This window comes from Stegostoma tigrinum, chromosome 21 (genome assembly GCF_030684315.1).
Source record: "Stegostoma tigrinum isolate sSteTig4 chromosome 21, sSteTig4.hap1, whole genome shotgun sequence".
In the NCBI taxonomy this organism is placed as follows: Eukaryota; Metazoa; Chordata; class Chondrichthyes; order Orectolobiformes; family Stegostomatidae; genus Stegostoma; species Stegostoma tigrinum.
The window spans coordinates 31,638,871-31,763,695 of NC_081374.1; the positions used below are offsets into that span (position 1 = coordinate 31,638,871).

The 124,825-nt window shown below is 39.2% G+C and overlaps 2 protein-coding genes across 4 annotated transcripts in view; both read left to right on the forward strand.

The window, feature by feature from the left end:
- The window catches only part of LOC125462719 (receptor-type tyrosine-protein phosphatase R-like), a 90,658-nt gene extending 76,705 nt beyond the window's left edge, over positions 1 to 13,953 (forward strand). For all 3 annotated transcript variants that reach the window (XM_059653224.1, XM_048552991.2, XM_048552992.2), the window contains 5 exons: positions 226 to 363; positions 951 to 1,061; positions 5,178 to 5,335; positions 6,344 to 6,457; positions 11,888 to 13,953. In XM_059653224.1, the coding sequence (XP_059509207.1) occupies positions 226 to 363; positions 951 to 1,061; positions 5,178 to 5,335; positions 6,344 to 6,457; positions 11,888 to 11,996 (630 nt within the window). In that variant the 3' untranslated portion in view covers positions 11,997 to 13,953. The remainder of the gene's footprint in view (positions 1 to 225; positions 364 to 950; positions 1,062 to 5,177; positions 5,336 to 6,343; positions 6,458 to 11,887) is intronic.
- A 42,765-nt stretch (positions 13,954 to 56,718) lies between these two features.
- LOC125462688 (immunoglobulin-like and fibronectin type III domain-containing protein 1) lies at positions 56,719 to 118,872 on the forward strand. The gene is made up of 25 exons (XM_059653265.1): positions 56,719 to 56,831; positions 63,632 to 63,714; positions 65,149 to 65,271; positions 67,732 to 67,871; positions 71,202 to 71,301; positions 73,597 to 73,638; positions 78,337 to 78,382; positions 81,032 to 81,212; positions 82,066 to 82,179; positions 83,583 to 83,751; positions 83,845 to 84,114; positions 89,224 to 89,595; positions 90,841 to 92,052; positions 98,617 to 98,741; positions 99,542 to 99,683; positions 101,223 to 101,519; positions 103,966 to 104,265; positions 104,387 to 104,560; positions 106,214 to 106,342; positions 111,734 to 112,036; positions 113,512 to 113,600; positions 113,689 to 113,881; positions 115,204 to 115,503; positions 116,426 to 116,752; positions 118,632 to 118,872. The coding sequence occupies exons 2-25, from the start codon at positions 63,672 to 63,674 to the stop codon at positions 118,634 to 118,636; spliced, it is 5,196 nt and encodes a 1,731-aa protein (XP_059509248.1). The 5' UTR covers positions 56,719 to 56,831; positions 63,632 to 63,671; the 3' UTR covers positions 118,637 to 118,872.
- The last annotated feature ends 5,953 nt before the right edge of the window (positions 118,873 to 124,825 follow it).

A 124,825-nucleotide genomic window follows, 5' to 3' on the forward strand; every position in this document is an offset into this window, starting at 1 on the left:
AGACTTGGCTTCCAACATTGAAGTACCAGGAATTCTTTTTAGGCATAATGATTTATACTAGTGTATCAAGTCACCCCAGTGGAGCCCTATGACTTAACCGGTTTATTGTGTTATTGTGAGCATTGACCTCCTGTCATTCCCTGCACAATTTGAATTCTAAATGAATGGATAGAATTTCGTATGTGTGCCTATTATTGACCACCTTTGTTTATCTCTTTCATACAGGGATATGGAGGAAAGGAGAAAGCATACATTGCTACCCAAGGCCCTATGATAAATACAGTGACTGACTTCTGGGAAATGGTTTGGCAGGATGATTGTCCAATTATTGTGATGATTACAAAATTAAAAGAAAAGAACGAGGTATATGAATATAAAAGCTTTTTTTAAAATCCAATTTGACATTTAAAGCCAAACTGTGTTAAAAGATTAATGTCTACATGATTGGCAAGTGGAATCTGATTATAGAGATATTGCGCTGGAGAATGCACCAGTTAATGATGATTGACAGTAAATGCAAGGCCTTGTTTACATGTTAAAGCAAGCAACTTGACTCTGATTGATAAAGCATGCCCCATGAAATCAACCAGCAAATGACTGTAACCTATTTTGCTGAGTCAAAACAAGCACAATGTATGCACATGTTCTTTCTGTCTTCAACAAACAGGGTCCTTGTATTTATAAATATATGTGTATACATACATTAACACAGAGGCCGTTCTACTTATCAGAATCCACTTGTCAATCAATAGGGACTCTTCTGCAGCCTAAATGTTGGTTCTCCTTAAACTACCTAAATCATTATTTGACTTTGTTCAATTATTCTAAATGCACCATTATCATTTAGAAAAACTTATCATACAAACTGTTGAGAACACTTGGTATGAGCAGAGAATATCGAAATGTAAAGTTATTCACAGACTCTTATACTTGGCTTCTTATATTTTCAGAAATGTGTTGTCTATTGGCCAGAAAATCAGGACACCTTTGGCAGATTTGAAATTATTGTACACAATACAAAGGAATGTGATGGATACACTATTCGGGATTTAAGTATTCAGGTACTAAAGCAATAATCGATTTACTCAGTTAATACTTACAAAATGTAACAGATGGATTCAATCTTGTTAATTATGATTTTGGATATTCTCCATTTTCAAAAAAAAGGCCCAGAATTTACTTTCAAAGTAATGAGAGGCTAATTCTTCTCACTTTTATTTGTTTACACATGATACAGTAATTACAGGCAAGGGGCAAATATACAGGTGAACACAAATATTCAGATGCTCCTTTGTGAACTGTAAATCACTGCAGTTAGCTTTACGATGCAGCCTCTGTCTCCCAGGCTAACAATGAAATGCGCTGGGTGGTGTGAAGTTGCATATTTATATAATAGCTACAAAGAAAATAGCGTAGAATGCAAAGCTCTTTACATTTACACTTGCAAGGATTCTGTTCAGAGAATGTTCACTTGGAAGATTCCTGGTATGAAAGGGTTGCTATAAGAGGAATAGTTGAGCAATCTGCTCATTGGAAGTTAGAAGAGTAAGTGATGATCATATTTAAAAATATAATACACTGTGAGGACTGATAGAGTGGATGCTGAAAGGATGCTTCTTTTGTAAAATATAGTAAAACTATGGAACTAGTTTAAAAATAAGAGTTTCCCATTGAAGATGAAAATGAGGCAAATTTCTTCTTTTTAAAAACAATGGGTTTGTGGAATTTCCTTTCTCGGAGAGCAATACGGATAAGGTTATTACATATTTTTAAGGCTAAGTGAAATAGATTCCTGATTAACCAAGGAGTCAAAGAGTAGAGTGTATAGATAGGAAAGTGTACTTAAGCCTACAAACAGATCAACCTTGATTTTACCACATGATGGAACCAGTTTGAGGGACCAATGGCCAACTCCTATCCCTAATTCATTTGAGAGATGTCGGCATTGCTGTCTAGGCCAGTTTATGTTGCAGTCCTTAATATCTCTTAAGAAATTGGTGGTATGGAGCCTTCTTGAACCGTTGTAGTGCTTGAGCTTTAGGGATGTGCTTTTAGGAAATTAATTACTGAATCTTGACTCAGTGACTGTGAAGGAACAGCAACATAGTTCTGATTCAGTAGAGGTTATTGGTTGGAGGAGAAGTTAAATGTGTTTCCATGAATTTGCTGCCCTTATCCTTCTTGATTGTAGGGATTATGTCTTGAAAGGTGTGGTCTAAAGAGACTCAGTGATTGCTATGGGATGAATTCCGAACAGACTTAAAAAGGGAGACAGAAACATGCCATTTCTAATAATTGAGGGGATTACCACAAAAAGTAATAGATATAGAGTTAAATGTAAGTGACTTAGAAAAGAAGAAGCCTTTTTTTAAACACAAGGCTGAAGTGTTGTTGACTTTACTATTGGATTGATGAATGAAAGATAGATTTAAGAATTAATAACATAAGTGATTGAAGAAAGGATGAATATTTTGGAAATAGGATAGGTCAAGTTTATGAAATTAGGTTTAGGAATTGATGATAATCTGGATAAATGCCAACATAGACTGGTGAGGCTAAGTAACCTTAAGCTGTAATGTTATTTCTGTGTAAATATAAAATAACAAACGAAGGAAAAATTAATGTCACTAGCTTATAGTGTAATTAAAAATTTGACAATACATTTTATTTTATTCACTCACGTGGCATCGATGTTGCTAGCTGGGCAAGTGTTTGTTGTTTATCGCTAGTTGCCTGTGAGAAGGTGATGGTGAGGTGCCTCCTTGAATCACTGTGGTCCAAGCGCTGTAGTTTGATCCACAGTGCTGTTGGGGAGGGAATTTCACAGTTTTGCTCTAAAGGAATGGTGATATATTTCCAACTCAGGATGGTGAGTGGCTTGGAGCAGAATTTGCAGATGGCGGTGTTCCCATGTTTCTGCCAAACCTGCCCTTCTAGTTTGAAGTGGGTATGGATTTGAAAAGCTCTAAATGCTCTTCTAAATGAATAATATACAGGTACTTGTTTTATAAAAGCAGTTGAAATCATACAGTGCATTTCTGTGTGGTACAGTCTAAACAGGATATTCAGAGCCAGTTTACATTTGTCAGAGTCAACTAGGATGTAATTTGTTCATTTTCGTATTGTTCTGATTTATATGGAAAAGCCAAGTACTTATCCTCAAAAAGGAGAAAGAAAGAAACAAACAGAGGCAAATCCTCCAAGCCATTGTCAAGTTCTGTCTCATATTAAAGATAAGTAGAATGGCTAACATTTCAATGTAGGAGAATAAGGATGAATACGTGGTAGAAAGAGAAGGCTGGTGATGGGTGAAATTTAAAGAATAAAGTGAACAACAATTTATAGACAAAAAGAAGACTGCAGATACGAGAATCCAAAGTAGACAAACAGGAGGCTGGAAGAACAGCAGGCCAGGCAACATCTGGAGGAAGGGTGCAGTCAACATTTTGGGTATTACCCTTCTTCAGGCCTGGATGTGGGGGTGGGTGAAGCTGCAGATAAAGTGGGGGGTGGGGGCATGAAGGCAGAATGGTGGCGATAGGCTGACACTGGTGGTAGGTACGACCTGGTTGATCAATGGATAGGATGAATTCATTTGGTGGCTGGAAGAGAACGTCAGAAGTTGGAATGGAAGGGAGGAGTTGGGGCTGGAAGGTGATCTGAGGGATGGGGGAGGAATACGTTATTTGAAACTGGACAACTCAATAAGGTGTTGCTCTTCAAATTTGTATTCCGAATAGCTGCAACACTGGAGGAAGCCAAGGACGGACATGTAAGAGGGGGAGTGGGCCAGGCAGTTGAAGTGGGCAGTGACCGGGAGGTTAGATTGGCTGTTACGAGCCAGGCGGAGATGCTCAGCGAAACAGCCACCTAGTCTGCATTTGGTCTCACCAACATAGAGAGGACCACATTGGAGTCACTGGATGCAGTAGACTAGGTTGGAGGTGATGCAGCTGAAGCTCTGTCTCACATGGAATGACTGTTTATGGCCATGAATGGAGGTGAAGGAAGTGGTATGTGGGCAGGTGTTACATCTTTTATGGTGACAGGAGACGGTACTGGGTAGAGTGAAGTGGTTGATGGGGTCTGATGAAGGGAGGATTCCTTGCACAAGGTGGAGAGAAGTGGAAGTGAAGGATGTTCCAGATGGTGGAGTCTAATTAGTGTTCATTGAAGCATTTGAAGACAATACATTGGATACAGAGGCTGGTGGGGTGCAAAGTGAGGGCAAGGGGAACCTATCTTTATTATGTCGTGGTCAAGAGCTGTGGAGCAGAGAATGGAGGAGGGCTGTCTGGATGACAGAGGGGGAGAAAAGAGCATTGTTTAAAAAAGGCGGACATCCGGGGTGCTTGGGAGTCAAACATCTCCTCGTCAAAGCAGATGCAATGGAGACAGAAGAATTTGGAAAACTGGATGAATTTTTTGCAGGATACAGGATGGGAGGAGGTGTAGTCTTGTAGCTATGGGAGTCTGTAGGCTTACAGTAAAGGTTTGTCCATGAACTGTCGCCGGAAATGGAAACGGAGAGGTCAGAAAAGGGGATGGAGATGCCTGAGATAGACCAAGTGAATTTGAGGGCGGAGTGGAAGTTGTTAGCAAAGTCAATGACCTGCTCCAGTTCAGCCTGGGTGCTGGATGCAACACCGATGTAGTTATCAATCTAACAGCGAAAGAGTTAAAGAACAGTACTGGTGTACACACTAAAGAGGGACTGTTCAACAGAACCAACAAAAAGACAGGGGCAGCTGGGGCCATGGCAGTGCCTGTGGCCACCTCCTGGATTTGGAGAAACTGGGAAGAATTGAAGGAAAACTTATTGAGTGTGAGGACTAGTTTGGTGAGGCGGAGGAGATTATTTGTGGGGTGGCAGTGGAGGCTCTGTTGGAGAGGAGAAAACTGAGGGTCTGCAGGCCATCCTTGTGGGGTATGGGCATGTATAGGAATTGAGCGCCCATAGTAAAGATGAAGCACTGGGGGCCTGGGAACTTGAAGTTCCCAAATCGGTGGACGGTATGGTTTGTGTCCTGGATGTAGATGGGGAGTACCTGGACCAAGGGAGAGAGAATGGAGTCAAGGTAAAAAATAACAATTTATTTTGGCCCGGTAACTATTTCCTGGGATCTTTGGGCAAACTCTGGAAGGACACTAAGTAAATTTGCTTGTTTATTTTTTAGGATGGGAAACAGTCTAGAAATGTAAAGCACTACTGGTACTCATCCTGGCCAGATCACAAGACTCCAGATACAGCACAATCACTCTTGGATCTCATACATGAAGTTGAAGAAAGTAGACAAGCTGCAGGAAACAGGGGTCCCATTATAGTTCATTGCAGGTGAGAAACCATTTTAAGTAACTCCCAGGTGTAGCAAATCTACCCATAATAGGCAGAGGAAACATGACAATATGTGACTGTGAGTGCTTGGTGGGTCAATGAAGATGCAAGTTTGACTACTTTGTGTTATTTTTGCCTCATCTTAGTTTTTATCACAAAAAATGCTCACACATTTTCCAACAAGCAATATCACTCAGAAATATGAAAATTTATTCTCCATTGCCTTTAGGAAAACAGCTAAGCAGTCACATATGTCCTCATTATTGAAATGCTATTGCACAGTCAATGCAGTAAGATTTCAATTTATAATGCTTTGAGAAATAATGTCTGTACCTTAATCAAAATGGCAGCATTGACTGTATTTAGTTTGCACTTATGCATCGTTGTACTATGATTTGAAATCAAGGGACGAATTTTGGATTTGTGCTTGGACTCCAATGTCAAGAGCAAATGTAGGATTCATTCTTGGTCACTGATCAGTAATTTTCCCCCAACCATCCAGTTAGTGGGCAGAGGAGATTTCACTGTCCCAAAACCCTTCATCATGAAAGGAGCTACAGCTTGGCCTGGAAGAGGTTTGCACTCCCATACTGATGTACTTTATCAACAATTTGAAAGAAATTTTAAAAAAGGAATGTTTTGTTTTGGCTAGACCATCATTGTGAAGAGGAGTCCCCAGTGACTATAGCCGTGATCATGTATTTGAAGACGGCTCATGGTCAGCTCAGAACAGAGCCTCCAACTTACATTATGTCACCTCCAGGCAGCTGGCTTGTTCCTGATGCTGAAGGTGTCTTGCAAGGTGGCTGTGAATTCAAGTTGTTCTGATAGTTAACTGAATTAACATGTAAACTACTTTAGCAACTTATTTCCAATCTTATCCTTTTAATGTAAAGTGCAAATTTATCTATCTGCCTGTCTCTATTTTGCCCCCACATTGGCATCAAATTCAGTGCTAATTTCCACCTCATGAATCCTTTTAATGTTGAAAGTAACTGTTGCATTTAGTGCAGGGATTGGGAGGACAGGCTGTTTCATTGCTACCAGCATTGGGTGTCAACAGATAAAGGAGACCAACGAAGTGGACATTCTTGGAATTGTGTGTCAGATGCGGACAGACAGGTCAGTGTTGATGCTTTCAAGATTTCTAAAATCAATATTCAATATGTTGTGTGGTTTAAGGAGTAGATAGACATTTTTAGACCGTAACATTTCCAATTTTAGCTTCAGATGTCAATGTCATGTACTGTTAACACAAAATATAGCACACCTACTTACCAGTTGCAACAAGTAATAAGATGCTATCCTATCAACATCAGAAACACTTCATCTCATTTTATTAAAATTCCATATAATCCAATGTTTGTACAAATCGAGATTCAATTTCTGCCAAATTATTACATGCAATCATGTTGCTTCATCTGCCTACAAAACAAATACTTTTCAAAATAAATTTTATTGTTGTACCATGCCTTCACATATTCTGAGAATATGAAAGGCACTACGTCTGACTATTGCCTAATATTCTTCACTTTTCAAATTAGGTACCACTTTTAAATCATTCTTCTATCTGTGTCTATGCTAAATATAGTCTACCTCCAAGTTACTTACTAAAGCACTCTCAAACTCTCAACTATCCAACCTTTATCCTCTGTTCAACATAATAATCTTTCAATTATTAATCTGTTCAGCAACTCCCTATTGTTGATTCAGTAAAACAGCAATTTTCTTACACTCTGACCATTCCCATTAGTATTGTCTCCAATTCCATGCCTTCAAGCCCAGAGGATGCAGTTTTAACTGTGTTTGATGCACAATAGGTGAGATGTTCAGCACTAGATTTGCCTGAGAATGTTGATCATGACTGTGCCACATGCTTCACTTTTAAAATGACTCTCCGCTCCGGGAAGTTTTCCCTACAGCCATTCCTTTTCTCTGGCCGCTTTTTCCTAAATCCCAACTAGTGCAATAAGCTTTTAGGTTTCATGCTGCTGAGATTGTTACTATCCTCTTGTCCATCCCGACATTTGGCTTGCCAAGGGTCTTCTCACCATGGTTCTGAAACAATGTTTTTTTGTAGCATCGTTCGCATCATATTGTATCTGAGTTATTCTTGCTCATGGGACCCTTAGCCTGCCCCTAGACTCCATTCTGACAAAGGAAGGTGAATATTAATGTTAATTGATGGATTTGTGACAAAATATTTCAAGATTGTTTTGCTGGTTTAAGATTTAATTTGCTGAAATTTGTTGTCTCAATAAGACTGACCATGACCTCATGTCAAAAATTGAGAGATTCTGCCAATTACTCTAGTGCTGGAACTTTCTCTAAATTATACTCAGTTTCCTTGGCACATAGCTCTAATAAATACAATTTAAAAGTTTTCATATTGAAAGTCACTTTATTTATATAAACAGACTAGTATGCACCAATTAAAAATAAAAATGGTTAATTATTTTAAGCCAGTTTCAAAAACTTAAGTCTAATTGCTCACCTATTAAGTATGTTTATTTTTGCTGAACTATCAAATTTCAGCCTGATTAATAAAATTAGGTGAGGTTACTACTCTTAAATATATCAACTTTTGTTTTTTATGAAAAACTGATCTGTTATATTCTGTTACTTTGTCCAATTGCATGAGTAATGGAAGGCTTGAGTTCAAGAATATGCCAATTAATTTTATTGGAAACTTGAACCATAGCCTATCCAACACTTTTTCAGTGTAATTTTCCAATTGCGGGTAAAACGGAAACACTATCATTTTGCTCACTACTTCCAAATCCAAATGATTTACACACATTGAGAATAAAAATTGTCCAATCAATGGCAAACATTGAAACCTTCTTAAATCTATTGAAACTCATATGCCTTAATTGATTGTATCATGTCCATTAACCAACTGCCTAAGAATGATTCCACTTTTCTTCTTATATTCTGGATTGATTTCTAATAAGTGTCTTGTGAGACACCTCATCAACACTTTGTAACAATACAATTATATCTCACTTTTAGTAAGTCTCATTCTATTGTTTATTCAAAAATGAATTCTCAAGTTGATATTTACCATACCTGTACTGTTCCTGATTAATATAGGTATGTATAAAAGCTCACTAATTTCACTGTGAATTACTGATTCTTTGTCTGAATTTTTACTCCTGAGTGGGGAGCATGAGATGTTCAATTTTACAACAAAAGCAGAAATTGCTGGAGAAATTCAATAGGTCTTGCAGCATCTTCTTTTGCAGTTCTAAAGCAAAGTCTTGAAATGTTACCTCTACCTTCTCTCCAAGATGCTGCCACATTTGCTGAGTTCCTCCAGCTATTTCTGTTTTTGCTTCAATTTTCAGCATCTGTAGTTGTTTGTCTAATTTTTAGTGAAGTTTTCCAATCCCACCTTGGGAGAAACTTCCCCAAAGAGTGGAAATTTCATTCTGTGGTGAGAGCAGGGACAGTTATAAATGGAGTCATTTTCTTCATGAGATCAGGATTAGAATCTGGTCTATATATTTGAAGTTCTCCCTTTTCAGTTGCAAGAGTGTTGCATGGAAATTACAATAACTGTCAGACATGAGTAGCAATGATTGGTATGAGAGTTTATTTAATGCAGTGAAGTCAGTAGTAGATATCTTAAATCTATTCAATTTCATCTCAGCATGGTCTCTGAGTGCTGCCTCTGCTGTGTTCCAATTGAGTTAGAATAGACAGTGTGAGGTCAAATGCTAGTGAGTGGGGTCATGAGTTAGCAAAGGTACTGTTAGGGGCTATGGGCTTGAATGAGTTTCATGTGTTTTCAGTATTTCTTAGTTGGCACAGGAGATATAAGAGGCCATGGAGACGAGTGGAGGAACACATGTTGCCATTGACTTTATTAGAGGCCATTGGAAGTGGATAGGTGACATGCATTGGCCTGAGATGGCCTGGATGGTTTGTGGGAACTAGTTAAGAAAGAAGAATATTGCAAAAGGCTGAGGACTATAATGGAAAAATGCAAATAAGATGAGGCCCCAAATAACAGAAGTGGGCCTTTTAACAAGCATCCCCTTTACTCTCAGCAGCTTTGTCTCCACCATCTCACTATTTCCAGGGACAGCAAACCTAGTTCCAGCATGTACCCACCCACTCTCCACGAACTAAGATATCACAATCGAAGGCGTTTTTTTTTCTGGTTGGTTGGGGAGTAAGAAATTTCCCCAGCTCTGTAAGCTTCCCTTATGAGTGAAAATCTGGGCCAGGGATTAAGAAGCGCTTAATAAAGTAGAGGCAGTTTTCCTCACTGTTTATTCTCCTGGAATGCAGTAGAGATGCTTGATGTTGACATCCACTAAAGTGAGAAGTTTCCTACATTTCAAATATCTAAATTTTTCACTGTGACGGGTTCAACAGTCTTCCCTAAGAATTATGAATGACAAGCAGTTTGGATTTGGGACTCTGTCTGTTTCCATAAATGCTGACAGATATCCTGTGTATTTCCAGCATCGACAGTACTTTACTTTTATTTTCAAAATACTCACTTTCTAATTGGAAATTATGTTTTAAAGTTGCTGGTTGGGAATAATATAAGGAGTTCAAATTTATCTAAAATTCCCTGGTATCAAAATGCAAAACATCTATCTTATTTCTTAGGTAATGAAATGTGAGGCTGGATGAACACAGCAGGCCCAGCAGCATCTCAGGAGCACAAAAGCTGACGTTTCGGGCCTAGACCCTTCATCAGAGAGGGAGATGGGGAGAGGGAACTGGAATAAATAGGGAGAGAGGGGGAGGCGGACCGAAGATGGAGAGAAAAGAAGATAGGTGGAGAGGAGAGTATATGTGGGGAGGTAGGGAGGGGATAGGTCAGTCCAGGGAAGACGGACAGGTCAAGGAGGTGGGATGAGGTTAGTAGGTAGGAGATGGAGGTGCGGCTTGGGGTGGGAGGAAGGGATGGGTGAGAAGAAGAACAGGTTAGGGAGGCAGAGACAGGTTGGACTGGTTTTGGGATGCAGTGGATGGAGGGGAAGAGCTGGGCTGGTTGTGTGGTGCAGTGGGGGGAGGGGACGAACTGGGCTGGTTTTGGGATGCGGTGGGGGAAGGGGAGATTTTGAAGCTGGTGAAGTCCACATTGATACCATTGGGCTGCAGGGCTCCCAAGCGGAATATGAGTTGCTGTTCCTGCAACCTTCGGGTGGCATCATTGTGGCAGTGCAGGAGGCCCATGATGGACATGTCATCTAAAGAATGGGCGGGGGAGTGGAAATGGTTTGCGACTGGGAGGTGCAGTTGTTTATTGCGAACTGAGCGAAGGTGTTCTGCAAAGCGGTCCCCAAGCCTCTGCTTGGTTTCCCCAATGTAGAGGAAGCCACACCGGGTACAGTGGATGCAGTATACCACATTGGCAGATGTGCAGGTGAACCTCTGCTTAATGTGGAAAGTCATCTTGGGGCCTGGGATAGGGGTGAGGGAGGAGGTGTGGGGGCAAGTGTAGCATTTCCTGCGGTTGCAGGGGAAGGTGCCGGGTGTGGTGGGGTTGGAGGGCAGTGTGGAGTGAACAAGGGAGTCATGGAGAGAGTGGTCTCTCCGGAAAGCAGACAGGGGTGGGGATGGAAAAATGTCTTGGGTGGTGGGGTCGGATTGTAGATGGTGGAAGTGTCGGAAGATGATGCGTTGTATCAGGAGGTTGGTGGGGTGGTGTGTGAGAACGAGGTGGATCCTCTTTGGGCGGTTGTGGCGGGGGCGGGGTGTGAGGGATGTATTGTGGGAAATGCGGGAGATGCGGCCAAGGACGTTCTCGACCACTGTGGGGGGAAAGTTGCAGCCCTTGAAGAACTTGGACATCTGGGATGTGCGGGAGTGGAATGCCTCATCATGGGAGCAGATGCGGCGGAGGCGGAGGAATTGGGAATAGGGGATGGAATTTTTGCAGGAGGGTGGGTGGGAGGAGGTGTATTTTAGGTAGCTGTGGGAGTCGGTGGGCTTGAAATGGACATCAGTTACAAGCTGGTTGCCTGAGATGGAGACTGAGAGGTCCAGGAAGGTGAGGGATGTGCTGGAGATGGCCCAGGTGAACTGAAGGTTGGGGTGGAAGGTGTTGGTGAAGTGCATGAACTGTTTGAGCTCCTCTGGGGAGCAAGAGGCAGCGCTGATACAGTCATCAATATAACGGAGGAAGAGGTGGGGTTTGGGGCCTGTGTAGGTGCAGAAGAGGGACTTATTTCTTAAATGTGTTTCTAAAAACTGCTCGATTCTTCACCTCACATTCTTTATTTATTTATTTTAGGCAATTCTGTGCAATATAATTCATTCTTTTACAATAGAATTCAAGATTATGAACAAAATGTCCTTCCACTGCTTGCATATCCAGTAAAGATCCAATTACTTTAAGTTACACTATTGCATTAAAATGGATCACAGCACACCAGAACAGAGTTACTGTGTTCAATCAATAATCTGACATCTAATTTCCATATTCTGAAACTCACAGCTGAATTAATTTGAAATAATATTAGCTGTGTAAAGATCTCATATGACTTGTTTCACAAATATTATATGGCTTACTCAACTTTTTTCTTTTAGGGGTGGAATGATCCAGACAAGTGAGCAATATCAATTCTTGCATCAAACATTATCTCTTTATCAAAGCAATCTCTCGAAGAAATCTGATTCAACTTCAACTACAAAGTGAAGTGCATTTCTATTTAATAAGACCATGATGAATGTTTCAAATAAAATGTATCTAGACAACAAAAGAGTATAATATCATGAATGTGACAGCAGAAAATATACTTCAGCAATTGCATTACTTTAATTTTACGGTACAGTAGATTTCCATTTATCTGTAATGTAAGATATTAAAGCTGTGATCCTTAAATGTTTATCAGCGGTTCAATGGTATTTCCAACAGCATTTCAGAATAAGATTCTGACCATTTTTCTGATTAGATTTTGCATAATGGTTGTCTATCTTTAACGCATCACCTTTATGTTTTATGCTGTATTTGCTATTTAACAAAGCACAGAGAACTCTACAGAAACATAAAAAGGATAAAGATTTATTTCATCCAAATTTATGCTGTTAAATCTAATTCAAAATGTGTTAAGGTTCCACCAAGTTTTTTCTTAAATAATTTGCAACACACCTGACGCCCTGCCTCTATTTAACTAGGAAGATTATTGTAGTACAGAATGACGTATTCACGTTTTGTCAGTTCAGCAACCACATCACTGCAAGTGCCACAATCATTAAAGTGCTATGACAAAAGTGCCTCAACCCAGCTTCAAGGAAAATCCCATACAAAACTGCTGTACAGTAGCAGTTAGAGAGCTGTTTTCTTTGAAAGGAGTTTTATACATTGAAGAGAGACTTCTGCAAGTTAAAAAATGGTTGAATACCATTCATTTTCAATTTTAGTGATTTAGAGCGCAACAATATGACAATAATGCAATAATTTATGTACGTGGTCCAATCATCATCACCCTTTCTGTAATACCGGCAAAATCTTTCCTTACTCAAAAACCCAGCATGTCCTGAAATGTACATAAATTTTGTGTGGTGTATTTGTTTAATAAGGGATGACATTGAAAACAGTTGGAAAACTGAACAATTAGATAAAATAAGAAAGAGTGAGGACTTTGGAAATTACATCCTTTCTGTAGCATTTCAAATCCCAAAAGGTATTGTGAAACATCCACTAAAGCCTATGTCAAGAGGATCAAGTTACTTTGCCAACTATTTGGATAAACATTGACTTGTGGCGGAATTGTTTCGTTTTTTGTAGAGATGCATTTCCTCATCAGTTAAATATCAAGTAGCACGGAAGGAATCTGAAAATGCCACATGCTGACCGCTCCCGCCCTGAGACATATGTGAATTTTGCTTGTTGGAGGAGAAGAATACAATTGCTGGGTAGGGAGTAATCACAAGCCACTAATAACTTGACGACATTACTGTGTCTGCGAATTCATTCAATTATTCTCCCCTCAGCAGAATTTATGTTTTCACATTTCATTTCAAGCATTAGAACCCACTTGAGCAGAACAGAAATTTTCAAATGCCAAGCACCAATATTCTAACAAATGATGTGAATACAAACTTACATATTTTCCAATCCAATCAAGTTGATGGCTTTAGGCTACAAGTGACTGGATATATTGGTCACTACTTTTAATGCAGAAAATTATTAAACCATTGTAATATGCTATCGTATTGTATTTTCCTGAATTATTTGCCAACAGGGCCCTGGGTCAGTTATTTACATATATTGACATCTGTTGTCCCCATGGAAAATTTAAAATCCAGAATTTGGTGGTGTTGGAAAATTTGAAAATTGAAAACCTTTCCCTGCCATCAGTCAGTATAGCATCTAATTGTAGTTACCACAATTGTTAGTTGGAATGGACATCTAGCATGTTTATCAGTAAGTGATGCCAGAAATTACTGCAGACGTCTCCTTCAATGTAATAATTATCCTTAACTCTGTCTTCATTTCAGGTAAAATTTAGCTTCATTTCATAATTTTATATGTTTTTTAGTAAATACCAGAATAAATGGAAAGTTATTGTAAATAATGCATTGCAACTTCCAAAATGGAGACCAATTTATTTTTATACGTACTTTTCATATTGCAAATTAAAATAACAACATTTTTACAGCTTTTAATAAAAATCATATTTTTTTTTAAAAATTCAGTACTTAATGAAACTACCAAACTGGATTTAATTTTGTTTCGGGTCTTTATTTTTTGTGAAGCAAAATGAAAAAAAAAATTCTGATTTGCACATTAGATATTGTGCTCTTCTGTGTAACATAATGGAATTTGTAATGTTGAAAAATGTATTGAATAAGTTGTGATTTTTCACTTTTGTGTTATTTCTTTGAGTGTGCTGCTAAATTGTTGTATTGATAAGTAACTTAAATTTGCACAGCTTGATTCTTTTACCCTATAGTGTTTACACTGGTTATAGGCAAATATGATTTGATATCATGTTACAAAAGGATGGGTTTCCTCCTGTTAATAATTATAGAAAAACAATTCTCTGTACTATGATTACCCTATTCTTTTAAGTAAACGCATTGAAAACAGGATTTTTATTCTGCTGTCTGTATGTAATTGACATTCAGAAATAGAAAAAGACAAATGGTTAAGATGAAAATATTGGGTGTACCTGACCAGAAACTTGGGACCAAATTCTCAAACATTCTTACATAAATTCTGAAGCATGATCTGATTTTGCACTGAGATTTTATTTTTACTGGATGCTGTCAAAACTTGGGACACACTCAATGCAGCTGTGGATTTGTAAACCTATTCGCCCACCTCTCAGTACTGCACTGGGATGACTAGTCAACCCAATTACATATTTGTGATGTCCACTTTGAGAGCAATATACTCCATTTGTCAACTCAGTTTGCGTAAGGCACAAATAAAAGGACATTAGATTTATTTTGTTACTAACTTTCCATGGAATGTTTACTCTGCCAAACGCCATGTAAATAAAGGAGGAACAATCCATGTTAATGAGACCAGAAGTCTGTCTGCTGTGTCTGTCTGATGGTGTCGCCTTTCATCACCCTATGGATGAGATATTGATGACACTATCTAGATATAACTGTTACTCTCTTGCCACAGAAGAGAAATGATTTGATCAGTTTGAACAGACTGCCCTGACTTGCCCCTCACTGTTGCTAGGCTATAATGCTGGAAGCCTCCTCATAGTCTTTTGGATGTACCTACACTACATGGTTTGCAGCAGTACAAGGAGGTGTTTCATTCCCACCTTCTCAAGGGTAGTTAGGGATAGGTAATGAATGCTATACTTCTGAGTGATACCCATATCCAATGAATAAAGAAACCACTGTTACATTAAGGGCTGACAGGCCATCTCTGCCATGCTGCATTTCCAACATGTTGACGGAATCCTTTCTGGCAGATGGCTTATTGTCTGTTTAAGGGCACAAAATTCCTGGTGCATTCACAAAAGCAACAATGCCTTAAAACATCAACAACTAAAGAGGAAATATAATCCTAAGATAAAGTATGGTAATGGTATTCCCCAGATAAGGCTAAAAAAATTTGAATTTGAAATATCCAAAGATTGTCTAATATAAAAACTTTGTCATTCCATTTATCATGTTGTTTTTATCTTGCCAATTGCCCATAAGGTGAAAGAAACAAAAAAAAACTCTTGTGCTTGTTTAGATCAGAAAGCTGACTAACTTAGTTCTAAGGTGCATTTACTAATAAGCACAGAGAGGGGGAAATGCAACAATTTAGGGCAATGTAGTTGCACTTTTAAATTTGGTGAAATCATACTTTTTTTTCACACATCTAAGTCTCCCACTAAGACTTCCAATTCTTCAGTTTCAGTTTAAATCATTCTTTAAGTCCAAGCCAGGTTACACGAATGCCATTTATATCTATTAACTATTATTGTTAAATAGTGAGTAAAATGTTCTGATCATTGCCATCGTTAAATAAAATGACTACTTGCCTTTGTATTAGAAAGCTTATTTTGAGATGTTGAAAAGTTCCTTTCCAGTACCAAATTCTTGACTGCCACTTTTGAAGAATTCTATTATTTATAATGTATGAAATTAAAAAAAAATTCTATACAACGTTTCTGTTGTCATGATTGTTGATTGTACTTCAAATCTGCAGGATTTTCTGCTTATGATGAGAAAAAATGTAGACATTGATCTGAATTTCCCCTTGTACAGTTATGTGTGATGATGCTGTCACTTTAAAAAGGTTATTTTGTCCTTGGTTTGTTTTTGAAGAGAAGTTGTGAAGGCCGAGGTACTGAACTGGCTACTGCAAACGACTTATGTAAGTAACTTAGGAGTCCTTTAGGTTTTTTTTTAACAGTTGGAACAATGGAAGGGGAATAGCCAGTTCTCACAGTCCAGGCTTTCCAGTGTCTTTTAGCTTTAGCAGTAGGAAATGTTTGGGTTCCTGGAAAAGTTGGAGCTATAATGAATGATTCCTATATGCTACTTTCCCTGAAATTTCTCTTGATGTTCTTTCCTTCTGTATTGGACAACTGTATGTAAGAATGTGTATCTGAATTTACCTTTTGCCAAGGGGTCTGTTTATGGAATGTTACTATATTGGAACAGTTAATTATCAACAGATACTGTATCTATTATTCAGTTAAGTTTTCCAATGGTTAAGGTCACCTGTTGGGAGTTTCTATAGGCCTTTGGAAAGTTCCAGAGATGTAGAGGAACGGATTGCAAAGATGATTCATGATAGGAGCAAAAGTAACAGGATAGTTGTTATGAGGGACTTTAATTTTCCAAATATTGACTAGAAATGCTATAGTTTGAGTACTTTATTTGGGTCAGTTTTTGTCCAATGTGTGCAGGAGGGTTTCCTGACACAGTATGTGGATAGGCCAACATGAGGCAAGGCCACATTGGATTTGGTACTGGGTATTGAACCAGGCCAGGTGTTAGATTTGGAGGTAGGTGAGCACTTTGGTGATAGTGACCACAATTCGGTTAAGTTTACTTTAGCAATGGAAAGTGTTGGGTGTATACCGTTATAGCTGGGGGAAAGGCAATTAGGCAAGATTTAAGATGCACAGGGTGGGGAAGGAAACTGCAGGGACTGGGTACAATTGAAATGTGGAGCTTGTTCAAGGAACAGCTACTGCGTGTCCTTGATAAGTGTGTACCTGTCAGGCAGGGAGGAAGTGGTTGAGCGGGGGAACAGTGGCTTTCTAAAGAAGTTGAGTCTCTTGTCAAGCAGAAGAAGGAGGCTTTTGTAAAGATGAGGCATGAAGGCTCTGTTAGGGCACTTGAGAGTTACAAATTAGCCAGGAAGGATCTAAAGAGAGAGCTCAGAAGAGCCAGAAAGGGGCATGAGAAGTCTTTGGCAGGTAGCATCAAGGAAAACCCTAAAGCTTTCTATAGGCATGTCAGGAATAAAAGAATGACTAGGGCCAGTCAAAGACAGTAGTGGGAAGTTGTGAGTGGAGTCTGAAGAGATAGGCGAGGTGGCTAAATGAATATTTTTCATCAGTATTCACGCATGAAAAAGACAATATTGTCAAGGAGAATACTGAGATACAGGCTATTAGACTAGACGGGATTGAGGTTCATAACGAGGAGGTGTTAGCAATTCTGGAAAGTGTGAAAGTAGACCAGTCCCCTGGGCCAGATAGGATTTATCCTAGGATTCTCTGGAGAGCTAGGAAGAAGATTGCAGAGCTTTTGGCTTTGATTTTTAAGTTGCCATTGCCTACAGGAATAGTGCCAGAAGACTGGAGGATGGCAAGTGCTATCCCTTTATTCAAGAAGGGGAGTAGAGACAACCCAAATAATTATAGACCAGTGAGCCTTACTTGGGTTGTGGGTAAAATGTTGGAAAGGATTATAAGAGATAGGATTTATAATCATCTAGAAAAGAAAAATTTGATTAAGGATAGTCAACATGGTTTTGTGAAGGGTAGGTTGTGTCTCACAAACCTTATTGAGTTCTTTGTGACTGTGACCAAACAGGTGGAAGAGGGTAAAGCGGTTGATGTGGTGAATACGGATTTCAGTATACTATTTGATAAAGTTCCTCATAGTAGGCTATTGCAGAAAATATGGAAGCATGGGAATGAGGGTAATTTAGCAGCTTGGATCAGAAATTGGCTAGCTGCAAGAAGACAGAAGGTGGTGGTTGATGGAAAATGTTCATCCTGGAGTTCAGTTACTAGTGGTGTACCGCAAGGATCTGCTTTGGGGCCACTGCTGTTTGTCATTTTTATAAATGACCTGGGGGAGGGCGTAAAAAGATGGGTGAGTAAATTTGCAGATGATACTAAAGTCAGTGGAGTTGTGGATAGTGCGGAAGAATGTTGTAGGTTACAGAGGGACATAATTAATCTGCAGAGCTGGGCTGAGAGGTGGCAAATGGAGTTTAATGCAGAAAAGTGTGAGGTGATTCACATTGGAAGGAGTAACAGGAATACAGAGTACTGGGCTAATGGTGAGATTCTTCGTAGTATGGATGAGCAGAGAGATCTTGATGTCCATGTGCATAGATCCCTGAAGGTTGCCACCCAGGTTGTTAGGGTTGTCAAGAAGGCATACTGTGTGTTAGGTTTTATTGGTAGACAGATTGAGTTTCAGAGCCATGAAGTCATGTTGCAGCTGTACAAATCTCTGGTGTGGCCACACTTGGAGTATTGAGTACAGTTCTGGTCACTGCATTATAGGAAGGATGAGGAAGCATTGGAAAAGGTACAGAGGAAATTTACTAGGATGTTGCTTGGTATGGAGGGAAGGTCTTATGAGTAAAGCCTGAGGGACTTGAGGCTGTTTTCATTAGAGAGAAGAAGGTTAAGAGGCGACTTAATAGAGATGCACAAGATGATCAGAGGATTAGACAGGGTGGGCAGCGAGAGTGTTTTTCCTTGGATGGTGATGGCTAGCATGAGGGAACTTAGCTTTAAATTGAGGGTTGATAGATATAGGACAGATGTCAGAGGTAGGTTCGTTACTCAGAGAGTAGTAAGGGCGTGGAATGCCCTGCCTGCAGCATTAGTAGATTCAACAACGTTAACAGCATTTAAATGGTCATTGGATAAACATATGGATGATAATGGAATAACATAGGTTAGATGGACTTCACATTGGTTTCACAGGTAGGCGCAATATCGAGGGCCGAAGGGCCTTTACTGTGCTGTAATGTTCTATGTTCTATTCCTCTTTCTTTTGTTAGTATTTTAATTGTACTGTTTAAATAAATTGTGTTTCACTTAATGTTGAGTAGTTTGGCCAGTTGCATTGCATCTGGAACACTCACTTCACATCCACCTTTAAACTAAGAAAATGTTAGTGCCTGGGCTCAAAGATAATGGGAACTGCAGATGCTGGAGAATCCAAGATAACAAAGTGTGAAGCTGGATGAACACAGCAGGCCCAGCAGCATGAGATGCTGCTGGGCCTGCTGTGCTCATCCAGTTTCACACTTTGTAATCTTAGTGCCTGGGCTACCTTCTTGAAATATTTTGAGTGGGTCTGGTCTGGTCCAAAACACATGATAGTAATAAAATTGTGACATTCAATGTTTGGCTTCCATCACCTGATATAAATATGCGGGAAAAACATGGACTAAAATAGTTTCAAAGGGAAACAAAAAGCATTGACTTAAAAATGTCTGCAGTAATTATTTGACTACAGGTTCATGACTATGGTTCATGAAACTATCATTTACATATATTGCATATTATGTTACCCTCCCTTTTCTCTCTGGAGCACTATTTCCTTTTTAACAATTTACTGGTATTCAAGAGTGTTTGACGTCATATCTTTATTAGATTTTCTCTGGGTTAAAAAAGTAGTAGAATTTTTAGTCCTTTCATTCACTGTTTAGGAATGAGAAAGAACTGAAATTAGCGTGTTATCCAAAAAGGACTGAAACCGAATAGACAAGAAGACACCTATACCCCTTATATTGGCTAACATTGGTACAATAATTTTCACATATCAGGGATGAAAGGCACCACCTGTAATTTTCTAGCCTGAAGAAGAGTTGTATTGGTCTCAAACCTCTATATCTCTTCCCCTGTCCATAGTTGCTGCCAGAGGTTCCCCAGCATTTATGCTTTTATGATTACTCTTTTTATGGGTTTCCAGCATCTGCCCTAGTTTGCTTTCATTAAAAATAAGGGGCTCAGGCATTGGAAAACACAAACCTGCTGGATTTCAGGAAGTTTCTTTTGGCAGATCATAAGAGATGGATTTATGATGAGAACTGAAAAAGTGTTTCTCTCTCTCTGGCTCTCTCTCACTATTTCTTTCTCTCTAGAAGAACAAGGTCTGGTGACAAAGCAAATTAGGAAACATCTGAATACAGAGAACTTAAGGATATCTACAATATTTATAGATCCAGGACATCCCTAACCAAATTTGGTCTCAAATCAAAACCCAACACCTCAAGAATAAACTTAAAACTGTTATTTTTTTTGGCTGGACTCTACCCTTTTTAACATTTTACTTATGTCAGTCTGTGTTTGAATGTTTTACTAGTCTTTGTTTCTTTTTCTCTGAGTCAAACAACAAAGAGAATTTGTCTTCCTTTCACTTAAGAAAACCTTGTAACTGGCTCCTTATTGTTTCCAGTGATCCAGTTAACTGCATTTTCACAGGAAAAAAGTAGAGCTGCACACTCTATTAATATTAAACCTTTGTTGTGGTCAACTTAGGAAGTTGAAAATAGGGAAGCTGATACACCTCGCATCAACTGGTCACAATAACACCATTGGATTACATTGCATCTTGGTATAGGAATTTTAGGAATGATTCAAACTGAAATCTATTCCTAGAAGAAATAAAGCTTTCAACAAGGTTTGCACACCTGGTTTTCAGAAGTAAGCAAATTTCAGGCTTTTTGGCCAAAAGTCCCAAAATGTTGCACACTTCAGTTCCCATGTCCTAGACTGTAGGTCCCCTTCCTTCCTACCAATAGACAATGGTGATGCTAGTAGTATTTTTTTTGTCTGAACACAGTGAAAACATTAACACAACTGTATTGACACAGAAAACAATATGACAGGATGACAATTAGTTTCACTAGACTTTTTCACTCTCTGTAAGTAAATAAATTCTGAAACCCTCACAGATGTTCTTTATACGCCTTGATATGTGAGCAAGATCTTTAAAACAGAGAAAATATATGAATGACAACAGGACAATATAAATCTATTTAATTCTGGAGACAGGCATACCCCTTAGATTAATTACATCAAATTTTTCCTGTGGAAAGGGGCAGGAGGATATGGCCACAAGTCAGGCAGGTATGATGATCCAAAATTTAAGTTTGGAAGACCTTTGGCCAGTGTCCTTATCAAATAGGTACAAGATTTCTTCTCCCTGTGTGGATGAGAGCGCAGGGAGGATGAGGAAACTGATCACAGCATTTATCCAGTTATGATGGTCTGTATGGATTCCAACAACACAAGTAGAACAAGGAAAGAAATTCTGCTGTGGGATTAAGACCAGAACCACAAAGGTAATAATCACTACCAGAACTATGTGCAAATTGGTGTAAAATAAATTAGCTTAGAGAGGTAAAGGCATGGTTCAGATTTATGTGGCCCTGACACTCCTACTACATAGAGAGAGATTTTCCATTGTTTGCATTTCATTTTAATAGTGTTGGGACCAGTGACCTAGGGGATCATATAACTAGGTTTGTAGGTAAGCCTTTAAACTAAATCATGTTGGTGAGCATTCAATTGAAGGGAAGTTTAAAAATTCAAAACGAAACCAAAGAGCTGAGGTGCAGTTTACAATAGAAGCAAACAATATTCGAAGTACCTACTAACCTCATCCCACCTCCTTGACCTGTCCGTCTTCCCTGGAACCTACTAACCTCATCCCACCTCCTTGACCTGTCCGTCTTCCCTGGACTGACCTATCCCCTCCCTACCTCCCCACCTATACTCTCTCCACCTATCTTCTTTACTCTCCATCTTTGGTCCGCCTCCCCCTCTCTCCCTATTTATTCCAGCTCCCTCTCCCCATCCCCCTCTCTGATGAAGGGTCTAGGCCCGAAACGTCAGCTTTTGTGCTCCTGAGATGCTGCTTGGCCTGCTGTGTTCATCCAGCCTCACATTTTATTATCTTGGAATTCTCCAGCATCTGCAGTTCCCATTATCTCCAATATTCGAAGCATGACAGGAAGGGTGGAAATATATGTAAAAGAATACAACAGGAATTCAAACAGAGCAAGTAATAATGGTTAAAAAAACAAAGCTTAAAGCTTTTCATCTGAATATACACAACATTTGCAACAAGAGAGATTAGTTTTCAGCACAAACAGAAATAAATGAACATGATGACCTCTATTACCAAGTCACAGAGACCAAGGAAATGTAGTAGCTTTGTTCTGAAGGAAATAGGTGAATGAAAGAAATAAGTGAGGAGATTGTAGAGGCATTGCGAATGATCTTTTCAGGAATCATTGGAGCCAGGGAGGGACCCAGAGAGCTGGAAAATTGCTAATGTAACACCCCTGTTTAAGAAAGGAGGGAGGCAGAAGACAGGAAACTATAGGTTAGTTAGCCTGATCTCTGTCATTTGTAAGATTTTACAGCCCATTACTCAGGATGAGATTGTGGAGTATTGGAAGTACATGGGAAAATAGAGGTGGGTTAGCATGGTTTCATCAAGGGGAAGTCATTTCTGACAGATCGGTTTAAAATCTTTGAGGAGATGATGAGCAAGTTAGTCAAATGAGAGGCAATGGACATAGTATATTTGGATTTTCAGAAAACCTGGACAAAGTGCTATGCAGGAGGCTGCTAAATAGGTTAAAAGCACAGCATGTTAATGGCAAGGTACGAACAAGGATAGAGGATTGGCTGACTCGAGAAGGCAGAGAGTGAGAATAAAGGGTCTTTCTCAGAATGGCAACCAGTGACTAGTGGGTTCAAATTATACATTAATGATTTGGATGAAGGAACTGAGGCATTGTTGTTAAGTTTACAGATGACAGAAAGATAAGTGGAGGGACAGGTGGTGTTGAGGAAGACAGAAGGCAGCAAAAGGACTTAGAGAGGCTAGGAGAATGTGCAAAGAAGTAGTAGGTGAAATATAATGTGGAAAAGTGTGAGATTATGTGCATTGGTAGTAAGAATGGAAGTCTCGACTATTTTTTAAATGGGGAAAAGTTTCAAAAATCTGAGACTCCTAGTTCAGGATTCTATCAATGTTCACATGCAGGCTCAGTTGGCAGTTAGAAAGGCAAATACAATGTTAGTATTCTTTTCAAGGAGGCCAGAATATAAGTGCAGAGATGTACTGCTGAGACTGTTTAGGACTCTGGTCAGCGTACGTTTGGAATACTGTGAGCAGTTTTCTAAGGAAGAATGCTTTGGTATTGAAGGTGGTCCAGAGGAGGTTTACAAGAATAATCCTGGGAATGAAGGACTTGTTTTTTGAGAAGTGTTTGAGGATGCTGCCCTGTATATGGTGGAGTTTAGAAAAAAAGAAAATATTAAATGTTGATGAATTGATAAATCTAAAATACTCTGATATTTTTCAATGCTTCACTTGTATTTGTGCTTTTAAAATGATTTAGTATTTAGAGATATTTTCCAACATGCACTTGTTAAAAAAAATTAGTAAGTACAGTCACCACTAGACTATGGCATGTCTTTAAGTAAGCTGACATGTATGTGACAGCTATAAATCAACAGCACTGCAAAGGCCAAAGATGACAACAGCTGATCACATAAACAGACGTTGTACTTACCATACATTCTGTCCTGGATGAAAATCTGACTGCTGCTGTAAATCCATGGTACATAATCTTTCTCATAAATTGTAAAATCTTTCTTGTATCTACAAATAGATATGTGTATGTTTGACCATTTGCTTGAATTCTATTTAGAGCTAGAACTGTCACTTCTAAATCTTACTTTGTAACGAGCATGATCAGATTTTACAAAGCACTTTGTACCATTAAACATTTTCCTTCTCTTCTGTAAGTTTTGGAATACAAATTCATCTCAGGTAGCTTTGAAAATGTTTGATAACAAATCAACTTCATCCTATTTTCTCTTCCGCCCATGACTAATATGTACACCACTAGCTCATATCGCTGTTCAATAGCTGCTTGTTGTTCTCTGGCATGTCTCTCTGAATGCATTAGGAAGCTATCAATTATGGCGAGATATCATAGTTGAATCCAATACAGATCCCACTAGACATGGGGTTGCAAAGAAGAAGAAGAAGCGAATGTTATAGTAATTAGCAACAGGAACTCTGGCTGACTTCTTCTGTTCCTATCCGCCATTCCTATTCATACTGTACTTAAAGAAACTGCCTAATTTCAGTGTCTTCGTTGAAGTTCAAATGAGATAATTCAGCAAAGAAGGCAACTGAACTGTAAATTTTCCTGGTTTTTATAGCACAGTTTAATGTAACTTTAAAACATTTATTAATAGGATGTGGGTGTCTTTAGCTAGTGCATTTATTGTGCTTAGCATTTACCATAGGAGCACAAGATATGTGAGAAGTAGGCCATTCAGCCCATTAAGTCTGTACGTCATTCAATGAGATCACGGCTGATCTGATAATCCTTAACTCACCTACCAACATCTAAATCAAACACAAATTACAACTAACATTCAATGTTCCACCTCACTCTCAAATACTTAGCATTAAAACATTTGTTTAATGCTATTGCACTTACTCATCACTGCCATTTACTCATTTACTGCTGCTGCACTTATACTCACATCTTAGTTTGCACACGCTGCCAACCATGACAGTCACACAAACAAGTTACACCCCATTGCCAGGTTTTCTTCTGTTTAAGAGGATAAATCCAATGGCTAGGCAGAGGCAAAACGATCTAACAAGAGGTGTGCAGTTGCACGCCTTTATCCCAGTGGAGAATATAAAATACCCCTATCATTGGCATAATCATTAAGAGGTTTGGTTGAAATTATGCTTGTATGCCCATATTTAAGCCTCCTTCTCACACTCACTCATCCTCATTCTCCTCTGATTTATAAATTGGCTGGTGGTGTGGACATGACCCTCTTGCTTTGTTTCTCTCTTACATTGTGCCTGTCTCTTTTCAGACGCCCAAGGACGACCACTTGGTCTGTTAATGCTGGAAAAGCAACAAATGGAAGAATATATTAAAGAATCGCTATTATTCTTTTTCACACTCATAACTACAAATGCATATACTGACATGATTCATACTCCAGAGGATAACTTAGACAGGACATCTATAATTAGTGAGATTCCAGGCATGAGCGGCCTGTAGCTAGAGAGGTCACATGTCGTACTGGTTTCCAACTGGCAGGAGCATAAGGGCATGAAAGAGTTCTGTTGCAGAGAGCTCAGATGAGCACATTGATCGGTTAGACTGCAGAAGACTACAGGTTTACACAGTGAAATGTAAGTTGCATTAGCAGAAAATCTTCAGACAATGTCAAAGAGCATAGAGGAGACGAGTACGAACTTGTTAGAAATTTTAAACAGAGATTTGAGTCATTGTTTCTAATCCCAAAGTTGTTGCCAAATCCACCAATAAACTTGTGGACCCACCTTTCAGCAGTATCTGATGCCTGAAATTCCAGATCCCGTTACAGAAAAGTAGAAGCTCAGAGTCTTGTTTTCTTTTCTTCTTTATTCATTCACAGGATAAGAGTGTCACCGGTTAGACCAGCATTTATTGTCTATCCCTAATTACCCAGAGGGCAATTAAGAGTGAGCCACATTGTTGTGGGTCTGGAGTCACATGTAAGCAGATCAGGTAGGGATGACAGTTTTCTTCCCTAAAGGACATTAGTGAACCAGATGGATTTTTCCCCAAAAATTGGTAATGGATTCACAGTCATCATTGGATCGCTAATTCCAGATATTTATTGAATTCAAATTCCACCGTCTGCCATGGCACTCAGGTCCGAGAACATTATCTGAGTCTCGGGATGAACAGTCCAGTGATAATATCACTAGGCCATCACCTCCCTTTGCGCTGAATGCTTGGCCTTTCTTACATCATGATCATGCATAGCTTTGTTCAAAGTGCTTGCAGAGTGGCACAGCAGATGAGCAATCTATCTGACAACACTTTATGAGGATTATTCCTGGTGAGTAGTAATGGTTTGATGGAGGATGATCGTGCTGTTCCTTTCTCAGGAAGACAGTTTTTGTCCTCACACCATTGAGACAGTGTTCAAGCTGCTGCCTGTCAATCAACCAGCCCAAGCTTCTGGTGGCCATGTGAGATGGGGCAACTTGTGGCCTGGCCTTTGAATAATAACATTGCAACCTTTCATAAGGCAATATCTTACCCAGCAAGAGATACTGGCTAATGAGACTGTAGTGTTCTTTTGCTCAGCAGTGCCACAAGAGACTCCAGGAAAGGCAGCCATCAGATATAAGATAAGGGAATGACCTACATCATTGGCTGCAGAGTACTGGATATGAATTATAAAATGGTATGACTATGTCAAAACAAGGGCAGAGGGATGTCTTTTGGCAGACCCCTAGCTTTCCCAATTCCATGTCCTTCAATCAGGCATTAAGTAACTTAAGAACACCTCCTCCTAGCCCAGGAGACAACAGGTTTAATAGTCATACATATGCACAGACTGCATGGCAGGGGCCTGCCTACAACAGGATTAATACCGAGATCAGTTGGTGACTCTGAATTTTACACTTAAGGAACTCACTTTGTAGTGAAGTAGGAATGATGACAATGGATTTTCTTGCCTTGGACTTAGTCGTGGTGGACAGGGAATGGCCATGAGCTGAACATCTCCCAGACCCTCCCATCCTCCAAACACAGCACCAGAGATTGTGGAAGATTCTGCTCCAATGCACCATTTTGTACAAGCTGTAAAATCAAGACAAGCTAGAAATGTCCCATTAAGTGGGTAATAAATTGCAATCCCAGGGTTGATTCAAAAGGATTAACTAGCTGGTGAAGCATTTTAAAAGGGCTGGTCCATTCTTGCTCCTCATCATCTCTCCAAAATAGTCGGAAACAAGCGCTTAAGAATAACTTGGAGACGAGGCAAAAGTGACTTTGAAATTTAACCATTCAATATTCACTTCAGATCATCATCAGACCAGAGGCCTAAATATGGTGAAGATCCCTCTTTCTTTTGTTTCAAGTGGAGCGATGGCCTCATGTCAGTTGGGTCTTGAGGAACAAATAAATCGTAAAATTTGAGAGAAGAAATGTTTGTCTATCTCCATGTTCATCTTTAAAAAGCAGGCACTGAGCTGACAATAATCTCTCCAAATTATTTTGTTTGAGTGCTTCAAAATGTTGTACTTTGAAGCACACCGAAACCTTTCATTGGAATACTGCTCCCAGGACACTTTGTACAGGGAAAGCACAGATAGTCAAGCATCATTGAGGTCTACAGCACCAAAATAGGCCCTTCAACCTAGAGTCTGCATCAGTCAAAAACAGCTGCCTAACTGTTCCAATCCCATTTTTGAGCACTTGCATGCCTTTGTGTCTCAAGTGCATATTGAAAGACTTTTTAAAGGTTACAGACAGTGCATTCCAAATTCTCACCATCCTCTGGGTGAAAAGCTTTTCCTCACATCCCCTCTAAATTTCCTGCATCTTTCTTTAGATCTATGTGCCCTAGCCATTGAACCCTCCACCAAAGGGAAAAATTTCTTCCTGTGTACCCTGTCTATGCCCTCATAATTTTATCGACCTCAATCATGTTTACCCCTCAGAACCCTCTGCTCCAAGGAAAACTACCCTGTTCCATCCAATTTCTTTTCATACCTGAAACTGCCCAGCTCAAACAATATCCTGGTAAATCTCCCCTACACTCTCTCGAATACAATCACATGATTTACGGAATGTAGATGCCAGAACTGCACACAATACTCTAGCTGTGACCTAACCAACATTTTGTACACTCAGCTCAAGGGCTTGACTAAGTTTCAGCTCAAAGATCCTTGTCTGTCCTCTTACTACTCACCTATTTTGAGCCGACTTTGAATAATTACAGAATCACTGTCTTGTCTTGCCTTTTGGTACATTGCTTCCTGAGCCAGAGCTTAAAGGCACACAAATTGACTTGACTTGTGCAAAGCCAGGCAGCTTGTCGTGGTTGTCAGCAGTCAGTAATCATCAGTCAAGGGAGTAGATAAATTGTTACATGGCATCTCACATCTACAATACGTCTCAGCAGCAGTGTATCAAACATTCTGCATGTTCTTCAATCAAATGACCATGTCACAAAGTCTAAGGAGCACGGTCCTCAGTCAAATCAGACAGGTCACTTCAGATAGGCTGTCTCAATACAGTAGATTATAGGCACCACCAAACCTTAGTGCTTGAATACAGTCAGTTGACTACAGTCTTGATTTGAATACAGTCAGTGGGCCATAGTCAGTCCATTAGGTGCAGTGCAAACATGTGCGAGTCACAGGAAGTTGGAGGCTTGCACACAGATCTGGTCACTCATTAGTGGTCAGAGCTGTCCATCCAAGTCGACCAAGAGTCACGGCCTGGGATTGGCCTGAATAAAATTCATGCGGATTGGATCGAGCTATTATCAGAGTACACTATTATATTAGTGAAGCTGGAGAGATAAGTGCCTTTGGTTGCAGGCAGCAACCTGGGATGCTGAGGGAGCAAAAATTATGAAGAAGGGAAATTCAACAAGTAATCCTAGGTGATGTGGAGGTGATCATGCATTGTAGAACATGGGACATTGTCGGATCTGTGTCTGTACCACTGTGCTGCCAAGCAGGTGTATGGGTTGGTAGCAATGCAGCACAATGTGAGCATGACTGAAGTAGAGGACGCTGGGCTCAGGATGGCCAATAAAAGCTGTACATATAACTTCAGATGGTATGTGGAAACATGTTGAGAATCAGTACTGATGAGCTGGCTAATGAGTGCCAAGGAGCAAGGAACATAGAAGCTCAGGGATGCCCTTTGGTAACCAGACTGACCCTGAGTTTTACTGTGCCAAGCAGTACCTTAGTCACCTTCCCTATTCATTAGATGCAAGACACAGAAAATGGCAGTAACCAAACCTGGATGGACAGAGTTAACTTTTTTTTCATCTGAGCAATGTGATTCTCCTTCCGTGGACTATTGCATTTATCAGTCATGTTCGTGGTGCAAATTGAAGTCACCTGTAATCATAGGGTTGTGCACATCTTTGCACTTCTAGCTTGCACATCTTTGGACTGTGGGAGGAAACTGGAGCACCCAGAGAAAATCCACGCAGACACAGGGAGAGTGTGCAAACTCCGCACAGACAGTTAACCGAGGCTGGAATTGAACCTGGGTGTCTGGCACTGTGAGGCTGCAGTGCTAACCACTGAGCCACTGTGCCATAAAGTGGGTATCCTATTCAAATGGCTGTCCCAGTTGTAACTGTGCTTTTATGTAGCTGGCTTCTTCTACTGGGGACCCATATGGCATCTCTCAGTGTGGGATCCCACAATTATATGAAGGCAGTTACCAGTGCAGTTTGTGACAGGTAACACCATTTCATCTCATTTCCCTGTGAGAAGGTCAGTGCTTCAGTCTAGACAGTTGACTTTGGCTAGTATGTCCCAAGTGAGGGGCACAATCGGCTGCCCATGCATCTTGAGAGCGCCAAATCATAATGCAGGCTGAGTCCATCACTTAAAAAGTGTTTCTTTCCATCAATGTGCAAGTGACCCGTGGTCATCAATACAATACCCTCAAGTACTCAGGAGCTGCCATGATGTCTATGTCCTTGAGAACTTGGGTGTTCCTGCTGTTTTTCAAGGATTGAATGCCTCTTAATGGTGACTGGAAGACAAAGTCTACCCTTCCATGAACGTTACTATTGACTTTGTTACCCAATCTCCTGACTCAGGCCAAGTGTCGATGCAATGTGTTTGCATAATCTTAGCATCCTGTACCCTATACAACTGGAAAAGGCAAAGAGGGCATTTGATGGGCTCCAAAGAATTGGAGAGCTGGAGCTGTCTTCTGAGGAGGAAGATGACGACAGTGAGCAAGAGGAACATCCATTTTCAGGATGCAATATCAAATGTGAAAAGCCAGACAGGACTTACTTGAAACACAGTTCCCATTGCTGACAACTGGGTGCAGAGATCATTCATTGACTTTACATTTGTTGGCATTCAAAAGGTTAGCAGCTTCCATTTTATTAATTGTTCATTTTTGCCGTTGCTGCTTAAAAGTAAATGCCTGAAGCAGTTAAATGATTTCTCGTATGTGATGGTCCCATATTAAATAATGAGAAGACGATGGGCTACCTTCACATTGCAGAAAGAGGAGCACTGACATGGACAGGGTTGTAAGATGGGGTGAGGCGATGGGGATGGGTAAGCTGTGTTGCTTAGTTCTTAAATAACAATCATTGTACACGTGCAAAACATTTGCGCTTCTTTTTTATTAACAATGGTTTACATGCATGTGTCAAATCAAACAATGTGAATCTCCTTGACCTTTATTCTCTCTCACGCATTGGAAAGTTGAGCCTGAAAAAGTTTCATCCTCATGTTATTAACACTGTGTATAGGGGCCTGTGAATGGCCCAGCATGGATGATTAATTTAACTCTCAAACGCTGCTCAAACTTCCACCATCAGCAATACTGACAAATCTTAGTTCCCTTTCCAGGAGAATGTTAGTGGACCTGAAATGGTTAGGTTGTAGCTACATGCAGCTTTTAGACCATAACCACCTTTAATGTGCATGATTGCTTATCGTTGAAGAAATTATCTTAAGGGACAGCTCATGCAATAATGCTTGATATTTTTACGGCACCTGAGCACATACAAACAGATCTGAGTTTATTTCATTTGCGCTGCATATTCTCAAAACCCAACATCTGGAAAAAGATTTTACAACAGATAGTAAAGTGTAGAGCTGGATGAACACAGCAAGCCAAGCAGCATCTTAGGAGCGGGAAAGCTGACGTTTCGGGCCTTCATCAGAAATGGGGGCTTCGTAGTGGGGTTAAAATTGTATCAGAGATAATAGGGACTGCAGATGCTGGAGAATCCGAGAAAGGTCCGGGCCCGAAACGTCAGCTTTCCTGTTCCTAAGATGCTGCTTGGCCTGCTGTGTACAAGGTGTTATCTTGGATTCTCCAGCATCTGCAGTTCCTATTATCTCTTGTGAAAGATAGTGTTTGTTAACTTTCACTAACTCTTTCACCAACTACCCTCCCTTTTTCAAGCAGTATTACTCCTCCCCCCAACACTCTGCCACAACACTTAATGAATTTCTCCTTCCATTTCCCATCCCCTCTGTCCTTTTCAATGAGCTCCCTTTTTGATTATTGGCTTATTTACTATATCCCGGAACATTACTCTTCTCCATTATTCCATGCCTATTAAAATTGTCATTCCCAGCTTTACCTTTACAACCCCACCCCATTCAAATCCACTATGCTTTTGCCCTCCTCAGCACATCATTTCACCTCACTAATTTTTTTCACACTTCATATCCAGCCCCCACTCTTCACTGTACCCCCTTTTCAAGTTCAGCTCTATCTTGCTTGGACAGGTTGGCGGGGCCTGTTCAGTCTTTAGTTCTTTAACTGTCAATGTTTCAGTACAGGATGGAAGACTACATTTGCTTGAGAATTCTCTTGAGCTGATCAATTTGGAGAGGCTTCAGCCTCTCATTTACAGAAAGTAATGCCTTTTCCTGAAGGGAGACTGTTTGGTGAAGGAGTTTGTACTCACCAGAGCTTGGAAGAAGCAGGGTTTGAGGTGTTAATGAGAGTTCCTGACGTGCTAACAAATGCAAAAGAGATTCCCACTGATTACGGTTGGGAAATACGAACCATCTGAAAAGTTCTGAAACTTAATAGCTAAAGTTTAAACCTGCTGTTGGGGGACAGGAATTTTGTTTTCTGCTTGATGAAATTACCCTTACCCAACATTTTGAAAGCTCTGGGGAGGTTGTGGGGCTAGAAACTTCTGCTATCTGTTTCCCATGTCTCTTACCTTTTTTGACCTTGGTGGTATTCCATGCTATGGGCCTGGGTCCTTCAGCTTGGTTACTTAGTAATGATGGATCAAAAGCAATAGGATGCCAACTCTTTCAGTGGAATGGTTGACTAATGGAGGATGCATGGGATTGTGTTTCCACATTCTAGTACAATGTCTATTGCTCTAAGCACAATGTCTGTTTTTCGATGTTACTCTGCGACTGGGCAGAAGAATCCTGTATGCATTAATCACTACATTAGCTATCAACCTAAGACAATCAGTTGGCTTCATAATGTGACTCATTTATGCTTGCTGCGGGTAATGTATAATCATTACTCAGTGACCCATTCTCTGCAAACAAGTGGAATATACATATGCCTTGGGCCTTTTTGAATTACCCTGGAGATAAGGTAATTTGTAGTTATCTTGTTTCTTTCTCCATGTCATCCGCTCTGTCAATCAGAGTTGACCAACAAAAAAACCAGCAGTCTTTTCTTCTCATGTATAAATAGTCATGTTCATTTGAGATTTCTCATTATTGCATTTGTCCAGGTGAGAGCAAGATAAAAGGCTTTGCCAAAATATTCTTTTTTTGAGCAGTCGTCAAGTTTTGTAGCACCGCGGGACTGCCCATAATATTTTGTTACATTATCGATGGCAATGTTAGTGACTAATTTTTTTCTACATTTCTGGTGGTGAAGCTTTTCAAGTGATCAGAAAGCATTTTATCTGGTGATCTGAACACTTAAATGATTACTTTCGAAAGCTTAAATGATTTATTTTATTGCTTTGTATGTGTCCCAATATGCCTCAAATAACAAACACAGAAGAGTGCAAAGTATAAATCAAGTAAAATGCAGACAGCATGCAGATCAGGTCATGGGTGTTTATGTTATGTGCAAGCAGCTGCTGTTGGTGTCATATAACAAATTTATTTGATAGGATACAAATTATGAATGTGTTCACGGTTTCCAAACAGCAGTGTCCTCTCAATTTCCTTGTGTCAGTAACATTCTTCAACTATCCTACACAGTGAGGCAAGCTATCATCCATCTTTATTCATTTCGTCAAGTAAATCTGAGCAGAGTATACAAGATTGTCGGCTGAGATGGTGAATAACTTTTTATACATGTCAATGATTAGTAGTGGGAAGCAGCCAGGAATGGTAGAGTGGAAGTAGAGAGTTAGAATTGATGAAATCACATCTAAAGTGCTGAGCACAATTTTGAACATTTTATTTAAGAAAGATTGTAATGCTAATAGACATAGTTAAGAGGAGCTGGTTCCTGAGATGAAGAAATTGTCTTATGAGCAAAGCTTGCTTCCATATCCATCAGTGTTCAGAAGGATTAGAGATCTTTTTTTGAAACATGTAAGATCCTGAAGGGACTTGGAGGCTGAAAGGATATTTCTACGTGAGTTGGAGAAGAGAACTATGGGAGGTAATTTAAAACTAAGAGGTCTCCCAATTAAGTTGAAAATGAAGTGGATTTTGTTTCTCTCAGAGGGTCAATAGTCTGCAGGATTTTCTTCCCTAAAGACCATTGGAACCAGGGTAAGAAGTAATTGTAAGGCTGAACTAGTTAGGTTCTCAATTGACAAGCAACTCAAAAGGTTTAGCAGGTAGACTGCAAAATAGAAACTACAATCAGACCAGTCATGATTTTATCAAACAGCAGAGAAGGCTCATGGGGCAAAATACCTAACTCCTGCCTCTAATTCACACGCTTGCATGTATCATGTGCTGAAGATGTTCTGACGTTATGTCCATAAACTTGGAGATAACCATGTGCCTGGTACAGTCTGCCTCCAGAAAAGACCGGTAAACATATATAGTGCTGTCAGGCACATGCTATGCAAATTAATTTCTCTAAACTATGGTGTATAAATCAAAGATTGTGAACAACATGCAGAGAAAGCAAACTAAAGGGTGAGAAAGAAAATTCATATTAAGACAGAAATGAAAAAAGTGCAAGAAATAGTAAGCAAAAGAATCTTTTTTCAATCTCCAGTAGTAATGAAATTATAAAGGAACAAATTTTCATACTTATAAAATTAGATTATCTCAAGCAGATTTTTAAACTGCTATAATAGCCACACCTGGTATGTAACTGCCACTGCCCAAGAGAGTGCACTGGAAAAATGCTGAATACTGAATGGGAGCTTTGGTGTGTTTGTTTAAAGAGATTTCTAAACTGTATCTCCATTTATTAGAGTTTTAAAACGTACCATGAGTAACAACTTTGAAAACAATACCTGTAACTGTTTTTGTTTATATTCTAAAGTATAATAAGAAAGCATTTCTTCCAGAAGAAGGATTAAAATAACGCATAATGGGAAAATTAGTAACAAAAATTCTGCAATTATTCCTTCAATTAGAGTGGAATAAAAACAACACAAAATAAACCGCTAATACTTGTAAGTTGAATAGTTAGAGAAAAGGTATTTATTTTCTTAATTAATACATAAATTCTACACAGTTGATAGTTTTATTGCATTGTAATATGAATAAATTATAAATGTGAAGAGCTTTGCTATTCTGAAATGAAAGTCTGTTTCAAGTTTTGATTAAATGTAGCATAAAAAATGAGAAATTATGGCGAACAAAGCCAATAAGTTATTAAAATATTTCTTATAATCTCACAACTGCAAAGGCAAAGATCTCATATGTATCTCATGGTAGGTTTCAATTACCTCCTTCTGATTGGTGCCAGATAATGCTGACAGTTTCAAAACACATCTCATAATTTAAAAAGAAAATTGAAGTTACATTTCGTTTAATGCGACGGCTATTTTGTGCCAAAACTTTGTCTTGTCCAATAATGTTAATTTCTATCTTAGTAAATTCCATTCCTTTCCTGGTGACTAACAAACTTAATAATTTCACAAGATTCAATCCAACAATAAATGTCTCTGGTAACATCTCTAAATATAATAGCAAATGGAATCTGGTGATTTAAACAGATTGAACTCTAAGTTTTTTTTAATACAAAGCATAAGGAGAGACCACCAGACTTAACTTTGTAATGTAGAGTAGTTGCTTTGTTGTTCAGAATTTGAAGATGCCGAAGAAGGACACACACAAGAATATGAAATTTAAATGGCAAGCTAATTTATACTGCTTGAGAAAAGGGATATTGATTGCTTGAAGAGGCCAATAAGAATTGAGTTATTATTTTTGGTTTTAAACAGAAGGTTGTATGGTTTTGGTGCATTCACCACAGCAACAGCTCGACTAAGCAGAGTCCATTTGCCAATCAATCCACACCTTTCTTTCTCAGAATCAAGTTGTTGTGCCCTTTAAAATTTGATATTCTTGCATTGATGTTGGCAAGCCAAAAGGTTTCAACAGTAAAGCTCCTTTTTCAGAATTACTTAAGTATTGTGTAAGCCTGATTTTAGTATAGCTTACATTGCAATAAAAGCTACATTAACTATTGTTTTCAGATCTGTGAAATCAAAAGTGTATTGAAAGAGAGAGGATTCACCAAAATTCTACTCTATTTAAACACGTTTTGACACATAATGAAGGGATTGCTTAAAGGCTTCATAGAAAGATCAAATGAAGCATGTCATTAGTTAATTATCAAAAGCAGGTGCTGAATATTGGGGGCTGGATAGAGAAAGTGAAAATGAGGGTTTTCATGGTGCTGTGGTAGTGTTTCTACCTCACAGACAAGAGAACTTGGCTTAAGCCCCACCTTCTCCAGAGATGTACCACAACATTTCTAACAGGTTGAGTAGAAAATAAGATAACACAGTGTGGAGCTGGATGATCACAGCAGGCCAAGCAGCATCTCAGGAGCACAAAAGATGACATTTCGGGCCTAGACCCTTCATCAGAGAGGGGGAGGGGGAGAGGATTCTGAAATAAATAGGGAGAGAGGGGGAGGCGGACTGAAGATGGATAGAGGAGAAGATAGGTGGAGAGGAGAGTATCAATGTTTGAAAAAATGATAATAACGGGTCTTGTGGCATAGTGATAGTTTCCCTACCTCTGAGTGTGGAGATCCATTTTCGAGTCTTACCTGCACCAGAGGCACTTATTAACATCTCTGAGAACGTTGACTGGGAAAAAGAATTGGAGTGTGAAAATCAACCTGATCGGTTGGATGGCATGAATAACAGGGGATTTCGCACTTAACCAAAATGCACTTTTACAGTGGGGTGAAGAAGTTCAAGTTACAAGGTAAACACTAGAACTTGCATGGAGTTTACAAATATGTAGTATACCAATTAGCACTGTAAAACTACACTGCAGTTTTTTTGTGCTGAAACAATTATTATGGACATTTTTTAAATAAACATTTGTGGTTTACACAACTGAAAAGGAAGAAAGCATTCGTTTCTTTCTATCTGAATGCAAATTTTCCCTTTGAAGCTTCAGTGGTGAGCATTGCAGTGCCAGGGATCCGGGTTCGATTACACCCTCAGGCGACTGTCTGTGTGGAATTTGCACATTCTCCCTGTGCCTGCATGGGTTTCCATCAAATGCTCCAGTTTCCTTCCACAGTCCAAAGATGTGCGGGCTAGGTGGATTTGCCATGCTAAATTGCCCATAATGTTCAGGGATGTGTAGATTAGGTATGTTAGCCACAGGAAATGCAGAGCTACAGGGAGGGGCTGGGGGATAGGTCTAGGTGGGGTGCTCTACAGAGGTCAAAGGGCCTGTTTCCACACTGTAGGGATTCTGTGATTCTATGATGCTACACAGATTTATGAGGTTCTCCCAAAGCTGACCTACCCTTTCTCCCAAGATGGCGAGATATTTGGTATAGCATCTAATAGATTACAGAATTGTTCAATAGTTCAGCTGATAACTGAAAAAAATTGTGGAGTGATGGAACATTCCTTGTGGGTGAAAACAATGAGCAATCCTTTAGTCCAAAAGATTCAAATATGTCAGTTTGACACTAACTGCTAATGTAGAGTAGCTTGACATCATTAGGGGATCCGTTGAATTACATTTTTATATTTTATTTTAACTATTTCTTGACGCTTAAAAAATATATTTCTTATCATTCGTATAATCAGAAGGTAAATAAGTTTAATATATCTGTAAGTATGTATTATTGTAAAAATATTTTCTGATTAGAAGAGGCTACTACAACAAACTTTATATTAACTGGCACCAAGGGGACCGGGAGTGTGGTGGTTGGTCAAATATTCTGGATAATCAAAAGCTCTACATAATCAATGTAAAGACACATATTAAATAATAGAAACATAATGCAGGGGGTATATGTATCACTGTTATATGTTATTTACAGCATAAATCACTTCAATAATAACGCAACTTTGCCTTAAGTAAAACTTACTGGCAAAGAGCCTTCTTAATTACCCTCAACTGACTACACAGACAGCACAATACTCGAGGAGTAATTGACTTGAAATTGAATCAACTATTTAAATTTCATCTGGCCATTTGATTAAACAACAGGTATATTTACACTGAGGTAAATAAATTTTAAAAATTGTAACTGAACAAAATAATACAGTAAACTTTGCAGTATTTGAAGTCTATAGCTTTTGCCGGTTTATTGAGAATGCTAGTTCATAAGGTGTTGATTAAAGCAAAGCTTGCTGTAAATTGCAAGTAGCATGCTAACTCTAAAGACCAGGACTCTATCACATTTAGTTGAGGTGTGTAGTAAGTTAGATGGTATTAGCCAGCTGATATCAAAGTAAAACTTTTCAACGTGGAAGAAGAAAACTAAAAACGTGAAGAGTTTCCAGTTTTGAACATTAATGTGTTTTCCATGTGTTGTCCATAATGGCTTCTGCCTCTGAACAGAAAGCAACAACTGCAGAGCTCATGTGATTATGGACACAACATAAAAATAACACTGCACTCATGCAATTTCCCAAACATTCCCTTTTCATGAAAAAATTGCATGTCCCATTGTTTCCAGTTACAAGTTACACAAAATGCATGATGTGTCACAAACATTGTGACTGGATGGGCTGTGGCTTTTTCACTGGAGCATAGCAGGTTGAGGGGTGACTTTATAGAGGGTTATAAAATCATAAAGGGCATAGATAACGTGAATAGTAAAGGTTTTTTAGCTAGAGTGGGGGAGTTCGAAACTTGGGGCCAATTTTTGAAGAAAGATTTCAAATAAACCTGAAGGGCAACTTTTTCACACTGAGAGTTGTTCGTATGTGGAATAAAGTGCCAGAGGAAGTAATAAATTCAGGCACAGTTTCAACATTTAAAAGAAATTTGGATAGGCACATGAATAGGAAAAGATATGGGCCAAGTGCAAGCGAGTGGGACCAATTTAATCTGGGGATCTTGGTTTGGCATGGGCGAGTTGGACCGAAGAGTCTGTTTTCATGCAGTATGACTATTATTTTATGAATAACTTCTGCCCAATTTAGATAGCCAATATTTCAGAAACTTGATGCATAAACCAAGTGTTTACCTCGTGGCTTTGGTCTTCTGCTTCCAGTTGAAATGAGTATATATTCCTGATACCTTCACAATGTTCCTTCTCTTCAATTTCTCTACAAACAACTCACCTATGACTGTACCAGGTACCTCCATATTGGCTAAAGCACGATGTGTCCCTGGGCCAAATGGACTCAGCACATAATTCACTGACAAACCCATGCTACATTTCAGTAGTATCGATAATAAACTGAGAAGATCATGATTGTGTGATCCAACCTGCCCTGGGGAATTAATGGATATGACACCATCCAACATGTTCAACTCTACTCTTAACTTCAAAATCGAAAATCTTGGCCATGAGCTTCAAAGCATTCAAATCTTCTTGCAGTCCATACACGGATTGTTGTTGGCTGATAATATTGTGTCAATCTGAAATTGCAACTTCTTATTATTCATTTTGAGGTTCCTCTGATAAACTCTCTCTGGCAACCACACAAAAGTTTGATTGTATTCTGCAATGAATTTTTCCATTGCATCTCCACATTCACAGATTATCATATCAACTGAATTGATCCCACTCATATCACTCAGTATCTTGTGCTGTATTCATTGATACTCTTCTGAAGTACTCAGAATGTCAAACAGCATATATATCCCAAATGGATTGAGAACGTAGTTAGAAAACTGCTTCTTTCAACTAACTCCACTTGATTTTATTCCTTTGGATTAAAGAATATACAAAGCTTTCCAGGTCTTTCACTGTCTGCATGCTGCTAACCCGGGTTTTAGGAGTTGTCGATTTCTTCGTTGTTCCCCTCTCTTCCAATTCCACCATCTTGTCTTTCAGACTGGAGTTGAGGGCAACGTTGGCTCCCCTTAGTAAATCTGGGTCAATTTCATATTCTCATCTACTTTGAACTTGTGATATTCACCAGATCGCTACTCAAATCCTTTTAAAATATTTTAGTTAACACATCTGTTCAGCAGTCACTGTGAAAGATGACAAACTTCTTCTGGCGCATGAATGCCTATCAATCCGAGGTTTAAATTTGTTACATCTTACATGATTGGATTATGCTTAATGCCAACACTCTGGAATATGGATCATCTCTCTTTCTATGACATTGGTTTCTTAGTTTAGTTTTCTCTGTTGCGATGAGCTTCATCCCATTATATAACAATAATCTATTCATGGACACCCAGTTTAGGGTTCCCACAGGGTCATTTGTTACAGGCCACCTGACCACATTACGGCCTTGGCACAAATATGAACAAAAAATCTGAACTCCAAAGATTAGATGAGAGTGACTGCCCTTGACATCAAGATCAAATATGAAATCAAAGAGCCCTAGCAAAACATAGTCAGTAGGTAGCCACAGGAAAACCCCTCTGGTTGGAATCATACTTAGCACTGGTTGAGGTTTTTGAACATCAATCATCTCAGTCCCAGGGCAGTTTTGTAGGAGTTCTGCAGGCTAATCTTCCAGGCCAACCATCTTTATCTGTTTCATCAAGGACTTTCTCTCTATCATAAGGTCAGAGATGCAAATGGCTGTTGACAAGTACACAATGCTTGGCACCCTCATGATTCCTCAGATACTGAAACAGTCCTGCCTATAGGCAGCAAGACCTGGACAACAACCAGGCTTGTGTTGATAAACATCAAGCGATATTTGACACACAAGTGCTAGACAATGATCATCTCAAACAAAAGAGAAACTAAGACATTCAATGGTGAATGTCACTGTCCTGTAAGTAGGTATTCCTTTATTCTTTAACTCCAAAATTAAACACATATTGTGTAAAAAGAGCTGCAGACACTGGAAATCAAAACAATGACAAGGGGGCCTCCAAAATGGCCAAATTCTCCCACAACCAAGGATTCCCCAACACCACAGCTGACAGGGCCCTCGGCTGTGTCTGACCTATCTCCTACACTTCAACCCTCACTCCTTTCTTATCTCCCACAACTGGGATAGAGTTGCCCCTTGTCTTCACCTACCATCCCACCAGCGTTCACAACCAGAGGATTATTAACCACCATTCATGCCACTTCCAGCTAGATGCTATCACCAGAAACATATTCCCCTCCCATCCCTTGCCAACCTTCTCCAAGGACCATTCTCTCTAGGACATCCTGGTCAACTCCTCCTTCACTCCCGACACCCCCTCTACTGCACACGGCACCTTACCCTGCAACATCAGAATATGTAACACCTGCCCGTTTTCTCCCTCCCTCCAAGGGCCCAAACACACCTTCCATGTGAAGCAGTGCTTTATCAGCACTTCACATAATCCAGTCTACTGCATTTGCTGCTCACAATGTGGTCCCCTCTACTTCGGGGAAATAAAGCTGAGATTGGGTGACTGCTTTGCAGAACACCTACATTCTGCCCGCAAAAAAGACCCTGAGCTTCCAATTTCCTGCCACTTTGAGATACCTCTTTGTTCCCTGGCCAACACCTCTTTTTCAGGCTTGCTGCAGTGTTCCAGCTAAGCTCAAAGCAAGCTGGAAGAACAGCACCTCATTTTCCACTTGGGAGCTCTACAGCCTTCTGGACTCAACATCAAGTTGAGCTTGTGGCATGTTCTGCCACGTTGTTACCTCACCCCCCGCAATACCCCACCCCAACATACCAGGCCTTGTTATCATATGGTTCGCTAGTACATACCACTCACTGTTAGCCACTAATAGTTCCCATTAGCAGCTATTCAGTCTTCTAGGCTGACCACTATCCACTTCTTTGTCTGTCCAATCATTTTTCTCTCTCTTTTGGCTCTATCTCCACCTATTGTTTACTCCCTACCCTCTCACTCCACCCTATCTTCTGCATAAAAATATTTTCCTTTCTACTGTCAGTTCTGAGAAAGGGCCATTGGACAGGAAATTTTAACTCTGATTTATCTCCACAGATGTTACCAGACCTGCTGAGATTTCCCAGCGCTCTTTGTTTTTGGTTATAAATAACATGAGTGGAAATTCAAATAGATCTGCAGTGCATTGGCAACTTTGCCATTTTGGTTATTTTCTGCTCCTCATTTAGGTCTAGTACCAGTGTTGCCTCAGCATTGATAAGAGAGTTGTCATTCTTATGTATTCCAGTCTGCTGTTGGATTTTGTGTCAACCTCATACAGTTGCCATTGAGACAGGAAGAATTTTCATTTTTTTTCTTAATAAAAACTGACTGAACTGCAGATACTGTAAATGGGGAACCAAACTAACACACTATCTGTTATTAGTCACTAATAATCCCCCTGATCGTTATCAACTCTTTGCCTGTTCAATTGCTCTTCTCTCTCTTTAGGCTCTATTCTATCGTTTACTCCCTACCCAATCCGCCTCCCTTTTTTTTGCATATAAACTGATGTTTTCCCAGCCACCACCAGTTTTGAGAAAGGGTCACCAGACCTGAAATGCTAATTCTGTTTTTTTCCTTCACAGATGCTATCAGACCTGCTGAGCTTTTGGAGCAACTTTTTTCTTGTTCCTTTCTTTTCTCAAATTGTTTTTCATCTTCATAGGAGCAAGAACTGGGAAATTCACAGTCAAACTGATTCACCTGTTGTGTTACGTTTCACAGTTAGTATCTGAATATAGCTTTGAGAGATTGCATGTGATATCATCACTGTAACATAGCAGGCAAGGAGAGGGTATAAAATCCCAGGCTCCACCTTAACTGATGCCATTTGAAGAACAGCACACTAATGAATCTGAATGGGTTGATCATAGCCTAGGTACTGGCGTGCATGTGAGCATGCTTTTTGTCTGCCCAAAACACCTATCATCACTCAGCTGTACAAAATTGCAGACTGAATATTTAAAATTATTTAATTATGCAGCTTATACTTTTCTGGCTCACCAAATCCACATAATTTCATTTGCACTCTCCAAAACCATGTTATCGAGGCTGGTCTTAATGGTTTCTGTCTTGAAACTGAAAGAAATGGTTCTGGAGGCCACATGGCTATGGACAGTCACAGTCTGCTAATTGCAGTGTATAAATTATTTTCTCCAGCCTGCTACCTATGAGTTCCAGGTGGAAGCCTCGCTTAGTTCACATTGACTGAAGACAGATTTGCATTTGACCATGATGTCTGCTCGTGCTTAACGTGCAATCTGAAGGCACTTGAAGGCCAAACTTCACACGTAGAGTCGTACAGCATGGAAACAGACTCTTCGGCCCAACTCATTCATGATGTCCAGGTTTCCTAAACTGAGCTAGTCCCATTTGCTTGCTTTTAGCAGATGAATTCCAAGCGGCTCCACTGATGATGTCACCGAGCACGGTGATGAAATGTTTGAACAACAATAAGTCAGCTCAACGAGCAAGTCAACAACAACACCCACAACCCAAGCTACAGATCTTTGCCAAAGCTATGAATTACCAACTCCTGTTCTCAATGGTCTGACTGATAAAGTCAAGAATGCTAAATGCCTTTGTCATCAACTTTTCTAGCTGCGAAGTCACTTTCAAGGAATAATGTACCTGCATCCCTCAGTCTTTCAGTTTATCAACACTCCCTGGGCCGGATCACTAACTGTGTAAGTCCTGGCCTGATTTGTCTTATAAAAATGTAGAAAGAGTAAAGTGAAAACAGAAAGAAAGGAGTGCCACACATTGGCCAAGAATCAAACCCAGGCCTCCTGCATGGCAGACAAGAATTGGACCATGGAACCACCAAAGCAACTGCCACAGAAATATAAGTCATTCCTTTTGCTGTTGAAGGGAACACAAATAAGAAATGCTTTAAAGGCCTTTGTGGGGCTTGAATTCACAACCATAGGTTTGGCAAGATCCATGCTCTAACCACTGATCTGTGGAACCTGAGTCTAAGTATGTGAATAAGGATCAACAAGGTGCCAAAGGGCAACTGTAATCAATTAAAATGACAATATCTTTCAGAGGGAAGAGCGTGAGTAAACTGGTAGTGAACTGTGGCATGATAAAAGCTACAATGGATCCAGTGTAACTTGGAATATGATTCATATCCTCATTACGGATGGGATAGTGTGCCTGCCCACATTCTTTCTGGTTGTACCACTTGTACTATTCCTGTGTTGCTGAGAGATGATCCAGTATTTAATGATCAGATACCAAGTTGTAAAAATTATTTAACAGTTCACAAAAATGAGATTGTGGGAAAATATGTAGAAACTTCCATGAGTAAAGCAGGAAATTACTTAAGAGGAGCAGTGGCCTTATTATGTTAATGCTTAATTTGCATCACCATTCCTTTCTTTGGCACCAATGTGAATAATGTAACACCTTAATGCAAAGCAGTGCGACAAAATTCAAAATTATGTTTTATGCCTAAATTTGATTTTGCAAGAAATGGCGAAGAAAACAAAAATTACAACAAATGCCTTCAAATTTCATTCTCAGTGGTTTTTTTTTCAGATTCAAAATGGAAAAGAAGTCATGAAGCAGAATGAAACACCAGGAATTGTTTCACACACGTGCCTGCCTTCTCCTATTTACCTTCCAAAACTAAGGCAGCTGTAAACATGAGGTACTAATCCACATCATTCACTGGAATTAATTTGAACTGCTGTATGCCCTGCCAGTATAAAGCAGAACCATGAAAACGTTATAGGAAGCCTTTCTTCTGTTACTGACATCTGAAGAGCAATAAATAGTTTTATACACAATGCAACCATTAGTGATCATTCCCCTCTCTAACCCTACGGTGCAAGAAAGATCATTGATGAAGCAGCAGAAAATGGTTTGGGTGATCCTGTAGGGATAAATAAAAGAACTGAAGTGAAAGTATCGCTAGGATTCGAGGAAATTGCTCCGTTTCATATTGCTTTCCATTGCAAGCTGATCAATAGGGTTCTTTCCTCCCCAGTAAAGCCCCTTGATCCCATCACCAGGAGAGATTAATAGGAGTAAGGAATTAGGTTAGAGCAGGACCTAAAAAGACTAGAAGCTGTGTGGCCAGGCACAAACATTAACAACTTGCAATAAAATATTCGGCATAACTTGCAAATCCAACAATTTGATAAAGAAAATGACAGGGTCTGTTTATAGATTGTAAATTAAGATTTCAGAGAAGTCTTCATGAATGTCATATAATTCTATTTTTGACTAAAACCTCAGAATGCTAGTATTTTGATCAGTCACAGCAAGAACAACATCAGAACAGATAGAAAACTAGGTATTATAAAGTGGATTTCAGAGAATGTTAGCTTTGTCAGCATCATCACAACAATTTGTTCTTTTTAGGATATTCCAAAGCTAAATCCTTAACACAACAGTTACTGCATTCCAAAGAGAATTCCATTCTGAGGGGCAATTTAATACTTTTTAACAAAATAGAGAAGATGTCATTGAAATACACGACAGTTTATGAGTATGGCAGCATCTCTCTGATACTAACCTTTAGCGTCACCTCCAGCCATATCTCTTGTCATCCCAAAATGGTTCTTTTTTTTACCATCACTTGGAAACATAAATCCTTCAAAGCCCTCAATAACTTTAACAACAGTAAAGCTATTACATCCTTCAACTTTCTGAACTCAATAGTCACAAGTCCTTCTCTTCGGCTGCTTCTTAAAATATCCTTCAAATTGCATATTTAGAGTATCTCTGTGAAGTACTGGTACTAAAATTGCTTCATGCAGATCATCACCATACCAGAAGCTAACTGATTAGGACACTGGGAAATCATATACTAATGAATGTTCACCCAATAAATGCATGAACAATTAAATGGTGTGACTTGTCATGTATTTTGTACGCTACCAAAACCTCATCACCATCCCCTCCCCTATTCCCCTTGCTGCCTCCTCTTCTCATTCTTAAATGATCACATGCCAGAACTGTCTCCCTGACTGTAGTCATCAGCATTCACAGGTAAACAAGATTTAATAGATATTGTGGTGGAATTCAAACTTAATCAAACATTTTGTACATGCTGCAAGATTTCCATTCGTGTAGCTCACAGGTGGATTCAGATCTGTTAGCTGCCAAGTTGATCTTTAAATATGTGCTACTAAATATTCCTTTGAGTTCAGTAATCTCTTGCTGACAAGATAATCCATAGCTTGAGTTTGAATTTAATCATGTATCTGTGATTTAGACTTAAGATGATGCACTTAGTCATTGGTAATATTAACTGTCCATACTGATATAGGCTAGCTTATTAATGGATTATGTTCTATAATAAATTTTATACTATCAAAAGGTCAGTCTGTCATGCTATCAATTAGTCACCAAGAACTTTTTCATACATTTAGTTCTAATTTAATTCTATTGTTTTCATTGCTGTACACACAAAGTCATTTCGTGCAAGAGAATGTAAGAACTTTGCTGTTCTATTGATTAAAAACTCTGCTACATCAGCTTCTGCAGGTGAGTTTATGTCGTGGACTAAAATTCAGATTGCAACAGTTTATATGAAGTACACACAGAATCCACATTATTCAATAAGACAATTAAGTATATCATTCGAACATATACTATTGCTGACTACTTATTCACTGCTGTTGTGATGCACTGCAGCGTATTTCATAGCCAGGAGTCTTTTGAAGTGTTTCCATATCCACATTTTGTTGAAATAATGTTTTGTTAATATATTGTACAGATTTTGCAACTAATTGGAATAAAAAAGTGAAATGTAACATCTCAATCATTATGCAGGTAAATCACTTTACAAGCTAGGCCTGGGTTTTGCAAGACCTTTTGAGGCCTGCACAAAGTCAGGAACCGGAAACAAATGGCCTCAAGACAATAAAGATACAGCCTCCATTCCAACTATCACATGGACTCTATTGGAGTCTTACAAGACATGTAACTGAATCGGACAAGGAGTCCACGAGGCTTATTTTGATATCAGGAGCATCTCGTGCTCTCTTTTATGCTTTTCACAAATGACATTGAGTTTCCATTTCAAAGGCATTGTTGTTTGTTAAGAGATTTAGTAATAACCAGTCTGCCTTGTTAATATCAGCTTTTTTTTTATTACTTTATCTAATATTTTATCTTATCAAACTTACCAAACAAGCTAGAAGTTAAGAAAGCTTGACATGGAACCAGGGTAGGTACATGTCTGATTCAGCTCACCACTTGTTCTGAATGACATCTATGAAAAGTATCGGCAAACTGTAGACCTGGGCACAATCCATGGGCACCAGCAGTGTGCTTTCATCCATGGACATTGGCAAATCCTCATGATCATGGCACCAGACCAGGCAGTGCGCTCTGGAAATATAGACTTTGTAAGTTGCCGGGTGCACCAGTAATTAGTACTGGAATGCTGCAAACAGGTAGGTATCCATTTCCCAGATTTTAGACCAAGCTGTATCTCAGGGCACTTGCTTGCTCACCTAGTGCCGACTTTCATAATGCCATAATACATGTCTTGCTTTGCCATGCCAGGGCTCAATGTAGCAGGCTGGCTGGAGGTGGAAGACCTGGTTAGTTTTAAAGTGTCATGAGCAGTGAATTCTGAGGGATCTGTACGTGGCTCCGCCATTAGCTGTGTGAGAACATGCGCCATCCTGGCTGCTTGTACAGGAAGGGGCCCTTGAAGTGAAGTCGAGATCCCTCATCCGCCTATCACCTTGCCATTGGTGCTGAGCAAACCTACCTGTTGCTTCTGTGTCTGCCTGTGCATTGTGTGAGCTCTCGACTCACCAACACCATGATGTCTTCTCCTGCCTGGATCTGAGTGGGTGCCTGATTTCTGGCAGTCCTCGCATATCAGCGACATGGAAGATTTACGCTTATTTGGAAAGGCAAGGACCTATTAGGGATAGCCAACACAGCTTTGTGCATGGAAAGTCATGTCTCGCTAACTTGGTTGAGTTTTTTGAGGAAGTAACAAAGAGGGTTGCTTAGGGCAGAGTGGTGGACTTGCTCTATATGGACTTCAGTGAGGCATTTGACAAGGTTCTTCATGGTAGACTGTTTAGCAGAGTTAGATCACATGGAATGCAGAGAGAACTAGCTATTTGGATAGAAAATTGGCTCAAATGTAGAAGACACAGGGTGGTGGTGCAGGGTTGCTTTTCAGACTGGAGGCATGTGACTAGTGGTGTGCTGCAAGGATTGGCACTGGGTCCACTGCTTTTCATCATTTATATAATCAATTTTGATGTGAACATAGGAAGTATGGTTAGTAAGTTTGCAGATGACACCAAAATTGGAGTGTAATAGACAGAGAAGAAGGTTACCTCAGAGTGCAATGGGGCATGAATCAGATAGGCCAATGGGCCGAGAAATGGCAGATAGATTTTAATTTATATAAATGTGAAGTGCTGCATTTTGGAAATGCAAATCAGGGCAGGATTTATATACTTAATGGGAAGTTCCTGGGGAGTGTTACTGAACAAAGAGACCTTGGAGTGCAGGCTAATAGTTCCTTGAGAATGGACCTGCAGGTATACAGAATAGTTAAGGAAGTGTTTGGTATGCTTGCCTTTGTTCATCAGTGCATTGAGCATAGGAGTTGCAAAGTCATGTTGCAAATGCACAGGACATTGCTTAGAGATAGTAGGAACTGCAGATGCTGGAGAATCTGGGATAACATGGTGTAGAGCTCAATGAACACAGCAGGCCAAGCAGCATCAGAGGGACAGGAAAGCTGACATTTCAGGCCTAGACCTTTCTTCAGAAATGGGAGGGGGGAAGGATGCTCTGAAATAAATAGGGAGAGAGGGGGAGGTAGATAGAAGACGGATAGAGGAAAAGATAGGTGGAGAGGAGACACAGGTCAAAGAGGTGGGGATGGATCCAGTAAAGGTGAGTGTGGATGGGGAGTTAGGGAGGAGATAGGTTTGTCCAGGGAGGAGAGACAGGTCAGGGGGGCGGGATGAGGTTGGTAAGTAGGAGAAGGGGGTGGGGCTTGAGGTGGGAGGAGGGGATAGGTGGGAGGAAGGACAGGTTAGGGAGTTGGGGACAAGCCGGGCTGGTTTTGGGATGCAATAGGGGGAGGGGAGATTTTGAAGCTTGTGAGGTCCACATTGATACCATTGGTGCAGGGTTCCCAATTGGAATATGAGTTGCTGTCCGTGCAACCTTTGGGTGGCATCGTTGTGGCAACTCATATCTCCCTCTCTCCCTATTTATTTCAGAATCTCTCACCCCTCCCCCATGACTGAAGAAGGGCTTAGGCCCAAAATGTCAGCTTTCCTGATCCTCCGCTGCTGCCTGCTGCGTTCGTCCAGGCTACTTTTGGAATACTGCAGGCAATTCTGGTCTCCCTACTATAGAAAGAAGGTTGTGAAACTTGAAAGAGTTCAGAAAAAAATTACAAGGATGTTGCCAGGGTTGGACGTTTTGTGCCATAGGAACAGGCTGAATAGACTGGAACTATTTTCCCTGGAATATCAGTCTGAGGGGTGACCTTATAGAGGTTTACAAAATCGTGAGGGGCATGAATAGGGTAAATAGCCATGGTCTTTTCCCCAGAGGTCAAAACTAGAGATTTAAGGTGTGAGGGGAAAGATTTAAAAGGGACCTAAGGGGCAACATTTCCACACAAAGGGTGGTATGTGCATGCCAAAGGACGTAGTAGAGACTGGTACAATTACAACATTTAAAACGCATCTGGATGGTGACATGAATATGAAAGGTTTAGAGGGATATGGGTCAAATGATGGCAAATCGGACTAAGTTTATTTAGGATAGCTGTTCCGCATGGACAGATTGGGCTGAAGATTCTGTTTCCATGCTGCACAGCTCAATGACTCTACGACACACCCGTTGTCCAACTGGCTAGTTACATTGAAATTGACCCATAATGTAGCTCACAACACACATACATTATGTTATATTTTCATTCAACCATATTTGCTATATCTTCATGGGAGAACTTCAGTTAACTTTAAGTTTTGTCCTATGACCATTTCAGTAAGTAAACAGAATACACTTGACTATATTCAGTGATCCAAAATTGATAGTGCCAGATCAAAGGGGATATCCTAAACCAGAAGATTAACATATCAACAACTTTATTCTTCTTGAACAGCTATATGTCACCACCTCAAATGATATACACTACTTGATGCTTTCCTGCAGAACCAGTCTCAGAAGAAATTAAAACTCATAGGAGCTTATGAAATGACCTCTGATCTAAACTGGAAAATAGCACTGTAATCACTATATAAGTAGTGATGTGTCATAGTCGAGATTACATTTCATACTCGGGTTTAATAAGGTGTCCTGTTCATTCCCTGACTGCATATCATTATATAACACTTTTAAAATGTCATCCTACATACTCTAAACAGCTGGAAAAAATAAGATGGCAAACTCCACTCCACTCTGATATCAGATACTATTTGCAGGTTTAGACTTACAGCACGGCTGGGGAGTTGAAAACTCATGGGAGACCCAAGGCACCGCTCAGCAGAAAGGGAGAGTCAGTATCTTGCTTTAGCCACTGTAATTGTAAAATGGTCCTGATTTTCCAGTAACTACAGGCTGAATGTTCATTTCTTTTAACTAGAGTGAATTATGTGGAGTTTTATGGAGTAAATTGGTGCAAGATGCAGCAAAGGTTCTCACCAAATGTTACAAAACATCCCTAATTAACTACCTGCCCACCGCTTGGTGTCCATCACATGCAATTTAGTCTCCATCTTCCCAAACGCTATTTCCAAAACAATCAACACTGATCAAATATCTGCTAAAATACCTGCATCTGCAGTGCCCATGCAACCATTAAAAGCCCATTTTGCATCCAAACAAATGCTTTCAGTCTGGAGTTGCCCTGCATGGTTCCTGATATCTTCCCTGTACATGGCAAACAGTGGGAAATTGTTGCTCTACTTTGCCAGCAGGGACTTGAGATCTTGCCGAATGAGACGGTACAAGCATGGCTTTCTTCTTCTCCCAGGACCAGCAGTGAAGGACATTACACCAGACCATAACGGACTGGTCCAAGGTTGTTGCCTGGGTTAATGAGTCTCAACCATGTGGAGAATGCCTAGCACTGTAGTAGGAAGGTCAATGTCCTTCTTCGTTCCACCAGCATAAGTATTGAGATATTCTGTCTAACAACTCTCACTCTTTCCCTGCTACTGTAGTCACCTTCCATCAAGGTTCATTCTTTACCACTCTCCCTGCTGCTTGCAATGTCTTCCTTCACTCACTCTCACCTATCCCAAACCCCCAACACCATTGACTTTGCATGCTCTTTGTACTGCCTACTCAGTTATCTAGGCAGTTACATAGAAACATAGAAGATAGGAGTAGGAGGAGGCTGTTTGGCCCTTCAAGCCTGCTTTCCATTCTTCACGATCATGGCTGATTGTCCATCTCAATAGCCTAACCCTGCTTTCTCCCCATAACTTTGATCCCATTCATCCCAAGTGCTCTATCTAGTTGTTATCTAGTTATGTCTTTATGGTATATTGGGTCTTTTGGTAGACAAGGTGACTGCCAGGTTTGATGAAATATAATAATGACTACCCTTCAAAAGTATAGCCATTGGCCAGCTTGTACCGTGGGAAAGTCTGGTGTTGCAAACAGCACTGAGAAAGTTCAACCTTGTTTTCCCCCTTTTGGTTTTATTTTATTTTTTGTTACTATTAAATAGCATGATGAAATAAACAGTAGATTTTGAAGAATGATTTCCATTTATATAGCACCTTGGAAGTCATAAAATTTCCCAAGATGCTTTGCAGAAATATTATCAGACAAAGCACTCTCACAGAATACTTAAATGTCACTAACTTCATAATCTTTAAAGATTCCGAAAGCATCTCAGTCAACGTTGTGTTCACAATTGTAACGGAGAAGACTTCTTAATGCCAGAACATCTAATTAGCTCTGATAGATTTAATTAGGAATGTAGTTCTTCCATTTTATAGATGCAAGGCATTCACCTAAGCAATGAACCTTGCATCTATCTTCATTCGACACCAGAGGTATGCTGTGGCTATCGTCACAGTCCTCATTGGCAATCACTCACTATTGAGTATGATTGTCCACTTCGGAAATTTTGTGTCACTGGTCATGGGTTCTGTAGGTCCTTATGTGGCTAATGAGCCTGATCTAGATCATCTGCTGGCAAGGACCCTGTGTCTGCTGATGTGCAATAGCATTCCCACGTTAAAAGATGTCCCGTGCAAAATGTCTGCTAAGAGGAATTCAACCTCCAGGCTGCGGCTATATTAATTTATGAATCACCAGTTACTTTAAATATTTCCTGGAATCAAAGAATAATACAGCACAGCAGGAAGCCATTTGGTCCATATAATGTATGCTAGCTCAGCTTAGCAATTAGTTCCATACCCTTGCTCTTTTCTAATAGATCTGCAGTTTTTCCTCTCAAAATATTTAGCTACCTTTTTGGGGAGAATATTTCATGCCAATTCTATTTACATCGTCCTATTGGGCATTACATTTCAGATTGCTGGCATTGGCTTAATTTTGTACGTGATTGTGTCAGCCAAATAGTGGAGCCAAGCGACATGATTTTTATATAGTTGAAGTGTTAAAATTAAATTAAATATTTAAACACATAGTAATTTACGTTTGAAAAGCATCAAAATATGTTTAAAGCATTTCAGCTGTGTTGGCATTTCTAAGTTAATAGTTACCTGATCAGCAAACCCAGATATTGCTATTCATAGTCAAACTTGTATCACTGTTTTAACTCTTACTAAATAAACCCAATTAGTGAAAAACTGCTAGCAAATTCCTCTTTGGTCATGTATAAAGTTTTTAATCCCAATGAGCAGTACCATGACCGCAATGGAAGTAAATCAAACTGCAGCTATATTATTATCTTGAAATAACATTCCCTTAAATAGCTAGCGCACTGTAATTATATCTATTTTAATACTGATCAAATAATTGTGTGCATAATTTACATAATTTAGCTCCTGAATCACTACTGGAATCATTGTTTTTATTGGATCCTGATTTATCAGTACATCACCTGCTGCCTCAAGTAGTTAACCTTTTTAACTCCTACGTCAGCTTTGGCTCTGCTGGTAGTGCTTTGCTCTGTGTCAGAAGGTCGTGGGTTCCCATTTCCTTGAGAAGATAAGCTCAAAAATCGAGACCAATACTCTAATGCAGTACTGACAATATGTTGCAAAGTTTGAGGTACTGAACCCTCCTGCCCTCTCAGGTGGCTGTAAAAGAGACTAAGGCATTATTTTCAACACAAACACACCCTTCTGAGGAAGTGTCACCGGACCGGAAACATTAACTTCGTTTTTTCTTTCATAGATGCTGCCAAACCTGCTGAGCTTCTCCAACAACTTTGTTTTTGTTCCTGACTTACAGCATCCGCAGTTCTTCCATTTTTAAGGCATTATTTTGTTAGGAGGAATCCCCAATGTGCTGGCCAATATTTATCTCTGAAAGAATGTCACTAAAGCAAATGATCTGGTCATTGTTGCATTGCTATTTGCAGAAGCCTACTGCATGCAAAATGGCTGTGCCATTTTCTACATCGCAATGCGACTGTTCCAAAATGTTTCCATAAACCATAAAGCACTTTGGGACATCCTGCGGTTGTGAAAAGCTGCTATGTAAATGTAGTGGTCCCACATTTTTTCTTCCACTGCCAAAAAAACTATGAAAACTACATTTGTGCCTCAATTTTGCTGGACTCAGTTAGCCAGTTTAGCCTAAAAAAATGACTATTACTAATAATAAAAACATTCCATCTTATTACACTTTTGCTACAATTACCAAATGAATGGGGACATTCTACAAAATCCTTAATGAAGTCAAAACATAAAGATCTGTTTTCCAATGTTGCTCAATATAAAGAAAGTAGGAAGGCAGATAAAATGTATAGTGGGATGGGCCAACTGCCTTCCTCTTTTCCCAGTGATGGAAATGAAACATGCATCCCAACAGCCTGACCTTCCATTGGGCTAATGGAGGAGCCAAAAACAGAGAGCTTGGCGTTCACTTTATTTATGTGGAGGTTGAATTTGACAAAATGGAATAAGCAATAAAGGTAAAGGATAGGGACGTCAGGATGAAACCCAGTGATACACCACAGATAGTCACGTGAACATACGAAAAGGAAACCATTGAAGGTGATTTGGGCTAATATTTCTTCAGTGTATAAGTCAGCACAGCTTCTACAAAATATGATTTGTCACCCTAGATAATGTACTTAAATCCTGGACTGAGACTTGAATGCAGCCTTTTAATTCAGAGGGAAGGTATTAAGCTGAATGTGCACATAGAAATGTATTTTCATTTGAAGTCATCAAAAGATATCAAATTAAATAAATATCATTTATTGACTATGCCCTAAAGCTCTATTAGGCTGCTAGCAAAGTGTAAGAGGCGTTTAGACAGAAACATGAGCAGGTAGGGTATAAGAGAGATTCAGACTGTGTGCAGGCAGATAGAATTGGTTTGGAATGGCATTGTGGTTGGCACAAAGTGGTCTGAATGGCCTGTTCCTTGGCTTTACTGATCAATGGGCTGAAGGGGCTGTTCTTTTGCTTTACTGTTCTATGTTCTATATACAAAGGATTAAAAATGTTCAGTGGTAGTAACAGACATTCAGATAAGTTTTTTGCAGGAAGCAAAGGACAATTTATTTCCCAATGTTAGGATTTTTCTGGCCCCTGCATGCTTGCAGACCTTTTTTCAATCAATCTATTCAGACATGTTACACCTCCGGAACAGGTGGGATTTGAACTTGGGCTTCTAGCTCAGAGTTAAGGAACTTAGAACTGCACCACAAGAGTGCCTTTTTCATGTCTGTAATGTTGTCAATGTTGTGTCAACTTTTTTAAACAGAGCTGTCAAATAACCTCCATCAAACTCATTCAGACAGAGGATCTTATGGTTAAGCATTGGGTTATTTTCAGTCTAGCACCAGAACAGAAGTTCATATCTTTGTGTCTTGATACTTCCTCTCTCAGTACACCTGAGGAAGGACCAATGCTCCAAAATCTAGTGTTTTCATGTAAACTTATTGGATGATAACCTGGTGTTGAGTGATTTTTGACATCAGTCAATCTGTGATAATATCATTTCAGCTACTTATTCTCTGGTTATGCAGTAATCTATTGGACACACACAATATAAACATGTCCACATTGTATTAATATAGAAGGACCCTCCCGTTTCTTCCAGTACACTATTTTGCATGTGCCTATATATTCAATAACACTTCCGCAAAGTATGCCCTAACAGTGGCACAGAGGTAAGCAGACACTGGGCACAGGAGTTGGCACTCCTGCTTCTTTTATCTCAGCAGGAAGGTTTCTTTTTAAAAAACTAATCTTTAGTTGCTTAATTGTTGAAGCAAAATTGTGCACACTCAGAAATGAGCAACTTCTTTGAGAGAGAAAGAAGGTGGTACTAGGCACTCATTTAATTAAGGCACTTTAAAATCCTTTAGAAAAGAAAATCATACGTAGTTCAGTACAGAAGCACAGGAGTATAGTAAAAAGTTTTAACAATGGCTGCCTTCAATGTCACCTTCTTAGGTAGGAGCACCTAGGTTCAAATCTTGGATACAAAAGAAGAATAAAAATAAAAGTAGTGGCAGTTAATCTTTTAATTACTTAGTGCTGGTGATGGACATCGTGTGGGCGGCATGTTGGTTAGCACTGCTGTCTCACAGCGCTAGGGACACAGATTCAATCCCATCCTCAGGTGATTGTCTACGTGGGTTTCCACTGTGTGCTCCAGTTTCCTCCCACAGTCCAAAGATGTGCAGGTTAGGGTAAATTGGCCATGCTAAATTTCCTCTAGTGTTCAGGGATGTGTAGATTAGGTGGGTTATAGGGGGATGGATTTGGGTGAGTGCTCTGAGAGTCGGTGTGGACTTGTTGGGCCGAAGAGCCTGTTTCCACACTGTAGGGATTCTATGATATCAAAATAAGTTCTGAATGTACATGTGCTAACAATGGCTAACCAATGCCAACATATTTACAAAGTTGGTGTGGGGCAGGGTGAAAGAATGGGATGCTAAATCTTAGATAAATCTCATCAAATCTGAGATTATGGCCATAGGTCATTGTACAGCTCATTCATTAACAATTAGATAATTTCAGACCTTTACAGGACACACAGTCTATACACACTGTTAGGGATGACCAGATGAGGGGAGATAGATATACCATGGATATTCAGCCATGGACTCTGGAAGAAATTATCTCTGGATCATGAGAGTGAATGCTATCGAGAAAACTGAAGAAATAGGGTAACATGAGCCTGTGGTGCAGTGCAGGTAACGGGCAGAGTGGGGAGTAAGTACAATGTATAAAAAGTTATTACCCACCTCCAATTGCAGACCGCATGAGCTGGAGGCAAGGCTGCTGAGGAAAATTGTGGGACTACCTGGATACCAGGAAAGTAGCATTTAGAAATGAGGTCATCTCTCAGATTTTAGACACAATGACACTGAGAAGATTAATTCTCCACAGGAACACCAGAACCCCGGTGATTAACCTAACAGAGCAGAGATGAGCAAGAAGGTCACAGATGATCCTGTTCTCAATATTGGGTCAACCTTCAAAGATGGAGCTACCTCAACATGACCAACAACTAGTGCAGCATGAGACTGGGACTCTGTAGGCAAACGATCATAGACACCCATGTCTTCATTATAGAGGACCTCACATTGACCACCATGACCTACTTTGCAGTCAAATTCATCATAGCCTTCTACTTCTTTACCTCTAGTTACTTTTAAGATCAACCTGCCCACTAATACATCTCACAGGTCACTGATACCCTAGCTGATAAATCTAAACATTATGTTCAGTTCATGATAAATGAAGCCTCACAGGCACAGAGTGCATTGAGTTTGCCAACATCATCAGCTTTTCCTCCATCCAGGCACCCTGTGGTTGCTTGGTGCAACTGATCAACACATACTCCCTCAACGTCCAGCTAATCTGACCGCAACAAGATCGTCTTCCATGTTTACATTTGTTCACCTGGAGATTATCGTAACATCTTTATCAATGATTTGTCCAAGGTTGCTGCAGATCATTGTGGGTGGATCCTCGAGACAAGAGATGCCTCTCAAAGAAATGGCTCTTTTGCCCCTTAGATAATTCTCAGACAGAGGCAATATAAACAAAACAATCTGCTCATCAGGAAAAACAAATCAACGTGCATTTGAATTCCTGAAAATGAGGCTGTAATTCTGGCCAAGTCAGGTTGTCCAAAGCCAATTGATTTTCACAGGTTAGCCATCCATTTATTAATGGCTTCAAATGTTTCCAGGTGATTCACCAGATCATTTGGGAACATGTAAAATATAATGGACAATATTTTTAGCTGTGCACACAGTAGCAAACGTAAAACTTTTTTTTGGCAGCTGATTAGAGTTTTGCCTATGCACATCATGTACATGTTGTATATCCTTGGTGCCATTAGTCACATGGAGCTCAGTCGAATGACCATACACTACTCCTCTCAGATCAGCAGCTGCTGTCTACCTATAGCCTGAGAGCACAGAGGATGTGAAAGGCTGAAAGTAGACACTTTCCACCAATAGCTGGAAGAAATCTGATAACTCTTGCTTCGTATCCCTGACAAATCTATTGGCAAGGACCATAAAATGTTGGTATTTACTAGGGACAGAAGTGCGATAAAGCACATTCGTCCATTAAGAAACGAGCTGTGCACTTCCCATAGGAAAAAGTGCGTAATGCAATATTAATTCATATCGAAAGAGAAGAACGTCTTTAAAAAATGACCTTTGACAGCATGAAGAAAAACCACTGTGAGTTAGAAATTACTGTGGTACAATGTGATAATTTCAAGTAATGTTTGCTTTTCAGTTCCAGAGTGGATCATGGAAAGTTCCTTTAAATTGTGTTTTTTTTTAGCAAATGGCAATACTGGATGATGAGTAAGATATCTTTCTTCAGGAATTGCATGGAATCAGTATTTAAGTTATTGCTGCCATAAAATAATTGGATTTTCTGGTACATTCTTCATGTTGAAGAAATATGGGAAACAGGATAACAGCAACAAATTCAGTTAATTAATTGCAATCCAGATTTAAAATGGACAAAAATGGGAGAATTTGAAGAGGGTGTTTGGTATGCTTGCCTTTATTGGTCAGTGCATTGAGTATAGGAGTTGGGAGGTCATGTTACGGCCGTACAGGACATTGGTGAGTCCACTATTAGAATTCTGTGTGCAGTTCTGTTCTCCCTGCCATTGAAAAAATGTTATGAAACTTGAAGAACTTGAAGGAATTTTGCCAGGGATGGTGGATTTGAGCTATAGGGAGAAGCTCAATAGGCTGGGGTTATTTTGCTTGGAGTGTTGGAGGCTGAGGTGTAACTTTATAGAAGGTTATAAAATCTTGAGGGACATGAATAGGGTGAATACCCCAAAGTCTTTTTCATAGGGTGGGGGAATCCAAAACTAGAGAGCATAGGTTTAAGGTGAGGGGAGAAAGATCTAAAAGGGACAACAGGAACAAATTTTTCAAGCAGTATGTCGAATGAGCTGCTAGAGGAAGTGGTAGAGGCTGGTACAATTACAACATTTAAAAAGTATCTGGATGGCAATATGATTATGAAGGGTTTGGAAGGATATGGGCCAAAAGCTGGCAAATGGGACTGGATCAGTTTAGGATATTTGGTTGGTGTGGATGAGTTGGACTGAAGGGACTGTTTACATGCTGTATAACTCTACAACTCTATAATTGGGCATGAGACTGAAAGCTACAACGAAAAATTTAATAGTATATCCCTGTTGCTCAACCAGTTTATTGTCATGAAGTAATTCATAAAAGATTAGTTGCACTGACCGCCAATTATAATAAAATTTTACCCCTCCTGGAAAGTGTTTATTTTCCTTAAGTTTCCATCCGAATCATTTCCACATCATCAAACGCGGAGTCTGTTGAGAGTGATATCTTGGGAGTTTACTGAAGGAACTGCGGGTGAGAGGTCGGACCCAGCTGAGGGCCCTGTCAATTGTGATACCATGCCTACTTCTTTTGATAAGAGTCCTCTCCCCATCCCACAGGCTTTTTTGCCTACCTCCAATACTCTCCCTCCCCTGAACCCCTACCTCAGGCCATTTAATGCACTTGACCTGTTCATTAAGAACTGTCAACATGACATTGGTAACCTCAATTTCTCTGCCCTCACCTCCCTCACACATTCCAACCTATCCTCTCAGGAAATGACTCCACTCTGTAGTTTCAGATCTAACCCTGATTTTGTAATTAAGTCCGCCAACAAGGGGTGGCACTGTTGTTATTTAGTAGACTGACCAGTACTTCGCAAAGGCTGAGCACCAGCTCTCAAATACCTCCTCCTTTCACTCCTGGACCATGATCCCACCATGGAACCTCAGGTGACCTTGTTTAATTGGTCACTAAATTCATTTCATCTGGAGATCTCCTTTCCACTGCCTCATAGCTTCTAGTCCTCCAACCTCACACATCTTCCTTCCACCTCTTTCCCACATTCCACAAACAGGACTGTAGGGCAGACGCATTGTTTCTGCCTGCTCCTGCCCCACTGTTTCCATCTCTACCTACCTCAACTCAATGTTTTCTTCCCCTTGCCCATCCTCTTTCCACTTACATCTGGGATTCCTCTAATGCTCCACGTCAGTCTCAGAATTTCCAGTTTGTGAGCTCCAGCTGGCTCCTCTTTACCATGGACATGCAGTCCCTTTATACATCCACTACTCCCTTCCCTTCCTCAACATCTGTTTCTAGTTACAGGGACAGACTGGCCACCAATACCACTACAAACCCACTGACTCCCATAGATACCTTGACTATACATCCTCACGCCCTGTTTCCCGTAAAGACTCTATTTTATTCTCCCAGTGCCTCCGTCTCCATCGCATCTGTTCTGATGATGCCAACTTTGAAAAGGCGAGCATTTAAAATGCCCACCTTCTTCCCCAGCCAAGGATTTCCAAACACCACTGTTGACCTCAATCGAGTCTGACCCATCTCCTACAATTTTGTCGTCACCCCCACCCTTCCCTCCACAACAGTGATAGACTCCCTCTTGTCCTCATCTACATCCCACCTGCATCCACATCCAGAGGATCATTAGCCACCATTTCTTATTCTACATAGGTTGGTTCAATGCCTGGAGGAGGACTTATAGATGATGTTGTTTCCAAGCTTCTGCTACCCTTATGCTTTTAGGTGGTAATAGTCGTGTATTTGGAAGATGGAGGAAGCTTGGTGAGTTGCTACAGTGTTTCAGGTAGATGGTATACACTCCTCTCACTGAGCTTTAATAGAGAGGAATGAATGCTTAAGGTTGTAGATGCAATCCAAATTTAACTGGCTGTTTTCTTTGGGATAATGTGGAGCTTCATGAGTGTTATTGGGGCTGCAATAAATCAGGCAAATGGAAAGTATTCCATTGCACTCCTGGCTTATAGATGGTAAACAGGTTTTCGAATCTTTGGCTTTAGAGATGAGTTACTTCCTACAAAATTCCTAGCTTCTGACATGCTCTTGTAACCGTAGCATTTATAAAGCCGATCCAGTTCATTTTCAGGTTGATGAGAACCCTCAAGATGTTAATAACAACATTCAATGTGAGATGGTTAGATTGTCTTTTGGTTATTTTGGTCATTGTCTGATACTTGCATGGCATGAACATTACTTGCTACATGTTAGCCTAAGCCTGTATCTTGTTCAGGTCCTCTGGCATGAGGATGTGGACATCTTCTGTATTTGAGGAGTCGTGAATGGTATTGAACATTGTACAATAAATGAACATTCCCACTTTGGATCTTATGATGGCGGTGGGGGGTGGGGGGCGGAAATCATTGATAAAGAAGATTTAAGTTGAAGTAGAAGATTGAGCCAGTACCAAGTTCACCATCGTGGAACAACCTCATTTTGAACGACTGAAAATGAATTCTAAGGGGTCTTGCAGCAGTGATAGTATCTCTAGCTCCAAGCCAGGAGTCCCAGATTAAAATCTCACTGCTCCAAAGATATATCAAAATGTGATTGAACAGATTTTTCAAAATATATACATAAAAGCTTCCATGAATAGCTTTCTCCTTCTAAGACTTGTTAAGAGATTACACAATAAGTTACCACAACAAAGGAGAGGTCAGCCCCAAATTTAAAAAGCAAAATCTGTACAGAATTAGTCACTCATTATATTGGTGTTCAACAGTCAGTTTTGTAATAAACTAAAATAATAGGCATAAGTGTTTAAAGTAGGCCTGATTATTTCTTCTGCCCAAAAGAAGGATTTTAATTTCTTGAGCCTTCTTGAAGACCTGAAAATGAACATAATGAACAAAAACCTTCTTCTCGCACTTAAAACAAAAGTAATAATAGAGGGACTTTAGAAAAAATCCCGACTTGTGTGAAACACAACTTGTGCTAAAAACATCTTGATACGTTGCATTGGTTTTGGCAATGTTTGGCTAAATAAAAGGGCACTACCAAGCAGAAACTCCAGCTGGATACATCAGTGATCAGTGTACATGTTTTGCAAAACGTGCTGTCTAAGTAATTGCTTCAATCTGAATTAACTGATTGGTGCACAATATTTTGAGGAGTGGTGAAAAAAATCTATGGCCCAACCAACACCCAAATATGTAAAAAAAAATAGAAATTGGTGGGAAAGCTCAGCAAGCCTGGCAGCATCTGTGGAGAGAAATTAGAGTTAATGCTTCAGGTCGAGTGACCCTTCCTCAGAATGTGTAAGCTTGGTGAATTAATTGTGAGACCCTCCTCTAGAGGGGGGTGGGTGATGTTGTGAAAACATCACTAGATCAAAAATCCAGCTCTCACGCAGATATTTTGGGAGCACAGGTTCAGATTCCATTGTGACAGTTAATGGAATATAAATTCAAATCAAAACCTGGAAGTGAAAGATAGTCTTAATCACAGCAAACATTGAATTTGTTGCACATTATTGCAAAAACCCATGAAGGACATGGGCTAGCCTACCTCATATTGCCTCCAGTTAAGGAGTGATGAAGCAAATTAATTAATCTACTGAAACAAACCAGTAAGCCATTCAGTTCAAGGAAAACTCTGTTGCTGTTACATTTTGATGATGGTCAGACTTAAGGTCTATCAGCTTTACACCCCAACATATTGGCTTTGATTGTGGTCAGTTATGTCATTTAACAACATCAGTTGTGAAAAAAAAGTGTCATTATGGAAAGAATTCATCTCAGGGCAAAAATTTAATTTTAGAGATCTGCAATAAAAGTGACAGATTTACTCACAACTTTTATACAGAGTAGATGCTCATTAGAGAATAGATAATCAACTAAATATATTAAGTGTTGAGATTGAGATAGCAGTATCTTCAAATCAAAAATACTACGTCATTAGGCATAGGATTCCGTCAAAATTATAATGAATAAGCTGGGGTTTAAAATGCTCACGGTCCTGATTTGGCCTTGAAAATGCAGAGGTATGAGAATCATATGAATTCTTACAAAAATCCAGTAAGTTCATGACAATTATTTATGAGAGAGGCATTTCCACAAACAAGATCTCAAACAAATGGTCTACAAGACAGTGCAATGTCCTCCTTCATAAAATTCACAAGCAGTATTAAATGTCCAATCGTTAGCACGAATGCAGGTTGGCACCATCTGATCTGTGATGTTTAGTACAAGATGTTGAATACAGCACACCTTTAATTCATATTCTGTAAGTTAATGAGGCCAGTATTTTTCAAAGCATTGTCATCATTTTTCTGCTGAAATGATCGGAATTGTGCAGCCCCTTTCTTTCATACTTTACAGTCTATTATCTTTGAGCAACCAGTTAGCGGAGGGGTTTTGATGATTAGTTTGCAATGCAGGGTGATCATAGTTCAATTCCCACACAGGCTGAGGTTATTAGGAGGGCTCTCCCTCTCCCCTCACCAAAGGCATGATGATCATCAAGTTAAACCATCTCCTGTCATCTCCCTCTGCTGAGAGCAGCCATGTACCATAAGGTGAGACTATGGTGACTTTACCCTTCCCTTTAAATGATTGTCTACAACTGTGAAATAAGAGTACATGTAATAATATCATAATTCAGGACTTTCTGCAATGATGATAAACAAATTCTCTATCTTAGATTAATTAACTGAATTTAATTTTTTTTAATAGATGTTGATAAGCCTCCAGATTACTTGTCCAGTAATTTAGCCACAATGCAACTGTTGTGATATATATCAAATAAAACGAAAGCAAATGATGTGCACATTTAACAACATTAATGAGCCTGATAAATGCAGATATGCAAATAAAGCCTGGACTTTTGTGCCTATATGGTGCCATCTGGTGGTTAAGAATTGATTTACGTTTCACTCATAAATAGTGCCTCTACATTTGAGCTAAATGTGGATGTGAGCAAATATGTATCATTGTGTCACATCAAAATATTTTTCAATGGTTTCTACACATTTTGGGATAAAGAATTAGCTACAAATTCTAAAACAAGAGCACATATTAACATTCATTTATCAATAACAGGTATTTTGTTTACCTTTTGAAATTTGTTTGTATAAAAGGCAACAATGTTCCATGTGCTCTTCTCAATTTACACCTTTACCTAGGCTGTGAATCTCTGCTATTATAATGAATGACTGATTTGTATAGAGAACATCTGTGTTATAACTAGTTGATTATGTAATGCAACTATGATATTTTAACAGTGATGTTTGGGTAGTTAGGTAGATGCGATCCAAGTTGTCTGCAATTTTGCGACTTGAACAACATCAAAAGATCCTCACTTTTTTAAAGAATAAAATTAACAAAACCCATCAATTTCCAACAAGGTTCATAAAATATGTAGCAGCCCCCAGCTGGCGAATATTTTTGGAATGTAGGAGTAATTCTGATCTTATATACAAGGGTTGAACTACAGCTCAAAATCTTCAAACATTTAAGTCACAGGGAAAAATAGAATTAATAGGCCATTAAATGTTATGGTAAAACATGGGATTACTTGCAAGGCTTCAAATAATTAATTGTCTGTGCTGTTTATATTAACCACTAATGTCACTGACATCTACTGGGAAAACACTTGACAAGTCTAATATGGGAACAGACCTTTGAAGAATTGGCCCCAGCACATTCTAGGATAACTTGGGAATGGAAAGAAAGCACAAGGCGAAGCATAGAAGAAACTTTTGATTGTTCAGTAAATCATTGAGTCAGTGACTTTTTCTGTGTTACTTTAAATTGGAGAGAATATAAAGCTATTCTCAAACACCGAGCAGTACACAGTGAATTTATGAAGAGTATTCATAGTATTGGATTAAATGCATTTGAACTTTTCAAACTAAAAGTCTGCTCTTACTTCACATCTATTACTAGGAACTGAAAAGAGAATTTATAACTTCACAAAATTATAATTTCAAATTTCAGTTCCCTGTACACGCATTATATGAAGGCAATGATGCAGTAAATGTGTGAGCAATTTATCTTCAGTACAAGCTGTAATCCATTTTACATTAAACACAATTAATAGCAACTCAAGGTCACATCAGAAACAATTTAATATGATTAGAAGTATAATATTAATCTGTATTGTGTTCTTTCAATTAACAGCTTTGACCTACAATTGTGAGTGAAGAATAATAAGCAAAACATGGAGAAGAAAGTGAGCCAGCTAAGGAATAGTGCTAAACCAGGTATCAGAGCAGGGATAAAGTATCAACTTCTGACAAATGATAAATATATTGAAGAATAAGATAATGTCCACTTTGTGCATTTTTAAAATGGAATTGTACACTATACTGGAGTTATATTGAGCTTATATCAAGCTAAAGCAGTAGGCCTACCAAGGGCAATGTATTGTATGTGTACCTTGCATTTCAGAGAGCTATCTTTTTAGGTATCTGTGTATTGTGTGTGCACAATGTTGTGACTTTGCTGTAGGTCTGAGAGACACAACAATAATCCGCCCCAATCTGATTCCCATATTGCCGTGCATGGGGAATGTAACATGGAGCTCACTCCTCCCATTAATCTTGATAACTTTTATCAATCCTATTTTTTTTCTAATCAACCTGTTTAGAGACGTTATTACACACCTCTAGAGCAGATGGGACTTGAACCCAGGTCTCCATAGCCTAGAGGTAGGGACACTACCACTGAGTCGCAAGGGCCCTTCCATTCCCTGTATGTGCATTGGACTAATGAGGCCCTTGAGTGACCAATGAATAGCTACTTAAAAGTCTCATTCCACCTCTATCATTATTTTGTTGTATGTGTGCCTTTATTTCAGTGTTTTTTTTTAAAGGAATCCATACATTGTGTGTAAGCAATGTTTGGAAAGTGGATACCAAGCAGATAACCCAGCAGTTTTCACTCAGTAGGCTACTGTCAGGAAAGAAGTCAAGGATCTCGTTTGAAGTGATACCATGTGCCCATTAAAGACACCTCTCCTCTGCCCCAGATCGCATCATCCACAACATTAACTCACCTATTCCAGCACCCACCACCTTTCATAACACCAGCCCCTTTGCTGGAATCTGCCCACTCACTTTAAGCAAAACCCTGGACTTGCAATGATGTCAAGGCTGCCCTTCTTCTTGTTGGGTGCTGCCTATAGTCTAAGCAGCGGTCACTTCTGAAACTGCCAAGGTGACAGAGCTGCAGCTAATTGGATCAGCTACCAGACCTTTAAGGCAGGACTTCTTGTCCCAGATGGAGGCGGCAGTCTCATTCTGAGCTACTTAATGTCGCTCTCAGCATAAACGTCCTGAAGGATCTTATGATGGTTTAGTGGTTCAAATTACATTGGGGCTGCCAATGTGTTGTTACATATCTGAAGAGGTTGATGATAAAAAGCTAAAAATTCCAAGTGTTGGTAGGGTAGGCTGGCAACGTAGTTTTCAGTCAGGGTGGGGAATACTGCGGATTTTAAGATCCAGCCTTACTTCTCTTAAAACTGCCTGTGCCATTTGGTAATGAAAATAGTATTCCAGGCCTTCCATCGATGTTTGCCAGATCCTAATCATTCAAAAAGCACTGCACAGGGGCTTGCATTGAAATAAGAATTGCGGGGTTTTAGTTTCCTTTCTTCTTTAGTGAAACTATCTTTCTTTGTTATAACATTCTAGGTGGCAAAACAAGGAGATCATCAACTCCAGGAGTCATAATAATAGAATTTACTGAGACTATCCCACAAGAATGTAGTGCACCTGACATTGAACGCAGGCCAATCCCACTGACCATGCAGGAAGGCAAGTAACTAAAAATGTATCTTCAACCTCAAATGTGCTTGTTTTCAAAAGTGATCTTCAGAAAATCCTGGCCTCAAGTTTTGACTTTCCTGCACATTTTAAGGTGCTTTCACGTACTTAGTAAAACAGTGAAACAAACAATTTGGAGGTTGTAATGATTGATAAACTAACACTACAGATTCAAATTTCTGGCTGGCCCTGAATCCAGGGACAAAGAAGACTAGGATTCCTCTGTGACTGGACAACAACTACATCTTCATTTGATGCTGCACAGAGTTTGACACAATACTTTTTGTACAGGGTGGGAGGTTTGGAATTTACCATAGATGTTAATTTTATGAGGCATACAATATAATGAATTCCCAACGTCAAAATTGCCAGCACTGGTCACTTGAGGACAGAGGCTTAAGATATGTAACAAAAGTCCCAGTAGAGAGCTGTGGTGATGTTGTTCACAAGCATTGAGGTATTATGTTCTGGAATGCAGTCACCGGTAAGGTTAGTGCAAGCAGATTCAATAGTAACTCAAATAAGAAAAGTTGACACATACTTGAAGGGAAATCATTTACATGGTGATGTGGGAAAGGCAGGGAGTGGGACAATTTGGCTGGCTCTTTCGAGTAGCTGACAAAGGAACACTGCGTAAAACAGTTTCCTTCTGTGGCGGAGGAAAGAATTTCCCCACAGCAATTGTGATAAGGAGGTAGATAGGCTGGAAAAATGACAGGAGACTGCATGATTATGAAAACCTGCCACATTCCTGCCACTGTTAAAAGTTTCCAGGATGTAGCTGCACTGCCACATGGAGACTGCGCTAAATTGACAGACAGCAGGCTATTAATCTTGCGAAGGAGTCAATGAAATGGTGTCCTCTGAAGAATTCAGATTTCTCCTTTCTCGAGGTTCGCATATGACAAAATTTCAGAATCATACCAGCCATAAAGCAGTGAGATGTCAGTGCCAGGTCAGAGTTGGCAGCTGTTGTGCAGCAGCATTTTGTGTGGCGGTTGACACTGAGTAAAACACAGGAAGGCCACGTTGGTGGAGCATGTCAATACATTGCAACTATAAAGTTTGTCTAGCATTCCCAAGGTGCACATTTTGTAGACAGAATAAGATAAGTGAAAAAGCAGTCAAAGTGAATTGTAACCCATTACATCTACTTAGAGTCATGGAGTATTCGAGTACTAGAGCATGGAACCAGGCTCTTTGGCCCAAACTGGCCCATGCTGACTCTAGTGCCCGCTCAACTAGCTCCAATTGCCCACATTTGGTCCATATCCTTCTAAACCCTTTCCATCCATGTACCTATTCAAATGCTTATTTAAGTGATGCTATTTTATCTGCCCTGCCTCAACCAATTTCTCTGGCAGCCCGTTCCATATATGCACCACTCTCTGTTTGAAGAAGTTGCCCCTCTTAAGTCTATCCCTTCTCACCTTAAACCTGTGCCCCTTAGTTTTCAATTCTCCATCCTTGGCAAAAAGACTACATGCATTCATCCTATCTATGCCGCTCATGATTTTACACACCTCAATAAGGTCATCCATCATTCTCTTACATTCCAAGGAATAATGTCCTATCCTGGCCAACCTCTCCCTGTAACTCAGGCCTGGCAATATCCTCATAAATCTTCTTTGCACATTTTCCAATTTAACTATGCCTTTCTTATAAAAGGGTGACCAAAACTGTACACATTAATCCAAGTGCAGCTTCACCAACCACTTATACAACTGTAACATGACGTCCCAACTCCTATACTCAATGCCTCAACTGATGAAGACTGGCATGCTAAATACCTTCTTCCCCAGCCTGTCCTCCAGTGACCCTGCTTTCAACAAACTATGTGCTTGTACTCCTAGGTCCCTCTGTTCCACAAGACTCCTCAGGACCTTATCATTTACTGTATAAGTTCTACCTGGGTTTGACTTTCCAATGTACAACACCTCACACTTAATTGTATTGAATTGCATTTGCCAGTCCTCAGTCCACTTCCTCATCTGATCAAGATACCTCTGCAATTTTTGATAACCTTCATCACTATCAACAATATGTCCTAATTTTGTATCATCCACAAACTTACTCATCATTCCTTGTACATTCACATCCAGATCATATATGTAAATAGCAAATAACAAAGGCTCCAGCACTGAAACCTGAGGCACACCACTAGTCACAGGCCTCCAGTCCAAGAAACATCCTTCAACCATCACTTTCTGCTTCCTACCACCAAGCCAATCTCGAATCCAATTAGTTAGCTCTCCCTGGATCCCACGTGACCTAATTTTTATGACTAGCCTGCCTTGTGGGACATTATCAAATTTGTCCTTAAATTGTGTGAAACTGTATTTCCTGGCATGTAGGGGCTGATGAATTTTTGTATATGGTAAAAACCTTTACTTATTTTGTTGTTTGGAAATAATTCCATTAATGGTTTTTATTTTAATACTTCTTTAAAAGGTAAAAGTGCTAATTTTAAAGCTGCTGTGCGAGGAAATCCAGAGCCTACCTTAGTCTGGAGCTTTAATGGGAAAAATCTCAGTAACAGTAACAAATATAATATATCCTACGACAGAATTATGAAAGAACATATCTTACAGGTATGAACAATACATCATTCATTATGAGGCATTAGCCTCCCCAGTTTTTATTTGTTTTTTTTGCCAATGTGTAGAAATGTTAATTATACTTTTATACTTGCTGAGATTGTACTTTATACCTAAACCAATCTCATTAGCAAATTCTTCATTTTGAACAGCATTTACTGCCTGGTCAGTAACAGCCCTAGCTACAACAAGAAATTAAGTAGAGAGACAAATATATGCTGTTCACTATATTAACATGGCCATTTCCAAATTCTGAAAGACTGGATTCTAAATCTTTGGTATTGGACGCAAAATACTTGCTTCATTGAGTACAAATTAACTTTGGTGTCTGAAAAAGGTGATAAAAGTAAGTCAATGGCTGAATTCTGACAAAATATGTGCTCATGATGGCAAAGAGGCATAGCTGGGGTATTAAATGAATTCTTTGTATTAATCTTCACCTACAAGGCAGACGCTTCACCAGCCATTGTGATAGAGAAGGAAGCTCAGTAAATAAATAAGTTTAATTGATAATGAAGAGGTATTGGATAAGCTGTATGTATTTAATGTTGTGAAGCTGATGGGGTAGATGACCCTAGGAAATAGGAGGGGAAATTGCAGAAGCACTACCAATATTTTTCAATCTTCCCTCGAATTGGGGGCAGTGCCGGAGGACTAGAGAATTGCAAACATTAAGCCCCTTATTCAAAAAAATGGGCTACAAATATGGGCTCAGCAATTCCAAATCAGTCAGTTTACGTTCAGTGGTGGGGAATCTTCTAAGAACAATTATTCAGAGTAGAATTAATAGTCACATGGAAAACATAGGTTAAATCTACATAAGTCAGCATGCATTTGTTCAGGGAAAGTCATATCTAACAATTATGCTGAAGTTTTCTGAAGAGTTTGAAGAGACGGTTGATGAGGTGAAGGCTAATGATGTGGTGTATTTGGACTTCCAAAAAGCATTCAATACAGGGCCACAAAGAAACCTGTGAGGAAAGGGTTGGGTCATGAATAGTAGCAACACTGATATAAAGTGGTAAGAAACGGAGAATTGGGGTAATGGGTATTCTTTTTGGGCCGGAGGAAGGTTGTAGAGGAACACCCCAGAGTGAGTAATATACATGTGATTTAGGGCTCAGTGTGTAGGGGTCAATTTCAAAGTTTGTGGATGACTCAAACAGGGATGAATTGTAAAATGTGAGAGGAAAGCGCAAAACTTCAAACATGCACTAATAAATTGGCAGACTGGGCAAGTAGGTAGCAGATGAATTAGATTGGTGCATTTTGTTACAAACAACATGGAGAGCCAATATGAAATAAAGAGTACTATTCAAAGAGGAGGGCAGAAGCAGAGATACCTTGGTACGTAAGTCATTAAAGGCTGCAGGATAAGTAAGAAGAGCTGTTAACAAAGCACAAGTTATTCTCAGCTTTGTTAATGGGGCAGAGAGTACAACATCAGAGATGTTATATTGAACCCATAAAGGGCACGACTGGAAATTGAATACAATTCTAGTTGTCACATTTAGAAAGGATGTGAACGTATTAGAGAGAATTTAAAAGAATGCTTCGCAGGATGAGAAACTGCATAATTTGAAGGAGTTTGAACTGTTGCCTTTGAGAGGAGAAGGCTGAGGGAAGATTTGATAGAAGCTTTCAAAATGGAGGTCTGGGTAGCATAGATAGGGAGCAGTTATTCCTGCTCATAAAAGGATTGAGAACCGAAGGGCATAATTTTCAAAATATTGTGTAAAACAGGCAAATGTGTGATGAGGGAAAAGACATTTTCACACGTTATAATCACTGCAAAATTCTTCTACCAAAGATAATATAGAAGCAATTCATGCAGCAATTATAGACAAAATCACATTGAACTGCCATCCACCAAGGTTTAGTTGTTCCATCATTGAATTAACTGCAGCTTCTCAGAAAAATCGTGCTCATTCCTACAAACTTAACACGTCCAACAGGAAACAATGGATTTTCTGTTCCTGCTTTATTTGGGTTGACATCTTACAGCAATGTCTATATTCTGCCAAAAATCCTGTTTTGCATCAGGGCAGAAAACACTGAATGGAAATATCATGGCTCATTGGTGTAGCAGACTGGAAATCAAGCTCCACTATCCTTGATGTTGTCACAATATTCCTTTTCCCATTTTAGCCCACAATCAAAAATACTGATTTTATTTTAATGACCTGCAAAGATGACAAATTGTGATTCAGTTTATTTTGAGTTTTTCTGTCACTCCTAATCTGTACTAATCAACAATTTAAAGTATCCCCTACAACAGCCACAACATTATTCTGTTTAAGTTTGTTTTGCTAAAAAATAGGGTAGATTTAAACGCATTGAAAATGTCTTAAACAAAATTGTATTTGTAAAATGTTGTAAGTTATTGCTTGTGAAAAGAACTTCCCAAATTCTGTGAAAACAGTGTTCTTCATTCAAAACTAGTGAACTTTGCATTCAATTTAATTTTATAACATTATTAATAAATTGCTTGTATTCTCGTAGACTAATCACAGTTTACGGTTTTGTCATCCTTCAATTGTTGACATCTGTGTGAATGCTAATAATTTTGCATTTTCATTCAGACGCACAAAGTCTTCACAAGAACAACCAATTTATAATTTCCCTATGAATTGCAATGTCAGGAGGAGTTCTTTCAGCCCCTTGAGCATACTCCACCTTTCAATAGGATCACAGTTGATCAGATGGGAGACATAAATCCACAAATCCTCCTTCCCTTGGTTACCTTTCAATCCCTTACCTAAAAAGAATTTATCCATCTCTGCCTCCAGTATATTCAATGTTTCTGCTTCCACCACTTTTTGAGGGAAAGAATTTCAAAGACCCTCAACTTAAGTGGATGATTGCTGTATTTTAAACTTCCTAGTTCTAGATTGTCCTGTCCTCTCCTCATTAAACTTGTCAAGACCACTGAGGATTTTATATGTTTTAATCAGGTCATCTCTTACTTTTCTAAACCCCAATGGATACAAGCCTAACATAACTAGCCTTTCCTCACAACACAATCTGCCCATTCCAGGTATCAGTTTCATAAGCCTTCTCTAAACAGCCTCTAATGGACGTACATCTTTCCATACGTAAGGGGATAAACTGTGCACGGTACTCCAGATGCAGCCTTAACAATGCTTGTAATAATATGCAACTTACAAGGTGTTTTCTCACCTGTACTTCCCAATGATCACCACGAGTTCGAACTACTGGTTGGAGAACCATTGGTCTGGTTTCCCCTAGGGGAATTAGGGTGCAGAGAAACTGTTTTAGGTTTTGAGATAGACATACATTAATTTATGTATATTATTATTTAAGGTAAAACAACTGACTATAGATGACGCTGGTTCCTATAAGTGCACTGTTTCTAATGAATATGGAGAGGCCAGATGTGCAACAAATCTTAATATCATAGAAGGTAAGACTCTCTTGCAGTACCCTAATGTTAACATGTTACCTACCAAAGGGGGAACTTTAAATACACATTCAGAGATATTAGCAACTGCCAATGCTGGAGAATCTGAGATAACAAGGTGTAGAGCTGGATGAACACAGCAGGCCAAGCAGCAACAGAGGAGCAGGAAAGCTGATGTTTCGGGTCTGAATCCTTCTTTAGAAATGCACCATTTCAGAAGAAGGGTCCAGACCCAAAACATCAGTTTTCCTGCTCCCCTGATGTTGCTTAGCCAACTGTGTTCATCCAGCTCTACACCTTGTTATTTTAAATACGCACGGTTGCGTGGGCATTCTAACTCATTATGCTACGTAAGCTGCTGACCATGATGTAAGTTGCTGCCACCATATTCTTTAAGAGTGGTGAACTATTGCACCTGCTTTCTCTATGATGGTAGAGGACAACTATTTTATTGTCTAACTGGAAGACACTGTTTTAGTTGACAAGATATGGCATATTGTATATTAGCAATTAGCTACAGGTTACAGCATAATCATCGTTACAGACACTTTAAGGATGACCAGATGTTTGGTCTCTCTTCTTCGAGTTCATAAACTGCTCTGCCTATCTGTCGATATGCCAGCGTCATCATCATGAATGATGACTATGGTATTCTTCAGTATTAACCCTTTCGGTGAACAACACACATGAGTAATATTTAATTCTTTGAGATACACCACGTTCAACAGATTTACTGTCTTGTGGCAATGAATAGAAACAACATTACCTGAACATGGGGCAAAAATAGTGCACAATAGGAAATATGTTCCATCTGGCAGTATCCATGGAGACAGAAACAAAGCTAACACTTTGAATCCAATGTGACTGTTTAAAAAAAACAAAAGAGTCAAAACATTAACTTTGTTTCTCTCCTCACGGATGCTGCCAGATCTGCTGATCTTCTCCAGTATTTTTCTGTTTTTAATTCAGATTTCTAGCAAACACAACAGTTTCATTATAGGAAATATAATTCCACAGGTAATACAGTTGGTTTACTGATACACTTTAACAAGCAAACATCCTGTCCTTATTTCTCTGGCCAAGTATAACTCAAACCCCACACTAAATTGGCTGTCTCATAACTCTCTTCTGAGGTGATCTACCTATAAATAGAGATAAACAATAGATGCCAGCCTTGCAAAAGATGCTTGCATACCAGTAGTACTTATAAGCAAAATATAGGAAACCATTATCAAAGAAAATAAGTGCATTAGAGCTGGAAGGAGATAAGGTAAATACATCCAGTTGTGGAATTAACGCCAAACAACTCATATATCGCAACGTTAAAAGTTTATTATGGTTTACTCTATCTTACAACTGTGATTTGTTTTGCAAGTAATCTTCAATCCTGTCACAACTTAACTTCATAGATTCATTCCTGAAACTTAAAGTTTTCCAGCAACTGTTGTAATTTTCAGGCATGTTTTAACCACTTATACCAGCTAAGGAATAAAACCGAGTGATTGATTTTTATTCTTGTTATACTCCATTGCAAAAGAAATCATCTGTTATGTATCCAGATAACATATAATTTAAATCTTAAAGTAAATGTGATTAAAATTCACCATATTGTCACAATGTTTGATTACTAACTATAAAATAAACACATTCTGAACCAAAACAATTATTTTGGATTTGTGGAAACCACAATGAGGCTTTCATTCATTTGAAATATCAAATTGCATATAAAGCAATGTAAAAATGGTGGCTTTACAGGGTTCTTGTTTAAAACATACCCTGATATTCTCCACATAGATTTAAATTTTTAGGCTCTAGATCCAAGATGTTTATACATGTGGAGCGTTATGTTGCTCCCAATTGAGTTACCTTGTCCTGTTGATCATGGTATATCCACTATTTGCAGAAGAAATCCCAGTTTTCAACAAGGTCAATTGAAAAGTCTCTGTAAATATAAATCTGGATTGCTACTTTTTCCCTCAAATAACATTTTATCTGAAGCAAACAGCACTGATAACCAGATTTTAAATTTCCCAAATTATTATTTCTACTGAATAAAATTCCACTGAATGTTACTATTTTGGCCCAAGAAATAGAAATTTGGCACTAATGTATCCTTATAATTGATCACATTTATAATACCCACATTAACTTCAGCAAGTGATATTTTTATATTGTTCATATATTTATTGAATGTATGACTGCAGAATACAAAACTACTTTTGTTTTCTTTGTTTTAATATTTCTGAATTTTAAATAATATTTTTATCTTCTCTTTGTTTAACACATTTTCTTCATTAGTTGGTTACAAGAAGAAACTTAAAAGGCCTGGAGAAGTCCAAGGTGAGCATGCGTAGGAGAAATTGACTTTACAATTTATTTCACTTGACTATGCATAATTCCAAATATAGCTGGCTGAAATTATTAAATAACACAACACCATTATGAGTGTGAGAGATAGACAAAATAGTTATTGGCTAATTAGTTTGTTACTGTTGCTTGGAATGGTTTGGATTAATCAAGGATATCATATTGGGTTTGTAAGCCATGATTGTGTCTTACTAACTTCACTGAATGTTTTGAGGAAGTAACTAGCAGGGTCAATGAGGGTTGTGCAGTAGATGTTGTCGATATACGTGTACGAGGGAGGTCTTCAATTATATGGATAATTGGAACACATTCTGGGTAAGGTGGGAGCTGTACAGGACGGACAGGTTGCACCTGAACTGGAAGGGCACAACTATCCTGGGAGGGAGGTTCGCTCAAGAGGACGAGGTATTCAGCCTTCCAACAGACACAACAGGGAGTGAGGCTGTTAATAAAGAAATGTGATCAATGGAGCATAATTGTGGACACAGCAATGGTTTGAGCTGTGGGTGATGCTAGGAGTATCAGAAATAAGGCGGATGAACTTAGAGCATGAGTCAATACTTAGAAATATAATGTAGTGGCCATTACAGAAACTTGGGTAACTCAGAGACAGGAATGTTCATTTGTAGTTTTGGGATTTAGATGCTTTAAAAGAAATAAGGAGGGTGGAAAAAGGGGCAGGGGAGTGGCATTGCTAGTCAGGGCTAGTACAGCAGCTACTGAAAGGCATTTCGAGAATTATATATCTACAGCGTCAGTTTGGGTTGAGGTCAGGATTAAGAAAGGAGCAGTCACTTTGTCGAGGGTTTTTTTTTACAGACTCCTAGTAGTTGCAGAGAAGTGGAGGAACGGATTGGGAGGCAGATACTGGAAAGGTCAAGGAGTCACAGGGTTGTAGTCATGGGTGACTTTAATTTTCCAAATATTGATTGGAAACATTGTAGTTGTAATAGTTTAGATGGAACGGATTTTGCCCAGTGCGCTCAGGAAGCATTTCTGGCACTTTGTAGACAGATCTACATGAAGAGAGGCCACTTTGGATTTGATGCTTGGCATTACACAACATTGTGGGCTGAAGGGCCTGTTCTGTGCTGTACTGTTCTATTGAACCGGTCCAAGTATTAGACCAGTTGGCAGGAGAGCATTTTGGCGGTAGCAATCATAATTCTGTTACTTTTACAATAGTCATGGAAAAGGATAGGTATATACAGCTGGGTAAGGTTTATAATTGAGGAAAGGGTAGTTATAATTCTGTTAGGCAAGAACTGGGTAACATAAAATGTTAGCAGATGTTGTCAGGGAAGCGCATTATAGAAATGTGGAGATTGTTTAAAGAATGCATTGTGCGTGTGCTCGATACGTTTGTCCCTCGAAGGCAGGGAAGATGCGGTCGAGTGAGGGAGCCTTGGTTCTCAAGACAGTTCGAACGACAAGTTAAGAGGAAGAAGGACGCTTATATAAGGTTTAAGAAACAAGAGTTGGAAAATGCTCTAGAGGGATACAAGTTAGCCAGGAAGGAGCTGAAGAAAGAGCTTAGGAGAGCTAAAAGGAGGCGTGACAAAATCTTGGCAAATAGTATCCGGGAAAACCCACATCATTTTACACTTACATGAGGAATAAGAGAATGACCAGAGAAAGGGCAGGGCCGATTAAGGATTGTAAAAGGAATTTGTGGACGGAGCCTAAAGAGATAGGAGATGTCCTGAGTGAATACTTTTCTTCAGTATTCACAAGTGAGAGGGACCTAGTTGTTGGGGAGGACAGTGTGAAACAGGCCGGTAGGCTAGAGGAGGTGGATGTTAGTAAGGAAGATGTGTTAGGAATTTTGATGAAGTTGAAGATAGATAAGTCCCCAGGGCCTGATGAGATTTATCTAAGGATTCTATGGGAAGCAAAGGAAGAGACCGTAGGGCCTTTGGTGATGATCTTTATGTCCGAACTGTTCATGAGTATAGTGCTTGAAGATTGGAGAGCACAACATCATTCCCTTGTTCGAAAAAGGGAATAGGGATAACCCCAGAAATTACAGGCCAGTTAGTCTTACATCAGTGGTAGGCAAATTATTGGAAAGGGCTCTGAGAGATAGGATTTATGACCACTTGGAAAGACACAGTTTGATTTGTGATAGTCAGCATAGATTTGTGAGGGGTAGATCATGCCTCACACACCTTATTAAATTCTTTGCAGAGGTGACCAAACACATGGATGAAGGTAGAGCAGTGGGTGTGGTATATTTAAGTAAGGTGTTTGATAAGGCTCCCTATGGTAGGATCATGCAGAAAGTAAGGAGGCATGGAATAGGTGGAAATGTGGCAAATTGGATTCAGAAATGGCTGACCCTTAGAAGATGAAGGGTGATAGTGGATGGAAAATATTCAACATGGTGCTCAGTTACAAGTTACAAGGATCTGTTCTGAGTCCTCTTTTGTTTGTGATCTTTGTAAATTATTTGGATGTAGGAGTGGAAGGGTGGACTAGTAGGTTCACGGATGATACCAAGGTGGGTAAAGTTGTGGATAGCGCGGAGCGCTGGTCTAGGTTACAAAGGGACATTGATAGGATGCAGAGCTGGGCTGAGAAGCAGCAGATGGAGTTTAACTCTGAAAAGTGTGAGGTGATTCATTTTGGAAGGACAAACTTGAAAGCAGAATATAGGGTTAGTGGAAAGATTCTTGGCATTGTAGAGGAGCAGAGGAATCTTGGGATTCATGTCCACAGTTCCCTGAAAGCTGCCACCCAGGTGGATAGAGTTGTTAAGAAGGCATATGGTGTGTTAGCTTTCATTGAAAGAGGATTGAGTTCGAGAGATATGAAGTTATGCTCCAGCTGTACAAAAGCCACATCTGGAGTATTGTGTCCAGTTCTGCTTGCTCATTACAGGGAAGATGTGGAAGTGTTGGAAAAGGTGCAGAGGAGATTTACCAGGATGTTTCCTGGAATGGAGGGAAGGTCTTATTAGTAAAGGTTGAGAGAGTTAGGGCTTTTCTCTTTAGAACGATGAAGGATGAGAGGTGACTTGATAGCTGTGTACAAAATGATCAGAGGTATAGATAGAGTGAACAGCCAGAGACTTTTTCCTAGGTGGAGGTAGCTATTACGAGGGGGAATAATTTTAAAGTGAGTGAAGATAGATGTAGGGGAGATCTCAGAGGTAGGTTTCTTACTCAGAGAGTGGTAGGGACGTGGAATGCATTGCCGGAGAGGGTAGTGGAATCAGCCTCATTAGGAGTATTTAAGTGGCTATTAGATAGGCATATGGATGATAGTATAAGGTAGGGGTGGGGGTTAGATAGACCTTAGGTTTACGGTAAAAGTTTGGTACAACATCGTGAATTGAAGGGCCTGTACTGTGCTGTACTGTTCAATGTTCTGCATGGCTCTTAGCAAGGCATTTGACAAGCCCTACATTGCAGACTAGTCAGAAAAAGATTGAAGCCCTTGAAATGCTTTGGAGGCAGTTCTGAGAAGTTTTGCTCATTTAATTCCAGAGTTGTAAGATTTGTTTTATGAAGGGAGATTGGGCAGTTTAGGCCTATACTTCGTAGAATTAATTGGTTTATATAAGGTGGTGGGGGGGATTGAAAATTTAGATGTAAAGTAAATGTTCCACTTGTGGAGCAATCTAGAACAAGGGATCATCAATTTTTGGTTAAGGGATGACAGATTTAATGACGAAGAATAACTTATATGGAATTCACTAGCCCAGGATGCAGGGACACTGGGTAAATTTAAGGTGGTGGTAGACAGATTTTTAATTAGTAGTTGGGTAATGGATTATGGGGAACAGGCAGGAAAGCGAATTTGAGGCCAGGGAATGAGATCATACTGATTGGTGGAACAGGCTCAAGGGCTGAATTGCTTACTCTAACTTTTAGTTCTTATGTTCTTATACAAGGGAATGTGGCTGCAAAATTGGCTCAGAGACAGAAACAAGGTGCAATGGATTTGGTTTATGGAGATGGAAAGCTGTTTGCATGGGCCCTCTGCTTTTCTTAATAGATATTAATGTCTTAGACTTCAGCATGGAAGGCATAATTGGAAAATTTGCCAGTTAGACAAAACTTAGCCAGGTAATTGATCATGAAGTGGACTGCTATCAAGTGAAGGATGATATCAGTACTTTGACTGAGTGGTAGAAAAATAGCATATGTAATTCAATCCGGAGAAGTTTGACGTTATGCACTTGGAGATGTCAAAGGAAGCAAAGGAATACACAATAAGCAGGAGAGTACTGTGTAGGGTAGAGGAAGTGAGAAGCATTAAAGTGCAGGTCCGCAGGTCCCTGAAGATGACAGGACAGCTGGATAAAGTTAAAAATGGCAAATGGGGTGCTTTTCATCTTTGATTGAGGTATTGAATACAAAAGCAGGAATGTAACGCTACAACTACACAAGTCACTACGCAGACAACAGCTGGAGTTTTGTGTACAGATTTGGTTACCAATTGCATTGTGCATTTCATGGGAAGACAGTAGCTGGTTCTGTAATATCGCGACTGATTATGACAGGTAATTTGGAAGAGAACTGTAATTCTTCATTAGGCAATTCACATCATGCTGAAGTAATACGCTTAGATTGACGGAAAAATAGCCCTGTGTATATAAAGTTTACATTCCTAATAAATTAAAGCCTTTCTATTAAACATTTTTTTTTTGGGTTTTATTCTCTGCAGACAAAAGTACAGACCCTACTGATTTTAGAAAGATGTTGAAAAAACGGTAAGATATTTAAGAATAAAACATAACAGCCAATGAATATAATATCACATTCTGAAACACAGATGCTTAAAATGAAGGAAAAGGAAGACTTACATTTTTACATCACATTTATGATCACCAAATGCCCAAAAATATCTGTGGTGTTGATTTAAGGATATATACTGGCTAAAACACTGAGCTAAACTTCTTGAAAATAATGTCTTGAGAGTTTTAATGCCAACTTGAAATGGCAGATAAGCCTTAACACATGTTATGCTGCACAATGGAATAGCGCTATCAGTTGGAGTTTACACTGAAAGCAACTAAAAGGGAACAAAGACGAAACAATAATTGAACAAAGCTCCCAGCATCTGCTGGAAAAATAGTAGATGATGTAAATTGTTTCCAAGATTGTGTATTACTTTTGAGATTAACATAATTATTCTCAAGAGACTATTCCCTACATAATACCATGATCTACTCTTGTCACTCCCAACATCCCTTTCCTTTCCGTTGAACTTTCCCATTGCAAGCACATGAAATGGAGCACTTTCCTTTTGCTTCTTCTAATCATACCAAACCCAAATATCCCTTCCAAGCGAAAAAAGGATTTACTTCAATAGTTATCAATATAGCATACTGTAAATCATACTGCCCATGATTTGGAGTTTTGGGGGCATCACTAACTAGGTTATTTATTGTCTGCCACCAATTGTCCGAAGGGCAGTTAAGATACAACTACATATTGCTGTGGGTGTGGAGCTACCTATCTGCTAGATTGGATAAAGATGGCAGATTTCATTTTCGAAAGGACATTAATAAACCTGATGGCTCTACAACTGGCAAAGGTCATGTGTAAGCTAGCTTTTAATTCCAGATATTATTGAATTTAAACTTCACCATCTGCTATGGGGGGATTTGAAACCAAACCTCAGAACCCTATTTTTAGTCCGTGGTGTGGTAATTTACTGTTGACTAGGTGGAGATCAGGCAGATGTCAGGACTCAACTGGCAGTTATTGTTGATGAAAATACCAACCTTTTGTCAACATTTTCTTTGTAGAATATTGCACAGTGTTAACTCCTTGTTGAGCCAAGAACTCAGCCAGAATGATATGTAGGAATGTCTGTAGGTGTAGGATGTGTCAGCAGATTCTGTTGTCATGACTCACTGTCTGCAGCTCAAAGCAACACACAATGTATTATAGTTGGTCTTTACCATGGAAAATTTTAGAGCATCTATAAATCAGCATTTGCGTACATTATTTACATTGTTGAGTTTTAGTTCCTGGAACCCTTCAGGAATAGGAATGTGACTTCTATATACACATGCAAGTTGCATACCTTTTATCTACAGCTACTGATGTGCAAGTCTGAATGCCTGAGCACCTTGGGTCCAATCTAGCCAATGCAGATTGTTCTGCCGGTCCTTTTCTCCCTGCTTGAGAGCCGAAGAGATCAGAATTCTCATTCTCTTTTATTTTCATAGCTCTGGTGAGAAGTTAATAAGTTTAAGGAGCAGCTTGGTGGCTCAGTAATTCACACTGGTGTCTCATAGCGCCAGGGGGCTGTGTTTGATTCCACCCTCACATGACTGTCTGTTTGGAGTTTGCACATTCTTCCTGTATCTGTGTGGATTTCCTCCTGCAGCCCAAAGGTGTGCAGGCTAGGTGGATTGGCCATGCCTAATTACCCTATATTGTTCAGGGATGTGTAGATTAGATGGGTTATAGGTGGATGAGTCTGAGTGGAATGCTCTGAGGGTCAGTGGTTTCTACGCTGTAGGGATTCTATGATTTAAGGCCAGCTGAATGTAACACTTAACTCTTTTTCTGTAAAGTACAAAAGTATTGCCTGACCAATGTGTATGGAATAACTCAAGGTGGCATGATAAGAGCTGGTGGAAAATACTTTCAATGACAAAAAATGCTTTCCTTTATCCTGAAGAGAGTTTGTGTGTGTGTGTGTGTGTGTGTGTGTGTGTGTGTGTGTGTGTGTGTGTGTGTGTGTGTGTGTGTGTGTGTGTGTGTGTGTGTGTGCGTGCGCGTGCGTAAGATACAATCTCTTAAAATCATTTCCTTTCAGCATCGGAGCCTTTGATCCATCTCAAAAATTATATGTAATATAGAACAGAACATAGAACAATACAGCACTGAACAGGCCCTTCGGCCCTCGATGTTGCGCCATCCTGTGAACTAATCTAAGCCCACCCCCCTACACTATCCCATCATCATCCATATGCTTATCCAAGGACTGTTTAAATGCCCCTAATGTGGCTGAGTTAACTACATTGGCAGGCAGGGCATTCCACGCCCTTACCACTCTCTGAGTAAAGAACCTGCCTCTGACATCTGTCTTAAATATATCACCCCCCAATTTGTAGCTATGTCCCCGCGTATAAGACAACGTCATCATCCTTCAAATATTGACAACTTTTGATGGAAAGACAAGGCCACAACCTTTATGAATTTGAAGGACATTGTCAGAGGCCTCAAAATTTTTGTCATGTTCAGCACAACATCATGAGCCGAAGGCCTCATTCCTGAACTGTTTTATGCTCTGTGTTAACATGTTGCCCAATTTGTTTAACACAATAAATGTCTTTACAGTGTCATATTTAAAAAAAGAGAATATATTACATCTTTCCATCTTACATTGACACATTGTGCAGTGCTCCACCACCTGTAAAAAAAGGACAGAAAGTTCCAGATGAAAAGGTCTGGGAAATTCTAATGCACGCTGACAAAAAAGACTATGAACGGATTTGCATGGAGTATGGTCTTACTGACTTCCGTGGCATGTTGACAAAACTGAATCAAATGAAAAAGGACAGAGAGGAAAAGCAGGCACAGGTAATCAATCTCTTTCAGCTGGTGGCCATTGCTACAAATTGTTTTTTTTAATCTCTCCCTGAAAAGTTTTCCCTGATATTATCTTGCAGTTGGGATTAAACAGAATATGTCTCAATAATATAACAAGTATGAAGTTGATCCAATTGCTGCATTTAGGAGATATATATTTAATTTAGGCTAAAATGGAAGAATGAATCTTTTGAATAGCCCTGATTACAAGCCTGGCATCTTTGCAAATAAAAATTAAGGATCAGGAAGAGCAGAGAGAGAGGTTCTCCTCTACAACCCATGAAAAAGCAGCTGTGCTGATAGCGAATAGACCGTTAGTCTCAAAAATTCAGGGAGATATGAGGAGCGTTGATTTTTATAAATTATTATATTTTAATCAATGTAATCAATTTAAGTACAAAGTGAAGCTAATGTTCTAGAAGAGAGCTCATTAGAATATAGAAGGCCCTTGCAATTCATTTTGCCTCGGGATGAATTTGAGGGATAAATGTCCGTACCAAGCTATTGTCGGACTGAGTCGCAAGGTTTTCTAAAAATCACCAATCATTATGGGATCAGTCTACAATAATTTGAAGACAGTAAGTTCTACTGTTTTCCATGCACAACGTAGAAAGGAGGCCACACTCAGGCTGAAAGACGCAAGTTATGAGGATGTGAATATAACTGGGAGATTTGCCTAGCTTTGGTTAAAGCGAGGGATTTCCTAATCCATTCTGTGAAAATAAAGATATTTTCCAATATGTTGAGTGCTGATCCTTTCAATTTAAAACTTTAGTGGACAGATGTGTTACTGATCAATATATCCTCTAAGTTATTATCCTTAACTTTTTTTTTGTATTTCTAGTATGTGAAAGAAATTAGCAATCTCAAACATGTTGAAACAAAGTCAGATGGATCAGCTACCTTTGGATTCGATTTGGAACTCAAAAGCCCAAAGCTAAATATTTATTTATACAAGGTGAATATTGGTTTTCATTAAATGAACTTAGAGCATGAATATACCATGTATCACAGATGGACCAGAACATTCAATCTGTGTTTTCCTGTTATTAAAAATGTATTTCATTTTATGTCTAGATGCTAATTAATTATATATTATGCAGTCAAGCGTTGCAATTGCTTCAATAATTTGGTCGAGCATTCCTTTCATGAGGTACAATTACGATTTTCTTATATTTATTCATGGGATGTGGGCATTGCTGGCTGGCCAGCATTTTTTGCCTATCCCTAGTTGCCTTTGAGAAGTTGGTGGTGAGCTGCCTTCTTGAACCACAGCAGTTCACCTGCTGTGGGTTGATCCACGATGTCATTAGCGAGGGAATTCCTAGACTTTGATCTAGTGATAGTGAAGGAATGGCAATATATTTACAAATCAGGAAAGATATTTAGCGGCAAGTTCCGGAGCACAAGTGTTCAGAACTATTGCTGGAGTGTTGTCAAGGCCCATAACCTTTGCAGTATCCAGTGTCTAAAACTGTTATCTCATATCAAATGAAGTGTGTCAAATTGGATGAAGCTGAGATGGATCATCCACTCAGAACTTCTGGCTGTTGATTGCTGCGAATGCTTCAGCCTTATCTTTTGTAATGATGCACTGGGCTCTTTCATCATTGAGAAAGGGGATTATATGTGTAGTTTCCTTCTCCAGTGAGTTGTTTAATTGCCCACTACCATTCATAACTAGAGATGGCAGAATTGCAGAGCTTAGATATGATCTGTCGGCTCACTTAGCTCTATGATTTGCTGCTTATGCTGTTTGGCACACAAGTGTCTCTGAACATTTTAGAAGCAACGCCATGCTGGATTTTAGCTACTGCTCGATTTTGGGTTGGGCAGTTGAACTGCAGGCAGTTATGGACAATATAGCCAGGAGGATCAACGGTTTCTTGGAAGCAGGAGTGGGTCAACATGCAGTCGCAAAAACTGGATTGGCACCACATCACATTAACCAATCTATGCAAATTTTTAAAATTTAATCAAAATCAATTCATCACATTCTACAAATGATTGCTTTTTGGACAATTCAGTTTTTCAAAAGATAAATTCACTGTATCTGTAGCCACATAATACATGGCATTTTTCATTACTTGCCTTCCCCTCCCAAATACCAAAGGTAGTTAAAATGCGCCTGATTTCATATTTTACAATGGAATAGACGTTTTCAATTCTACTGTGTTGGGTGCCTGTCAATTTTTTTTTGTTTCTGCCTCTGGGTTGGACTATACAACATTTGATCAATGGTTTTATTTACATAAGGTTAGAATGAACAACATTATTACTTAAGGAAAACAAAGTTAGGGACAGAAGAACTGCACATGTGCATTGATTCAGCAATAAAATTTTTTGTGATGCTCATTCAAGGATGGAAAACTCATCCCGCATTCCTTGGATGCGGATCAAAAGCATTACCTCAAGCATGTGGGCAAAAGATATACCTTCTGCATTAAAGATCTCCAACTTGATGATGTTGGATTGTACAAAGTAACTGTTGAAGATGCAGAGGTTTTTGCAACAGAAGTGGATATCAGTCGTAAGTGCAAAGTTTTTAAACTATCCAATTATTTTCTTCCAGTAAAATATCTTTGTTATGATTAATTGCACCATTTTTTTCTTATTATTGTAGTTATCCCAGTGAACTTTACGTGCAAATTACAAGCTGTCAAATGCAAGGAAGGAAACAATGCCATTTTTGAGTGCGATATTTCATTACCCATTCCAGCAGAATGGTCATACAAAAAGATACCACTGGAAAACAGTGATAAATATGAAATTAAGGTCTCTCCTGATGGCTTGAAACAAAGCTTGATCATAAAAAATGTACGTTCTGTAGACAAAGGAGTATATACAGTTTCAGCCGGAGCTGGATTTTCAAGCGCATATCTCAGTGTAGAAAGTAAGTCTTAAAGCATTATATTTATGTGCAATGTGTTCAGTTCTGGGGGTTCAGGATCACAGTCACCTAAAATAGGCAGTTGAAAACATTTGAATTATCAGATTGGTTCTTAACAAACTTGATAACAAACTATGGTTTAGATATGATTCATCAGTTACTCAGACAAATTAAGCGAATGATCTTGGACAACTGGGGATAATTCACAGATATCAGATGATGAATAGGTATTTGGCACAGTGTGCATAAATCTTATTAAGGGTTGTAATGGCAACATTATACTCTCCAGCTGAAGCATTAGGAAATTCTTCTTTGGTTGTTTTGCTCCCTTATGGTCCATCTTTCAACTCAAGGACGCAGCTGTCTGTCGAATCCCATTACTGAACGCGGTCTGCTGCCTATCTCTGGGCATCTGTTAATGTTTCCTTGCTTTGAGCTGGCAATCTATGATATGTCAATTACTTGTGTTAGTCCTTTTAATAGGGAACAAAGTTTCATGATATCAGAAAAATTGTTGGCCCCTTGCCCACCTTCATGTGTAGGTTAGTTTTCTTGCTGAAAATAAAACTTTAATTTCCTAAGCACTGCATTATTAATACAGTACATATGAAGTTGGATAATTCTTTGTCAACATATGGACCCTCAGGTGTCTTTATTGTTGCCTTCCCTTTGTCTGTTTATTAGGAATTGTTTGTGTTTAGGCCAAGAAACTAACTGTTACAGCAACCACTACATTTTTATGTTACATATTACATACTGGAAAAGATGAGCTTTAAAGGCAACCCATTTTGTACCAATTCTAAATTCTGACATATTTAATTTTTTGCTGAGAAGTACCTAATTGAAGCTTTCTCTTTGGAAACAAAAATATAAAGTTTACGAGATTTTGGAGGGAGATAAAAAGCATAGTCTACAAATCTCCATCACCAAATGACTTCTGAGGGGCCAATGTGGGGTACCTCCTCAGGCTGATTGCATCCTGGCTTCACCCCATCTCCTTTTGAGGGAGAGGGACCTGCAGGGTCCTTGTGCTCCTCTTGCCATAATTGCTCCTGAAGGCCAGTGGCAAGGATGATGAACTTTTCCACCCAGACTCTCCATGACAGCCAACCTCCTGCTTTTGGAGTCAGCCAGACAGTAGTATGCTTGAGGCAGAAAGATTCCCATAGCATAGCTGCAGTTCTACAGTTTCTGAGCAAAGGAGGCCATTGTGTCCCTGCTATACCTTTCCTCCCTGCAGATGTGGATAAAGTCCCTGATTGCTGACACTGCACGGTCATCTCCTGGTCTCTGACAGTCCTCTGAGCGCCAGCAGCCTGCAGAGTTTCTTGTGTTGCTAGTTGTGGAGTTCTTGCATTGAGGTGTTCACAGGACCGAACTTTCTTAGCCTGATGTTTCCATTGTGGCGTCAGTAACTGAGCTGGTGGGGTGCAGGAGGAAGCCTTGTCAATGGTTCTTCTGACACTCCAGCACTCTGGTCCTCTGAGGTTGAGGATGTGATTTCTGGCAAAGCCAGTCAATTCTCCATGAAGGTCCTGGGCATGCTGCTAGCACCTTCAAGAGACATGGGAGAGAATGTGTTGCAGACAATGCCTTAAAGTGCTGTTTAGTGAGTAACACTGACTGTGTGGTTACTGTGAGTGTAATAGTGAAACAAAGAGTGGTGTTTACTCATTTGGTGAAAGGCCGGTGTCTTAAATCCCAATAGATGTAGTCCCAATCATATCCTGCTAGCAACAGAATTTTCTACTCCTAAGCTTTGAGGAGTTTGATGCTGGGCTCTCCTCCATATATCCAGATTCTTTCTGCCCTACTGCAGGCTGCATTCTCCTAAGAATGGACAATTGGGAAATATTTGCTGAGCTGAAAATGGCTGGCATAGCTTAGGATAAGGGGAAGCAGATTTAAAACAGAAATGAGAAGGAATTGCTTCTCTCAAAGGGTCACAAACCTGTGGAAATTATTACTCCTGAATACAGTGGGTAATTTTGGGGCACTGAACAAATTTAAAGAGGAGATTTTTTTTTTCCATTCCTAAAGGGTTGAATGGTTTTGGGGAGTGGGCAGAAAAGTGGAGTTGAAGCGGAAATGAGATCAGCCATGATTTTATTGAATGGTGCAGCAGGCTCATGAGGTTCAATTTCCTACTCCTGCTTCTAGTTCATATACTTTTAGTCAGACACTGAATCAGAAGCCTGGAACTCATTTCCTAACAGTGTTATAGGTGTATCTACACCAGATGAACTAAAGTAGTTCAAGTTGGCAGATCACCAGTATCTTCTCAAGGGCAATTTGTGAAGGCAGAAAATCCTGATCCAGCTAGTAATGCTCACATCTCATTAAATAATTTTAAAAACACATCTCTAATTCCTTTAAACGCCATTGAACTTAAGTTCATTATACCATTCTCTCATCTCCCCTCTAAGCCATTGATATAGATTGTAAATAGTTGACGCCCAAATATTAACTCTTGTAGGCCCCACCAGTCACAACCTTCTAAACTGAAAATAAGCAATCTATTCCTATAATCTGTTTTCTGCTCATTAAACAAACTGCACTGCAGGATAACAGATTATTGCAAACTCCAAAAACTCCAATCTTGTGGAACAACTTCTTGTGTGAGATTTGCTGAATGTCTTATGAAGATCTAAGTTTATTACATTTGCTGGTTCCTTCTCAGCTACTCTGCAAGATAGACTCTCAAAAAAATGGAAACTTGTTCAATATAATATTTACATAATAAAACCAAATTGTCTCTAACTAACTATATTGTGATTTTCTAAAGACCCAGTTAATACATCCTAAAGTATATATCTCTAGTACTTTCCAGGCTTTCTGACTTGTAGTTGTTATTTTTGCCTCCTTCGTTGGACAGCAAGTTTACATTTGCCAGTTTTTAAATCAAAGAGACCATTATAAAATGTAAGGAATTCAAGAAGCTCAAAATCAGCGCATACACTATCTCTGTAGCCACCTCTTTTAAAGTAGGTCTTCAGTGAATTTATGCTTTTTTTAGAATCAGCATTTTCCAAAAAAAATAAGAAAATGAATAGAATTTAGTCATTCAGCCCATCGAGTCTGTTCTGCCATTCAATCATAGCTGATATTTCTCAAATCCATTCGCCTGCCTTCTCCCTGTAATCCTTGATCCCCTTACTAATCAAGAACCTATCTATCTCTGTCTAAAAAAACACAAGCTCCAGTTTTCGCTAACTTTTTTCTGTTGCTAAAATTACAGTTTTTTGCTATTTGTCAAGGAACAGGGGCATTATTGACAAGGTCAGGATATTATATTGGGGAAGCAGTGAAGAGGCAAATTCCCATCTTGGCTCAGGTAGTTTGGGAAGTTAGACAAAGATATATAATGTTAGATAAACAATAGCCTCCATTTAATTAAATATTTTGTAAGTCTATATATTCCCTTGAAGCATAAGAAGAAAAATGCCCATCACTCATTGCACCTTGATTTAACTTTTTGATTTTTTTAAATAATATTTTCTGCAGCAAAGAGGACAGAAAACTATTGTTTAACATTGTTGTTTCTTCCTCTATTCTCTTTATAATTTCTTCTGTCTTTACCTTTATGGTGCCCATATTTACTTTTGCTAACATATTATTTTCTAGATAGTTGTAGATCACGTTGTATGACCTTATATCTTTCTTGTTATATTCAGTTTTCTCTGCCATTAATTTCTTAGTTATTTTTGCTGTTTTTTTTTCCAAAATCCTCATAAACCTCAGCTTTAGTAATCTTCTTGAAAACATTGTGAACATTTTCTTTTAATCCAGTACTGTCCTTAACTCTACTCATTAATTATAGAACCCTTTTCCATACAATGTTTGTCCCTCAATGAAATGTACATTCAATGAGAATATGAAGTATTTTGTTAAACATTCACCAATGTATACCAATCATGCATTTTAGTCTCCACAAAAATAGAAATTGCTGGAAAAGCTCAGCAGGTCTGTCATCATCTGTGAAGAAAATGTCAGAGTTAATGTTTTGGGTCCAGTGGCCCTCAGTTTCCCAATTACCTTAGCAATCTACCTTCTGCCCCTGATCTAGATAACTTCAATTTAAATTTGTAGTGGTAAGGGCACTAACTGAAGCCAGCTATTGCAATAGAGCTATGCAATACATAAATATTGTAATAAGGCATCAGTTGCAAATCTGGAGTCCCACTTTGTTAACAGGAAGGCTGAATGAGTATCCATACTAACTTATCTGCTTAACTACACCTGGCAGGAATGGAATTCAATACAAAAGTAACGAGCAAGGTAAGTTTTCCAAAATTTCTTTTGGCTCTCCTGTGAGATAGGGAATGCTGCTCCTTGACTTATCAGGAAATCTCGAGCTTCCCTGAACCAAGTTCCTCCTCATCCTACCTGCTCTGTTATTGATCCAACATCTCCCAGTGAAATAACTATTCCCTTAATCTGAATATCACAGAAACGGGAGATAGCCAGAGCAAATAAATCTCTATAATTGACATTAGGAATTGATTGCCAGCCCAGCCTTGCATTTTGGGTCATTCTACATGATTGGGGGTGGGGGGGGGGGGGGGGGGGAGCTGGGGGATGGCGGTGGGGAGAAAGGAACTTATAGACAAAATGTAGGGTATGCTCTAGATAAATTGGGAATGGGCAGAGAAACTTCTAAAGCACAAATGAGAAGGAGGCTGTAGTGGATTGGAGGCATATGTTAATAATGTTAGAAGTATAGGAGAGCATTACAAGGCAAATTTAGAAAAGCTGAAGGACTAATGATTGGAAATTCTGAACGCAGGTAGTGAAAATCATCAGCTTCACTTAAGGATATGCACATAAGATAGCAAAAGGGTTTGTTAAAATATCCCGAAAATTGAACTACTTAGTGTCAGCTTACTTTGTTATTTATAGTGTAAAACTTTCAAAATGTTTCTGTTACATCATTAGAGCTATGCAATATATAAAATTAATGTATTTTTTAAGTTTATCCTCTAATTCTTTAAAATAGCTAATTCTTTAAAATAGCTATTACAATTCAAATAATTTCATTTCTGGCATTTATATTTTTCAATGTTAATGGTAAATTAATTTGTAACTAATAGTATAAACTGACTCTCATTTCAGAAAATCGAGGCACAGCTTCTCCGTCCTCATTAAGAAAAGAGATTGAATCTGACTACAGTCAAGAGGATTTTTCAGACATTACTTTGGAACAAGAGCTTGAAGATACAACCAAAGGTGGTTTAAAGGCCAAGCGTTCACTACATGATGAAGATTTAATAATAAAAGATGACATGAAGCAACAAAACCACTCATCAGAGAAAGACAGCATTAACTTTGGTAGAGGAGTTTTGCAGAGAGCTTCAATGGATGGGCTGGATGGTGCTACCAAAAGTGACCAGAGTGCTTATGACAGAATAGGAAAAGCTGACAGTGGTAGCTTAAAAAGTGTTGGAAAAGGTGGTTTTGATGGATTGGATGGAATGGGAAGAGATGGTAAGGGTGGGTTGGACAGAATGGGAATAGATGGCAAAGATGGGTTGGACAGAATGGGAATAGATGGCAAGGATGGGTTGGATGGAATGGGAAGGGATGGCAAGGGTGGGTTGGACGGAATGGGAAGGGATGGCAAGGGTGGGTTGGAGGGAATGGGAAGGGATGGCAAGGGTGGGTTGGACAGACTGGGAAGGGATGGCAAGGGTGGGTTGGACAGAATGGGAAGGGATGGCAAGGGTGGGTTGGATGGAATGGGAAGGGATGGCAAGGGTGGGTTGGACAGAATGGGAAGGGATGGCAAGGGTGGGTTGGACAGAATGGGAAGGGATGGCAAGGGTGGGTTGGATGGAATGGGAAGGGATGGCAAGGGTGGGTTGGACAGAATGGGAAGGGATGGCAAGGGTGGGTTGGAGGGAATGGGAAGGGATGGCAAGGGTGGGTTGGATGGAATGGGAAGGGTTGGCAAGGGTGGGTTGGATGGAGTGGGAAGGGATGGCAAGGGTGTGTTGGACGGAATGGGAAGGGATGGCAAGGATGGGTTGGACGGAGTGGGAAGGGATGGCAAGGGTGGGTTGGACGGAATGGGAAGGGATGGCAAAGGTGGGTTGGATGGAATGGGAAGGAATGGCAAGGGTGGGTTGGACGGAATGGGAAGGGATGGCAAGGGTGGGTTGGATGGAGTGGGAAGGGATAGCAAGGGTGGGGTGGACGGAGTGGGAAGGGATGGCAAGGGTGTGTTGGACGGAGTGGGAAGGGATGGCAAGGGTGGGTTGGACGGAATGGGAAGGGATGGCAAGAGTGGGTTGGATGGAATGGGAAGGGATGGCAAGGGTGGGTTGGACGGAGTGGGAAGGGATGGCAAGGGTGGGTTGGATAGAATGGGAAGGGATGGCAAGGGTGGGTTGGAAGGAATGGGAAGGGATGGCAAGAGTGGGTTGGATGGAGTGGGAAGGGATGGCAAGGGTGGGTTGGACGGAGTGGGAAGGGATGGCAAGGGTGGGTTGGATAGAATGGGAAGGGATGGCAAGAGTGAGTTGGATGGAGTGGGAAGGGATGGCAAAGGTGGGTTGGATGGAATGGGAAGGGATGGCAAGGGTGGGTTGGACGGAATGGAAAGGGATGGCAAGGGTGGGTTGGACGGAGTGGGAAGGGATGGCAAGGGTGGGTTGGACGGAATGGGAAGGGATGGCAAGAATGGGTTGGATGGAATGGGAAGGGATGGCAAGGGTGGGTTGGATGGAATAGGAAGGGATGGCAGGGGTAGATTGGATGGAGTGGGAAGGGGTGGAAAAGGTGGGTTGGATGGAATGGGAAGAGATGGCAAGGGAGGGTTGGGTAGAAAAGGAAGGGATGACAAGGATGGGTTGGATGGAATCGGAAGGGATGGCAAGGGTGGGTTGGATCGAATGGGAAGAAATGGTGGAAGCAGGTCTGATGGAATGGGAAGAGATAACAATGGTGGGTTGCTTGGAATAGGCAAAGTTGATATGGGCCGTTTGAAGGGAATGGGAAGAGATGAGATGGACAGGATGGGTGCAATGGGAAGAGGTGACCAGGATAGATTAGATGGAATGAGAAGAGATGGTAAGGATGGATTAGACGGAATAGGAAGAGGTAGCAAGGGTGGATTAGACAGAATGGGACGAAGTGGCATGGATGGATTAGATGGAATGGGAAGAGTTGGTAAGGATGGATTAGACAGAATGGGAAGAGGTGGCAGGGATGATTTAGAAGGAATGGGAAGAGATGGTAAGGATGGATTAGATGGAATGGGAATAAGTGGCAAGAGTGGATTAGATGGAATGGGAAGAGACAGTAAAGGTGGATTAGATGGAATGGGAAGAGGTGGCAAGGATGGTTTAAATGGAATGGGAAGTTGTGGCAGGGGAATATTAGATGAAAAAGGAAAGGGTGGCAAGGGTGGATTAGAAGGAATGGGAAGAGATGGTGAGGGTAGGATGGGTAGAACAAGAAAGGATGGTCATGATAGAATGTATGATGATGGGATAGATAACCTCACAAATTTGGATGGTAGTGGAAGAGGCAATCAGAATGAATCAAAAGTATCAGCATGGAGGGAAGTGGAAAATAACTTACCAGATGGCTCCAACCAAGGCAAAGATAGTTCAATGGGATACAATAATGTCACCAGTCCTGGAAGAGGTCAAGATGGCCTGAATGACATTCATGCCTTAAGCGTGCCTGGAGACCTATCAAACAGAAGTAACATTGATGGATCTACAAAAGGTGGATATGCATTATCAGAAAAGTGTGACCAGAAAAGCTTACAAAGAAGAGATCAAATGTCAAACCAAGGTGAATCTATGGCAGGAGGTTATCAAGACGCCCTGACCTCTGATGCATCTCAGACACAACCAAGTGGGAGTTCGAGGAGAAGGAGCGGAAAGTTTTCTGAAAGTGACATCAATGAAGCAGACCTGGACGTCAAACATAAAGGTAAAAGATGTGAAATGAGCATTTCAGGGACTGAGTCAAATAATACTTTTTTGGGCTTAATATGTAATTAAAGGGGCAGAACCCATTGTTGAAATTGGAATTTTAAAATCAATGATGGTTGCAGCATAGAAAGAGCCCATTTGGCTCATCATATCAATTGCTGGCTCTCCAATTTTATTCAGAGACAGTCCGCTCCCTATTCCTGTAGTCCTGCATAACCCTCCTTTTCAGATAATAATCCAATCCTACCCTGAAAAGGTTACCCTGCCTCCATCATACGCTCAGGCAGTGCATCCCAGATTCTATCTACTCACTGAATGCAAAGATTTTCCTCATGTTGCAATTGCTTCCATGGCCAATCATGTTAAATCTGTGTCCTAATGATCTTGACTACACAACTGAAATTCCTCATCTCTGGAACGAAAGTTCAAAATTCATTTGCGCAAGAAAGTAAAATATGCCATGTTTGAATGTTACTTTTAAAAGATTGTTAAAAACATGTGTTACATATTCAAGAGCTTCAAATTATGACAGGTTTACTAATACAGTTCAAAATTGATTGTATTTTAAATTGGAACATCTAGTCCATCATCTGTTGGGAATCTGATAAAAAGCTGGAAATGAACTGAAAAATGGTGCTTACTAGTTACACCACAGAGCAGCAGTCACTTTCTAAGTAAACTAAAATAAAGTTATAATCCAAAGATTTTAGTAAAGGTTCATTAATGTGTTTGCATCTAAAAAAAATACAATCTCAAGGACCTCCACCTAAGGTCCACAAATTGGTAGAGATTCTCAACGGTGATAGATTCAATCTGGCACATGGTGTATGATTTTGGCAGGGATAACTTCTAGTGTGAAGCTTTTTGAACTTGTGCAAACAAAAAATATGTCGTCTTTATTTGTGCTAGCCTCAATTTGTGCTTGGAAAGCAATTGGCTTCGTAGGTCAATTTAAGATGAATTGTTGTGTTTAAAGTAAAAACATGACAGGTAGAAGCTGCAGGTCACAGCACAATGTCCTTGTTGATAATAATTTGCTTAGTTCTTGAGTGAAATATCTATTGGTAGATGCTGCCAGGACAACAAGAAACTAAACAAAGGAGAGAGGATGAATACCAGGCCCAGATAATTTTGATCCTTTCAGGTGATAAGACAGGTGAGGGGTAGGGTGGGATAGGTTCTTGGTTTTGGATTACAGCAGGATAAAAGTAAAGGAGGAAACATCCTAGTGTTACATTCAATGCACAAAGGATGCCGTCCCTGAATTTGATGTGCTTCCTTCTGGCCAATTTTTTAAATTTTGTCTCAAAATATGGACTGTTCACTCTTGGTTGTCTGCCCTTGCCAACAACATTGTGGAGTTGGCAGTGTAATATCCAGGCCAGTTAGTTGCAAGGTGAAACTGACCATGAATGATTTATTTTTAAAATGGCAGGAGAGCTGCCAATTTCAGTATTCATCAACCCATTGCATTGTTGTGGACTCAGGTACAGGAAGGTCAGTGGCTGTTGTGAGATAAATCCTCTCCACACTTCACTATTATGTTAAACCCATCTGGTAAATTTCTGTCACCATTCTTCTCCCCTGTGGAGATGAACAGAACCGATTTCATCAAGTATGACAAGGGAGAACAACCTGGTAATCTCACAAGTGGAGGATCCTGTGTTAAACAAAATATAGTTTATTTGTGATCACAATGAGATATAAGTTGCATTTGGTATGATTGACATTGTTACTGAAACCAAGAGGGAGACTTTGAACTCAGTCTTATTCCTTTGAGATGCAAAATTGTTCTTCCATTCGAATCCAACTGGAATCAGCTTATTCAGCGGTTTTTAGTGCAATGTTCAGCGTTGCTGACCTTTGCATCCTCACATGACAGCATACCATCAACCATTTTTCCATTTATTACTAGTCTGCATTTTATTTGTAATTGCAATTACTATTACCCAACCCTTGAATTGGAAGATTGAACTAGCGAATGGCTGAAAGTCCCTTTGAACTGCTGCACCTTACATCCATTAGATTTGCTTTGTCTAGGATGTGTACCTGTTAAAATATGGAGTTGCTCTATTGCAACACATGAAAGTCCTTTAACTTTAGAAATTTCTTTTGTGGAGGATGACTGTCCTTTTGAAACAGATGCACTTTTTTCTAGTGTCCTGGAACTGCAAGCTAGGCAATTTCTTCTTGGGTGTCCTGCATCTATGCACATTGATTGTGCCATCTCAGTGGTGACATTCATGGATAAGCAGGCCCCACGCAATCAATCCACGTGAGCAGAATTTCATTCTCAGACTATGTTGAGGTCTGTAGACTTTTCACTTCAACTTCATCCTTAACTTGACGGCTTTTCATTGCCCACAATGATTGCATTATTGATGAAAATAAGATGTTCACTTTCTCGGATAACAAAGTGTAGAGCTGGATGAACACAGCAGGCCCAGCAGCATCAGAGGAACAGGAAGGCTGACGCTTCTAGCCTAGACCCTTCTGAAGAAGGGTCTAAGGCCGAAATGTCAGCTTTCCTGCTCCTCTGATGCTGCTGGGCCTGCTGTGTTCATCCAGCTCTATGCCTTGTTATCTCAGATTCTCCAGCATCTGCAGTTCCCACTATCTCTGTTCACTTTCTCAGTTGTACTACTTGAGGATTACTTTTGCTAAGAAAGATCTTTCTCACTGGTATTGATGATTCCCGGAAAATTATAGGCATTAAATGTTCTGCTTGAACTTGTGGCTTCTCAGCATCCGACTTGAGATTCTCATTTATCCTCACAGTGTGTTCACAAGTTGTATTGCAGTCTGTGTTACATCAGTCAAGGATTCATCAATTAGATCAAGTAGGTGAGGTGATTCAGCTGCTCAAAATGTATTTATTTTGTCACAATTATTGCTAATTCTTTGCAGCCTGGACTCTGCAGTACAATGAGAAGTGGCAAATATTGTTGTCAACAAGTGTCACATGTTTCTACCTTGGTGAAAGTACAAAGCAAATTTCTCCTGTCAAAATAGCTAATCTCATTGGAATCAGTCTTTATGTTTGGCTTCTGCTGTGATTCTAAGAAGTCCTGTAAAATCTTCTACAAGTTATCCCTTGACATGATGTTCAGGAACTGTGATTTCCTTGGTCTGTTGTCGTCAAACAGGCTGCCCTTTAACCAGTTGTTCCACTTTTCACTTAAACTGATTTATTTCCAACCACTATTTGAAGACAATACCAGCATATACATTGTGGAATTAGGCCAGAAGTAGGCCACTTGGCCCTTCGAGTTTGCTTTGTAATTGATTTAATCATGTTTGATCTGCACATTCCTGCCAATTCTGGTGACCTTTTACCCGTTAATTATCAAAAATCTATCAACCTCAGCCTTAAAAATATTCAAGAACCTTGCTTGCAGCACCTTTTTGAAGAGAGTTGCAAAGTCTCGCCAACCCTGTGACATAAAACTTATTCTTCATCTGTGTTGCAAGTGAGCAATCTCTTATTTTTAAGAGTCACCCACTTGTATTAGATTCTGCCATAAAAAGCAACTTCTTTTATACTTTTAGCCTGTGATGCTTCCTCAGGGCAATGAAGTAACATCTTAGACTTCTGAAGTTCAGCCTATTTACACTTTCCTCTTAGGACAGGCCACCAGGGATTAATCTGGTAACCTACTCAGAAATTCTTTCAATAAGCTTATCTCTTTCCATAAATAAGGAAACTAATATTGGATACAGTGCTCCAGATGTGGTTTCACCAGTGCCCTGTACAACTGAGGCGGAGCCACCCTGAATTTGTAGTCAATTCCACTTGCAATAAGCAACAACATTTTGTTAACTTCTCTAGTAATCACTGTACATGCATGTTAATTATTTGCAATTCATGATCTAGGAAACCTAGATTAATAGGCATCTCAGAGCTCTGCAATCTCCAGCCATTTAATTAATATGTGTTCTTTTTATTATTCCTGCCAAAATGAGCAGTTTCATATTTTTCCACATTACTCTCCACTTACCTGTTATTTGCCCACACTGTAACTTGCCTGTATCCCTTTGTAGCTTCTCTGTATCTTGTTCACAACTTGCTTTCCTAATTACCTTCAGCTAATCAGCAAATTTTGAAAACATACGTCTAAGTAATTCATATAAACTATAATACCTTGAGGCCCCTGCATCAATCCCTGTGGCATATCATTCCTTTCATTTTGCAATGAGAAAATGATCCATTTGTGGCTATTCTGTCTCCTGATAGATAAACAATCTCCTATCTATGCCGACACATTACCTGTTATACTGTTAACCTTCACTTCCCATGATAATTTTTGATATTTCTGCTGAACAAATGACTTCAGGAAATTTAAGTAATGTAATTTAAGTAAATTAAGTAATGTTTGATACATAACACACGTCAGTTCTTCAAAGGAGTCTAATACGTTTTTACAATGTTTTTCTTCATTCACGGGATATAGGCATTGGTGGCTGGGCTGGCATTCATTACCCAACACTAGATGTCATAGAGATGCACAGAATGGATACAGATTCTTCGATCCAATTCATCATGCCAACTAGATATCCTAAACTTATCTAGTCTTTGAGAAGATGGTAGTGAGCTGCCTTTTTGAACTGCTATAGTCCACTTGGCGTAGTCAGATCCATAATGCTGTTAAGGCAAAACTTCCAGAGTTATGAATGAAGAATGAAGAAATGACAATATATTTCCAAATCAGGATGGCGAATGACTTAGAGGCGTACTTGTAGGTGGTGGTGTTCCCATGTATTTGCAGCCATTGTTCTTCCAGATAGTAGAGATCCTGGATTTGGAAAGTGGTGACTAAGGAGCCTCAGTGAATGTCAGCAGTGCAACTTCTAGGTAGTATACATTACCACTACCAAGGATCAGTGGTGGAGGGAGTGAATGTTTGTGGATGTGGTGCTGGATGGTATCAAGCTTCTTGAGCTTTTTTGGAGCTGCACTCATTACACTCCTGGCTTGTGCCTTACAGACATGGAAAGGCTTTGTGAAATCAGTTACTTATTGTAAGATTTCAAGCCTCTGACGTGCAGTTGTAACCATAGCATTTTTTATGACTAATCCAGTTCAGTTTCTGGTCAATGGTAATCCCTAAGATTTTGATAGTGGGCAATTCAATGATCGAAATGCTATTGAATGTTAATGAGTCATAGTTAACTTCCCTGTTGTTGAAATTGCCTGGCACTTGACTTAGCATTTACCAGATCAAAACTAGATATGGTCCACATCTTGCTTCTGGACATTATCTTCACTCACCATCTGAATTGTTTTCTCTGGAGTTGAGTCTCCTTTTGACTGTAATGGATCTGACAAAGATTCAGCAGCAATTCTAAGAAAAACTCCATCTCTTGGAATTCTGACTTTAAGGTTAAATTACCATATTTCTGGAGATTCATGAAGTTGTCTATGATATGATGGACAATATTAACATCTAATATTGCCCATACCTAATTGCCCTCAAGATAGTGGCGATGCCCTGCGTTCTTGAAATGTGCATCAATGATACTGCTCAGGAGAGTGTTCCAGGAATTTGAGATGGTGAGGAACAGAAATATATTCCCAAGTTACGATGACAGGACAGAATTAGAGACACAATGACGGAGATCTCATAGTCTCAGTAATGTTGCCCCGCTATTCTAACTTGGAAATGTGTCATTGTTCCTTTAATGTCACTAGATTAAAATCATAGAATTCTTTACTTAATAGTATTGTGGGGTACCTCGACCAAATGGATTACAGCGGTTTAAGAAGGTAGCTCATCACCAACATTTCAAGAGCACTTCGGAATAGCAACTAATTGCTGGCACAGCCACTGAAATCCATATCTACTAAATTAATCAAAAGAAACTTTGCTAATTCTTACTCATTTGAGATTCAAATCAATTAGCCTACCCAACTGCATGTTATGCCATAATGGGGGATACTTAATACACTTTTCAACGTCAATCCATTGAAACCCTTCCACCTTTGTAAGGCAGTGTTGACCTGCATGCTCCTTGCATATGATACATCCAGCCCTGTCAAAAACATACCTGAGAGCAGGCTACAAATCAAGTCTGTTGTTTCCCTTACTGTTGGAAGTTAAACTAAGTTATTAATATTGGGTATGGGGAAAAGTAATTAAAATATCTGAATACATTTAATTTAGCACTCAAATAATTTTGCTACATCATTAACATATATGGCTAAAAGGATCTGGAGATTTAGTATTAGCAAACACTCAAATGCCATGGGTTGGGAGATAATTGAATTTCCATTTGGATTGTAACAGTAACTTTATATCATAAGTGCTCATTTGATCTGAGCATTCATTATAAAACCTTGACTTCTACTAGAATCATCCTAGAAGTCAGATAGCCAAGACATGAATGTCTAAAATTCCACAGGGAATGTGACTGAAATTGAGGCATGTTTTTTATCATGTGTCGACAGGCTGACACGTAAAAATGCATTTCAAATTCAACCTTTGAACTGCTCAAATACAGATGAATATTTAATTTTCAACACCATTTCACTTTTTAAATCTAATTTTCTTGTGCATCATCACAGAGCCAGCTCGACGTTTCAAAAGGGGACTTTTAGATGTGAGTGTTCGGAAGGGACAGGCTGCTGAACTTTGTTGCGTGACAGCAAATGAAAATACACGAGGCACCTGGTTTAAGAATGGCACAAAAGTAGGTCATTTTCTTTTAACTGAAATGTTGTAAGGCTGAGTCAGTAAATTCAAAGCAATTGTTTACAATTAAAGCAAATAACAGTGGTCTTTTCAAGATACAATTCATGTGGATAAAGTTATCCAATCAACTCATAGTTTATGGTCATTGCAAAAATTACCAACATTTATTTGCCGTCCATAATTATCCTGAAGGTGGTGGTGATGTGCTTTCTTGGCCGCTGCAGACCACGCACACCAAATTGTTCACTAGTGTATCTTTTTGTCCATGAGATTTAGGTAGAATACAAAGTGTATTAGAACTAACAAATAGGACTATGGAAATAATCTCTGAAGCATTAAATTTAGAAGTTACGTTTAATTATACTGTACAAACCATATTGACAAACTTACTTCCTTGATAAGTCAGTGATTCAAAAAAACTTTGTTAAAACAATTGACAAAAAAATGTTTTTCATACTAGTGCCATGTGCTTTGGACTTAGTTTCAACGTTACAAAAGATGTTATTATTGTTTCTGGGTTAAATATACCTTTCTTGGATGACACTAGATCATACAAACCAACAAGCATTTCATACTTTTGTTAGACAGTTTGCCATGATTGATAGCTACTAAGTGGCAAATCACATATGTGTCATTACAAAGAGAGACTTGCTGTTGGGATTTATTTGCAGAATTATTTTTCCGACTTCATTCACTCCAGCCACACATCATGAATTTTTTTGCAGATTCTCCGCAGCTGATTTGCTAGTGGTTTTGGAAGTGAGCTTGCCTATATGTTTCATGTTTGTATTACTACAGATTACTCCAGGAGATGGAAAATCAGTCACTAAAGAGGGAGCAATACAAAAATTAATTATACCCAATGTCAAGGAGGAAGATTCAGGGGTGTATACATTTGAAGCTGATGGAGGGAAAACGGAAGCCTCTCTGTTTGTCAAAGGTAAATCTCAATGTTCACGAAATTAACATTAGCTTTTGGGACTCCCAAACTGACATAAATCCACAGTAACTAGTAAGACTGCAATAACTATGTTAAAGAGAGAGAAATTTGAATCTAACTTGCATCTTTAACAGAAATTATTTCATATTCCTTTCATATGAAATGGTAACACCAAAAGTGTAGAATTTTAAACTTACAGACCTTAGCTACTAGGAAAATGCTTTACAATATGCCTCATATGTCCATACATATATTCAAAACATCTAATGCAAGCATATGTCCATCTTCAGATTTACAGCCTCTACAAGTTGTGCATGAAAACTTAACATTTTGTAAAGAAAAATGAATCGCTTTTATGCTTCCACTGGAGATTAGTCAGCATTGAAGTTAATAACTGATGAAAAGTCACTGGACTTAAAACACTAGCTCTGTTTTTTTACCCACAGATACTGCCAGGCCTATTGAGTTTAGCCAGAGATTTTTGTTCTTATCACTAATGTTAGAAACACCGTCTTGAAAAGAGACCGAAAACAAACTGACAGCTATTTTGTGTTTGCTCAATTCACTGCAGCAATTATCAATTCTCCACTGAAGCTTGAAACCTGTGATTTAATGTGTTTTGATGTATTAGTGTATTTGAATCTGGTGGTTCAATGATGCCTGACTGAAGCTAAAGTATAGCATTCCCAATTAACCATTTTTTTCAGGGATGGGATTATTGATAGAATATTATTTGTACACAACCTCTTACAGTATTCCATTCAATTAATCTTCCAAATATAAATATGCTCCATTTTTAATTATCTATTAATTATTTCAGATTCGATCTTGGAGATAGGATGGTAATTAAAATGTAAGAAGAATTATATGGTTAAATGCTGGCATTTAGTTTGATGAATCAGAATCAAAGAAGTCTAAAAAAAGTAGCCCCTTCAGCCTATCAAATCAGCAACAGTCAAAAATAAGCACCTAACTATACTAATACTATTTTTCAGTACTTGGCCCATAGCCTTGTATTCTTGGCATTGCAAGTGTTCATCTAAATAATTCTTTAACACTGTAAGATTGAAATAATCTGATTCTGTGTTATATACTCTATGAAACAGACAGCTGCTCAATTTAAGCACGAACATATTGAAACATAACATTTGCCCTACAAAGCTGATTAGATACAACACATGTGTAAATTCCAGAAAGAGCTTCTATATATCTAAAACATTAATATGCCTGGTAGGACACATCAAATAAATTATGAAACAAATAATTTAAATAAATTGGGTACTGATCCTATATACTGCTGTTGTGAGTTCTGCTGAATCGACCGCTCCAAACAGCATCATTAACTTTATTCATGTTGCTGTAAATTAGCAGTGTACCCTTGATTTTCTTCTTATAATGATGCATAATAAATGTTCGCAATAGGAACCAAGCAGAGGAACAAGCAAAATTCTGCACAAGCTGAAACATTTCAGTATAATTGAAATTTTATTTAAATTAGTTGATTCTAAATTGTTTCTAACTGTTTTATTTAAACATCAGATCCTCCAGAGTTTGATCAGGATGTGCTTGATCAGTTGGGAAAGAAAGACACAATTATTAAGGCTGGTCAAACTGCAACAGTGAAGGTGCCATTCTCAGGAAAGCCACCAATGAAGGTGTCTTGGTACAAGGATGGAGAAGAACTTTTTGAAGACAACAGAATCAGCATTGACAACAGTAAAACTTTTACACGATTATCAATCTCCAAATGTAATAGAAAGGACAGTGGAAAGATGACAGTTAAATTGAAGAATGAAAGCGGCTCAACAAGTGCAAACATTAACCTGGCTGTCATTGGTAATATATTAATTTGTTTTCTTTTAAATATTATTGTTACATTTTTGCGCAATTTATATTTGAGGTATATTCAATATTATGATTGGCTGCATTATAGTTATGATCATGTAAACACTTCACTTAGATTATATGTAAATTCTCATGATCATGATGTGAATGCTGATGTATTCTCACAAGATTACTCTGACTAGTGCTCTCAAGGTGATTGACTAGTAGAAGGAAAGAAGCGATAAATCAGGGAAAACTTCTCATATGATCATTTCCATCCAAGAGAGAGAGACACGTACCTCTATTCAACATGGCTGAATAGAAACTTAATGGAGTAGTGTGTTAAACCTGTGTCCATTGTTCCACGTACCCGTGTCTCAATTTATTTAAATGAGTTTATGTAATCTTGTCTAGAGAAATGATGTCCTGCAGAGATGAGAGATGTGTTGAACAATTATTAAAGGATGGACCTGTGGGACCAAAATTCTACAGCCAGCCAGAAACTTCCAGCCAAATCTTCCCAGAGTACTCAGGTCTAAGGAGGTGCAAAACACCTTATATTGGAAGCTTCCTTACTCTCACAAGGATCAAATTAATTCTGTTACTCTGAGTGACGAATGACATATAGGCCTTCTCAATAGTCTACTTGCTAACCTCAGGGGTTACAAACCAACGATGTTACCTAAGCTTCAAAAACATTGGTGAATTAATTTTTACAGTCAATTATCCCCCCCCACCCACCTTTTTCAAGGGGATCATTTGAGTTTATTTTTCATGTCTTTTACACAAAAGGAGGGGGAAGCCCCTGATATCTTTGCTAGGCCTGGCAGCAGACACCAGATCTCCCAGGATATTCCAGCATATACACCACAGTAAACCGGTTGATGTGGTGTATATGGATTTCAGCAAGGCGTTCGATAAGGTTCCCCACAGTAGGCTATTGTACAAAATGCGGAGGAATGGAATTGTGGGAGATATAGCAGTTTGGATCGGAAATTGGCTTGCTGAAAGAAGACAGAGGGTGGTAGTTGATGGGAAATGTTTATCCTGGAGACCAGTTACTAGTGGTGTACCGCAAGGGTCAGTGTTGGGTCCACTGCTGTTTGTCATTTTTATAAATGACCTGGATGAGGGTGTAGAAGGATGGGTTAGTAAATTTGCAGATGACACTAAGGTCGGTGGAGTTGTGGATAGTGACGAAGGATGCTGTAGGTTGCAGAGAGACATAGATAAGCTGCAGAGCTGGGCTGAGAGGTGGCAAATGGAGTTTAATGCAGACAAGTGTGAGGTGATACACTTTGGTAGGAGTAACCGGAAGGCAAAGTACTGGGCTAATGGTAAGATTCTGAGTAGTGTAGATGAGCAGAGAGATCTCAGTGTCCATGTACACAGATCCTTGAAAGTTGCCACCCAGGTTGACAGGGCTGTTAAGAAGACATACAGTGTTTTAACTTTTATTAGTAGAGGGATCGAGTTCTGGAATCAAGACGTTATGCTGCAGCTGTACAAAACTCTGGTGCGGCCGCACTTGGAGTATTGTGTGCAGTTCTGGCCACCGCATTATAAGAAGGATGTGGAAGCTTTGGAAAGGGTGCAGAGGAGATTTACTAGGATGTTGCCTGGTCTGGAGGAAGGTCTTACAAGGAAAGGCTGAGGGACTTGAGGCTGTTTTCATTCGAGAGAAGAAGGTTGAGAGGTGACTTAATTGAAACATATAAAATAATCAGAGGGTTAGATAGGGTGGATAGGGAGAGCCTTTTTCCTAGGATGGTGACAGCGAGCATGAAGGGGCATAGCTTTAAATTGAAGGCTGAAAGATATAGGACAGATGTCAGAGGTGGTTTCTTTACTCAGAGAGTAGTAAGGGAATGGAACGCTTTGCCTGCAATGGTAGTAGATTCGTCAACTTTAGGTACATTTAAGTCGTCATTGGATAAGCATATGGACGTACATGGAATACTGTAGGTTAGCTGGGCTTCAGATCGGTATGACAGGTCGGCACAACATCGAGGGCCGAAGGGCCTATACTGTGCTGTAATGTTGTATGTTCAAATGGATACTCGAGATGCATCGAGAGCAAAGAAAAGTGGTCATCAACTCATTCTAACAATTGACTTTCCTCTAAGCATCCCAAGAGTCCGTGCTAGAAGGCACCAGTTGCCCACGGCTCAAGTACAAATGCTATTATTAGGACCATGGCCATCGTCTGATTTTATCTTTTATCCTTTGGGTATTGTACCAATGAGAATTTCAGATAAACATTATTAAAATGTTCCATAGTTCAATATTTCAGCATTGCAATGTTTTATGACATACTTGTTTCAAGAAACATGCACAAATTTTTAAGCATGTTGACAACACCTGAACCCTGCATGATATTGATTGCTATGACAGAAATAGTAATATTTAGTTTGATTTGAAATAGTTCACTGATGGTTTTATTGCTGCCTTGTTTCAGATAAACCACAGGCACCTCAGGGACCTCTATTAATTCTAGCAAGTTTGGAAAACTGTATTTCCTTTAAGTGGAAGCCTCCTAAGGATGATGGTGGTAAACCTATACAGCATTATGTAATTGAAAAGCAACAGGTAGGTAGAAATACATCGACAAAAATTGGTGAAGTGGATGAACCAACAACAACATTCTCATTTGACAAAGCGGAGCCAGGAAAGAAATACAAATTCAAAATTTGGGCCGTGAATTCAGAAGGCATAAGTGGAGCATTGCTATCAGAAGCAGTCACTGCTGGTAGAAAAGGTAGGTTCTTGTATTTCTGGTCCGTTCTATTGTTACAAAGGCACATAAAGCAGTATGTAAAAACATTTTGTGCAAAATTGTGACCAAATTTAATGCTTTTTATAAATATTCATTATTCCAGATGTTCCTGGATCTCCAGCAAAACCAAATATCTTGAGTTCAAGCAACAAATCCATTACAGTGTCATGGACTCCACCACATAACACCGGTAGTTCCAGAATAATTGGATATATCATAGAAAAGCGCAGGAAAGGTAGCAACATCTGGAGTGCTGTCACTGACACTCCAGTTACAGGTGATTACAAGGGTTGAATTTTTGACTCTAGAGGAAATAACCGTGAATACTTGGAAATGAGTGTACTTGGTGCTCTGGTCCCCATTTTTGGTTGTACTGGTATGAGGCCTTTGCAAGTTTTATCGGGTTTCCTTCTGGGAAGTGAGATCACAAATGTCAGGGTAAGAAAAGGACCCTTGAGTCCTCAGTCACATCGGCTCAGCAATTTTACTGCATGTAGCTTTCCAACTGGTTATCTGTGGATCTACCTTACAGAAGGTAGGCTCCTAGTAGTACCAGCACAAAACTGACAGCTCTGAGGCCTCAGCAGTGCTACTCGGAAAGTTGGTCACTGACGAGATACGCAGGGGGGCTTTGACCTAAAACAGGAAATTAAAAATAAATGTAAAAATTCAGAGGACCCAAGGTCAGAAGGGAAATCCCTCTGGTAAGGTTGGTGACTCTTCTTTGTTCTATTAAATCATACTCTCCTGGGTAAAGGCTGCCCCACACAGCCAATGGTACGACAAAGTTATTACTGTCAATTGCTGGCTGCCTAGAATGGAAAATATCTCCACATTTGGTTTGAGCAGTAGTAAAGCATTGTGACAGCAAGACTTCATCAAGATGCCAATTTGGACCAGCCCCCATCATTTTACTTTTCCCAACAGTCCACCTCTACCTCCTGGGTTTTGCTAAAATCCTGGGTCAGCACTTGGCCATTTTGATCTGACAATTAAAAACTGTGTTAACTAGCATGCTGAATTTCTTGTAACTTTTTAAAGAATCAACGAATATTTGATAGCTAATAGTAAAACATTTAATGACAGAAAATGGAATTAACACTCAAAAAAGATCGAAGGAAAAGCTTTAATCATGCTGTATGTTTTATACAACATAGTTGATCTGTTAAGATTGCTGTACTCGCTCCTAACACCTCAAATGTATCAGAAGGAGGGAAGTTGTTGTCTCAAGCTAAGCTGCTATTCAGATCATTATAAATTACTGAAAACTAATATCACTTCATCTAAAAAGCCTTTGTGAAGAGAAAAATGCTCACATTGTCAAGTATTATTTTGCTAGAAGAAAATTAGCAACTAGAGTTTAAGACTGACAACAATTAGTATCCTGATTTTGGCTTTTGGCATGCATTTAATTGAATTTGGATAGTTAAAATGTTTGCCATTGTAGCAAGATCTTGAATTCATATACAAACTTCAATTAAATGCATCATGTTGAGGTACACAATGTGTGTAATCATGCCTGTGTTTAAAGAATATTTTTGAAATGCTGCAATTGTAAAGCTTAATAAAAATTGTACAGACAATGTAACCAATGGACATATTCCATGTGTCGATGCTAGCATAAAACAATTGAATGAAATCTTGAAATTGTGAAAGATTACAGATTAAGAGCCAAATATAACTGTAATGGTACATGCAGTTCATTAATTAAGTTTGACACAAACAAAACATGTGGAAGCAAGCATTTTCTGAAGAAGGGTCCCAACACGAAACATCAACTTTCCTGCTCCTCTAATGCTGCCTGGCCTGCTGTGTTCCTTCAGCTCCACACTGTGTTATCTCTGACTCCAGCATCAGCAGTTCTTACTATCTCTGAGAATATTTAAGTAGTTGTTATTACATCTAAAATGAATGAACACATTTTACGCAGGTAAGAAGTGGACGATAACTGATGTCGTTGAAGGGTTCGAGTATGAATTTCGAGTGACTGCAGTGAACTCCTCTGGTCCGGGAGACCCCAGCTGTGAGAGTGAAGCAGCATTTGCTCGTGAGCCTATGAGTATGTATTCTTGGACAATTTCAAGAATAAGGATAGTAGCTCCTCATAATGACATGGAGTAACAACAAAAGTAAATTTGTATGATGCCTCATAGTTATTATGCAAGTACACTTTTAAGATAATTAACTGATCTTATTTGGGGATCTAGCCTGACTTTTGGAGCCAGAGTTCCTACACATGAATGCCCATTGTTTTTGGAGCCACATTCTCTATGATATCAGAAAAAGCCAGGCACCTTTTGGGTAGGTGCGACAAATAAAATCTTTTTCAGTAGTTGTTGCTTTGGTGCCATTTTGCAGACTGTAGTGATAGTGTGGCTGCTCCTAAAGCATCTAATTGTTGCTGGTCTTTGCTGCAGCATCTTCTGATAATTTGGTGAGTAGATTCTTGGTCTTGTTGTCTGTATGATTTGAATTGGAGTCTGTTAGTCCTGAAATGAATTCTTACCTTGAGCTGGTCTTCAAGTATTTTCCAGATTTTTTTATAATTTTGCTGATCATCACACAGAAAGCCTGAACGTATTCAGTGTGTGAAGCTTTTCCTTGCATATGCAAGATTTTTAGAACACCCTTCTCAGGATCATCAATCACTTGATCTGTAGCGATAAGCCTATATATGTTGTTCGAACCATTGGAATCCAGTAAGGGTGTCAATAGGTACTGGATGCTTAGGCTATCCAGGATTTCCATGGATAAAGATTACGTTCTACCACCTGAAGCTGTGTAAGCATTTAGGTGGGTATTCTGTAGCCTTGGCCCCTCTAAAGCTATTGCTCCATTGCCTTTGTTCATTTAAAACTGCTGATTTAAGACATGTGAGCTTATAGTACTAGGTTTCTGCTTTGAGGTTGTGTCTACAGTAAATAGAGGATGATGCCATTTCACAGGCTATTTTTTTGTTTTTGCACTGATTTGAAAAAAGAAAACTATGGGACAAACTTACCTCTGAACACAGGAAAGGCTTTTGGGTATGCACTCTTGAAAATTAATTGTATCTTGAAAGAATTTGTTTTGTAATCTAAAGGGAATTAGTTACTTCCTCCCGATGATCAATACTCTAGTTACAGATCCTTCTGGCTGTCTCAGCTCAGAGAAACTGATGCCTCTGATTGCCTGAATTTTCTTCAATGAGTTTTAGGATCTTTTCCACCAAGACATTGGAGCTTATTTTGTATAGATGGCCACCACTGCTAACCAGGATGTGATATTTGCTTCTACCAAGGTATTCTTAATGCTTACATTAAGAAAGTAAGCTTGAATTTTACAGCATTCAAAAATATGACAAATGTTTATTACAGAAAATCAATTAACTGTAATCCAAAATTACATTATGATAGAACAGCATTGACCACCATGTTCGACTTGCCTGTCATGCATCATGTAGTCACGGGATGAGAGGGGATTTGAGAAACTTGTACAGGCAGGTATAATATTGTAATATCACGAAGATGGCTTTTAAAGGAACATAGACATACAGAATGTGACATATAACACAAAAATGACTTTGAAATTTATGCATTTATACCTTTTCTTATGAGTTGTTTGCATTATGGATGAAACCATGGGCTGCTTATTTCCATGGTAGCACAACTCTGCTATCAGGGCTAAATGGAGTACCCAAAGCCACAGTTGCCAACAGTGACATAATCTACCAGGGAGTGGCCTCTCAATTGGCTGTCTTCATCCTCACCATCTTATTGAAGGAGGATGCAACAGATTCATAGAACATTACAGCACAGTACAGGCCCTTTGGCCCTCGATGTTGTGCCGACCTGTCATACCGATCTCAAGCCCATCTAACCTACACTATTCCATGTACGTCCATATGCTTGTCCAATGATAACTTAAATGTACTTAAAGTTGACAAATCTACTACCATTGCAGGCAAAGCATTCCATTCCACTACTACTCTCTGAGTAAAGAAACTACCTCTGACATCTGTCCTATATCTTTCCCCCCTCAACTTAAAGCTATCCCCCCTCGTGCTCGCTGTCACCATCCTAGGAAAAAGGTTCTCCCTATCCACCCTATCTAACACTCTGATTATTTTATATGTCTCAATTATGTCTCAACCTTCTTCTCTCTACTGGAAAAAGCCTCAAGTCCCTCAGCCTTTCCTCATAAGACCTTCCCTCCATACCAGGCAACATCCGAGTAAATCTCCTCTGCACCTTTTCCAAAGCTTCCACATCCTTCTTATAATGCGGTGACCAGAACTGCACAAAATACTCTAAGTGCGGCCGCACCAGAGTTTTGTACAGCTGCAGCATAAGCTCTTCGTTCCGGAACTCGATCCCTCTATTAATAAAAGCTAAAACACTGTATGCCTTCTTAACAGCCCTGTCAACCTGGGTGGCAACTTTCAAGGATCTGTGTACATGGACACCGAGATCTCTCTGCTCATCCACACTACTAAGAATCTTACCATTAGCCCAGTACTTTGCCTTCCAGTTACTCCTACCAAAGTGCATCACCTCACACTTGTCCGCATTAAACTCCATTTGCCACCTCTCAGCCCAGCTCCGCAGCTTATCTATGTCTCTCTGCAACCTACAGCATCCTTCGTCACTATCCACAACTCCACCGACCTTAGTATCGTCTGCAAAATTACTAACCCATCCTTCTACGCCCTCATCCAGGTCATTTATAAAAATGACAAATTCAATCTAAGGGCTGGCAGCTCTTCGAAGGAAGCCTACCAGGAGAGGTGAATACTGCTCAGGCAGGTCAAGGATTGTGCAGGCACGTCAACATGGAGGTACTAGTACTGCACATCATAATGCAGCTGCAGTGGAAACACTGCCAAAGCATGTAGGGAGATCAGGATAGATTGAAAGAGTGGGTGCATTAGACCACAAGAAGCAGAAACAGGAGTGAGTCATTTGGGTCCTTGAGCCTGCTCCACAAATCAATAGGATCATGGCTGATCTGATATTCCTCGCGATCACTTTCCTGTCTTATCCCCATAACCCTTTATTACCCGACTGAAAAAGAATCTGTCTATGTCAGCTATAAGTATGCACAAGGACTCTGCCCCCACAGTTGTCTGCAACAAGGAATTTCAAAGGCACTCAATGCTCTAGGAGAAGAAATTTCTCCTCATCTCAGTCTTGAACTGGTAGTTCTTAATTCTTAAATTACTCCTTCTGGCCCTAGAATCTCCCATGAGGGGTAACATCCTTTCAGTTTTTACCCTGTCAATCCCTTTAAGAATCCTGTATATCTCAATGAGATCACCTCTCATTTTTCTAAATTCCAATGAGTAGGGTCCCAACCAGTTTAACCTGAACTCAGAAGACAATGTTTCCATACTAGGGATCATCCTTGTGAACCTTCTCTGAACTGCCTCCAGCAACACAATATCCTTCCTTAAATTAGAAGACCAAAACTGCTCACAATATTCCAGATGTGGTCTCACCAATATTTTGTACGGTTGCAGTGAGATTTGCCTGCTCTTTTACTCCAAATACTCCGAAATATAGCTGTGATTGTAAGGCTTTGCATCCGAGAGATCATTAGGGCATAGAACTATCAGCAAAGATTGATCCACCTAAAATGAACTGGTGGGCCTCCATACAAGGAGGTTGGCTCCTCAAAGCTGAGAAAGTTAACAGAATGCAACAAAGTTGTCTATATTTGCGTTCTTTGCATTTCCATGGACCTGGAAGCTGATTCTATTCTCAGACAATTGCTGAATTTCCTAATGGCAGGAAAACATCATGTACCTATCATTACTTAGTGCCCATTATTTTTCATCCTCATCCACAGCACTTTATCCTCAACCCAACCACTTCCATCCTGAGCTCTATGGAGCCAAAGAGGCCCAGCCCCTTCTTTCATTTCACATAGGTATGCAAGTCTGACTTCCAAGCAATGGGTGTTTTCTATTGATAAAATTAATAACTGTCTGAAGGAGGATGATCTTGGGGTATTATCACTAAATTGTTACTCCAAAGACCCAGGTAATACTGTGAGAGCCTTGATTCAAATCCCACTATGGCAGATGGAGGAACTTGAATTCAATAAAACAATCTGGATTTAAAAACCTAATGATGACCATGAATCCATTGTCAGTAGTTGAAAACGTCCATCTAGTTGACTAATGTCCTCCAAGGAGGGAAACTGCCATCCTTACCTGGTCTGGTGTACATGTGACTCCAGCCCCATACCAATTTGGTTGACTCTTAACTGCCCTCTGGGCAATGAATGCTAGCCTCAGAGACATCCTCATCCCAAGAATGAATAAAACAAAAACTTCACCTTGTCATTATTATATGGTATGATGGATAGGGTATTCATTGCATCTTGTAAAATCCTGCACAGTTTCATAGAAACCAGTTTTGTGGTTTTGTTATACAGAACGAATAGTTACAGTTACCTCTTTTTTTGGTAAGATTTCCATTACCTTCTCTCCAATTACTTGCTGTCTTGTGTCCTCTCAGCTTAATGGAGTGGTCAATGATGGGTGACTACTTCCACCCTTCAGCCAAAATTATATTCTCAGCAACAATAAATATATGAGAGAATCATCAATCATAGGAGTACAGAAACTTGCAGCAGGGAAGGTGGTCACTCTGACATCATGTTCGTGCCAGTTAACATTTACCTATCCAATCTAATCTCACTTCCTAGTTCTTGGTTTGTAGCTTTGTAGGTAATGGTGCTTCATTGCAAAGTGCATATCCACAAGCTTTTTTAAATGTTGTGAAGGTTGTGTTTGCACAAACATTTCAGGCACTGAGGTTCAGATTTTCACCATCCTTTGGGTGAAAAAGATATTCCTTTGAATCTTACCTAAAACTTCAGTCTTTTAACCAATCACTATGCCACCTGGTTATGTGCCCCTTAAACTCTTCAATTGCATTCATCCTTAGCCTCCTCTTTTCCAAAGAAAATGATACTAGCCTATCCAAACTTCCATCTGAAATTAAACCTGTCAGTTTGAGTGTCACTACTGTCAAGATCCTCACTGTGATTCTCTCCTCTGTATTTATCTCTGCATTTGTAATCTGACTGATAATGCTGTGCCTCCATACTGTACCTCAAGAAAGTAGTCAGGTCGACAGCAGAGAATCCGTGTTTTTAGAACCAAATTTCCAACATTGCCTCGAGGGCTTGGATTATTCTAGCTTGGTTTATATAAATATGTCTGTTGGATAAAAAAAACTTTGTAGTTCCAGTTATTAAAATGCCTCAATAATTAAAGGATAAGAAATTTATAAATACAGCATGTGCAACCCTTTAAGAACTATAAAATAATTTTCAGAAACACCAAGGAAATAGACACCTGATACATTTGAAATATTTACTAACTGCAGTAATTGTTTTAAAGCCAATCTGAAACCAAAGTAGGGACGTGTCTTGATCATTTCACTCTACCTTCTACTTGCAGAGGTACCTGGAACTGTGAGAGACCTCAGAGTAACAGACTCCACCTATTCAACCATATCTCTATCATGGAATCCACCAATTTACAAGGGCAGTGATGTTCCTAAAGGTTACATTGTTGAAATGAAATCCTCTGACTCTACTACTTGGACGAGATGCAACTCAGCTGCTGTGGGACTGAATTCATATACTGTGAAAGGCTTAAACAAAATGGGAATGTATTTTCTACGTGTAAGAGCTGTTAATGATGGTGGAATGGGGGAACCCATAGAATTAGACAGTTATGTTCTTGCCATGCCTCCTCCAGGTAATTGGATTTACAATTTTATCGTTATATGTTTATACAAATGGTTTGGTGACCCGGGCTATCAAAATCTATTTTCTTGATCTTCCATTTGACCTGGTAAAAATGTGACGTGGGATGTGCCCACTGCTATGTCGATAGATTGCATACAAATTTATTTAAATTTAATGTGTGCTGATTGAACATGAACCGGTGAGCTGTTAATCTGTAGCATTAAATGTTTAAGGGTCGGGGAAGGAGAGATTAGCTTGGGCTTGGATTGTGCGCTGTGCAGTCACTCTCTGATCACTTTCTTGCCCAGATGAACATGAGTAACAAGCAACTTTTAGTCCAATTAAGAATAAAATGTTTTTGACGGCTTGAAGTTTGCCCATACTTCCATTCTTTCCCTATGGCTTGATTAGAGTCTGACTTGCACCACATCTTTTCTACCTTGAGTTTAAATATTGTAAGCCTACCAAAACCCTTTACAGCTTCCTTTTGTTTATCTGCACATTTCCTTTCAGTACTTCTAACAGCTCTTTCCATCTGCCCATTATGCTTTCTGTATTCTGTCTGATTATCCATTCTATCTCAGCCTTGGTTTAATACATGCGTCTGATGTTAATGTTACTTACATTTACCTTCTCAGTTTATCTATGGAATGTTATTTCCCAATGCACCTCCTTTTCTGCCTTACAGGCAATTATTCATTGAGCGTAATCTGTTTTATTTCAACCACAAGTCCAATGACTTTTGTGTTAACATTTCTGCCTGGTTAATGCACATCAGTATCCTTCCTGATTCACTGAAAATTCATTTCATTTTTGGTCTTGCATGTTTCCCAATGACTCTTAACTGTCCCTTCTATTTTTACATTGAGCTTAATTATGTGTGGTCACTGTGTCCCAATTTTTTTTAGTTCTATTCTCACTTCAGATGCTCGTCCTGTTTCATTTCCCTGAATCAACTTAAATGGTACTTTCTCATTGTCTTTCATATTCTTAGAAATGTCAGCCAGTAAAATAAGTGTAAAAACTGAATACTGTAAAGCTGAAATAAAAACAGAACTTGTCCAGGAAAGGTCACTCGACCCAAAAACATAATTCTGATTTGTCTCCACAGATGTTGCCAGACCTGCTGAATAAAATCAGCATGCTCATTGCAAATACATAGCCAAATGTGACTATTTTTATGCATAGTATTGTTCCACACACAGCAGTACAAAAAATAATCAGCTAATTTGATGCAGTGATTGGGCTGAAGGATAATTGATGGTCAGGATAGTAGGTGTGAATTGGATTTTGTTTTGATTTTTGACCTTTTCATATAATTTACTAATATTCACCTTTTGAATTAAAGCTAACAGCAGTCACATATAATTCATTCTTGAATGCCTATTACTTCAGAGATGTGCTAATGACATTTTTAAAATTCTATATATTGATATTTATCTGTTTCCCTCAAATTAATATTTATATTCCTTTCTTATATTTCAGTGTGTCCTAAGTTTAAAATGAATGGATCTGTAAAAAATTTCATGATCATCAAGGAAGGAAATTCATTACGAGTCCAAATGCCATTTGAAGTGAGGAACTCCACAAAATATTTTATGTATTATTACATTTGAAATATTTACAGATATAAAACTGGGGTTTTTCTATGTACATTTTTAGGCATCACCTCCTCCTGAAGTGATTTGGCTGAAAGATGGTTTTCCAGTTTCAGAACAAGCCACAATAACCAGTACCAGTGGCAGCACTCAACTTTTTATTCCAGTCTCACAGAGATCTCACTCTGGAATTTATTCTGTAACATTGAAGAATCTTCTTGGCCAAGAATCATTCAGTTTTGAGATTAGAGTTACAGGTGATTATGGGCACTTTGAATATCAATTTACAGTTAAACATTGGAAGTACATGTTTTTATATAAGGGAAATAAAATAACTTTGCAAGTTTAGAGCAGCTTTCACAATCTTTGGATGTACCAACATATTTCACAACTGAGTACAATATAATAAAATGTGATAACGAACTAACACACTGCAAAATCTTAGAAACATCAATGGATAAAGACATTATCAGGTCAGGGCTGAATCACTTTTTTTTTGTCCCACTGTCCATGTCAAAGTACTTCAAAGTAGACACATATAACAGCTAATTTATATGCATGGTTTCACAAACAACAATTGAATGAGTGATCAGATAATCTCTTTATATGCCAAATAAATTTGTGTTTTAACTATTTGACTTACATTCTGATACATAATGAATTGAACGTAAACCTTGCAGAGCCTTTCAACAAGGTAGTTTCCTTTTTCTAAGATATAGATTTGCTGCAAGGCAAGAAGATTTGCTGTACAAAATGAAACCCTGCGACTATATATTGACAGCAAGTTACCCCAACAATCTCTTCTTTTCTTCCTCCTTTGGCATATTCCTTAAGAACATTTTGTTTCAAATTCGAATTAATCTTAAGGAGAAAATGAGCCGAAGTTTCTGATGCACGTAATAGAATGTGCTGGCCTTTGGCAGAATTTTTAAAAATTGGCAACATCTACCAGCTAGAAAGACAAGGTCACCTGATGTGCCCACACTAATATCTGTAAGTTCCCTCTGATACACACACCATCCTGATTTGAAAATATGCTGCTATTCTTTCTCTGGACTGGATTATAATCATATATTGCTATAATTTCACTGTTACTGAGTTAAATCATGGAACTCCCTTTCTAATAGCACTGCTGAAGTATACAAACCATATGTACTTCAGTGGCTCAGGTAAATTCACCACCAACTTCTCGAGGATAATGAGGAATAAGCAATAAATGCTGCCCTAGCCAGCAGTGCACAAATACCCATGAATTAATACATTTTTAAAAAAATAAAAGTAATGTGAAGCAGGTTTGTGTCAAAGTTATAATGAAGAATAATATTTATTGTTCTAATTTGAAATAAAATTGTATGGGCAAATTACATAGAAACTATAATACTGTGATTGTGGGCTTGTTAACTTGCCTTTCTTGTGCTAGTGAACATTGAGGATTACAGTTAAAGTAAATATGACTAATTTATAGTTTACGTTACAGAATGTTATTGGATATGATGATTTTGAAAATTAGAACTTTATTGTACAATTGATTGAAACTCTTTTTTTCCTTTCTGTCAAATTCTGGCATGTTATTTTGCAGCTGTTCCCAAACTTCCAGGTCCAGTAACATTGACTGAAAATGTTCCTAACACAGTGACAGTTTCTTGGGAACCATCCAGTGATGAACCTCTTGATGATCATTTGCATTATGTTGTTATGCAAAGAGATTCACACAGACTGAAGTGGTACACAGTGAGAGATAACATCTTCAACAATAAATTCACAGTCATAAATATTGTTCCAGGCTGCAAATACTACTTCAGAGTTCTAGCGAAAAGTGACATGGGCTGCAGTGAACCTTCAGAAACACGAGAACCATGGTGCATTTCAAGGCAAAGAGGTAAGCAAATGTTGCAGTCATTCTTAACTACAGGATCAGAAATTGCTGAAGTTAATGTTTCAGTCCAGCGGCCTTTCACCTGCTGAGTTTCTTCAGCAATTTCTGTTTTTGTTTCAGATGTTCAGCTTCTGCAGTTCTTTGTTTTACTGAACTATAGTCTTATAAGACACTTGTAAATATTAATCCACCTTTAAATTTATGATCCTCAAACCATCATACTCATGTCCTAACCAAATTCCAAATTTTATCCTACAGTAATAGATCCTATATTGGTGGAGAAGATCAGTGTCAAATTATTCTGTGCTCACTTCAGAGTTTACCCTAGTTTACCAAGCCAACTACAGAAGCTGGAAATAGCTTTGTCTGTTCTGTGCAATGTCTGAAAGATGTTGTAAAAACACTTTATGACTTCTTTCCTCCACCTCCACACTTCTGCTTCCTTCACTGTTTCTTCCTGCTTCCTTTGCCACTTCTCCATGATCTACGCCTTACATTCTTTTCACATCTGGAAGAAAGCAGCAAAGAGAGCAGGAAACTGCAGAGGAGGGGGTGGGGGGGCAGCAGCACCAAAGGGACCAGAGGGAAGTGTCAACAGTAATGGAGGGGAATGCTGAGGAGTTGGGAGTATAAAAGAAGGGTATGCAGACGAGTGGAGCAATGGATGAAAGAAGCAGGAGTGCAGGAGATGCAGGGAGCAGGCAAGGTTGCTGCTGACTTACACTGGAATGTCATTGTGCATGGCTATAATTGTTTGCCATCAGGACAGTAACTGGCAAACAAGGATGCAGGTGCATTTCTGAATATATCCATGCTTAATGAATGCATGTGAAGACCATATGTTAAACTACTAATGACATTGTAGGGTTTGAGATCCTGTAATGAATATTTATTTTGATAACTATTATTCTATTTTGTTTTGCAGATCCATTTGCTTTAAAATTTCCAATCTACAAAGCTCGAAGCAATATAACAGCGCCTGAATTCTTTGTGAGGTTAAAGACTCACATTGCACCAAGTGGATCTGACATTAATATGAGCTGTGCCGTTAAAGGATTCCCTCCACCTAAAGTGACCTGGTTCAAAGATAATATAAATATCATGGATGATGCAAACTTCTGGTCTACAAATATCTATGGGGTTTGTTCCCTTTGCATTTTTGCTGCAAGCCCAAAGCAAACTGGAGAATACATGGCCATTGCAGAAAATTCAGTTGGAAGAGCCATCACCAAAACTAGATTATTGGTTACAGGTAATTAGAGACATGTGGGAATTCTTCGTCCTTATGTAACAGTCTTGCAAGTGTTGAAGATAAGATGCTTATCTCATGAGTAATTAGATCCAAGTGTATTTTGGCTAATGATTGATTGCAGAGATGCTGATAAAATTCATCAGTTTGAAGGAAATCTATGACAAGATGGTTGGGGAGAGGAGTGACATACTACATTAAGAGAAATCAAAGAGTTAATGTAAATATGCATATAAGATAGTTTGCCATACCAGTCATTCAAGATCACATGTTGACCAGATTCTATGTTGAAGTCTCCCTTAAATTCTTGTCCTGTATATAGTTAGAAGACGATGTTCAATAACAGGTAATGTTTACTGAGATAACAAGGTGTAGAGCTGGATGAACACAGCAGGCCAAGCAGTATCAGAGGAGCAGGAAAGCTGACATTTTGGGCCTAGACCCTTCTTCAAAAAATTTAACGTTTACTGACAGCTGGGCCTCCTACAGTCTCTATTCATTCCAATCATGGATATTACTAAATGATAGTCGCACTTGGTACTAATACACTTTATTTGAATCTACATTCCAGTTGAAAGATTACTTGTGAAAATAGTTTGAAGATAACTTCAATTATGTTAATACATTTCTGTAGGTGTGACTCACAAATAGTCTGATGATCCAAGTATGCTTCATGTTTTCTCAGTTACCACAGAATCCTGCTTATGATAACTTTTGTTCTTCACTGTAATAGAGCAATGTATCCAAGATCACTTTCGGATAATAATATTGCATGCCAATGCTGAAAGATATTGAATGCAAGAATATATTAATGATATTATTTACCTGCTGCATTTTACTTTTAAAATGGAAATTGGTTTGTTTGCTGTTGCCTCCCAAATCCTTGAAGTTCCTGTCATTCATTTTATTGATTCGGTCACGGGGTATGAGCATTGCTGGCTAGGCAGCATTTGTTGTCCATCCCTAATTGCCTAATGACAATTAGGAGTCAACAACATTGCTGTGGATCAGGAGTCATGTGCAGCCCGAATCAGATATGGATATCAGTTTCCTTCCCTAAAGGACATTAGTGAACTAGATAAGGTTTTCCTGACAATCAACAATAGTTACCTGGCTGTCCTTAGGCTCTTAATTCCAGATTTTTATTGAATTCACATCATCATGTTAGCTAAACATTGTATTTTTCTTAATACATAGATTAGCTATATTCTCCTTCATATCCAGTTTGGATTTGAAGACATTATTGAAACCATTATTAGTGAAGCATTACCACGTATTTCCAAAGTAACCGCTTCATTGACCCAGCACTAAACAGTCAATTGTCAAAGAACAGGCCTAGCTGATAGAAGTAAAATATCATCTTTATGTGATAGCGTGTAACAGTTGATGAGTCAGCAGCCCATCTTACATCACTTCAGTCAAATTAAAAATCTACAGACATGTAATTTGTATTTCTGAGCTCTACCATCTGTTTTATACTATCACATAAAAAATCTATACCAGGGACTCCAGGCATAATGTTCAAAGTCAGCATCAAATATTCCTGCATAGACTTGATACAATGCAATAAATTTCAGACTAAATATCACCACCAGCTGAGAATTTTACTTAAATGGTTAAACTGTGCAAAATCCTTACTAGTTGGCTATATGCTTGCTGAAACTTGTTTTAGTACTGCTTTAAAAAACTTACTCAAATATTTTCCACCTCCAATTTTGACTATCACTTCCCTTCGTACGTCTACTTTATTGGAATTTAACAAGTAAAGGAAAAAAAGGTTAACCATTTTCGTGTTATGATATTTTAATGTACTGATACATGTGATAAAGTAAATTATAATCTAAGAAATCACACAAATTAATTTGTTTCTTTTTTAACACAGAGTGAAGCGACGTCACAAAGAACTTTGGCACGGTTTTCAGATAAGCAAACCAAGTGAAAGTAGCAAATTTGATCAAATCTATGAGTTGGACTGAACTGTCTGCCTGATTTTGGGGTTTGATATATAGTCAGTTATTCATGAAATGAATAGATACATGTTAGAAGAGTTTAAAAAATGCAAAAATATAAACAAACCACATTGAGATGACTGTAAATGCGATTTTCATTTAATTATAAAGCTTTTTTTTGCACTTTGGTGCATGTGAATTAAATATTGGTCAGATATTGATGAGGATAAATGATAATCCATGTATAGAGATGGAAATAGTTAGACCTGATTAACCCAATGCTGTTTGATAATATAAATGATAAGCACTCTGCTGAGAGGTTGCATGCCTTAACAAGAGGCACATGCTTGTGAAAAGATAGCATAGTTCAAACTGGGAAGAGGTATTCTTCTTGCAATTTGTATTGGAAAGGCCTATGGAAGATTCAGTCTCAGCAGAACAAACAAATAAATAGTAGAAAAGGGCCTTTCTCTTTGAACATATCCAAGAATCACGACCTGATTAGGCAGTAGTATAGGAGTGAAGACCAAGAGAAGAAACAGGTGGCTGACAATCAAATGTCGTCACTCAATCTCATGGTCACAGCTAGCAGCTTAGATCCAGGTGATGTGTATTCTTCAGAAGGTAGCAGAGGGAAAGGATCTGCACTTAGTGAGTTATTGGAATGCCCTGCGGCTAGGGAAGGAAGAAATATCACAAATATATTAGATCACCAGAGGCAAAGTTGCACAAAGACATTGTTGCACAGGGCTAAGATGGATCAGGCAGTGTAAGGAAAGATGCTGATGAACACGTTCAATGAAATGCTTGGAAAGTCGGCTGTCACTGTCAGCCAGCATGGAGGAAATAATCCATCCTTTGCTTTTATGGTCATCTTCATAAGGAATATTGTATCCCCACTCTATGATGCAGCTTCGGAAACCTCGTGTCTCCGGTTTATTTGCAGCACGAGCAGGCGCTATATTGACAGCTCTGCATTGTGGTGGAAACTTGGAATGAGATTGTGCAATTTGCAGCATATTTCCATGCAAAACAACTTGGAAGAATCAACTGTTCTCTTTCAGGTTGACAACACTCATTATCCCAGAACTGAGTGCCCTGATATGGACTGTCAGCCAGCCAATCTAGATTCTTGTTGCCAGTGCTGATATGATGCAAATTGTAGTTGAGTGTATAGGGCCAAGGCTATTCAAAGATTCCCTGTAAAGGCCATCAGCAGCCTCTCTCAGTGTCAGCCAGCAGCCTTTCTCAGTGTCAGCCAGCAGCCTTGCACCAGTTATCACAGATTCCCTATAGTGTCAGAGCAGGCCATTCAGCCAATCTAGGCCACACAATCACACTGAAGAGCATCCCATCCAGACCCATCCCCTACCCTATCCCTCTAACCCTGCATTTCCCACGGCTAAACCACCAAGCCTGCTAATGCCTGGGCACTACAGGGCAAATTAGCATGGCCATTTCACCAAACCTGCACATTTTATGACAATGGGGGGAAACCAGAGCACTTGGAGGAAACCGACGCAGACATGGGGAAAATGAGCAAATTCCATACAGACAGTTGCCTGCGGCTGGAATCAAATCCAGATCCCTAGTGCATTGAGCCACGCTGCCACCCCCAATGTTGCAATTAGTGGTGCACCACTGTGGAAGAGCCCTTGGACAGGCAAAAGCACCTACAAGACAGTCAGTAGAGAATGCACCTGCATGATTATTTGACATTGGCACAGAAAGTTGGATTATTTGTTTGATAAAGTTGATTTTCAATATTTGTTTTGTGAGAGTCTTCATTTCAAAATTGTCACCAGAAAGATGGAATAAATGCTTCTTGAATAAATACTCATTGACAGAGAACAAGTGAGCATTTTGATTATTGTTGATAGCGGAATCAAGGTTATGTTCACTGGGTCCATCGTCAGAGGAGACAATCACAGACGTCTATTCAGAATGGGAATGAATTTACTGTCTCCGCCATTCCCCCTCCTCATTGGTGCACACTTCCCTTGTTGCTGCGACCACTACACCGGCCATAGCTGGTGGCGATAATGCTAAAACTAATGACCTGACAGCCCGCTGATTGGACAGCCCATCATGTTAAGTGACCATTGCCAACAGAATGTTGCCCTTGAGTCATGATGTCAGCCAGAACACATTTGCCTCCTGCTTTAGCTCTGGTGGCAAAACTTCAGGCTCCTCCAAAAACCTCAGCCCACTGTTCTTTCTTGGGTTTAAGTAAGAGAAAGGCCCTGAAGATGCTATGGGATAAAGTTGATTGCTGAGAGCCATTTTCCTCTCCTTTTCTATGGATGTTCTTTCTTGAACTGAACCCATTTCCAGTTGTATCTGTTTCAGAGAGATAATTTGCTGGCGCGACAGAGTTGAAAATGGCACAGCAGATCTGAAATCAGTGTTCTATGTTGATTAATGTCATGATCTGCTTGCCCTGCAATTCTCTAATGCCAACGTGGTACATTCTAAATGGCAACTGACACTACCCATTCTTGAATAAATTTTGAGTGAATGCATTAGTTTTATTGTCACATGCTCATATGAGTACAGCGAAAAGTCACCTCTTACTGTACCATCCTATATGTGTGTATGTGCAGTGCCATTTTAGTACCAATGCAACACACATCAGGACTGTAGATGCCAAGGAAAAGAATTATGTGACCTGATTATTTTAATGTTTGTGTTCTATATTCCTATTAAGCCATGTTTTATTTTAATTAAGTTGACAAAAGAAATTCTTCCACTGGTCATGGTTTACTTGTCTTGTATGTTCTTTAAGAAGTGCCTCACCCATTTCATCTTATTATGATTTTTCCAATCTAGAATTACACGCAGAGCTACTATGCTTAATGCTTTTCAACACTTTATACCAAAGAATGATTATAGATAGCTCGATTTAATTCAGTAATATATCTAGTCATTTGTTATTTGTTGATCAAGAACTTGCCGTAAATTGTTTTATTCTGCTATTGTATTGTCATGGTGTGGTACAACTGAAAAAGCATGCAATTTAAATGCATCATTAGGAATATTATTTATTTATCACCAATGCAGAATATATTTAATATTTGTGATATTTACCAAATATAGAATAACATAAATTGTGAAATGATTTAAACGATTTTAATCATTTTAAAATGATGTTCAGTTAATATATAATCAATTACATTATATAATTATATAAAAGTGCATATGGTAAAGGAAATAAAACAGCATAAGAAATGTAAAGAGAGTCATAGTCTAGAGCAATGTTTTCAAACTTCAATGTTAGGGAGTTTCTGCTAATGTCACTTCATTTCCTAGAATCCCCAGTATCATTAACGACAATTCAAGAAGCAAAAACAAAATGACCAGGGAAGTTATCAAAGACACAAAAAGTGCCTTACAAATACAAAATATTCTGGGAGCTGGAAACGGCATGCCTTGTCTGTGTCAGAAATCTTTATATCTTACAAACTCCTTAGGATCCTTTGTTAACTCCAAGTTCCATGAACCCCAGTTTGGAAACGTACGCTCTGAAGTTTTGTCTGTTAAATTATGATTCTTTTGAATCATGACTGTAGTGAAAACTTCAGATGCTTATATTTTAAGCTGATGGTTTTGCACCATTTTTCAAATGGAATTTTGAGTGAAATGCTTCGATCAAAGTTGTTTTTTTACCTTTGCAAATGCTTGAGGTGAAGTCCAAACATTTGTGATGAGAATTGAAATGAGTTGCAATAATTCTGGCCAGTCCACCAATTTTGCAGCAGAGTTTCTTTCTAACAAAAGTTATTACAAAATAAACTGTTAAAATGAAACAGAGTACTCAGTGGGTAAGTATGGGATACGTATTAACCATCTCCATGAAGATGGCTATCTTAACAATATATAAATATATTAATTAACAATATATCACTTTCAAAGAAATAAGTTAGCCATTCAGGCAGCTATTGTTTCATCTCAATGCTTGTACTAAACTGTCTACCAAGCATTGAGTACAGCAGAAAGAATATATCTGTGTAACACAGTCATCTGATACACACTTAATGGATACATTTCAATACTTCGAGGGTAGGGCTCTTGTAGACAATGGTGATATCCCTATCTCTGAGGCAAGAGAACTGGGTTTCAATTTCTACCTGCTTCAGAGGTGTGTAATAACATTCCTGAACAGTTTGATCAGACAACTATCAATACTTGGAAGTACAATAATTGAAATTATTGTATGTGAGGATTGTAGGATTTGTGGTTGGGAATATAATGATGGTGTCAGAATCAAATTTAAGTCATTTTGTAATGTTACTTCAATCTGAATACAGTGACTATAAGAACTGCATGTTAATGCAGTATAACACTGATATAAATAAAAACAGCCAATGCATTAATTTGCTTTAAAAATTAAAGAAAGCTAAGATTGAAATTAGCATCTGCATTATTTTTAGCCAATTTGTTCACACTTTTGCTTTTAAATTTACGGGTGGTATTTTAAGGACACTTATTAGCCTTAAATAGTGGGATGGATTTGGAGAAAGCTGTTGGAACAGGCAAGACAGCAGGCGGGCATGGTGAAATATGCAAGAGGGCATAGGTTAGAATCCTGACCGTGGAGAAACAGTAAATGAGTCAGGCAAAGGGGGAGGGAAATGGGAAACTGACTGTTAGTGATGTGCTTAATTTCCCATTTGCAAAAAACTTTAATACAACTCAATACCAATCAAACCTTCCTTCCTGATTTATTGAATCTCACATGACTTATTTACCTTCAGCCATACGGCCAGTGGAAGCTGGTGACTTTTGTGTAGCTTCTTAGACTCCTTGGACTTCGAGAAGACTGAGTTAGATGGTGATAATGGGAACTGCAGATGCTGGAGAATCCAAGATAACAAAGTGTGAAAATGGATGAACACAGCAGGCCAAGCAGCATCTCAGGAGCACAAAAGCTGACATTTCGGGCCTAGGCCCTTCATCAGAGTCTCAGATGAAGGGTCTAGGCCTGAAACGTCAGCTTTTGTGTTCCTGAGATGCCGTTTGGCCTGCTGTGTTCATCCAGCTTCACACTTTGTTAACGGAGTTAGATGGCACTGGATTAATTGCAGAGATATATTCTCTTTACAAAAGATTACTGAGCTGACACTCCAAGTGGCAGTGTTTCAAGTAGGAAATTCAGAACCCAGTGATATAAGATTTTAAGGGGCAGTTGACAACTGAGATTCAGGGAGTCCACCTCTTATAGTGGAATCAAAGATTTGAGTCAGTAAGGGGAGGACATTTGAGGCTGCCTGCAAGAAAAAGGCAAACTTCACTTTTTCTGCCTGCCTTCATTGCCAGTATAATTTGCCTTAGCTAAGGAGAACAAAATTGTTCCAAGCATTCTAGATGTGGTCAAAACAGTGCATCACATAACTATAGCAATACTTCCTTCTTTCTATCCCATTACCTTTTGGAATGTAGACCAATATTCAATTCATTCATGAGGTCTCACAAATCCCTCTGTGCTGTTGCTTTTTGTGATCTTTCTCCATTTAAATAATATTCAGCTCCACTGTTCTACTTACCAAAGTGCATAACTTGACATTTTTCCCACATTATTTCTCATCTGCCAAGTCTTTGCCCATTTGCCTAACTGGCTTGTATCTTACTACGAGCTTTTTATGTCATCCTCACCACTAATCTTCCCACCTAATTTCATGTCAACCTCAAACTTGGCGATATTACATACCATTTCCTCATCTAGTTTCACTAATATATGCTGTAAATAATTGTGGCCCCAGCAGCAACTCCTATAGAACTTCACTAGATGCAGGTTGCCATCCTGAAAATGCATCCCCGAAGCCAAATCTCTATCTTCTTAGATAACAAGGTGTAGACCTGGATGAACACAGCAGGCCAAGCAGCATCAGAGGAGCAGGAAGGTTGACATTTCAGGCCTAGAATCTTCTTAGTTAGCCAATCTGCTATCCATGCTAATATGCTATCTCCAACACCATGGGCTCTTATCATATTAATTAGGCTCATGTGTGGGACCTTCTGGAAATCCAGATATATTACAACTACTGCTTTCTTATTAGCAATCCCTCTTATTACCTCCTCAAAATAATACTAACAATTTTTTCATAATTTCAGCTTCACAAAATCATGT

Coding starts and splice junctions, on each gene's coding strand:
- LOC125462688 (XM_059653265.1), top strand. CDS start 63,672: ATGGAGAAGAAAGTGAGCCAGCTAAGGAATAGTGCTAAACCAG. Junction 67,872..71,201: donor TGAAAGAACATATCTTACAG/GTATGAACAATA, acceptor TTATTATTTAAG/GTAAAACAACTGACTATAGA. Junction 89,596..90,840: donor GGATGGAATGGGAAGAGATG/GTAAGGGTGGGT, acceptor TGGATGGAATAG/GAAGGGATGGCAGGGGTAGA.